The sequence below is a fragment of the Pantherophis guttatus genome, chromosome 18 (genome assembly GCF_059756535.1).
Source record: "Pantherophis guttatus breed Tessera chromosome 18, ASM5975653v1, whole genome shotgun sequence".
In the NCBI taxonomy this organism is placed as follows: domain Eukaryota; kingdom Metazoa; phylum Chordata; class Lepidosauria; order Squamata; family Colubridae; genus Pantherophis; species Pantherophis guttatus.
In genome coordinates, this window is record NC_142080.1 from 15,722,348 (window position 1) to 15,866,526 (window position 144,179).

A 144,179-nucleotide genomic window follows, 5' to 3' on the forward strand; every position below is an offset into this window, starting at 1 on the left:
GTAGGCCTCAATTCAGCCAGAAAACTTAACTTTTGACACACAGCTCAGATATGCAAAACAAAAGTATATTCATGCACCCAACAGTCTGAAAATCCCCAAAACACACAATTCTCAAATCTGAGCGTTCCCTGAGGAGATAGACCAAAGTGCATCTCAGAATAGGCAGTAGGACTCAATTCAGCCAGAAAACTTAACTTTTGACACAGAGCTCAGATATGCAAAACAAACATATATTCATGTACCCCACAGTCTGAGAAGCCCAAAAAACAGTCAATTTTTTCAAATCTGAGATTTCCCTGAGGAGATAGAACAAACTGCATCTCAGAATGGGCAGTAGGGCTCAGTTCAGCCAGAAAACTTAACTTTTGACATACAGCTCAGATATGCAAAAGAAACACATGTTCATGTTACGCAAGGTATGAAAAGACCAAAAACACACACTTCTCAAGTCTGAACTTTACCTGAGGATCTGTATCTCAGAATAGGCAGTAGGAATCAATTCAACCAGAAAATTTAACTTTTGACACACAGCTCAATTATTCAAAGCAAACATATATTCATGTACCCCACAGTCTGAAAATCACAAAAAACAGTCAATTTTTTCAAATCTGAGCTTTCCCTGAGGAGATAGACCAAAGTGCATCTCAGAATGGGCAGTAGGCCTCAATTCAGCCAGAAAACTTAACTTTGATACACAGCTCAGATATGCAAAACAAACCTATATTCATGTACCCCACAGTCTGAGAAGCCCAAAAAACAGTCAATTTTTTCAAATCTGAGCTTTCCCTGAGGAGACAGAACAAAGTGCATCTCAGAATGGGCAGTAGGGCTCAATTCAGCCAGAAAACTTAACTTTTGACATACAGCTCAGATATGCAAAAGAAACACATGTTCATGTTACGCAAGGTATGAAAAGACCAAAAACACACACTTCTCAAATCTGAACTTTACCTGAGGATCTGTATCTCAGAATAGGCAGTAGGAATCAATTCAACCAGAAAATTTAACTTTTGACACACAGCTCAATTATTCAAAGCAAACATATATTCATGTACCCCACAGTCTGAAAATCACAAAAAACAGTCAATTTTTTCAAATCTGAGCTTTCCCTGAGGAGATAGACCAAAGTGCATCTCAGAATGGGCAGTAGGCCTCAATTCAGCCAGAAAACTTAACTTTGATACACAGCTCAGATATGCAAAACAAACCTATATTCATGTACCCCACAGTCTGAGAAGCCCAAAAAACAGTCAATTTTTTCAAATCTGAGCTTTCCCTGAGGAGACAGAACAAAGTGCATCTCAGAATGGGCAGTAGGGCTCAATTCAGCCAGAAAACTTAACTTTTGACATACAGCTCAGATATGCAAAAGAAACACATGTTCATGTTACGCAAGGTATGAAAAGACCAAAAACACACACTTCTCAAATCTGAACTTTACCTGAGGATCTGTATCTCAGAATAGGCAGTAGGAATCAATTCAGCCAGAAAACTTAACTTTTGACACAGAGCTCAGATATGCAAAACAAACATATATTCATGTACCCCACAGTCTGAGAAGCCCAAAAAACAGTCAATTTTTTCAAATCTGAGCTTTCCCTGAGGAGATAGACCAAAGTGCATCTCAGAATGGGCAGTAGGCCTCAATTCAGCCAGAAAACTTAACTTTTGACACACAGCTCAGATATGCAAAACAAAAGTATATTCATCCACCCAACAGTCTGAAAATCCCCAAAACACACAATTCTCAAATCTGAGCGTTCCCTGAGGAGATAGACCAAAGTGCATTTCAGAATAGGCAGTAGGACTGAATTCAGCCAGAAAACTTAACTTTTGACACAGAGCTCAGATATGCAAAACAAACATATATTCATGTACCCCACAGTCTGAGAAGCCCAAAAAACAGTCAATTTTTTCAAATCTGAGCTTTCCCTGAGGAGATAGACCAAAGTGCATCTCAGAATGGGCAGTAGGCCTCAATTCAGCCAGAAAACTTAACTTTGATACACAGCTCAGATATGCAAAACAAACCTATATTCATGTACCCCACAGTCTGAGAAGCCCAAAAAACAGTCAATTTTTTCAAATCTGAGCTTTCCCTGAGGAGATAGAACAAAGTGCATCTCAGAATGGGCATTAGGGCTCAATTCAGCCAGAAAACTTAACTTTTGACATACAGCTCAGATATGCAAAAGAAACACATGTTCATGTTACGCAAGGTATGAAAACAGCAAAAACACACACTTCTCAAATCTGAACTTTACCTGAGGATCTGTATCTCAGAATAGGCAGTAGGAATCAATTCAACCAGAAAATTTAACTTGTGACACACAGCTCAATTATTCAAAGCAAACATATATTCATGTACCCCACAGTCTGAAAATCACAAAAAACAGTCAATTTTTTCAAATCTGAGCTTTCCCTGAGGAGATAGACCAAAGTGCATCTCAGAATGGGCAGTAGGCCTCAATTCAGCCAGAAAACTTAACTTTGATACACAGCTCAGATATGCAAAACAAACCTATATTCATGTACCCCACAGTCTGAGAAGCCCAAAAAACAGTCAATTGTTTCAAATCTGAGCGTTCCCTGAGGAGATAGACCAAAGTGCATCTCAAAATGGGCAGTAGGGCTCAATTCAGCCAGAAAACTTGACTTTTGACACACAGCTCAGATATGCAAAAGAAATTTATATTCATGTACCCCACAGTCTGAAAACACCAAAAACACACAATTCTCAAATCTGAGCTTTCCCTGAGGAGATAGACCAAAGTGCATCGCAGAATGGGCAGTAGGGCTCAATTCAGCCAGAAAACTTAACTTTTGACATACAGCTCAGATATGCAAAAGAAACACATGTTCATGTTACGCAAGGTATGAAAACACCAAAAACACACACTTCTCAAATCTGAACTTTACCTGAGGATATGTATCTCAGAATAGGCAGTAGGACTCAATTCAACCAGAAAACTTATCTTTTGACACACAGCTCAGATATGCAAAACAAACGTATATTCATGCACCACACAGTCTGAGAAGCCCAAAAAACAGTCAATTTTTTCAAATCTGAGCTTTCCCTGAGGAGATAGAACAAAGTGCATCTCAGAATGGGCAGTAGCGCTCAATTCAGACAGAAAACTTAACTTTTGACACACAGCTCAGATATGCAAAAGAAACACATGTTCATGCTACGCAAAGTATGAAAACACCAAAAACAGACAATTCTCAAATCTCTACTGTACCTGAGGATCTGTATCTCAGAATAGGCAGTAGGAATCAACTCAACCAGAAAATTTAACTTTTGACACACAGCTCAGATATGCAAAGGAAATTTATATTCATGTACCCCACAGTCTGAAAACACCAAAAACACACAATTCTCAAATCTGAGCGTTCCCTGAGGAGATAGACCAAAGTGCATCTCAGAATAGGCAGTAGGACTCAATTCAGCCAGAAAACTTAACTTTTGACACAGAGCTCAGATATGCAAAACAAACATATATTCATGTACCCCACAGTCTGAAAATCACAAAAAACAGTCAATTTTTTCAAATCTGAGCTTTCCCTGAGGAGATAGACCAAAGTGCATCTCAGAATGGGCAGTACGGCTCAATTCAGCCAGAAAACTTAACTTTTGACACACAGCTCAGATATGCAAAACAAAAGTATATTCATGCACCCCACAGTCTGAGAAGCCCAAAAAACAGTCAATTTTTTCAAATCTGAGCTTTCCCTGAGGAGATAGAACAAAGTGCATCTCAGAATGGGCTGTAGGGCTCAATTCAGCCAGAAAACTTAACTTTTGACATACAGCTCAGATATGCAAAAGAAACACATGTTCATGTTACGCAAGGTATGAAAAGACCAAAAACACACACTTCTCAAGTCTGAACTTTACCTGAGGATCTGTATCTCAGAATAGGCAGTAGGAATCAACTCAACCAGAAAATTTAACTTTTGACACACAGCTCAGATATGCAAAGGAAATTTATATTCATGTACCCCACAGTCTGAAAACACCAAAAACACACAATTCTCAAATCTGAGCGTTCCCTGAGGAGATAGACCAAAGTGCATCTCAGAATAGGCAGTAGGACTCAATTCAGCCAGAAAACTTAACTTTTGACACAGAGCTCAGATATGCAAAACAAACATATATTCATGTACCCCACAGTCTGAGAAGCCCAAAAAACAGTCAATTTTTTCAAATCTGAGCTTTCCCTGAGGAGATAGACCAAAGTGCATCTCAGAATGGGCAGTAGGCCTCAATTCAGCCAGAAAACTTAACTTTTGACACACAGCTCAGATATGCAAAACAAAAGTATATTCATGCACCCAACAGTCTGAAAATCCCCAAAACACACAATTCTCAAATCTGAGCGTTCCCTGAGGAGATAGACCAAAGTGCATCTCAGAATAGGCAGTAGGACTCAATTCAGCCAGAAAACTTAACTTTTGACACAGAGCTCAGATATGCAAAACAAACATATATTCATGTACCCCACAGTCTGAGAAGCCCAAAAAACAGTCAATTTTTTCAAATCTGAGCTTTCCCTGAGGAGATAGACCAAAGTGCATCTCAGAATGGGCAGTAGGGCTCAATTCAGCCAGAAAACTTAACTTTTGACACACAGCTCAGATATGCAAAACAAAAGTATATTCATGCACCCCACAGTCTGAGAAGCCCAAAAAACAGTCAATTTTTTCAAATCTGAGCTTTCCCTGAGGAGATAGAACAAAGTGCATCTCAGAATGGGCAGTAGGGCTCAATTCAGCCAGAAAACTTAACTTTTGACATACAGCTCAGATATGCAAAAGAAACACATGTTCATGTTACGCAAGGTATGAAAAGACCAAAAACACACACTTCTCAAGTCTGAACTTTACCTGAGGATCTGTATCTCAGAATAGGCAGTAGGAATCAATTCAACCAGAAAATTTAACTTTTGACACACAGCTCAATTATTCAAAGCAAACATATATTCATGCACCCCACAGTCTGAAAACACCAAAAACACACAATTCTCAAATCTGAGCGTTCCCTGAGGAGATAGACCAAAGTGCATCTCAGAATAGGCAGTAGGACTCAATTCAGCCAGAAAACTTAACTTTTGACACAGAGCTCAGATATGCAAAACAAACATATATTCATGTACCCCACAGTCTGAGAAGCCCAAAAAACAGTCAATTTTTTCAAATCTGAGCTTTCCCTGAGGAGATAGACCAAAGTGTATCTCAGAATGGGCAGTAGGCCTCAATTCAGCCAGAAAACTTAACTTTTGACACACAGCTCAGATATGCAAAACAAAAGTATATTCATGCACCCAACATTCTGAAAATCCCCAAAACACACAATTCTCAAATCTGAGCGTTCCCTGAGGAGATAGACCAAAGTGCATTTCAGAATAGGCAGTAGGACTGAATTCAGCCAGAAAACTTAACTTTTGACACAGAGCTCAGATATGCAAAACAAACATATATTCATGTACCCCACAGTCTGAGAAGCCCAAAAAACAGTCAATTTTTTCAAATCTGAGCTTTCCCTGAGGAGATAGAACAAAGTGCATCTCAGAATGGGCAGTAGGGCTCAATTCAGCCAGAAAACTTAACTTTTGACATACAGCTCAGATATGCAAAAGAAACACATGTTCATGTTACGCAAGGTATGAAAAGACCAAAAACACACACTTCTCAAGTTTGAACTTTACCTGAGGATCTGTATCTCAGAATAGGCAGTAGGAATCAATTCAACCAGAAAATTTAACTTTTGACACACAGCTCAATTATTCAAAGCAAACATATATTCATGCACCCCACAGTCTGAAAATCACAAAAAACAGTCAATTTTTTCAAATCTGAGCTTTCCCTGAGGAGATAGACTAAAGTGCATCTCAGAATGGGCAGTAGGCCTCAATTCAGCCAGAAAACTTAACTTTGATACACAGCTCAGATATGCAAAACAAACCTATATTCATGTACCCCACAGTCTGAGAAGCCCAAAAAACAGTCAATTTTTTCAAATCTGAGCTTTCCCTGAGGAGATAGAACAAACTGCATCTCAGAATGGGCAGTAGGGCTCAATTCAGCCAGAAAACTTAACTTTTGACATACAGCTCAGATATGCAAAAGAAACACATGTTCATGTTACGCAAGGTATGAAAAGACCAAAAACACACACTTCTCAAGTTTGAACTTTACCTGAGGATCTGTATCTCAGAATAGGCAGTAGGAATCAATTCAACCAGAAAATTTAACTTTTGACACACAGCTCAATTATTCAAAGCAAACATATATTCATGCACCCCACAGTCTGAAAATCCCAAAAAACAGTCAATTTTTTCAAATCTGAGCTTTCCCTGAGGAGATAGACTAAAGTGCATCTCAGAATGGGCAGTAGGCCTCAATTCAGCCAGAAAACTTAACTTTGATACACAGCTCAGATATGCAAAACAAACCTATATTCATGTACCCCACAGTCTGAGAAGCCCAAAAAACAGTCAATTTTTTCAAATCTGAGCTTTCCCTGAGGAGATAGAACAAAGTGAATCTCAGAATGGGCAGTAGGACTCAATTCACCCAGAAAACTTAACTTTTGACACACAGCTCAGATATGCAAAAGAAACAAATGTTCATGTTACTCAAGGTATGAAAAGACCAAAAAAACACACTTCTCAAGTCTGAACTTTACCTGAGGATCTGTATCTCAGAATGGGCAGTAGGACTCAATTCAGCCAGAAAACTTAACTTTTGACACACAGCTCTGATATGCAAAAGAAACACATGTTCATGTTACGCAAAGTATGAAAACACCAAAAACACACAATTCTCAAATCTCTACTGTACCTGAGGATCTGTATCTCAGAATAGGCAGTAGGAATCAATTCAACCAGAAAATTTAACTTTTGACACACAGCTCAGATATGCAAAGGAAATTTATATTCATGTACCCCACAGTCTGAAAACACCAAAAACACACAATTCTCAAATCTGAGCGTTCCCTGAGGAAATAGACCAAAGTGCATCTCAGAATAGGCAGTAGGACTCAATTCAGCCAGAAAACTTAACTTTTGACACACAGCTCAGATATGCAAAACAAACGTATATTCATGCACCACACAGTCTGAGAAGCCCAAAAAACAGTCAATTTTTTCAAATCTGAGCTTTCCCTGAGGAGATAGAACAAAGTGCATCTCAGAATGGGCAGTAGCGCTCAATTCAGACAGAAAACTTAACTTTTGACACACAGCTCAGATATGCAAAAGAAACACATGTTCATGCTACGCAAAGTATGAAAACACCAAAAACACACAATTCTCAAATCTCTACTGTACCTGAGGATCTGTATCTCAGAATAGGCAGTAGGAATCAATTCAACCAGAAAATTTAACTTTCGACACACAGCTCAGATATGCAAAGGAAATTTATATTCATGTACCCCACAGTCTGAAAACACCAAAAACACACAATTCTCAAATCTGAGCGTTCCCTGAGGAGATAGACCAAAGTGCATCTCAGAATAGGCAGTAGGACTCAATTCAGCCAGAAAACTTAACTTTTGACACAGAGCTCAGATATGCAAAACAAACATATATTCATGTACCCCACAGTCTGAGAAGCCCAAAAAACAGTCAATTTTTTCAAATCTGAGCTTTCCCTGAGGAGATAGACCAAAGTGCATCTCAGAATGGGCAGTAGGCCTCAATTCAGCCAGAAAACTTAACTTTTGACACACAGCTCAGATATGCAAAACAAAAGTATATTCATGCACCCAACAGTCTGAAAATCCCCAAAACACACAATTCTCAAATCTGAGCGTTCCCTGAGGAGATAGACCAAAGTGCATTTCAGAATAGGCAGTAGGACTGAATTCAGCCAGAAAACTTAACTTTTGACACAGAGCTCAGATATGCAAAACAAACATATATTCATGTACCCCACAGTCTGAGAAGCCCAAAAAACAGTCAATTTTTTCAAATCTGAGCTTTCCCTGAGGAGATAGAACAAACTGCATCTCAGAATGGGCAGTAGGGCTCAGTTCAGCCAGAAATCTTAACTTTTGACATACAGCTCAGATATGCAAAAGAAACACATGTTCATGTTACGCAAGGTATGAAAAGACCAAAAACACACACTTCTCAAGTCTGAACTTTACCTGAGGATCTGTATCTCAGAATAGGCAGTAGGAATCAATTCAACCAGAAAATTTAACTTTTGACACACAGCTCAATTATTCAAAGCAAACATATATTCATGTACCCCACAGTCTGAAAATCACAAAAAACAGTCAATTTTTTCAAATCTGAGCTTTCCCTGAGGAGATAGACCAAAGTGCATCTCAGAATGGGCAGTAGGCCTCAATTCAGCCAGAAAACTTAACTTTGATACACAGCTCAGATATGCAAAACAAACCTATATTCATGTACCCCACAGTCTGAGAAGCCCAAAAAACAGTCAATTTTTTCAAATCTCAGCTTTCCCTGAGGAGATAGAACAAAGTGCATCTCAGAATGGGCAGTAGGGCTCAATTCAGCCAGAAAACTTAACTTTTGACACAGAGCTCAGATATGCAAAACAAACATATATTCATGTACCCCACAGTCTGAGAAGCCCAAAAAACAGTCAATTTTTTCAAATCTGAGCTTTCCCTGAGGAGATAGACCAAAGTGCATCTCAGAATGGGCAGTAGGCCTCAATTCAGCCAGAAAACTTAACTTTTGACACACAGCTCAGATATGCAAAACAAAAGTATATTCATGCACCCAACAGTCTGAAAATCCCCAAAACACACAATTCTCAAATCTGAGCGTTCCCTGAGGAGATAGACCAAAGTGCATTTCAGAATAGGCAGTAGGACTGAATTCAGCCAGAAAACTTAACTTTTGACACAGAGCTCAGATATGCAAAACAAACATATATTCATGTACCCCACAGTCTGAGAAGCCCAAAAAACAGTCAATTTTTTCAAATCTGAGCTTTCCCTGAGGAGATAGAACAAACTGCATCTCAGAATGGGCAGTAGGGCTCAGTTCAGCCAGAAAACTTAACTTTTGACATACAGCTCAGATATGCAAAAGAAACACATGTTCATGTTACGCAAGGTATGAAAAGACCAAAAACACACACTTCTCAAGTCTGAACTTTACCTGAGGATCTGTATCTCAGAATAGGCAGTAGGAATCAATTCAACCAGAAAATTTAACTTTTGACACACAGCTCAATTATTCAAAGCAAACATATATTCATGTACCCCACAGTCTGAAAATCACAAAAAACAGTCAATTTTTTCAAATCTGAGCTTTCCCTGAGGAGATAGACCAAAGTGCATCTCAGAATGGGCAGTAGGCCTCAATTCAGCCAGAAAACTTAACTTTGATACACAGCTCAGATATGCAAAACAAACCTATATTCATGTACCCCACAGTCTGAGAAGCCCAAAAAACAGTCAATTTTTTCAAATCTGAGCTTTCCCTGAGGAGATAGAACAAAGTGCATCTCAGAATGGGCAGTAGGGCTCAATTCAGCCAGAAAACTTAACTTTTGACATACAGCTCAGATATGCAAAAGAAACACATGTTCATGTTACGCAAGGTATGAAAAGACCAAAAACACACACTTCTCAAATCTGAACTTTACCTGAGGATCTGTATCTCAGAATAGGCAGTAGGAATCAATTCAACCAGAAAATTTAACTTGTGACACACAGCTCAATTATTCAAAGCAAACATATATTCATGCACCCCACAGTCTGAAAATCCCAAAAAACAGTCAATTTTTTCAAATCTGAGCTTTCCCTGAGGAGATAGACCAAAGTGCATCTCAGAATGGGCAGTAGGCCTCAATTCAGCCAGAAAACTTAACTTTGATACACAGCTCAGATATGCAAAACAAACCTATATTCATGTACCCCACAGTCTGAGAAGCCAAAAAAACAGTCAATTTTTTCAAATCTGAGCTTTCCCTGAGGAGATAGAACAAAGTGCATCTCAGAATGGGCAGTAGGGCTCAATTCAGCCAGAAAATTTAACTTTTGACACACAGCTCAGATATGCAAAGGAAATTTATATTCATGTACCCCACAGTCTGAAAACACCAAAAACACACAATTCTCAAATCTGAGCGTTCCCTGAGGAGATAGACCAAAGTGCATCTCAGAATAGGCAGTAGGACTCAATTCAGCCAGAAAACTTAACTTTTGACACACAGCTCAGATATGCAAAACAAACGTATATTCATGCACCACACAGTCTGAGAAGCCCAAAAAACAGTCAATTTTTTCAAATCTGAGCTTTCCCTGAGGAGATAGAACAAAGTGCATCTCAGAATGGGCAGTAGCGCTCAATTCAGACAGAAAACTTAACTTTTGACACACAGCTCAGATATGCAAAAGAAACACATGTTCATGCTACGCAAAGTATGAAAACACCAAAAACACACAATTCTCAAATCTCTACTGTACCTGAGGATCTGTATCTCAGAATAGGCAGTAGGAATCAATTCAACCAGAAAATTTAACTTTTGACACACAGCTCAGATATGCAAAGGAAATTTATATTCATGTACCCCACAGTCTGAAAACACCAAAAACACACAATTCTCAAATCTGAGCGTTCCCTGAGGAGATAGACCAAAGTGCATCTCAGAATAGGCAGTAGGACTCAATTCAGCCAGAAAACTTAACTTTTGACACAGAGCTCAGATATGCAAAACAAACATATATTCATGTACCCCACAGTCTGAGAAGCCCAAAAAACAGTCAATTTTTTCAAATCTGAGCTTTCCCTGAGGAGATAGACCAAAGTGCATCTCAGAATGGGCAGTAGGCCTCAATTCAGCCAGAAAACTTAACTTTTGACACACAGCTCAGATATGCAAAACAAAAGTATATTCATGCACCCAACAGTCTGAAAATCCCCAAAACACACAATTCTCAAATCTGAGCGTTCCCTGAGGAGATAGACCAAAGTGCATTTCAGAATAGGCAGTAGGACTGAATTCAGCCAGAAAACTTAACTTTTGACACAGAGCTCAGATATGCAAAACAAACATATATTCATGTACCCCACAGTCTGAGAAGCCCAAAAAACAGTCAATTTTTTCAAATCTGAGCTTTCCCTGAGGAGATAGAACAAACTGCATCTCAGAATGGGCAGTAGGGCTCAATTCAGCCAGAAAACTTAACTTTTGACATACAGCTCAGATATGCAAAAGAAACACATGTTCATGTTACGCAAGGTATGAAAAGACCAAAAACACACACTTCTCAAGTCTGAACTTTACCTGAGGATCTGTATCTCAGAATAGGCAGTAGGAATCAATTCAACCAGAAAATTTAACTTTTGACACACAGCTCAATTATTCAAAGCAAACATATATTCATGTACCCCACAGTCTGAAAATCACAAAAAACAGTCAATTTTTTCAAATCTGAGCTTTCCCTGAGGAGATAGACCAAAGTGCATCTCAGAATGGGCAGTAGGCCTCAATTCAGCCAGAAAACTTAACTTTGATACACAGCTCAGATATGCAAAACAAACCTATATTCATGTACCCCACAGTCTGAGAAGCCCAAAAAACAGTCAATTTTTTCAAATCTGAGCTTTCCCTGAGGAGATAGAACAAAGTGCATCTCAGAATGGGCAGTAGGGCTCAATTCAGCCAGAAAACTTAACTTTTGACACACAGCTCAATTATTCAAAGCAAACATATGTTCATGTTACGCAAGGTATGAAAAGACCAAAAACACACACTTCTCAAGTCTGAACTTTACCTGAGGATCTGTATCTCAGAATAGGCAGTAGGAATCAATTCAACCAGAAAATTTAACTTGTGACACACAGCTCAATTATTCAAAGCAAACATATATTCATGCACCCCACAGTCTGAAAATCCCAAAAAACAGTCAATTTTTTCAAATCTGAGCTTTCCCTGAGGAGATAGACCAAAGTGCATCTCAGAATGGGCAGTAGGCCTCAATTCAGCCAGAAAACTTAACTTTGATACACAGCTCAGATATGCAAAACAAACCTATATTCATGTACCCCACAGTCTGAGAAGCCCAAAAAACAGTCAATTTTTTCAAATCTGAGCTTTCCCTGAGGAGATAGAACAAAGTGCATCTCAGAATGGGCAGTAGGGCTCAATTCAGCCAGAAAACTTAACTTTTGACATACAGCTCAGATATGCAAAAGAAACACATGTTCATGTTACGCAAGGTATGAAAAGACCAAAAACACACACTTCTCAAGTCTGAACTTTACCTGAGGATCTGTATCTCAGAATAGGCAGTAGGAATCAATTCAACCAGAAAATTTAACTTTTGACACACAGCTCAATTATTCAAAGCAAACATATATTCATGCACCCCACAGTCTGAAAATCCCAAAAAACAGTCAATTTTTTCAAATCTGAGCTTTCCCTGAGGAGATAGACCAAAGTGCATCTCAGAATGGGCAGTAGGCCTCAATTCAGCCAGAAAACTTAACTTTGATACACAGCTCAGATATGCAAAACAAACCTATATTCATGTACCCCACAGTCTGAGAAGCCCAAAAAACAGTCAATTTTTTCAAATCTGAGCTTTCCCTGAGGAGATAGAACAAAGTGCATCTCAGAATGGGCAGTAGGACTCAATTCAGACAGAAAACGTAACTTTTGACACACAGCTCAGATATGCAAAAGAAACAAATGTTCATGTTACGCAAGGTATGAAAAGACCAAAAACACACACTTCTCAAGTCTGAACTTTACCTGAGGATCTGTATCTCAGAATGGGCAGTAGGACTCAATTCAGCCAGAAAACTTAACTTTTGACACACAGCTCAGATATGCAAAAGAAACAAATGTTCATGTTACGCAAGGTATGAAAAGACCAAAAACACACACTTCTCAAGTCTGAACTTTACCTGAGGATCTGTATCTCAGAATGGGCAGTAGGACTCAATTCAGCCAGAAAACTTAACTTTTGACACACAGCTCAGATATGCAAAAGAAACACATGTTCATGTTACGCAAAGTATGAAAACACCAAAAACACACAATTCTCAAATCTCTACTGTACCTGAGGATCTGTATCTCAGAATAGGCAGTAGGAATCAATTCAACCAGAAAATTTAACTTTTGACACACAGCTCAGATATGCAAAGGAAATTTATATTCATGTACCCCAAAGTCTGAAAACACCAAAAAACAGTCAATTTTTTCAAATCTGAGCTTTCCCTGAGGAGATAGACCAAAGTGCATCTCAGAATGGGCAGTAGGCCTCAATTCAGCCAGAAAATTTAACTTTTGACACACAGCTCAGATATGCAAAACAAAAGTATATTCATGCACCCAACAGTCTGAAAATCCCCAAAACACACAATTCTCAAATCTGAGCGTTCCCTGAGGAGATAGACCAAAGTGCATCTCAGAATAGGCAGTAGGACTCAATTCAGCCAGAAAACTTAACTTTTGACACAGAGCTCAGATATGCAAAACAAACATATATTCATGTACCCCACAGTCTGAGAAGCCCAAAAAACAGTCAATTTTTTCAAATCTGAGCTTTCCCTGAGGAGATAGACCAAAGTGCATCTCAGAATGGGCAGTAGGCCTCAATTCAGCCAGAAAACTTAACTTTTGACACACAGCTCAGATATGCAAAACAAAAGTATATTCATGCACCCAACAGTCTGAAAATCCCCAAAACACACAATTCTCAAATCTGAGCGTTCCCTGAGGAGATAGACCAAAGTGCATTTCAGAATAGGCAGTAGGACTGAATTCAGCCAGAAAACTTAACTTTTGACACAGAGCTCAGATATGCAAAACAAACATATATTCATGTACCCCACAGTCTGAGAAGCCCAAAAAACAGTCAATTTTTTCAAATCTGAGCTTTCCCTGAGGAGATAGAACAAACTGCATCTCAGAATGGGCAGTAGGGCTCAATACAGCCAGAAAACTTAACTTTTGACATACAGCTCAGATATGCAAAAGAAACACATGTTCATGTTACGCAAGGTATGAAAAGACCAAAAACACACACTTCTCAAGTCTGAACTTTACCTGAGGATCTGTATCTCAGAATAGGCAGTAGGAATCAATTCAACCAGAAAATTTAACTTGTGACACACAGCTCAATTATTCAAAGCAAACATATATTCATGCACCCCACAGTCTGAAATTCCCAAAAAACAGTCAATTTTTTCAAATCTGAGCTTTCCCTGAGGAGATAGACCAAAGTGCATCTCAGAATGGGCAGTAGGCCTCAATTCAGCCAGAAAACTTAACTTTGATACACAGCTCAGATGTGCAAAACAAACCTATATTCATGTACCCCACAGTCTGAGAAGCCCAAAAAACAGTCAATTTTTTCAAATCTGAGCTTTCCCTGAGGAGATAGAACAAAGTGCATCTCAGAATGGGCAGTAGGGCTCAATTCAGCCAGAAAACTTAACTTTTGACATACAGCTCAGATATGCAAAAGAAACACATGTTCATGTTACGCAAGGTATGAAAAGACCAAAAACACACACTTCTCAAGTCTGAACTTTACCTGAGGATCTGTATCTCAGAATAGGCAGTAGGAATCAATTCAACCAGAAAATTTAACTTGTGACACACAGCTCAATTATTCAAAGCAAACATATATTCATGCACCCCACAGTCTGAAAATCCCAAAAAACAGTCAATTTTTTCAAATCTGAGCTTTCCCTGAGGAGATAGACCAAAGTGCATCTCAGAATGGGCAGTAGGCCTCAATTCAGCCAGAAAACTTAACTTTGATACACAGCTCAGATATGCAAAACAAACCTATATTCATGTACCCCACAGTCTGAGAAGCCCAAAAAACAGTCAATTTTTTCAAATCTGAGCTTTCCCTGAGGAGATAGAACAAAGTGCATCTCAGAATGGGCAGTAGGACTCAATTCAGACAGAAAACGTAACTTTTGACACACAGCTCAGATATGCAAAAGAAACAAATGTTCATGTTACGCAAGGTATGAAAAGACCAAAAACACACACTTCTCAAGTCTGAACTTTACCTGAGGATCTGTATCTCAGAATGGGCAGTAGGACTCAATTCAGCCAGAAAACTTAACTTTTGACACACAGCTCAGATATGCAAAAGAAACACATGTTCATGTTACGCAAAGTATGAAAACACCAAAAACACACAATTCTCAAATCTCTACTGTACCTGAGGATCTGTATCTCAGAATAGGCAGTAGGAATCAATTCAACCAGAAAATTTAACTTTTGACACACAGCTCAGATATGCAAAGGAAATTTATATTCATGTACCCCAAAGTCTGAAAACACCAAAAAACAGTCAATTTTTTCAAATCTGAGCTTTCCCTGAGGAGATAGACCAAAGTGCATCTCAGAATGGGCAGTAGGCCTCAATTCAGCCAGAAAACTTAACTTTTGACACACAGCTCAGATATGCAAAACAAAAGTATATTCATGCACCCAACAGTCTGAAAATCCCCAAAACACACAATTCTCAAATCTGAGCGTTCCCTGAGGAGATAGACCAAAGTGCATTTCAGAATAGGCAGTAGGACTGAATTCAGCCAGAAAACTTAACTTTTGACACAGAGCTCAGATATGCAAAACAAACATATATTCATGTACCCCACAGTCTGAGAAGCCCAAAAAACAGTCAATTTTTTCAAATCTGAGCTTTCCCTGAGGAGATAGAACAAACTGCATCTCAGAATGGGCAGTAGGGCTCAATTCAGCCAGAAAACTTAACTTTTGACATACAGCTCAGATATGCAAAAGAAACACATGTTCATGTTACGCAAGGTATGAAAAGACCAAAAACACACACTTCTCAAGTCTGAACTTTACCTGAGGATCTGTATCTCAGAATAGGCAGTAGGAATCAATTCAACCAGAAAATTTAACTTGTGACACACAGCTCAATTATTCAAAGCAAACATATATTCATGCACCCCACAGTCTGAAAATCCCAAAAAACAGTCAATTTTTTCAAATCTGAGCTTTCCCTGAGGAGATAGACCAAAGTGCATCTCAGAATGGGCAGTAGGCCTCAATTCAGCCAGAAAACTTAACTTTGATACACAGCTCAGATGTGCAAAACAAACCTATATTCATGTACCCCACAGTCTGAGAAGCCCAAAAAACAGTCAATTTTTTCAAATCTGAGCTTTCCCTGAGGAGATAGAACAAAGTGCATCTCAGAATGGGCAGTAGGGCTCAATTCAGCCAGAAAACTTAACTTTTGACATACAGCTCAGATATGCAAAAGAAACACATGTTCATGTTACGCAAGGTATGAAAAGACCAAAAACACACACTTCTCAAGTCTGAACTTTACCTGAGGATCTGTATCTCAGAATAGGCAGTAGGAATCAATTCAACCAGAAAATTTAACTTTTGACACACAGCTCAATTATTCAAAGCAAACATATATTCATGCACCCCACAGTCTGAAAATCCCAAAAAACAGTCAATTTTTTCAAATCTGAGCTTTCCCTGAGGAGATAGACCAAAGTGCATCTCAGAATGGGCAGTAGGCCTCAATTCAGCCAGAAAACTTAACTTTGATACACAGCTCAGATATGCAAAACAAACCTATATTCATGTACCCCACAGTCTGAGAAGCCCAAAAAACAGTCAATTTTTTCAAATCTGAGCTTTCCCTGAGGAGATAGAACAAAGTGCATCTCAGAATGGGCAGTAGCGCTCAATTCAGACAGAAAACTTAACTTTTGACACACAGCTCAGATATGCAAAAGAAACACATGTTCATGCTACGCAAAGTATGAAAACACCAAAAACACACAATTCTCAAATCTCTACTGTACCTGAGGATCTGTATCTCAGAATAGGCAGTAGGAATCAATTCAACCAGAAAATTTAACTTTTGACACACAGCTCAGATATGCAAAGGAAATTTATATTCATGTACCCCACAGTCTGAAAACACCAAAAACACACAATTCTCAAATCTGAGCGTTCCCTGAGGAGATAGACCAAAGTGCATCTCAGAATAGGCAGTAGGACTCAATTCAGCCAGAAAACTTAACTTTTGACACAGAGCTCAGATATGCAAAACAAACATATATTCATGTACCCCACAGTCTGAGAAGCCCAAAAAACAGTCAATTTTTTCAAATCTGAGCTTTCCCTGAGGAGATAGACCAAAGTGCATCTCAGAATGGGCAGTAGGCCTCAATTCAGCCAGAAAACTTAACTTTTGACACACAGCTCAGATATGCAAAACAAAAGTATATTCATGCACCCAACAGTCTGAAAATCCCCAAAACACACAATTCTCAAATCTGAGCGTTCCCTGAGGAGATAGACCAAAGTGCATTTCAGAATAGGCAGTAGGACTGAATTCAGCCAGAAAACTTAACTTTTGACACAGAGCTCAGATATGCAAAACAAACATATATTCATGTACCCCACAGTCTGAGAAGCCCAAAAAACAGTCAATTTTTTCAAATCTGAGCTTTCCCTGAGGAGATAGAACAAACTGCATCTCAGAATGGGCAGTAGGGCTCAGTTCAGCCAGAAAACTTAACTTTTGACATACAGCTCAGATATGCAAAAGAAACACATGTTCATGTTACGCAAGGTATGAAAAGACCAAAAACACACACTTCTCAAGTCTGAACTTTACCTGAGGATCTGTATCTCAGAATAGGCAGTAGGAATCAATTCAACCAGAAAATTTAACTTTTGACACACAGCTCAATTATTCAAAGCAAACATATATTCATGTACCCCACAGTCTGAAAATCACAAAAAACAGTCAATTTTTTCAAATCTGAGCTTTCCCTGAGGAGATAGACCAAAGTGCATCTCAGAATGGGCAGTAGGCCTCAATTCAGCCAGAAAACTTAACTTTGATACACAGCTCAGATATGCAAAACAAACCTATATTCATGTACCCCACAGTCTGAGAAGCCCAAAAAACAGTCAATTTTTTCAAATCTGAGCTTTCCCTGAGGAGATAGAACAAAGTGCATCTCAGAATGGGCAGTAGGGCTCAATTCAGCCAGAAAACTTAACTTTTGACATACAGCTCAGATATGCAAAAGAAACACATGTTCATGTTACGCAAGGTATGAAAAGACCAAAAACACACACTTCTCAAATCTGAACTTTACCTGAGGATCTGTATCTCAGAATAGGCAGTAGGAATCAATTCAACCAGAAAATTTAACTTGTGACACACAGCTCAATTATTCAAAGCAAACATATATTCATGCACCCCACAGTCTGAAAATCCCAAAAAACAGTCAATTTTTTCAAATCTGAGCTTTCCCTGAGGAGATAGACCAAAGTGCATCTCAGAATGGGCAGTAGGCCTCAATTCAGCCAGAAAACTTAACTTTGATACACAGCTCAGATATGCAAAACAAACCTATATTCATGTACCCCACAGTCTGAGAAGCCCAAAAAACAGTCAATTTTTTCAAATCTGAGCTTTCCCTGAGGAGATAGAACAAAGTGCATCTCAGAATGGGCAGTAGGGCTCAATTCAGCCAGAAAATTTAACTTTTGACACACAGCTCAGATATGCAAAGGAAATTTATATTCATGTACCCCACAGTCTGAAAACACCAAAAACACACAATTCTCAAATCTGAGCGTTCCCTGAGGAGATAGACCAAAGTGCATCTCAGAATGGGCAGTAGGCCTCAATTCAGCCAGAAAACTTAACTTTTGACACACAGCTCAGATATGCAAAACAAAAGTATATTCATGCACCCAACAGTCTGAAAATCCCCAAAACACACAATTCTCAAATCTGAGCGTTCCCTGAGGAGATAGACCAAAGTGCATTTCAGAATAGGCAGTAGGACTGAATTCAGCCAGAAAACTTAACTTTTGACACAGAGCTCAGATATGCAAAACAAACATATATTCATGTACCCCACAGTCTGAGAAGCCCAAAAAACAGTCAATTTTTTCAAATCTGAGCTTTCCCTGAGGAGATAGAACAAACTGCATCTCAGAATGGGCAGTAGGGCTCAATTCAGCCAGAAAACTTAACTTTTGACATACAGCTCAGATATGCAAAAGAAACACATGTTCATGTTACGCAAGGTATGAAAAGACCAAAAACACACACTTCTCAAGTCTGAACTTTACCTGAGGATCTGTATCTCAGAATAGGCAGTAGGAATCAATTCAACCAGAAAATTTAACTTGTGACACACAGCTCAATTATTCAAAGCAAACATATATTCATGCACCCCACAGTCTGAAATTCCCAAAAAACAGTCAATTTTTTCAAATCTGAGCTTTCCCTGAGGAGATAGACCAAAGTGCATCTCAGAATGGGCAGTAGGCCTCAATTCAGCCAGAAAACTTAACTTTGATACACAGCTCAGATGTGCAAAACAAACCTATATTCATGTACCCCACAGTCTGAGAAGCCCAAAAAACAGTCAATTTTTTCAAATCTGAGCTTTCCCTGAGGAGATAGAACAAACTGCATCTCAGAATGGGCAGTAGGGCTCAATTCAGCCAGAAAACTTAACTTTTGACATACAGCTCAGATATGCAAAAGAAACACATGTTCATGTTACGCAAGGTATGAAAAGACCAAAAACACACACTTCTCAAGTCTGAACTTTACCTGAGGATCTGTATCTCAGAATAGGCAGTAGGAATCAATTCAACCAGAAAATTTAACTTGTGACACACAGCTCAATTATTCAAAGCAAACATATATTCATGCACCCCACAGTCTGAAATTCCCAAAAAACAGTCAATTTTTTCAAATCTGAGCTTTCCCTGAGGAGATAGACCAAAGTGCATCTCAGAATGGGCAGTAGGCCTCAATTCAGCCAGAAAACTTAACTTTGATACACAGCTCAGATGTGCAAAACAAACCTATATTCATGTACCCCACAGTCTGAGAAGCCCAAAAAACAGTCAATTTTTTCAAATCTGAGCTTTCCCTGAGGAGATAGAACAAAGTGCATCTCAGAATGGGCAGTAGGGCTCAATTCAGCCAGAAAACTTAACTTTTGACATACAGCTCAGATATGCAAAAGAAACACATGTTCATGTTACGCAAGGTATGAAAAGACCAAAAACACACACTTCTCAAGTCTGAACTTTACCTGAGGATCTGTATCTCAGAATAGGCAGTAGGAATCAATTCAACCAGAAAATTTAACTTGTGACACACAGCTCAATTATTCAAAGCAAACATATATTCATGCACCCCACAGTCTGAAAATCCCAAAAAACAGTCAATTTTTTCAAATCTGAGCTTTCCCTGAGGAGATAGACCAAAGTGCATCTCAGAATGGGCAGTAGGCCTCAATTCAGCCAGAAAACTTAACTTTGATACACAGCTCAGATATGCAAAACAAACCTATATTCATGTACCCCACAGTCTGAGAAGCCCAAAAAACAGTCAATTTTTTCAAATCTGAGCTTTCCCTGAGGAGATAGAACAAAGTGCATCTCAGAATGGGCAGTAGGACTCAATTCAGACAGAAAACGTAACTTTTGACACACAGCTCAGATATGCAAAAGAAACAAATGTTCATGTTACGCAAGGTATGAAAAGACCAAAAACACACACTTCTCAAGTCTGAACTTTACCTGAGGATCTGTATCTCAGAATGGGCAGTAGGACTCAATTCAGCCAGAAAACTTAACTTTTGACACACAGCTCAGATATGCAAAAGAAACACATGTTCATGTTACGCAAAGTATGAAAACACCAAAAACACACAATTCTCAAATCTCTACTGTACCTGAGGATCTGTATCTCAGAATAGGCAGTAGGAATCAATTCAACGAGAAAATTTAACTTTTGACACACAGCTCAGATATGCAAAGGAAATTTATATTCATGTACCCCAAAGTCTGAAAACACCAAAAAACAGTCAATTTTTTCAAATCTGAGCTTTCCCTGAGGAGATAGACCAAAGTGCATCTCAGAATGGGCAGTAGGCCTCAATTCAGCCAGAAAATTTAACTTTTGACACACAGCTCAGATATGCAAAACAAAAGTATATTCATGCACCCAACAGTCTGAAAATCCCCAAAACACACAATTCTCAAATCTGAGCGTTCCCTGAGGAGATAGACCAAAGTGCATCTCAGAATAGGCAGTAGGACTCAATTCAGCCAGAAAACTTAACTTTTGACACAGAGCTCAGATATGCAAAACAAACATATATTCATGTACCCCACAGTCTGAGAAGCCCAAAAAACAGTCAATTTTTTCAAATCTGAGCTTTCCCTGAGGAGATAGACCAAAGTGCATCTCAGAATGGGCAGTAGGCCTCAATTCAGCCAGAAAACTTAACTTTTGACACACAGCTCAGATATGCAAAACAAAAGTATATTCATGCACCCAATAGTCTGAAAATCCCCAAAACACACAATTCTCAAATCTGAGCGTTCCCTGAGGAGATAGACCAAAGTGCATTTCAGAATAGGCAGTAGGACTGAATTCAGCCAGAAAACTTAACTTTTGACACAGAGCTCAGATATGCAAAACAAACATATATTCATGTACCCCACAGTCTGAGAAGCCCAAAAAACAGTCAATTTTTTCAAATCTGAGCTTTCCCTGAGGAGATAGAACAAACTGCATCTCAGAATGGGCAGTAGGGCTCAATTCAGCCAGAAAACTTAACTTTTGACATACAGCTCAGATATGCAAAAGAAACACATGTTCATGTTACGCAAGGTATGAAAAGACCAAAAACACACACTTCTCAAGTCTGAACTTTACCTGAGGATCTGTATCTCAGAATAGGCAGTAGGAATCAATTCAACCAGAAAATTTAACTTGTGACACACAGCTCAATTATTCAAAGCAAACATATATTCATGCACCCCACAGTCTGAAAATCCCAAAAAACAGTCAATTTTTTCAAATCTGAGCTTTCCCTGAGGAGATAGACCAAAGTGCATCTCAGAATGGGCAGTAGGCCTCAATTCAGCCAGAAAACTTAACTTTGATACACAGCTCAGATATGCAAAACAAACCTATATTCATGTACCCCACAGTCTGAGAAGCCCAAAAAACAGTCAATTTTTTCAAATCTGAGCTTTCCCTGAGGAGATAGAACAAAGTGCATCTCAGAATGGGCAGTAGCGCTCAATTCAGACAGAAAACTTAACTTTTGACACACAGCTCAGATATGCAAAAGAAACACATGTTCATGCTACGCAAAGTATGAAAACACCAAAAACACACAATTCTCAAATCTCTACTGTACCTGAGGATCTGTATCTCAGAATAGGCAGTAGGAATCAATTCAACCAGAAAATTTAACTTTTGACACACAGCTCAGATATGCAAAGGAAATTTATATTCATGTACCCCACAGTCTGAAAACACCAAAAACACACAATTCTCAAATCTGAGCGTTCCCTGAGGAGATAGACCAAAGTGCATCTCAGAATAGGCAGTAGGACTCAATTCAGCCAGAAAACTTAACTTTTGACACAGAGCTCAGATATGCAAAACAAACATATATTCATGTTCCCCACAGTCTGAGAAGCCCAAAAAACAGTCAATTTTTTCAAATCTGAGCTTTCCCTGAGGAGATAGACCAAAGTGCATCTCAGAATGGGCAGTAGGCCTCAATTCAGCCAGAAAACTTAACTTTTGACACACAGCTCAGATATGCAAAACAAAAGTATATTCATGCACCCAACAGTCTGAAAATCCCCAAAACACACAATTCTCAAATCTGAGCGTTCCCTGAGGAGATAGACCAAAGTGCATTTCAGAATAGGCAGTAGGACTGAATTCAGCCAGAAAACTTAACTTTTGACACAGAGCTCAGATATGCAAAACAAACATATATTCATGTACCCCACAGTCTGAGAAGCCCAAAAAACAGTCAATTTTTTCAAATCTGAGCTTTCCCTGAGGAGATAGAACAAACTGCATCTCAGAATGGGCAGTAGGGCTCAGTTCAGCCAGAAAACTTAACTTTTGACATACAGCTCAGATATGCAAAAGAAACACATGTTCATGTTACGCAAGGTATGAAAAGACCAAAAACACACACTTCTCAAGTCTGAACTTTACCTGAGGATCTGTATCTCAGAATAGGCAGTAGGAATCAATTCAACCAGAAAATTTAACTTGTGACACACAGCTCAATTATTCAAAGCAAACATATATTCATGTACCCCACAGTCTGAAAATCACAAAAAACAGTCAATTTTTTCAAATCTGAGCTTTCCCTGAGGAGATAGACCAAAGTGCATCTCAGAATGGGCAGTAGGCCTCAATTCAGCCAGAAAACTTAACTTTGATACACAGCTCAGATATGCAAAACAAACCTATATTCATGTACCCCACAGTCTGAGAAGCCCAAAAAACAGTCAATTTTTTCAAATCTGAGCTTTCCCTGAGGAGATAGAACAAAGTGCATCTCAGAATGGGCAGTAGGGCTCAATTCAGCCAGAAAACTTAACTTTTGACATACAGCTCAGATATGCAAAAGAAACACATGTTCATGTTACGCAAGGTATGAAAAGACCAAAAACACACACTTCTCAAATCTGAACTTTACCTGAGGATCTGTATCTCAGAATAGGCAGTAGGAATCAATTCAACCAGAAAATTTAACTTGTGACACACAGCTCAATTATTCAAAGCAAACATATATTCATGCACCCCACAGTCTGAAAATCCCAAAAAACAGTCAATTTTTTCAAATCTGAGCTTTCCCTGAGGAGATAGACCAAAGTGCATCTCAGAATGGGCAGTAGGCCTCAATTCAGCCAGAAAACTTAACTTTGATACACAGCTCAGATATGCAAAACAAACCTATATTCATGTACCCCACAGTCTGAGAAGCCCAAAAAACAGTCAATTTTTTCAAATCTGAGCTTTCCCTGAGGAGATAGAACAAAGTGCATCTCAGAATGGGCAGTAGGGCTCAATTCAGCCAGAAAATTTAACTTTTGACACACAGCTCAGATATGCAAAGGAAATTTATATTCATGTACCCCACAGTCTGAAAACACCAAAAACACACAATTCTCAAATCTGAGCGTTCCCTGAGGAGATAGACCAAAGTGCATCTCAGAATAGGCAGTAGGACTCAATTCAGCCAGAAAACTTAACTTTTGACACACAGCTCAGATATGCAAAACAAACGTATATTCATGCACCACACAGTCTGAGAAGCCCAAAAAACAGTCAATTTTTTCAAATCTGAGCTTTCCCTGAGGAGATAGAACAAAGTGCATCTCAGAATGGGCAGTAGCGCTCAATTCAGACAGAAAACTTAACTTTTGACACACAGCTCAGATATGCAAAAGAAACACATGTTCATGCTACGCAAAGTATGAAAACACCAAAAACACACAATTCTCAAATCTCTACTGTACCTGAGGATCTGTATCTCAGAATAGGCAGTAGGAATCAATTCAACCAGAAAATTTAACTTTTGACACACAGCTCAGATATGCAAAGGAAATTTATATTCATGTACCCCACAGTCTGAAAACACCAAAAACACACAATTCTCAAATCTGAGCGTTCCCTGAGGAGATAGACCAAAGTGCATCTCAGAATAGGCAGTAGGACTCAATTCAGCCAGAAAACTTAACTTTTGACACAGAGCTCAGATATGCAAAACAAACATATATTCATGTACCCCACAGTCTGAGAAGCCCAAAAAACAGTCAATTTTTTCAAATCTGAGCTTTCCCTGAGGAGATAGACCAAAGTGCATCTCAGAATGGGCAGTAGGCCTCAATTCAGCCAGAAAACTTAACTTTTGACACACAGCTCAGATATGCAAAACAAAAGTATATTCATGCACCCAACAGTCTGAAAATCCCCAAAACACACAATTCTCAAATCTGAGCGTTCCCTGAGGAGATAGACCAAAGTGCATTTCAGAATAGGCAGTAGGACTGAATTCAGCCAGAAAACTTAACTTTTGACACAGAGCTCAGATATGCAAAACAAACATATATTCATGTACCCCACAGTCTGAGAAGCCCAAAAAACAGTCAATTTTTTCAAATCTGAGCTTTCCCTGAGGAGATAGAACAAACTGCATCTCAGAATGGGCAGTAGGGCTCAATTCAGCCAGAAAACTTAACTTTTGACATACAGCTCAGATATGCAAAAGAAACACATGTTCATGTTACGCAAGGTATGAAAAGACCAAAAACACACACTTCTCAAGTCTGAACTTTACCTGAGGATCTGTATCTCAGAATAGGCAGTAGGAATCAATTCAACCAGAAAATTTAACTTTTGACACACAGCTCAATTATTCAAAGCAAACATATATTCATGTACCCCACAGTCTGAAAATCACAAAAAACAGTCAATTTTTTCAAATCTGAGCTTTCCCTGAGGAGATAGACCAAAGTGCATCTCAGAATGGGCAGTAGGCCTCAATTCAGCCAGAAAACTTAACTTTGATACACAGCTCAGATATGCAAAACAAACCTATATTCATGTACCCCACAGTCTGAGAAGCCCAAAAAACAGTCAATTTTTTCAAATCTGAGCTTTCCCTGAGGAGATAGAACAAAGTGCATCTCAGAATGGGCAGTAGGGCTCAATTCAGCCAGAAAACTTAACTTTTGACATACAGCTCAGATATGCAAAAGAAACACATGTTCATGTTACGCAAGGTATGAAAAGACCAAAAACACACACTTCTCAAGTCTGAACTTTACCTGAGGATCTGTATCTCAGAATAGGCAGTAGGAATCAATTCAACCAGAAAATTTAACTTGTGACACACAGCTCAATTATTCAAAGCAAACATATATTCATGCACCCCACAGTCTGAAAATCCCAAAAAACAGTCAATTTTTTCAAATCTGAGCTTTCCCTGAGGAGATAGACCAAAGTGCATCTCAGAATGGGCAGTAGGCCTCAATTCAGCCAGAAAACTTAACTTTGATACACAGCTCAGATATGCAAAACAAACCTATATTCATGTACCCCACAGTCTGAGAAGCCCAAAAAACAGTCAATTTTTTCAAATCTGAGCTTTCCCTGAGGAGATAGAACAAAGTGCATCTCAGAATGGGCAGTAGGGCTCAATTCAGCCAGAAAACTTAACTTTTGACATACAGCTCAGATATGCAAAAGAAACACATGTTCATGTTACGCAAGGTATGAAAAGACCAAAAACACACACTTCTCAAGTCTGAACTTTACCTGAGGATCTGTATCTCAGAATAGGCAGTAGGAATCAATTCAACCAGAAAATTTAACTTTTGACACACAGCTCAATTATTCAAAGCAAACATATATTCATGCACCCCACAGTCTGAAAATCCCAAAAAACAGTCAATTTTTTCAAATCTGAGCTTTCCCTGAGGAGATAGACCAAAGTGCATCTCAGAATGGGCAGTAGGCCTCAATTCAGCCAGAAAACTTAACTTTGATACACAGCTCAGATATGCAAAACAAACCTATATTCATGTACCCCACAGTCTGAGAAGCCCAAAAAACAGTCAATTTTTTCAAATCTGAGCTTTCCCTGAGGAGATAGAACAAAGTGCATCTCAGAATGGGCAGTAGGACTCAATTCAGCCAGAAAACTTAACTTTTGACACACAGCTCAGATATGCAAAAGAAACAAATGTTCATGTTACGCAAGGTATGAAAAGACCAAAAACACACACTTCTCAAGTCTGAACTTTACCTGAGGATCTGTATCTCAGAATGGGCAGTAGGACTCAATTCAGCCAGAAAACTTAACTTTTGACACACAGCTCAGATATGCAAAAGAAACACATGTTCATGTTACGCAAAGTATGAAAACACCAAAAACACACAATTCTCAAATCTCTACTGTACCTGAGGATCTGTATCTCAGAATAGGCAGTAGGAATCAATTCAACCAGAAAATTTAACTTTTGACACACAGCTCAGATATGCAAAGGAAATTTATATTCATGTACCCCAAAGTCTGAAAACACCAAAAAACAGTCAATTTTTTCAAATCTGAGCTTTCCCTGAGGAGATAGACCAAAGTGCATCTCAGAATGGGCAGTAGGCCTCAATTCAGCCAGAAAATTTAACTTTTGACACACAGCTCAGATATGCAAAACAAAAGTATATTCATGTACCCAACAGTCTGAAAATCCCCAAAACACACAATTCTCAAATCTGAGCGTTCCCTGAGGAGATAGACCAAAGTGCATCTCAGAATAGGCAGTAGGACTCAATTCAGCCAGAAAACTTAACTTTTGACACAGAGCTCAGATATGCAAAACAAACATATATTCATGTACCCCACAGTCTGAGAAGCCCAAAAAACAGTCAATTTTTTCAAATCTGAGCTTTCCCTGAGGAGATAGAACAAAGTGCATCTCAGAATGGGCAGTAGCGCTCAATTCAGACAGAAAACTTAACTTTTGACACACAGCTCAGATATGCAAAAGAAACACATGTTCATGCTACGCAAAGTATGAAAACAGAAAAAACACACAATTCTCAAATCTCTACTGTACCTGAGGATCTGTATCTCAGAATAGGCAGTAGGAATCAATTCAACCAGAAAATTTAACTTTTGACACACAGCTCAGATATGCAAAGGAAATTTATATTCATGTACCCCACAGTCTGAAAACACCAAAAACACACAATTCTCAAATCTGAGCGTTCCCTGAGGAGATAGACCAAAGTGCATCTCAGAATAGGCAGTAGGACTCAATTCAGCCAGAAAACTTAACTTTTGACACAGAGCTCAGATATGCAAAACAAACATATATTCATGTACCCCACAGTCTGAGAAGCCCAAAAAACAGTCAATTTTTTCAAATCTGAGCTTTCCCTGAGGAGATAGACCAAAGTGCATCTCAGAATGGGCAGGAGGCCTCAATTCAGCCAGAAAATTTAACTTTTGACACACAGCTCAGATATGCAAAACAAAAGTATATTCATGTACCCAACAGTCTGAAAATCCCCAAAACACACAATTCTCAAATCTGAGCGTTCCCTGAGGAGATAGACCAAAGTGCATCTCAGAATAGGCAGTAGGACTCAATTCAGCCAGAAAACTTAACTTTTGACACAGAGCTCAGATATGCAAAACAAACATATATTCATGTACCCCACAGTCTGAGAAGCCCAAAAAACAGTCAATTTTTTCAAATCTGAGCTTTCCCTGAGGAGATAGAACAAAGTGCATCTCAGAATGGGCAGTAGCGCTCAATTCAGACAGAAAACTTAACTTTTGACACACAGCTCAGATATGCAAAAGAAACACATGTTCATGCTACGCAAAGTATGAAAACAGAAAAAACACACAATTCTCAAATCTCTACTGTACCTGAGGATCTGTATCTCAGAATAGGCAGTAGGAATCAATTCAACCAGAAAATTTAACTTTTGACACACAGCTCAGATATGCAAAGGAAATTTATATTCATGTACCCCACAGTCTGAAAACACCAAAAACACACAATTCTCAAATCTGAGCGTTCCCTGAGGAGATAGACCAAAGTGCATCTCAGAATAGGCAGTAGGACTCAATTCAGCCAGAAAACTTAACTTTTGACACAGAGCTCAGATATGCAAAACAAACATATATTCATGTACCCCACAGTCTGAGAAGCCCAAAAAACAGTCAATTTTTTCAAATCTGAGCTTTCCCTGAGGAGATAGACCAAAGTGCATCTCAGAATGGGCAGGAGGCCTCAATTCAGCCAGAAAACTTAACTTTTGACACACAGCTCAGATATGCAAAACAAAAGTATATTCATGCACCCAACAGTCTGAAAATCCCCAAAACACACAATTCTCAAATCTGAGCGTTCCCTGAGGAGATAGACCAAAGTGCATTTCAGAATAGGCAGTAGGACTGAATTCAGCCAGAAAACTTAACTTTTGACACAGAGCTCAGATATGCAAAACAAACATATATTCATGTACCCCACAGTCTGAGAAGCCCAAAAAACAGTCAATTTTTTCAAATCTGAGCTTTCCCTGAGGAGATAGAACAAACTGCATCTCAGAATGGGCAGTAGGGCTCAATTCAGCCAGAAAACTTAACTTTTGACATACAGCTCAGATATGCAAAAGAAACACATGTTCATGTTACGCAAGGTATGAAAAGACCAAAAACACACACTTCTCAAGTCTGAACTTTACCTGAGGATCTGTATCTCAGAATAGGCAGTAGGAATCAATTCAACCAGAAAATTTAACTGTTGACACACAGCTCAATTATTCAAAGCAAACATATATTCATGTACCCCACAGTCTGAAAATCACAAAAAACAGTCAATTTTTTCAAATCTGAGCTTTCCCTGAGGAGATAGACCAAAGTGCATCTCAGAATGGGCAGTAGGCCTCAATTCAGCCAGAAAACTTAACTTTTGACACACAGCTCAGATATGCAAAAGAAACACATGTTCATGCTACGCAAAGTATGAAAACACCAAAAACACACAATTCTCAAATCTCTACTGTACCTGAGGATCTGTATCTCAGAATAGGCAGTAGGAATCAATTCAACCAGAAAATTTAACTTTTGACACACAGCTCAGATATGCAAAGGAAATTTATATTCATGTACCCCACAGTCTGAAAACACCAAAAACACACAATTCTCAAATCTGAGCGTTCCCTGAGGAGATAGACCAAAGTGCATCTCAGAATAGGCAGTAGGACTCAATTCAGCCAGAAAACTTAACTTTTGACACAGAGCTCAGATATGCAAAACAAACATATATTCATGTACCCCACAGTCTGAGAAGCCCAAAAAACAGTCAATTTTTTCAAATCTGAGCTTTCCCTGAGGAGATAGACCAAAGTGCATCTCAGAATGGGCAGTAGGCCTCAATTCAGCCAGAAAACTTAACTTTTGACACACAGCTCAGATATGCAAAACAAAAGTATATTCATGCACCCAACAGTCTGAAAATCCCCAAAACACACAATTCTCAAATCTGAGCGTTCCCTGAGGAGATAGACCAAAGTGCATTTCAGAATAGGCAGTAGGACTGAATTCAGCCAGAAAACTTAACTTTTGACACAGAGCTCAGATATGCAAAACAAACATATATTCATGTACCCCACAGTCTGAGAAGCCCAAAAAACAGTCAATTTTTTCAAATCTGAGCTTTCCCTGAGGAGATAGAACAAACTGCATCTCAGAATGGGCAGTAGGGCTCAATTCAGCCAGAAAACTTAACTTTTGACATACAGCTCAGATATGCAAAAGAAACACATGTTCATGTTACGCAAGGTATGAAAAGACCAAAAACACACACTTCTCAAGTCTGAACTTTACCTGAGGATCTGTATCTCAGAATAGGCAGTAGGAATCAATTCAACCAGAAAATTTAACTTTTGACACACAGCTCAATTATTCAAAGCAAACATATATTCATGTACCCCACAGTCTGAAAATCACAAAAAACAGTCAATTTTTTCAAATCTGAGCTTTCCCTGAGGAGATAGACCAAAGTGCATCTCAGAATGGGCAGTAGGCCTCAATTCAGCCAGAAAACTTAACTTTGATACACAGCTCAGATATGCAAAACAAACCTATATTCATGTACCCCACAGTCTGAGAAGCCCAAAAAACAGTCAATTTTTTCAAATCTGAGCTTTCCCTGAGGAGATAGAACAAAGTGCATCTCAGAATGGGCAGTAGGGCTCAATTCAGCCAGAAAACTTAACTTTTGACATACAGCTCAGATATGCAAAAGAAACACATGTTCATGTTACGCAAGGTATGAAAAGACCAAAAACACACACTTCTCAAGTCTGAACTTTACCTGAGGATCTGTATCTCAGAATAGGCAGTAGGAATCAATTCAACCAGAAAATTTAACTTGTGACACACAGCTCAATTATTCAAAGCAAACATATATTCATGCACCCCACAGTCTGAAAATCCCAAAAAACAGTCAATTTTTTCAAATCTGAGCTTTCCCTGAGGAGATAGACCAAAGTGCATCTCAGAATGGGCAGTAGGCCTCAATTCAGCCAGAAAACTTAACTTTGATACACAGCTCAGATATGCAAAACAAACCTATATTCATGTACCCCACAGTCTGAGAAGCCCAAAAAACAGTCAATTTTTTCAAATCTGAGCTTTCCCTGAGGAGATAGAACAAAGTGCATCTCAGAATGGGCAGTAGGGCTCAATTCAGCCAGAAAACTTAACTTTTGACATACAGCTCAGATATGCAAAAGAAACACATGTTCATGTTACGCAAGGTATGAAAAGACCAAAAACACACACTTCTCAAGTCTGAACTTTACCTGAGGATCTGTATCTCAGAATAGGCAGTAGGAATCAATTCAACCAGAAAATTTAACTTTTGACACACAGCTCAATTATTCAAAGCAAACATATATTCATGCACCCCACAGTCTGAAAATCCCAAAAAACAGTCAATTTTTTCAAATCTGAGCTTTCCCTGAGGAGATAGACCAAAGTGCATCTCAGAATGGGCAGTAGGCCTCAATTCAGCCAGAAAACTTAACTTTGATACACAGCTCAGATATGCAAAACAAACCTATATTCATGTACCCCACAGTCTGAGAAGCCCAAAAAACAGTCAATTTTTTCAAATCTGAGCTTTCCCTGAGGAGATAGAACAAAGTGCATCTCAGAATGGGCAGTAGGACTCAATTCAGCCAGAAAACTTAACTTTTGACACACAGCTCAGATATGCAAAAGAAACAAATGTTCATGTTACGCAAGGTATGAAAAGACCAAAAACACACACTTCTCAAGTCTGAACTTTACCTGAGGATCTGTATCTCAGAATGGGCAGTAGGACTCAATTCAGCCAGAAAACTTAACTTTTGACACACAGCTCAGATATGCAAAAGAAACACATGTTCATGTTACGCAAAGTATGAAAACACCAAAAACACACAATTCTCAAATCTCTACTGTACCTGAGGATCTGTATCTCAGAATAGGCAGTAGGAATCAATTCAACCAGAAAATTTAACTTTTGACACACAGCTCAGATATGCAAAGGAAATTTATATTCATGTACCCCAAAGTCTGAAAACACCAAAAAACAGTCAATTTTTTCAAATCTGAGCTTTCCCTGAGGAGATAGACCAAAGTGCATCTCAGAATGGGCAGTAGGCCTCAATTCAGCCAGAAAATTTAACTTTTGACACACAGCTCAGATATGCAAAACAAAAGTATATTCATGTACCCAACAGTCTGAAAATCCCCAAAACACACAATTCTCAAATCTGAGCGTTCCCTGAGGAGATAGACCAAAGTGCATCTCAGAATAGGCAGTAGGACTCAATTCAGCCAGAAAACTTAACTTTTGACACAGAGCTCAGATATGCAAAACAAACATATATTCATGTACCCCACAGTCTGAGAAGCCCAAAAAACAGTCAATTTTTTCAAATCTGAGCTTTCCCTGAGGAGATAGAACAAAGTGCATCTCAGAATGGGCAGTAGCGCTCAATTCAGACAGAAAACTTAACTTTTGACACACAGCTCAGATATGCAAAAGAAACACATGTTCATGCTACGCAAAGTATGAAAACAGAAAAAACACACAATTCTCAAATCTCTACTGTACCTGAGGATCTGTATCTCAGAATAGGCAGTAGGAATCAATTCAACCAGAAAATTTAACTTTTGACACACAGCTCAGATATGCAAAGGAAATTTATATTCATGTACCCCACAGTCTGAAAACACCAAAAACACACAATTCTCAAATCTGAGCGTTCCCTGAGGAGATAGACCAAAGTGCATCTCAGAATAGGCAGTAGGACTCAATTCAGCCAGAAAACTTAACTTTTGACACAGAGCTCAGATATGCAAAACAAACATATATTCATGTACCCCACAGTCTGAGAAGCCCAAAAAACAGTCAATTTTTTCAAATCTGAGCTTTCCCTGAGGAGATAGACCAAAGTGCATCTCAGAATGGGCAGGAGGCCTCAATTCAGCCAGAAAACTTAACTTTTGACACACAGCTCAGATATGCAAAACAAAAGTATATTCATGCACCCAACAGTCTGAAAATCCCCAAAACACACAATTCTCAAATCTGAGCGTTCCCTGAGGAGATAGACCAAAGTGCATTTCAGAATAGGCAGTAGGACTGAATTCAGCCAGAAAACTTAACTTTTGACACAGAGCTCAGATATGCAAAACAAACATATATTCATGTACCCCACAGTCTGAGAAGCCCAAAAAACAGTCAATTTTTTCAAATCTGAGCTTTCCCTGAGGAGATAGAACAAACTGCATCTCAGAATGGGCAGTAGGGCTCAATTCAGCCAGAAAACTTAACTTTTGACATACAGCTCAGATATGCAAAAGAAACACATGTTCATGTTACGCAAGGTATGAAAAGACCAAAAACACACACTTCTCAAGTCTGAACTTTACCTGAGGATCTGTATCTCAGAATAGGCAGTAGGAATCAATTCAACCAGAAAATTTAACTGTTGACACACAGCTCAATTATTCAAAGCAAACATATATTCATGTACCCCACAGTCTGAAAATCACAAAAAACAGTCAATTTTTTCAAATCTGAGCTTTCCCTGAGGAGATAGACCAAAGTGCATCTCAGAATGGGCAGTAGGCCTCAATTCAGCCAGAAAACTTAACTTTGATACACAGCTCAGATATGCAAAACAAACCTATATTCATGTACCCCACAGTCTGAGAAGCCCAAAAAACAGTCAATTTTTTCAAATCTGAGCTTTCCCTGAGGAGATAGAACAAAGTGCATCTCAGAATGGGCAGTAGGGCTCAATTCAGCCAGAAAACTTAACTTTTGACATACAGCTCAGATATGCAAAAGAAACACATGTTCATGTTACGCAAGGTATGAAAAGACCAAAAACACACACTTCTCAAGTCTGAACTTTACCTGAGGATCTGTATCTCAGAATAGGCAGTAGGAATCAATTCAACCAGAAAATTTAACTTGTGACACACAGCTCAATTATTCAAAGCAAACATATATTCATGCACCCCACAGTCTGAAAATCCCAAAAAACAGTCAATTTTTTCAAATCTGAGCTTTCCCTGAGGAGATAGACCAAAGTGCATCTCAGAATGGGCAGTAGGCCTCAATTCAGCCAGAAAACTTAACTTTGATACACAGCTCAGATATGCAAAACAAACCTATATTCATGTACCCCACAGTCTGAGAAGCCCAAAAAACAGTCAATTTTTTCAAATCTGAGCTTTCCCTGAGGAGATAGAACAAAGTGCATCTCAGAATGGGCAGTAGGGCTCAATTCAGCCAGAAAACTTAACTTTTGACATACAGCTCAGATATGCAAAAGAAACACATGTTCATGTTACGCAAGGTATGAAAAGACCAAAAACACACACTTCTCAAGTCTGAACTTTACCTGAGGATCTGTATCTCAGAATAGGCAGTAGGAATCAATTCAACCAGAAAATTTAACTTTTGACACACAGCTCAATTATTCAAAGCAAACATATATTCATGCACCCCACAGTCTGAAAATCCCAAAAAACAGTCAATTTTTTCAAATCTGAGCTTTCCCTGAGGAGATAGACCAAAGTGCATCTCAGAATGGGCAGTAGGCCTCAATTCAGCCAGAAAACTTAACTTTGATACACAGCTCAGATATGCAAAACAAACCTATATTCATGTACCCCACAGTCTGAGAAGCCCAAAAAACAGTCAATTTTTTCAAATCTGAGCTTTCCCTGAGGAGATAGAACAAAGTGCATCTCAGAATGGGCAGTAGGACTCAATTCAGCCAGAAAACTTAACTTTTGACACACAGCTCAGATATGCAAAAGAAACAAATGTTCATGTTACGCAAGGTATGAAAAGACCAAAAACACACACTTCTCAAGTCTGAACTTTACCTGAGGATCTGTATCTCAGAATGGGCAGTAGGACTCAATTCAGCCAGAAAACTTAACTTTTGACACACAGCTCAGATATGCAAAAGAAACACATGTTCATGTTACGCAAAGTATGAAAACACCAAAAACACACAATTCTCAAATCTCTACTGTACCTGAGGATCTGTATCTCAGAATAGGCAGTAGGAATCAATTCAACCAGAAAATTTAACTTTTGACACACAGCTCAGATATGCAAAGGAAATTTATATTCATGTACCCCAAAGTCTGAAAACACCAAAAAACAGTCAATTTTTTCAAATCTGAGCTTTCCCTGAGGAGATAGACCAAAGTGCATCTCAGAATGGGCAGTAGGCCTCAATTCAGCCAGAAAATTTAACTTTTGACACACAGCTCAGATATGCAAAACAAAAGTATATTCATGTACCCAACAGTCTGAAAATCCCCAAAACACACAATTCTCAAATCTGAGCGTTCCCTGAGGAGATAGACCAAAGTGCATCTCAGAATAGGCAGTAGGACTCAATTCAGCCAGAAAACTTAACTTTTGACACAGAGCTCAGATATGCAAAACAAACATATATTCATGTACCCCACAGTCTGAGAAGCCCAAAAAACAGTCAATTTTTTCAAATCTGAGCTTTCCCTGAGGAGATAGACCAAAGTGCATCTCAGAATGGGCAGTAGGCCTCAATTCAGCCAGAAAACTTAACTTTTGACACACAGCTCAGATATGCAAAAGAAACACATGTTCATGCTACGCAAAGTATGAAAACACCAAAAACACACAATTCTCAAGTCTGAACTTTACCTGAGGATCTGTATCTCAGAATAGGCAGTAGGAATCAATTCAACCAGAAAATTTAACTTTTGACACACAGCTCAATTATTCAAAGCAAACATATATTCATGCACCCCACAGTCTGAAAATCCCAAAAAACAGTCAATTTTTTCAAATCTGAGCTTTCCCTGAGGAGATAGACCAAAGTGCATCTCAGAATGGGCAGTAGGCCTCAATTCAGCCAGAAAACTTAACTTTGATACACAGCTCAGATATGCAAAACAAACCTATATTCATGTACCCCACAGTCTGAGAAGCCCAAAAAACAGTCAATTTTTTCAAATCTGAGCTTTCCCTGAGGAGATAGAACAAAGTGCATCTCAGAATGGGCAGTAGGACTCAATTCAGCCAGAAAACTTAACTTTTGACACACAGCTCAGATATGCAAAAGAAACAAATGTTCATGTTACGCAAGGTATGAAAAGACCAAAAACACACACTTCTCAAGTCTGAACTTTACCTGAGGATCTGTATCTCAGAATGGGCAGTAGGACTCAATTCAGCCAGAAAACTTAACTTTTGACACACAGCTCAGATATGCAAAAGAAACACATGTTCATGTTACGCAAAGTATGAAAACACCAAAAACACACAATTCTCAAATCTCTACTGTACCTGAGGATCTGTATCTCAGAATAGGCAGTAGGAATCAATTCAACCAGAAAATTTAACTTTTGACACACAGCTCAGATATGCAAAGGAAATTTATATTCATGTACCCCAAAGTCTGAAAACACCAAAAAACAGTCAATTTTTTCAAATCTGAGCTTTCCCTGAGGAGATAGACCAAAGTGCATCTCAGAATGGGCAGTAGGCCTCAATTCAGCCAGAAAATTTAACTTTTGACACACAGCTCAGATATGCAAAACAAAAGTATATTCATGTACCCAACAGTCTGAAAATCCCCAAAACACACAATTCTCAAATCTGAGCGTTCCCTGAGGAGATAGACCAAAGTGCATCTCAGAATAGGCAGTAGGACTCAATTCAGCCAGAAAACTTAACTTTTGACACAGAGCTCAGATATGCAAAACAAACATATATTCATGTACCCCACAGTCTGAGAAGCCCAAAAAACAGTCAATTTTTTCAAATCTGAGCTTTCCCTGAGGAGATAGACCAAAGTGCATCTCAGAATGGGCAGTAGGCCTCAATTCAGCCAGAAAACTTAACTTTTGACACACAGCTCAGATATGCAAAAGAAACACATGTTCATGCTACGCAAAGTATGAAAACACCAAAAACACACAATTCTCAAATCTCTACTGTACCTGAGGATCTGTATCTCAGAATAGGCAGTAGGAATCAATTCAACCAGAAAATTTAACTTTTGACACACAGCTCAGATATGCAAAGGAAATTTATATTCATGTACCCCACAGTCTGAAAACACCAAAAACACACAATTCTCAAATCTGAGCGTTCCCTGAGGAGATAGACCAAAGTGCATCTCAGAATAGGCAGTAGGACTCAATTCAGCCAGAAAACTTAACTTTTGACACAGAGCTCAGATATGCAAAACAAACATATATTCATGTACCCCACAGTCTGAGAAGCCCAAAAAACAGTCAATTTTTTCAAATCTGAGCTTTCCCTGAGGAGATAGACCAAAGTGCATCTCAGAATGGGCAGTAGGCCTCAATTCAGCCAGAAAACTTAACTTTTGACACACAGCTCAGATATGCAAAACAAAAGTATATTCATGCACCCAACAGTCTGAAAATCCCCAAAACACACAATTCTCAAATCTGAGCGTTCCCTGAGGAGATAGACCAAAGTGCATTTCAGAATAGGCAGTAGGACTGAATTCAGCCAGAAAACTTAACTTTTGACACAGAGCTCAGATATGCAAAACAAACATATATTCATGTACCCCACAGTCTGAGAAGCCCAAAAAACAGTCAATTTTTTCAAATCTGAGCTTTCCCTGAGGAGATAGAACAAACTGCATCTCAGAATGGGCAGTAGGGCTCAATTCAGCCAGAAAACTTAACTTTTGACACACAGCTCAGATATGCAAAAGAAACACATGTTCATGTTACGCAAGGTATGAAAAGACCAAAAACACACACTTCTCAAGTCTGAACTTTACCTGAGGATCTGTATCTCAGAATAGGCAGTAGGAATCAATTCAACCAGAAAATTTAACTTTTGACACACAGCTCAATTATTCAAAGCAAACATATATTCATGTACCCCACAGTCTGAAAATCACAAAAAACAGTCAATTTTTTCAAATCTGAGCTTTCCCTGAGGAGATAGACCAAAGTGCATCTCAGAATGGGCAGTAGGCCTCAATTCAGCCAGAAAACTTAACTTTGATACACAGCTCAGATATGCAAAACAAACATATATTCATGTACCCCACAGTCTGAGAAGCCCAAAAAACAGTCAATTTTTTCAAATCTGAGCTTTCCCTGAGGAGATAGAACAAAGTGCATCTCAGAATGGGCAGTAGGGCTCAATTCAGCCAGAAAACTTAACTTTTGACATACAGCTCAGATATGCAAAAGAAACACATGTTCATGTTACGCAAGGTATGAAAAGACCAAAAACACACACTTCTCAAGTCTGAACTTTACCTGAGGATCTGTATCTCAGAATAGGCAGTAGGAATCAATTCAACCAGAAAATTTAACTTGTGACACACAGCTCAATTATTCAAAGCAAACATATATTCATGCACCCCACAGTCTGAAAATCCCAAAAAACAGTCAATTTTTTCAAATCTGAGCTTTCCCTGAGGAGATAGACCAAAGTGCATCTCAGAATGGGCAGTAGGCCTCAATTCAGCCAGAAAACTTAACTTTGATACACAGCTCAGATATGCAAAACAAACCTATATTCATGTACCCCACAGTCTGAGAAGCCCAAAAAACAGTCAATTTTTTCAAATCTGAGCTTTCCCTGAGGAGATAGAACAAAGTGCATCTCAGAATGGGCAGTAGGGCTCAATTCAGCCAGAAAACTTAACTTTTGACATACAGCTCAGATATGCAAAAGAAACACATGTTCATGTTACGCAAGGTATGAAAAGACCAAAAACACACACTTCTCAAGTCTGAACTTTACCTGAGGATCTGTATCTCAGAATAGGCAGTAGGAATCAATTCAACCAGAAAATTTAACTTTTGACACACAGCTCAATTATTCAAAGCAAACATATATTCATGCACCCCACAGTCTGAAAATCCCAAAAAACAGTCAATTTTTTCAAATCTGAGCTTTCCCTGAGGAGATAGAACAAAGTGCATCTCAGAATGGGCAGTAGGACTCAATTCAGCCAGAAAACTTAACTTTTGACACACAGCTCAGATATGCAAAAGAAACACATGTTCATGTTACGCAAAGTATGAAAACACCAAAAACACACAATTCTCAAATCTCTACTGTACCTGAGGATCTGTATCTCAGAATAGGCAGTAGGAATCAATTCAACCAGAAAATTTAACTTTTGACACACAGCTCAGATATGCAAAGGAAATTTATATTCATGTACCCCAAAGTCTGAAAACACCAAAAAACAGTCAATTTTTTCAAATCTTAGCTTTCCCTGAGGAGATAGACCAAAGTGCATCTCAGAATGGGCAGTAGGCCTCAATTCAGCCAGAAAATTTAACTTTTGACACACAGCTCAGATATGCAAAACAAAAGTATATTCATGCACCCAACAGTCTGAAAATCCCCAAAACACACAATTCTCAAATCTGAGCGTTCCCTGAGGAGATAGACCAAAGTGCATCTCAGAATAGGCAGTAGGACTCAATTCAGCCAGAAAACTTAACTTTTGACACAGAGCTCAGATATGCAAAACAAACATATATTCATGTACCCCACAGTCTGAGAAGCCCAAAAAACAGTCAATTGTTTCAAATCTGAGCTTTCCCTGAGGAGATAGACCAAAGTGCATCTCAGAATGGGCAGTAGGCCTCAATTCAGCCAGAAAACTTAACTTTTGACACACAGCTCAGATATGCAAAACAAAAGTATATTCATGCACCCAACAGTCTGAAAATCCCCAAAACACACAATTCTCAAATCTGAGCGTTCCCTGAGGAGATAGACCAAAGTGCATTTCAGAATAGGCAGTAGGACTGAATTCAGCCAGAAAACTTAACTTTTGACACAGAGCTCAGATATGCAAAACAAACATATATTCATGTACCCCACAGTCTGAGAAGCCCAAAAAACAGTCAATTTTTTCAAATCTGAGCTTTCCCTGAGGAGATAGAACAAACTGCATCTCAGAATGGGCAGTAGGGCTCAATTCAGCCAGAAAACTTAACTTTTGACATACAGCTCAGATATGCAAAAGAAACACATGTTCATGTTACGCAAGGTATGAAAAGACCAAAAACACACACTTCTCAAGTCTGAACTTTACCTGAGGATCTGTATCTCAGAATAGGCAGTAGGAATCAATTCAACCAGAAAATTTAACTTGTGACACACAGCTCAATTATTCAAAGCAAACATATATTCATGCACCCCACAGTCTGAAAATCCCAAAAAACAGTCAATTTTTTCAAATCTGAACTTTCCCTGAGGAGATAGACCAAAGTGCATCTCAGAATGGGCAGTAGGCCTCAATTCAGCCAGAAAACTTAACTTTGATACACAGCTCAGATGTGCAAAACAAACCTATATTCATGTACCCCACAGTCTGAGAAGCCCAAAAAACAGTCAATTTTTTCAAATCTGAGCTTTCCCTGAGGAGATAGAACAAAGTGCATCTCAGAATGGGCAGTAGGGCTCAATTCAGCCAGAAAACTTAACTTTTGACATACAGCTCAGATATGCAAAAGAAACACATGTTCATGTTACGCAAGGTATGAAAAGACCAAAAACACACACTTCTCAAGTCTGAACTTTACCTGAGGATCTGTATCTCAGAATAGGCAGTAGGAATCAATTCAACCAGAAAATTTAACTTGTGACACACAGCTCAATTATTCAAAGCAAACATATATTCATGCACCCCACAGTCTGAAAATCCCAAAAAACAGTCAATTTTTTCAAATCTGAGCTTTCCCTGAGGAGATAGACCAAAGTGCATCTCAGAATGGGCAGTAGGCCTCAATTCAGCCAGAAAACTTAACTTTGATACACAGCTCAGATATGCAAAACAAACCTATATTCATGTACCCCACAGTCTGAGAAGCCCAAAAAACAGTCAATTTTTTCAAATCTGAGCTTTCCCTGAGGAGATAGAACAAAGTGGATCTCAGAATGGGCAGTAGGACTCAATTCAGCCAGAAAACTTAACTTTTGACACACAGCTCAGATATGCAAAAGAAACAAATGTTCATGTTACGCAAGGTATGAAAAGACCAAAAACACACACTTCTCAAGTCTGAACTTTACCTGAGGATCTGTATCTCAGAATGGGCAGTAGGACTCAATTCAGCCAGAAAACTTAACTTTTGACACACAGCTCAGATATGCAAAAGAAACACATGTTCATGTTACGCAAAGTATGAAAACACCAAAAACACACAATTCTCAAATCTCTACTGTACCTGAGGATCTGTATCTCAGAATAGGCAGTAGGAATCAATTCAACCAGAAAATTTAACTTTTGACACACAGCTCAGATATGCAAAGGAAATTTATATTCATGTACCCCAAAGTCTGAAAACACCAAAAAACAGTCAATTTTTTCAAATCTGAGCTTTCCCTGAGGAGATAGACCAAAGTGCATCTCAGAATGGGCAGTAGGCCTCAATTCAGCCAGAAAATTTAACTTTTGACACACAGCTCAGATATGCAAAACAAAAGTATATTCATGCACCCAACAGTCTGAAAATCCCCAAAACACACAATTCTCAAATCTGAGCGTTCCCTGAGGAGATAGACCAAAGTGCATCTCAGAATAGGCAGTAGGACTCAATTCAGCCAGAAAACTTAACTTTTGACACAGAGCTCAGATATGCAAAACAAACATATATTCATGTACCCCACAGTCTGAGAAGCCCAAAAAACAGTCAATTTTTCAAATCTGAGCTTTCCCTGAGGAGGTAGACCAAAGTGCATCTCAGAATGGGCAGTAGGCCTCAATTCAGCCAGAAAACTTAACTTTTGACATACAGCTCAGATATGCAAAAGAAACACATGTTCATTTTACGCAAGGTATGAAAAGACCAAAAACACACACTTCTCAAGTCTGAACTTTACCTGAGGATCTGTATCTCAGAATAGGCAGTAGGAATCAATTCAACCAGAAAATTTAACTTGTGACACACAGCTCAATTATTCAAAGCAAACATATATTCATGCACCCCACAGTCTGAAAATCCCAAAAAACAGTCAATTTTTTCAAATCTGAGCTTTCCCTGAGGAGATAGACCAAAGTGCATCTCAGAATGGGCAGTAGGCCTCAATTCAGCCAGAAAACTTAACTTTGATACACAGCTCAGATGTGCAAAACAAACCTATATTCATGTACCCCACAGTCTGAGAAGCCCAAAAAACAGTCAATTTTTTCAAATCTGAGCTTTCCCTGACGAGATAGAACAAAGTGCATCTCAGAATGGGCAGTAGGGCTCAATTCAGCCAGAAAACTTAACTTTTGACATACAGCTCAGATATGCAAAAGAAACACATGTTCATGTTACGCAAGGTATGAAAAGACCAAAAACACACACTTCTCAAGTCTGAACTTTACCTGAGGATCTGTATGTCAGAATAGGCAGTAGGAATCAATTCAACCAGAAAATTTAACTTTTGACACACAGCTCAATTATTCAAAGCAAACATATATTCATGCACCCCACAGTCTGAAAATCCCAAAAAACAGTCAATTTTTTCAAATCTGAGCTTTCCCTGAGGAGATAGACCAAAGTGCATCTCAGAATGGGCAGTAGGCCTCAATTCAGCCAGAAAACTTAACTTTGATACACAGCTCAGATATGCAAAACAAACCTATATTCATGTACCCCACAGTCTGAGAAGCCCAAAAAACAGTCAATTTTTTCAAATCTGAGCTTTCCCTGAGGAGATAGAACAAAGTGCATCTCAGAATGGGCAGTAGGACTCAATTCAGCCAGAAAACTTAACTTTTGACACACAGCTCAGATATGCAAAAGAAACACATGTTCATGTTACGCAAAGTATGAAAACACCAAAAACACACACTTCTCAAGTCTGAACTTTACCTGAGGATCTGTATCTCAGAATAGGCAGTAGGAATCAATTCAACTAGAAAATTTAAGTTTTGACACACAGCTCAGATATGCAAAGGAAATTTATATTCATGTACCCCACAGTCTGAAAACACCAAAAACACACAATTCTCAAATCTGAGCGTTCCCTGAGGAGATAGACCAAAGTGCATCTCAGAATAGGCAGTAGGACTCAATTCAGCCAGAAAACTTAACTTTTGACACACAGCTCAGATATGCAAAACAAACGTATATTCATGCACCACACAGTCTGAGAAGCCCAAAAAACAGTCAATTTTTTCAAATCTGAGCTTTCCCTGAGGAGATAGAACAAAGTGCATCTCAGAATGGGCAGTAGCGCTCAATTCAGAGAGAAAACTTAACTTTTGACACACAGCTCAGATATGCAAAAGAAACACATGTTCATGCTACGCAAAGTATGAAAACACCAAAAACACACAATTCTCAAATCTCTACTGTACCTGAGGATCTGTATCTCAGAATAGGCAGTAGGAATCAATTCAACCAGAAAATTTAACTTTTGACACACAGCTCAGATATGCAAAGGAAATTTATATTCATGTACCCCACAGTCTGAAAACACCAAAAACACACAATTCTCAAATCTGAGCGTTCCCTGAGGAGATAGACCAAAGTGCATCTCAGAATAGGCAGTAGGACTCAATTCAGCCAGAAAACTTAACTTTTGACACAGAGCTCAGATATGCAAAACAAACATATATTCATGTACCCCACAGTCTGAGAAGCCCAAAAAACAGTCAATTTTTTCAAATCTGAGCTTTCCCTGAGGAGATAGACCAAAGTGCATCTCAGAATGGGCAGTAGGCCTCAATTCAGCCAGAAAACTTAACTTTTGACACAGCTCAGATATGCAAAACAAAAGTATATTCATGCACCCAACAGTCTGAAAATCCCCAAAACACACAATTCTCAAATCTGAGCGTTCCCTGAGGAGATAGACCAAAGTGCATTTCAGAATAGGCAGTAGGACTGAATTCAGCCAGAAAACTTAACTTTTGACACAGAGCTCAGATATGCAAAACAAACATATATTCATGTACCCCACAGTCTGAGAAGCCCAAAAAACAGTCAATTGTTTCAAATTTGAGCTTTCCCTGAGGAGATAGAACAAACTGCATCTCAGAATGGGCAGTAGGGCTCAATTCAGCCAGAAAACTTAACTTTTGACATACAGCTCAGATATGCAAAAGAAACACATGTTCATGTTACGCAATGTATGAAAAGACCAAAAACACACACTTCTCAAGTCTGAACTTTACCTGAGGATCTGTATCTCAGAATGGGCAGTAGGCCTCAATTCAGCCAGAAAACTTAACTTTGATACACAGCTCAGATATGCAAAACAAACCTATATTCATGTACCCCACAGTCTGAGAAGCCCAAAAAACAGTCAATTTTTTCAAATCTGAGCTTTCCCTGAGGAGATAGAACAAAGTGCATCTCAGAATGGGCAGTAGGACTCAATTCACCCAGAAAACTTAACTTTTGACACACAGCTCAGATATGCAAAAGAAACAAATGTTCATGTTACTCAAGGTATGAAAAGACCAAAAACACACACTTCTCAAGTCTGAACTTTACCTGAGGATCTGTATCTCAGAATGGGCAGTAGGACTCAATTCAGCCAGAAAACTTAACTTTTGACACACAGCTCAGATATGCAAAAGAAACACATGTTCATGTTACGCAAAGTATGAAAACACCAAAAACACACAATTCTCAAATCTCTACTGTACCTGAGGATCTGTATCTCAGAATAGGCAGTAGGAATCAATTCAACCAGAAAATTTAACTTTTGACACACAGCTCAGATATGCAAAGGAAATTTATATTCATGTACCCCACAGTCTGAAAAAACCAAAAACACACAATTCTCAAATCTCTACTGTACCTGAGGATCTGTATCTCAGAATAGGCAGTAGGAATCAATTCAACCAGAAAATTTAACTTTTGACACACAGCTCAGATATGCAAAGGAAATTTATATTCATGTACCCCACAGTCTGAAAACACCAAAAACACACAATTCTCAAATCTGAGCGTTCCCTGAGGAGATAGACCAAAGTGCATCTCAGAATAGGCAGTAGGACTCAATTCAGCCAGAAAACTTAACTTTTGACACACAGCTCAGATATGCAAAACAAACGTATATTCATGCACCACACAGTCTGAGAAGCCCAAAAAACAGTCAATTTTTTCAAATCTGAGCTTTCCCTGAGGAGATAGAACAAAGTGCATCTCAGAATGGGCAGTAGCGCTCAATTCAGACAGAAAACTTAACTTTTGACATACAGCTCAGATATGCAATAGAAACACATGTTCATGTTACGCAATGTATGAAAAGACCAAAAACACACACTTCTCAAGTCTGAACTTTACCTGAGGATCTGTATCTCAGAATAGGCAGTAGGAATCAATTCAACCAGAAAATTTAACTTGTGACACACAGCTCAATTATTCAAAGCAAACATATATTCATGCACCCCACAGTCTGAAAATCCCAAAAAACAGTCAATTTTTTCAAATCTGAGCTTTCCCTGAGGAGATAGACCAAAGTGCATCTCAGAATGGGCAGTAGGCCTCAATTCAGCCAGAAAACTTAACTTTGATACACAGCTCAGATATGCAAAACAAACCTATATTCATGTACCCCACAGTCTGAGAAGCCCAAAAAACAGTCAATTTTTTCAAATCTGAGCTTTCCCTGAGGAGATAGAACAAAGTGCATCTCAGAATGGGCAGTAGGACTCAATTCACCCAGAAAACTTAACTTTTGACACACAGCTCAGATATGCAAAAGAAACAAATGTTCATGTTACTCAAGGTATGAAAAGACCAAAAACACACACTTCTCAAGTCTGAACTTTACCTGAGGATCTGTATCTCAGAATGGGCAGTAGGACTCAATTCAGCCAGAAAACTTAACTTTTGACACACAGCTCAGATATGCAAAAGAAACACATGTTCATGTTACGCAAAGTATGAAAACACCAAAAACACACAATTCTCAAATCTCTACTGTACCTGAGGATCTGTATCTCAGAATAGGCAGTAGGAATCAATTCAACCAGAAAATTTAACTTTTGACACACAGCTCAGATATGCAAAGGAAATTTATATTCATGTACCCCACAGTCTGAAAAAACCAAAAACACACAATTCTCAAATCTCTACTGTACCTGAGGATCTGTATCTCAGAATAGGCAGTAGGAATCAATTCAACCAGAAAATTTAACTTTTGACACACAGCTCAGATATGCAAAGGAAATTTATATTCATGTACCCCACAGTCTGAAAACACCAAAAACACACAATTCTCAAATCTGAGCGTTCCCTGAGGAGATAGACCAAAGTGCATCTCAGAATAGGCAGTAGGACTCAATTTAGCCAGAAAACTTAACTTTTGACACAGAGCTCAGATATGCAAAACAAACATATATTCATGTACCCCACAGTCTGAGAAGCCCAAAAAACAGTCAGTTTTTTCAAATCTGAGCTTTCCCTGAGGAGATAGAACAAACTGCATCTCAGAATGGGCAGTAGGGCTCAATTCAGCCAGAAAACTTAACTTTTGACATACAGCTCAGATATGCAAAAGAAACACATGTTCATGTTACGCAAGGTATGAAAAGACCAAAAACACACACTTCTCAAGTCTGAACTTTACCTGAGGATCTGTATCTCAGAATAGGCAGTAGGAATCAATTCAACCAGAAAATTTAACTTTTGACACACAGCTCAATTATTCAAAGCAAACATATATTCATGTACCCAACAGTCTGAAAATCACAAAAAACAGTCAATTTTTTCAAATCTGAGCTTTCCCTGAGGAGATAGACCAAAGTGCATCTCAGAATGGGCAGTAGGCCTCAATTCAGTCAGAAAACTTAACTTTGATACACAGCTCAGATATGCAAAACAAACCTATATTCATGTACCCCACAGTCTGAGAAGCCCAAAAAACAGTCAATTGTTTCAAATCTGAGCGTTCCCTGAGGAGATAGACCAAAGTGCATCTCAAAATGGGCAGTAGGGCTCCATTCAGCCAGAAAACTTGACTTTTGACACACAGCTCAGATATGCAAAAGAAATTTATATTCATGTACCCCAGTCTGAAAACACCAAAAACACACAATTCTCAAATCTGAGCTTTCCCTGAGGAGATAGACCAATGTGCATCGCAGAATGGGCAGTAGGGCTCAATTCAGCCAGAAAACTTAACTTTTGACATACAGCTCAGATATGCAAAAGAAACACATGTTCATGTTACGCAAGGTATGAAAACACCAAAAACACACACTTCTCAAATCTGAACTTTACCTGAGGATATGTATCTCAGAATAGGCAGTAGGACTCAATTCAACCAGAAAACTTATCTTTTGACACACAGCTCAGATATGCAAAACAAACGTATATTCATGCACCACACAGTCTGAGAAGCCCAAAAAACAGTCAATTTTTTCAAATCTGAGCTTTCCCTGAGGAGATAGAACAAAGTGCATCTCAGAATGGGCAGTAGCGCTCAATTCAGACAGAAAACTTAACTTTTGACACACAGCTCAGATATGCAAAAGAAACACATGTTCATGCTACGCAAAGTATGAAAACACCAAAAACAGACAATTCTCAAATCTCTACTGTACCTGAGGATCTGTATCTCAGAATAGGCAGTAGGAATCAATTCAACCAGAAAATTTAACTTTTGACACACAGCTCAGATATGCAAAGGAAATTTATATTCATGTACCCCACAGTCTGAAAACACCAAAAACACACAATTCTCAAATCTGAGCGTTCCCTGAGGAGATAGACCAAAGTGCATCTCAGAATAGGCAGTAGGACTCAATTCAGCCAGAAAACTTAACTTTGATACACAGCTCAGATATGCAAAACAAACCTATATTCATGTACCCCACAGTCTGAGAAGCCCAAAAAACAGTCAATTTTTTCAAATCTGAGCTTTCCCTGAGGAGATAGAACAAAGTGCATCTCAGAATGGGCAGTAGGACTCAATTCACCCAGAAAACTTAACTTTTGACACACAGCTCAGATATGCAAAAGAAACAAATGTTCATGTTACTCAAGGTATGAAAAGACCAAAAACACACACTTCTCAAGTCTGAACTTTACCTGAGGATCTGTATCTCAGAATGGGCAGTAGGACTCAATTCAGCCAGAAAACTTAACTTTTGACACACAGCTCAGATATGCAAAAGAAACACATGTTCATGTTACGCAAAGTATGAAAACACCAAAAACACACAATTCTCAAATCTCTACTGTACCTGAGGATCTGTATCTCAGAATAGGCAGTAGGAATCAATTCAACCAGAAAATTTAACTTTTGACACACAGCTCAGATATGCAAAGGAAATTTATATTCATGTACCCCACAGTCTGAAAAAACCAAAAACACACAATTCTCAAATCTCTACTGTACCTGAGGATCTGTATCTCAGAATAGGCAGTAGGAATCAATTCAACCAGAAAATTTAACTTTTGACACACAGCTCAGATATGCAAAGGAAATTTATATTCATGTACCCCACAGTCTGAAAACACCAAAAACACACAATTCTCAAATCTGAGCGTTCCCTGAGGAGATAGACCAAAGTGCATCTCAGAATAGGCAGTAGGACTCAATTCAGCCAGAAAACTTAACTTTTGACACAGAGCTCAGATATGCAAAACAAACATATATTCATGTACCCCACAGTCTGAGAAGCCCAAAAAACAGTCAATTTTTTCAAATCTGAGCTTTCCCTGAGGAGATAGAACAAACTGCATCTCAGAATGGGCAGTAGGGCTCAATTCAGCCAGAAAACTTAACTTTTGATATACAGCTCAGATATGCAAAAGAAACACATGTTCATGTTACGCAAGGTATGAAAAGACCAAAAACACACACTTCTCAAGTCTGAACTTTACCTGAGGATCTGTATCTCAGAATAGGCAGTAGGAATCAATTCAACCAGAAAATTTAACTTTTGACACACAGCTCAATTATTCAAAGCAAACATATATTCATGTACCCAACAGTCTGAAAATCACAAAAAACAGTCAATTTTTTCAAATCTGAGCTTTCCCTGAGGAGATAGACCAAAGTGCATCTCAGAATGGGCAGTAGGCCTCAATTCAGCCAGAAAACTTAACTTTGATACACAGCTCAGATATGCAAAACAAACCTATATTCATGTACCCCACAGTCTGAGAAGCCCAAAAAACAGTCAATTGTTTCAAATCTGAGCGTTCCCTGAGGAGATAGACCAAAGTGCATCTCAAAATGGGCAGTAGGGCTCAATTCAGCCAGAAAACTTGACTTTTGACACACAGCTCAGATATGCAAAAGAAATTTATATTCATGTACCCCACAGTCTGAAAACACCAAAAACACACAATTCTCAAATCTGAGCTTTCCCTGAGGAGATAGACCAAAGTGCATCGCAGAATGGGCAGTAGGGCTCAATTCAGCCAGAAAACTTAACTTTTGACATACAGCTCAGATATGCAAAAGAAACACATGTTCATGTTACGCAAGGTATGAAAACACCAAAAACACACACTTCTCAAATCTGAACTTTACCTGAGGATATGTATCTCAGAATAGGCAGTAGGACTCAATTCAACCAGAAAACTTATCTTTTGACACACAGCTCAGATATGCAAAACAAACGTATATTCATGCACCACACAGTCTGAGAAGCCCAAAAAACAGTCAATTTTTTCAAATCTGAGCTTTCCCTGAGGAGATACAACAAAGTGCATCTCAGAATGGGCAGTAGCGCTCAATTCAGACAGAAAACTTAACTTTTGACACACAGCTCAGATATGCAAAAGAAACACATGTTCATGCTACGCAAAGTATGAAAACACCAAAAACAGACAATTCTCAAATCTCTACTGTACCTGAGGATCTGTATCTCAGAATAGGCAGTAGGAATCAATTCAACCAGAAAATTTAACTTTTGACACACAGCTCAGATATGCAAAGGAAATTTATATTCATGTACCCCACAGTCTGAAAACACCAAAAACACACAATTCTCAAATCTGAGCGTTCCCTGAGGAGATAGACCAAAGTGCATCTCAGAATAGGCAGTAGGACTCAATTCAGCCAGAAAACTTAACTTTTGACACAGAGCTCAGATATGCAAAACAAACATATATTCATGTACCCCACAGTCTGAGAAGCCCAAAAAACAGTCAATTTTTTCAAATCTGAGCTTTCCCTGAGGAGATAGACCAAAGTGCATCTCAGAATGGGCAGTAGGCCTCAATTCAGCCAGAAAACTTAACTTTTGACTCACAGCTCAGATATGCAAAACAAAAGTATATTCATGCACCCAACAGTCTGAAAATCCCCAAAACACACAATTCTCAAATCTGAGCGTTCCCTGAGGAGATAGACCAAAGTGCATCTCAGAATAGGCAGTAGGACTCAATTCAGCCAGAAAACTTAACTTTTGACACAGAGCTCAGATATGCAAAACAAACATATATTCATGTACCCCACAGTCTGAGAAGCCCAAAAAACAGTCAATTTTTTCAAATCTGAGCTTTCCCTGAGGAGATAGACCAAAGTGCATCTCAGAATGGGCAGTAGGGCTCAATTCAGCCAGAAAACTTAACTTTTGACATACAGCTCAGATATGCAAAAGAAACACATGTTCATGTTACGCAAGGTATGAAAAGACCAAAAACACACACTTCTCAAGTCTGAACTTTACCTGAGGATCTGTATCTCAGAATAGGCAGTAGGAAGCAATTCAACCAGAAAATTTAACTTTTGACACACAGCTCAATTATTCAAAGCAAACATATATTCATGCACCCCACAGTCTGAAAATCACAAAAAACAGTCAATTTTTTCAAATCTGAGCTTTCCCTGAGGAGATAGACCAAAGTGCATCTCAGAATGGGCAGTAGGCCTCAATTCAGCCAGAAAACTTAACTTTGATACACAGTTCAGATATGCAAAACAAACCTATATTCATGTACCCCACAGTCTGAGAAGCCCAAAAAACAGTCAATTTTTTCAAATCTGAGCTTTCCCTGAGGAGATAGAACAAAGTGCATCTCAGAATGGGCAGTAGGACTCAATTCAGCCAGAAAACTTAACTTTTGACACACAGCTCAGATATGCAAAAGAAACAAATGTTCATGTTACGCAAGGTATGAAAAGACCAAAAACACACACTTCTCAAGTCTGAACTTTACCTGAGGATCTGTATCTCAGAATGGGCAGTAGGACTCAATTCAGCCAGAAAACTTAACTTTTGACAAACAGCTCAGATATGCAAAAGAAACACATGTTCATGTTACGCAAAGTATGAAAACACCAAAAACACACAATTCTCAAATCTCTACTGTACCTGAGGATCTGTATCTCAGAATAGGCAGTAGGAATCAATTCAACCAGAAAATTTAACTTTTGACACACAGCTCAGATATGCAAAGGAAATTTATATTCATGTACCCCACAGTCTGAAAACACCAAAAACACACAATTCTCAAATCTGAGCGTTCCCTGAGGAGATAGACCAAAGTGCATCTCAGAATAGGCAGTAGGACTCAATTCAGCCAGAAAACTTAACTTTTGACACACAGCTCAGATATGCAAAACAAACGTATATTCATGCACCACACAGTCTGAGAAGCCCAAAAAATAGTCAATTTTTTCAAATCTGAGCTTTCCCTGAGGAGATAGAACAAAGTGCATCTCAGAATGGGCAGTAGCGCTCAATTCAGACAGAAAACTTAACTTTTGACACACAGCTCAGATATGCAAAAGAAACCCATGTTCATGCTACGCAAAGTATGAAAACACCAAAAACACACAATTCTCAAATCTCTACTGTACCTGAGGATCTGTATCTCAGAATAGGCAGTAGGAATCAATTCAACCAGAAAATTTAACTTTTGACACACAGCTCAGATATGCAAAGGAAATTTATATTCATGTACCCCACAGTCTGAAAACACCAAAAACACAGAATTCTCAAATCTGAGCGTTCCCTGAGGAGATAGACCAAAGTGCATTTCAGAATAGGCAGTAGGACTGAATTCAGCCAGAAAACTTAACTTTTGACACAGAGCTCAGATATGCAAAACAAACATATATTCATGTACCCCACAGTCTGAGAAGCCCAAAAAACAGTCAATTTTTTCAAATCTGAGCTTTCCCTGAGGAGATAGAACAAACTGCATCTCAGAATGGGCAGTAGGGCTCAATTCAGCCAGAAAACTTAACTTTTGACATACAGCTCAGATATGCAAAAGAAACACATGTTCATGTTACGCAAGGTATGAAAAGACCAAAAACACACACTTCTCAAGTCTGAACTTTACCTGAGGATCTGTATCTCAGAATAGGCAGTAGGCCTCAATTCAGCCAGAAAACTTAACTTTTGACCCAAGCTCAGATTTTCAAAAGAAATACATGTTAATGTTACGAAAAGTATGAAAACAGCAAAAACACACAATTCTCAAATCTCTACTGTACCTGAGGATCTGTATCTCAGAATTGGCAGTAGGAATCAATTCAACCAGAAAATTTAACTTTGATACACAGCTCAGATACGCAAAACAAACCTATATTCATGTACCCCACAGTCTGAAAACACCAAAAACACACAATTCTCAAATCTGAGCGTTCCCTGAGGAGATAGACCAAAGTGCATCTCAGAATAGGCAGTAGGACTCAATTCAGCCAGAAAACTTAACTTTGGACACAGAGCTCAGATATGCAAAACAAACATATATTCATGTACCCCACAGTCTGAGAAGCCCAAAAAACAGTCAATTTTTTCAAATCTGAGCTTTCCCTGAGGAGATAGACCAAAGTGCATCTCAGAATGGGCAGTAGGCCTCAATTCAGCCAGAAAACTTAACTTTTGACACACAGCTCAGATATGCAAAACAAAAGTATATTCATGCACCCAACAGTCTGAAAATCCCCAAAACACACAATTCTCAAATCTGAGCGTTCCCTGAGGAGATAGACCAAAGTGCATTTCAGAATAGGCAGTAGGACTGAATTCAGCCAGAAAACTTAACTTTTGACACAGAGCTCAGATATGCAAAACAAACATATATTCATGTACCCCACAGTCTGAAAATCACAAAAAACAGTCAATTTTTTCAAATCTGAGCTTTCCCTGAGGAGATAGACCAAAGTGCATCTCAGAATGGGCAGTAGGCCTTAATTCAGCCAGAAAACTTAACTTTGATACACAGCTCACATACGCAAAACAAACCTATATTCATGTACCCCACAGTCTGAGAAGCCCAAAAAACAGTCAATTTTTTCAAATCCGAGCTTTCCCTGAGGAGATAGAACAAAGTGCATCTCAGAATGGGCAGTAGGGCTCAATTCAGCCAGAAAACTTAACTTTTGACATACAGCTCAGATATGCAAAAGAAACACATGTTCATGTTACGCAAGGTATGAAAAGACCAAAAACACACACTTCTCAAGTCTGAACTTTACCTGAGGATCTGTATCTCAGAATAGGCAGTAGGAATCAATTCAACCAGAAAATTTAACTTGTGACACACAGCTCAATTATTCAAAGCAAACATATATTCATGCACCCCACAGTCTGAAAATCCCAAAAAACAGTCAATTTTTTCAAATCTGAGCTTTCCCTGAGGAGATAGACCAAAGTGCATCTCAGAATGGGCAGTAGGCCTCAATTCAGCCAGAAAACTTAACTTTGATACACAGCTCAGATATGCAAAACAAACCTATATTCATGTACCCCACAGTCTGAGAAGCCCAAAAAACAGTCAATTTTTTCAAATCTGAGCTTTCCCTGAGGAGATAGAACAAAGTGCATCTCAGAATGGGCAGTAGGGCTCAATTCAGCCAGAAAACTTAACTTTTGACATACAGCTCAGATATGCAAAAGAAACACATGTTCATGTTACGCAAGGTATGAAAAGACCAAAAACACACACTTCTCAAGTCTGAACTTTACCTGAGGATCTGTATCTCAGAATAGGCAGTAGGAATCAATTCAACCAGAAAATTTAACTTTTGACACACAGCTCAATTATTCAAAGCAAACATATATTCATGCACCCCACAGTCTGAAAATCCCAAAAAACAGTCAATTTTTTCAAATCTGAGCTTTCCCTGAGGAGATAGACCAAAGTGCATCTCAGAATGGGCAGTAGGCCTCAATTCAGCCAGAAAACTTAACTTTGATACACAGCTCAGATATGCAAAAGAAACAAATGTTCATGTTACTCAAGGTATGAAAAGACCAAAAACACACACTTCTCAAGTCTGAACTTTACCTGAGGATCTGTATCTCAGAATGGGCAGTAGGACTCAATTCAGCCAGAAAACTTAACTTTTGACACACAGCTCAGATATGCAAAAGAAACACATGTTCATGTTACGCAAAGTATGAAAACACCAAAAACACACAATTCTCAAATCTCTACTGTACCTGAGGATCTGTATCTCAGAATAGGCAGTAGGAATCAATTCAACCAGAAAATTTAACTTTTGACACACAGCTCAATTATTCAAAGCAAACATATATTCATGCACCCCACAGTCTGAAAATCCCAAAAAACAGTCAATTTTTTCAAATCTGAGCTTTCCCTGAGGAGATAGACCAAAGTGCATCTCAGAATGGGCAGTAGGCCTCAATTCAGCCAGAAAACTTAACTTTGATACACAGCTCAGATATGCAAAACAAACCTATATTCATGTACCCCACAGTCTGAGAAGCCCAAAAAACAGTCAATTTTTTCAAATCTGAGCTTTCCCTGAGGAGATAGAACAAAGTGCATCTCAGAATGGGCAGTAGGGCTCAATTCAGCCAGAAAATTTAACTTTTGACACACAGCTCAGATATGCAAAGGAAATTTATATTCATGTACCCCACAGTCTGAAAACACCAAAAACACACAATTCTCAAATCTGAGCGTTCCCTGAGGAGATAGACCAAAGTGCATCTCAGAATAGGCAGTAGGACTCAATTCAGCCAGAAAATTTAACTTTTGACACACAGCTCAGATATGCAAAACAAACGTATATTCATGCACCACACAGTCTGAGAAGCCCAAAAAACAGTCAATTTTTTCAAATCTGAGCTTTCCCTGAGGAGATAGAACAAAGTGCATCTCAGAATGGGCAGTAGCGCTCGATTCAGACAGAAAACTTAACTTTTGACACACAGCTCAGATATGCAAAAGAAACACATGTTCATGCTACGCAAAGTATGAAAACACCAAAAACACACAATTCTCAAATCTCTACTGTACCTGAGGATCTGTATCTCAGAATAGGCAGTAGGAATCAATTCAACCAGAAAATTTAACTTTTGACACACAGCTCAGATATGCAAAGGAAATTTATATTCATGTACCCCACAGTCTGAAAACACCAAAAACACACAATTCTCAAATCTGAGCGTTCCCTGAGGAGATAGACCAAAGTGCATCTCAGAATAGGCAGTAGGACTCAATTCAGCCAGAAAACTTAACTTTTGACATAGAGCTCAGATATGCAAAACAAACATATATTCATGTACCCCACAGTCTGAGAAGCCCAAAAAACAGTCAATTTTTTCAAATCTGAGCTTTCCCTGAGGAGATAGACCAAAGTGCATCTCAGAATGGGCAGTAGGCCTCAATTCAGCCAGAAAACTTAACTTTTGACACACAGCTCAGATATGCAAAACAAAAGTATATTCATGCACCCAACAATCTGAAAATCCCCAAAACACACAATTCTCAAATCTGAGCGTTCCCTGAGGAGATAGACCAAAGTGCATTTCAGAATAGGCAGTAGGACTGAATTCAGCCAGAAAACTTAACTTTTGACACAGAGCTCAGATATGCAAAACAAACATATATTCATGTACCCCACAGTCTGAGAAGCCCAAAAAACAGTCAATTTTTTCAAATCTGAGCTTTCCCTGAGGAGATAGAACAAACTGCATCTCAGAATGGGCAGTAGGGCTCAATTCAGCCAGAAAACTTAACTTTTGACATACAGCTCAGATATGCAAAAGAAACACATGTTCATGTTACGTAAGGTATGAAAAGACCAAAAACACACACTTCTCAAGTCTGAACTTTACCTGAGGATCTGTATCTCAGAATAGGCAGTAGGAATCAATTCAACCAGAAAATTTAACTTGTGACACACAGCTCAATTATTCAAAGCAAACATATATTCATGTACCCCACAGTCTGAAAATCACAAAAAACAGTCAATTTTTTCAAATCTGAGCTTTCCCTGAGGAGATAGACCAAAGTGCATCTCAGAATGGGCAGTAGGCCTCAATTCAGCCAGAAAACTTAACTTTGATACACAGCTCAGATATGCAAAACAAACCTATATTCATGTACCCCACAGTCTGAGAAGCCCAAAAAACAGTCAATTTTTTCAAATCTGACCTTTCCCTGAGGAGATAGAACAAAGTGCATCTCAGAATGGGCAGTAGGGCTCAATTCAGCCAGAAAACTTAACTTTTGACATACAGCTCAGATATGCAAAAGAAACACATGTTCATGTTACGCAAGGTATGAAAAGACCAAAAACACACACTTCTCAAGTCTGAACTTTACCTGAGGATCTGTATCTCAGAATAGGCAGTAGGAATCAATTCAACCAGAAAATTTAACTTGTGACACACAGCTCAATTATTCAAAGCAAACATATATTCATGCACCCCACAGTCTGAAAATCCCAAAAAACAGTCAATTTTTTCAAATCTGAGCTTTCCCTGAGGAGATAGACCAAAGTGCATCTCAGAATGGGCAGTAGGCCTCAATTCAGCCAGAAAACTTAACTTTGATACACAGCTCAGATATGCAAAACAAACATATATTCATGTACCCCACAGTCTGAGAAGCCCAAAAAACAGTCAATTTTTTCAAATCTGAGCTTTCCCTGAGGAGATAGAACAAAGTGCATCTCAGAATGGGCAGTAGGGCTCAATTCAGCCAGAAAACTTAACTTTTGACATACAGCTCAGATATGCAAAAGAAACACATGTTCATGTTACGCAAGGTATGAAAAGACCAAAAACACACACTTCTCAAGTCTGAACTTTACCTGAGGATCTGTATCTCAGAATAGGCAGTAGGAATCAATTCAACCAGAAAATTTAACTTTTGACACACAGCTCAATTATTCAAAGCAAACATATATTCATGCACCCCACAGTCTGAAAATCCCAAAAAACAGTCAATTTTTTCAAATCTGAGCTTTCCCTGAGGAGATAGACCAAAGTGCATCTCAGAATGGGCAGTAGGCCTCAATTCAGAAAGAAAACTTAACTTTGATACACAGCTCAGATATGCAAAACAAACCTATATTCATGTACCCCACAGTCTGAGAAGCCCAAAAAACAGTCAATTTTTTCAAATCTGAGCTTTCCCTGAGGAGATAGAACAAAGTGCATCTCAGAATGGGCAGTAGGACTCAATTCACCCAGAAAACTTAACTTTTGACACACAGCTCAGATATGCAAAAGAAACACATGTTCATGTTACGCAAAGTATGAAAACACCAAAAACACACAATTCTCAAATCTCTACTGTACCTGAGGATCTGTATCTCAGAATAGGCAGTAGGAATCAATTCAACCAGAAAATTTAACTTTTGACACACAGCTCAGATATGCAAAGGAAATTTATATTCATGTACCCCACAGTCTGAAAACACCAAAAAACAGTCAATTTTTTCAAATCTGAGCTTTCCCTGAGGAGATAGACCAAAGTGCATCTCAGAATGGGCAGTAGGCCTCAATTCAGCCAGAAAATTTAACTTTTGACACACAGCTCAGATATGCAAAACAAAAGTATGTTCATGCACCCAACAGTCTGAAAATCCCCAAAACACACAATTCTCAAATCTGAGCGTTCCCTGAGGAGATAGACCAAAGTGCATCTCAGAATAGGCAGTAGGACTCAATTCAGCCAGAAAACTTAACTTTTGACACAGAGCTCAGATATGCAAAACAAACATATATTCATTTACCCCACAGTCTGAGAAGCCCAAAAAACAGTCAATTTTTTCAAATCTGAGCTTTCCCTGAGGAGATAGACCAAAGTGCATCTCAGAATGGGCAGTAGGCCTCAATTCAGCCAGAAAACTTAACTTTTGACACACAGCTCAGATATGCAAAACAAAAGTATATTCATGCACCCAACAGTCTGAAAATCCCCAAAACACACAATTCTCAAATCTGAGCGTTCCCTGAGGAGATAGACCAAAGTGCATTTCAGAATAGGCAGTAGGACTGAATTCAGCCAGAAAACTTAACTTTTGACACAGAGCTCAGATATGCAAAACAAACATATATTCATGTACCCCACAGTCTGAGAAGCCCAAAAAACAGTCAATTTTTTCAAATCTGAGCTTTCCCTGAGGAGATAGAACAAACTGCATCTCAGAATGGGCAGTAGGGCTCAATTCAGCCAGAAAACTTAACTTTTGACATACAGCTCAGATATGCAAAAGAAACACATGTTCATGTTACGCAAGGTATGAAAAGACCAAAAACACACACTTCTCAACTCTGAACTTTACCTGAGGATCTGTATCTCAGAATAGGCAGTAGGAATCAATTCAACCAGAAAATTTAACTTGTGACACACAGCTCAATTATTCAAAGCAAACATATATTCATGCACCCCACAGTCTGAGAAGCCCAAAAAACAGTCAATTTTTTCAAATCTGAGCTTTCCCTGAGGAGATAGAACAAAGTGCATCTCAGAATGGGCAGTAGGGCTCAATTCAGCCAGAAAACTTAACTTTTGACACACAGCTCAGATATGCAAAAGAAACACATGTTCATGTTACGCAAAGTATGAAAACACCAAAAACACACAATTCTCAAATCTCTACTGTACCTGAGGATCTGTATCTCAGAATAGGCAGTAGGAATCAATTCAACTAGAAAATTTAACTTTTGACACACAGCTCAGATATGCAAAGGAAATTTATATTCATGTACCCCACAGTCTGAAAACACCAAAAACACACAATTCTCAAATCTGAGCGTTCCCTGAGGAGATAGACCAAAGTGCATCTCAGAATAGGCAGTAGGACTCAATTCAGCCAGAAAACTTAACTTTTGACACACAGCTCAGATATGCAAAACAAACGTATATTCATGCACCACACAGTCTGAGAAGCCCAAAAAACAGTCAATTTTTTCAAATCTGAGCTTTCCCTGAGGAGATAGAACAAAGTGCATCTCAGAATGGGCAGTAGGCCTCAATTCAGCCAGAAAACTTAACTTTTGACACACAGCTCAGATATGCAAAAGAAACACATGTTCATGCTACGCAAAGTATGAAAACACCAAAAACACACAATTCTCAAATCTCTACTGTACCTGAGGATCTGTATCTCAGAATAGGGAGTAGGAATCAATTCAACCAGAAAATTTAACTTTTGACACACAGCTCAGATATGCAAAGGAAATTTATATTCATGTACCCCACAGTCTGAAAATCACAAAAAACAGTCAATTTTTTCAAATCTGAGCTTTCCCTGAGGAGATAGACCAAAGTGCATCTCAGAATGGGCAGTAGGCCTCAATTCAGCCAGAAAATTTAACTTTTGACACACAGCTCAGATATGCAAAACAAAAGTATATTCATGCACCCAACAGTCTGAAAATCCCCAAAACACACAATTCTCAAATCTGAGCGTTCCCTGAGGAGATAGACCAAAGTGCATTTCAGAATAGGCAGTAGGACTGAATTCAGCCAGAAAACTTAACTTTTGACACAGAGCTCAGATATGCAAAACAAACATATATTCATGTACCCCACAGTCTGAGAAGCCCAAAAAACAGTCAATTTTTTCAAATCTGAGCTTTCCCTGAGGAGATAGAACAAACTGCATCTCAGAATGGGCAGTAGGGCTCAATTCAGCCAGAAAACTTAACTTTTGACATACAGCTCAGATATGCAAAAGAAACACATGTTCATGTTACGCAAGGTATGAAAAGACCAAAAACACACACTTCTCAACTCTGAACTTTACCTGAGGATCTGTATCTCAGAATAGGCAGTAGGAATCAATTCAACCAGAAAATTTAACTTGTGACACACAGCTCAATTATTCAAAGCAAACATATATTCATGCACCCCACAGTCTGAGAAGCCCAAAAAACAGTCAATTTTTTCAAATCTGAGCTTTCCCTGAGGAGATAGAACAAAGTGCATCTCAGAATGGGCAGTAGGGCTCAATTCAGCCAGAAAACTTAACTTTTGACATACAGCTCAGATATGCAAAAGAAACACATGTTCATATTACGCAAGGTATGAAAAGACCAAAAACACACACTTCTCAAGTCTGAACTTTACCTGAGGATCTGTATCTCAGAATAGGCAGTAGGAATCAATTCAACCAGAAAATTTAACTTTTGACACACAGCTCAATTATTCAAAGCAAACATATATTCATGTACCCCACAGTCTGAAAATCACAAAAAACAGTCAATTTTTTCAAATCTGAGCTTTCCCTGAGGAGATAGACCAAAGTGCATCTCAGAATGGGCAGTAGGCCTCAATTCAGCCAGAAAACTTAACTTTGATACACAGCTCAGATATGCAAAACAAACCTATATTCATGTACCCCACAGTCTGAGAAGCCCAAAAAACAGTCAATTTTTTCAAATCTGAGCTTTCCCTGAGGAGATAGAACAAAGTGCATCTCAGAATGGGCAGTAGGGCTCAATTCAGCCAGAAAACTTAACTTTTGACATACAGCTCAGATATGCAAAAGAAACACATGTTCATGTTACGCAAGGTATGAAAAGACCAAAAACACACACTTCTCAAGTCTGAACTTTACCTGAGGATCTGTATCTCAGAATAGGCAGTAGGAATCAATTCAACCAGAAAATTTAACTTGTGACACACAGCTCAATTATTCAAAGCAAACATATATTCATGCACCCCACAGTCTGAAAATCCCAAAAAACAGTCATTTTTTTCAAATCTGAGCTTTCCCTGAGGAGATAGACCAAAGTGCATCTCAGAATGGGCAGTAGGCCTCAATTCAGCCAGAAAACTTAACTTTGATACACAGCTCAGATATGCAAAACAAACCTATATTCATGTACCCCACAGTCTGAGAAGCCCAAAAAACAGTCAATTTTTTCAAATCTGAGCTTTCCCTGAGGAGATAGAACAAAGTGCATCTCAGAATGGGCAGTAGGGCTCAATTCAGCCAGAAAACTTAACTTTTGACATACAGCTCAGATATGCAAAAGAAACACATGTTCATGTTACGCAAGGTATGAAAAGACCAAAAACACACACTTCTCAAGTCTGAACTTTACCTGAGGATCTGTATCTCAGAATAGGCAGTAGGAATCAATTCAACCAGAAAATTTAACTTTTGACACACAGCTCAATTATTCAAAGCAAACATATATTCATGCACCCCACAGTCTGAAAATCCCAAAAAACAGTCAATTTTTTCAAATCTGAGCTTTCCCTGAGGAGATAGACCAAAGTGCATCTCAGAATGGGCAGTAGGCCTCAATTCAGCCAGAAAACTTAACTTTGATACACAGCTCAGATATGCAAAACAAACCTATATTCATGTACCCCACAGTCTGAGAAGCCCAAAAAACAGTCAATTTTTTCAAATCTGAGCTTTCCCTGAGGAGATAGAACAAAGTGCATCTCAGAATGGGCAGTAGGCCTCAATTCAGCCAGAAAACTTAACTTTTGACACACAGCTCAGATATGCAAAAGAAACAAATGTTCATGTTACGCAAGGTATGAAAAGACCAAAAACACACACTTCTCAAGTCTGAACTTTACCTGAGGATCTGTATCTCAGAATGGGCAGTAGGACTCAATTCAGCCAGAAAACTTAACTTTTGACACACAGCTCAGATATGCAAAAGAAACACATGTTCATGTTACGCAAAGTATGAAAACACCAAAAACACACAATTCTCAAATCTCTACTGTACCTGAGGATCTGTATCTCAGAATAGGCAGTAGGAATCAATTCAACCAGAAAATTTAACTTTTGACACACAGCTCAGATATGCAAAGGAAATTTATATTCATGTACCCCAAAGTCTGAAAACACCAAAAAACAGTCAATTTTTTCAAATCTGAGCTTTCCCTGAGGAGATAGACCAAAGTGCATCTCAGAATGGGCAGTAGGCCTCAATTCAGCCAGAAAATTTAACTTTTGACACACAGCTCAGATATGCAAAACAAAAGTATATTCATGCACCCAACAGTCTGAAAATCCCCAAAACACACAATTCTCAAATCTGAGCGTTCCCTGAGGAGATAGACCAAAGTGCATTTCAGAATAGGCAGTAGGACTGAATTCAGCCAGAAAACTTAACTTTTGACACAGAGCTCAGATATGCAAAACAAACATATATTCATGTACCCCACAGTCTGAGAAGCCCAAAAAACAGTCAATTTTTTCAAATCTGAGCTTTCCCTGAGGAGATAGAACAAACTGCATCTCAGAATGGGCAGTAGGGCTCAATTCAGCCAGAAAACTTAACTTTTGACATACAGCTCAGATATGCAAAAGAAACACATGTTCATGTTACGCAAGGTATGAAAAGACCAAAAACACACACTTCTCAACTCTGAACTTTACCTGAGGATCTGTATCTCAGAATAGGCAGTAGGAATCAATTCAACCAGAAAATTTAACTTGTGACACACAGCTCAATTATTCAAAGCAAACATATATTCATGCACCCCACAGTCTGAGAAGCCCAAAAAACAGTCAATTTTTTCAAATCTGAGCTTTCCCTGAGGAGATAGAACAAAGTGCATCTCAGAATGGGCAGTAGGGCTCAATTCAGCCAGAAAACTTAACTTTTGACACACAGCTCAGATATGCAAAAGAAACACATGTTCATGTTACGCAAAGTATGAAAACACCAAAAACACACAATTCTCAAATCTCTACTGTACCTGAGGATCTGTATCTCAGAATAGGCAGTAGGAATCAATTCAACTAGAAAATTTAACTTTTGACACACAGCTCAGATATGCAAAGGAAATTTATATTCATGTACCCCACAGTCTGAAAACACCAAAAACACACAATTCTCAAATCTGAGCGTTCCCTGAGGAGATAGACCAAAGTGCATCTCAGAATAGGCAGTAGGACTCAATTCAGCCAGAAAACTTAACTTTTGACACACAGCTCAGATATGCAAAACAAACGTATATTCATGCACCACACAGTCTGAGAAGCCCAAAAAACAGTCAATTTTTTCAAATCTGAGCTTTCCCTGAGGAGATAGAACAAAGTGCATCTCAGAATGGGCAGTAGGCCTCAATTCAGCCAGAAAACTTAACTTTTGACACACAGCTCAGATATGCAAAAGAAACACATGTTCATGCTACGCAAAGTATGAAAACACCAAAAACACACAATTCTCAAATCTCTACTGTACCTGAGGATCTGTATCTCAGAATAGGCAGTAGGAATCAATTCAACCAGAAAATTTAACTTTTGACACACAGCTCAGATATGCAAAGGAAATTTATATTCATGTACCCCACAGTCTGAAAATCACAAAAAACAGTCAATTTTTTCAAATCTGAGCTTTCCCTGAGGAGATAGACCAAAGTGCATCTCAGAATGGGCAGTAGGCCTCAATTCAGCCAGAAAACTTAACTTTGATACACAGCTCAGATATGCAAAACAAACATATATTCATGTACCCCACAGTCTGAGAAGCCCAAAAAACAGTCAATTTTTTCAAATCTGAGCTTTCCCTGAGGAGATAGACCAAAGTGCATCTCAGAATGGGCAGTAGGGCTCAATTCAGCCAGAAAACTTAACTTTTGACATACAGCTCAGATATGCAAAAGAAACACATGTTCATGTTACGCAAGGTATGAAAAGACCAAAAACACACACTTCTCAAGTCTGAACTTTACCTGAGGATCTGTATCTCAGAATAGGCAGTAGGAATCAATTCAACCAGAAAATTTAACTTGTGACACACAGCTCAATTATTCAAAGCAAACATATATTCATGCACCCCACAGTCTGAAAATCCCAAAAAACAGTCATTTTTTTCAAATCTGAGCTTTCCCTGAGGAGATAGACCAAAGTGCATCTCAGAATGGGCAGTAGGCCTCAATTCAGCCAGAAAACTTAACTTTGATACACAGCTCAGATATGCAAAACAAACCTATATTCATGTACCCCACAGTCTGAGAAGCCCAAAAAACAGTCAATTTTTTCAAATCTGAGCTTTCCCTGAGGAGATAGAACAAAGTGCATCTCAGAATGGGCAGTAGGGCTCAATTCAGCCAGAAAACTTAACTTTTGACATACAGCTCAGATATGCAAAAGAAACACATGTTCATGTTACGCAAGGTATGAAAAGACCAAAAACACACACTTCTCAAGTCTGAACTTTACCTGAGGATCTGTATCTCAGAATAGGCAGTAGGAATCAATTCAACCAGAAAATTTAACTTGTGACACACAGCTCAATTATTCAAAGCAAACATATATTCATGCACCCCACAGTCTGAAAATCCCAAAAAACAGTCATTTTTTTCAAATCTGAGCTTTCCCTGAGGAGATAGACCAAAGTGCATCTCAGAATGGGCAGTAGGCCTCAATTCAGCCAGAAAACTTAACTTTGATACACAGCTCAGATATGCAAAACAAACCTATATTCATGTACCCCACAGTCTGAGAAGCCCAAAAAACAGTCAATTTTTTCAAATCTGAGCTTTCCCTGAGGAGATAGAACAAAGTGCATCTCAGAATGGGCAGTAGGGCTCAATTCAGCCAGAAAACTTAACTTTTGACATACAGCTCAGATATGCAAAAGAAACACATGTTCATGTTACGCAAGGTATGAAAAGACCAAAAACACACACTTCTCAAGTCTGAACTTTACCTGAGGATCTGTATCTCAGAATAGGCAGTAGGAATCAATTCAACCAGAAAATTTAACTTTTGACACACAGCTCAATTATTCAAAGCAAACATATATTCATGCACCCCACAGTCTGAAAATCCGAAAAAACAGTCAATTTTTTCAAATCTGAGCTTTCCCTGAGGAGATAGACCAAAGTGCATCTCAGAATGGGCAGTAGGCCTCAATTCAGCCAGAAAACTTAACTTTGATACACAGCTCAGATATGCAAAACAAACCTATATTCATGTACCCCACAGTCTGAGAAGCCCAAAAAACAGTCAATTTTTTCAAATCTGAGCTTTCCCTGAGGAGATAGAACAAAGTGCATCTCAGAATGGGCAGTAGGGCTCAATTCAGCCAGAAAACTTAACTTTTGACATACAGCTCAGATATGCAAAAGAAACAAATGTTCATGTTACGCAAGGTATGAAAAGACCAAAAACACACACTTCTCAAGTCTGAACTTTACCTGAGGATCTGTATCTCAGAATGGGCAGTAGGACTCAATTCAGCCAGAAAACTTAACTTTTGACACACAGCTCAGATATGCAAAAGAAACACATGTTCATGTTACGCAAAGTATGAAAACACCAAAAACACACAATTCTCAAATCTCTACTGTACCTGAGGATCTGTATCTCAGAATAGGCAGTAGGAATCAATTCAACCAGAAAATTTAACTTTTGACACACAGCTCAGATATGCAAAGGAAATTTATATTCATGTACCCCAAAGTCTGAAAACACCAAAAAACAGTCAATTTTTTCAAATCTGAGCTTTCCCTGAGGAGATAGACCAAAGTGCATCTCAGAATGGGCAGTAGGCCTCAATTCAGCCAGAAAATTTAACTTTTGACACACAGCTCAGATATGCAAAACAAAAGTATATTCATGCACCCAACAGTCTGAAAATCCCCAAAACACACAATTCTCAAATCTGAGCGTTCCCTGAGGAGATAGACCAAAGTGCATTTCAGAATAGGCAGTAGGACTGAATTCAGCCAGAAAACTTAACTTTTGACACAGAGCTCAGATATGCAAAACAAACATATATTCATGTACCCCACAGTCTGAGAAGCCCAAAAAACAGTCAATTTTTTCAAATCTGAGCTTTCCCTGAGGAGATAGAACAAACTGCATCTCAGAATGGGCAGTAGGGCTCAATTCAGCCAGAAAACTTAACTTTTGACATACAGCTCAGATATGCAAAAGAAACACATGTTCATGTTACGCAAGGTATGAAAAGACCAAAAACACACACTTCTCAACTCTGAACTTTACCTGAGGATCTGTATCTCAGAATAGGCAGTAGGAATCAATTCAACCAGAAAATTTAACTTGTGACACACAGCTCAATTATTCAAAGCAAACATATATTCATGCACCCCACAGTCTGAGAAGCCCAAAAAACAGTCAATTTTTTCAAATCTGAGCTTTCCCTGAGGAGATAGAACAAAGTGCATCTCAGAATGGGCAGTAGGGCTCAATTCAGCCAGAAAACTTAACTTTTGACACACAGCTCAGATATGCAAAAGAAACACATGTTCATGTTACGCAAAGTATGAAAACACCAAAAACACACAATTCTCAAATCTCTACTGTACCTGAGGATCTGTATCTCAGAATAGGCAGTAGGAATCAATTCAACTAGAAAATTTAACTTTTGACACACAGCTCAGATATGCAAAGGAAATTTATATTCATGTACCCCACAGTCTGAAAACACCAAAAACACACAATTCTCAAATCTGAGCGTTCCCTGAGGAGATAGACCAAAGTGCATCTCAGAATAGGCAGTAGGACTCAATTCAGCCAGAAAACTTAACTTTTGACACACAGCTCAGATATGCAAAACAAACGTATATTCATGCACCACACAGTCTGAGAAGCCCAAAAAACAGTCAATTTTTTCAAATCTGAGCTTTCCCTGAGGAGATAGAACAAAGTGCATCTCAGAATGGGCAGTAGGCCTCAATTCAGCCAGAAAACTTAACTTTTGACACACAGCTCAGATATGCAAAAGAAACACATGTTCATGCTACGCAAAGTATGAAAACACCAAAAACACACAATTCTCAAATCTCTACTGTACCTGAGGATCTGTATCTCAGAATAGGCAGTAGGAATCAATTCAACCAGAAAATTTAACTTTTGACACACAGCTCAGATATGCAAAGGAAATTTATATTCATGTACCCCACAGTCTGAAAATCACAAAAAACAGTCAATTTTTTCAAATCTGAGCTTTCCCTGAGGAGATAGACCAAAGTGCATCTCAGAATGGGCAGTAGGCCTCAATTCAGCCAGAAAACTTAACTTTGATACACAGCTCAGATATGCAAAACAAACATATATTCATGTACCCCACAGTCTGAGAAGCCCAAAAAACAGTCAATTTTTTCAAATCTGAGCTTTCCCTGAGGAGATAGACCAAAGTGCATCTCAGAATGGGCAGTAGGCCTCAATTCAGCCAGAAAACTTAACTTTTGACACAGCTCAGATATGCAAAACAAAAGTATATTCATGCACCCAACAGTCTGAAAATCCCCAAAACACACAATTCTCAAATCTGAGCATTCCCTGAGGAGATAGACCAAAGTGCATTTCAGAATAGGCAGTAGGACTGAATTCAGCCAGAAAACTTAACTTTTGACACAGAGCTCAGATATGCAAAACAAACATATATTCATGTACCCCACAGTCTGAGAAGCCCAAAAAACAGTCAATTTTTTCAAATCTGAGCTTTCCCTGAGGAGATAGAACAAACTGCATCTCAGAATGGGCAGTAGGGCTCAATTCAGCCAGAAAACTTAACTTTTGACATACAGCTCAGATATGCAAAAGAAACACATGTTCATGTTACGCAAGGTATGAAAAGACCAAAAACACACACTTCTCAAGTCTGAACTTTACCTGAGGATCTGTATCTCAGAATAGGCAGTAGGAATCAATTCAACCAGAAAATTTAACTTTTGACACACAGCTCAATTATTCAAAGCAAACATATATTCATGTACCCCACAGTCTGAAAATCACAAAAAACAGTCAATTTTTTCAAATCTGAGCTTTCCCTAAGGAGATAGACCAAAGTGCATCTCAGAATGGGCAGTAGGCCTCAATTCAGCCAGAAAACTTAACTTTGATACACAGCTCAGATATGCAAAACAAACCTATATTCATGTACCCCACAGTCTGAGAAGCCCAAAAAACAGTCAATTTTTTCAAATCTGAGCTTTCCCTGAGGAGATAGAACAAAGTGCATCTCAGAATGGGCAGTAGGGCTCAATTCAGCCAGAAAACTTAACTTTTGACATACAGCTCAGATATGCAAAAGAAACACATGTTCATGTTACGCAAGGTATGAAAAGACCAAAAACACACACTTCTCAAGTCTGAACTTTACCTGAGGATCTGTATCTCAGAATAGGCAGTAGGAATCAATTCAACCAGAAAATTTAACTTGTGACACACAGCTCAATTATTCAAAGCAAACATATATTCATGCACCCCACAGTCTGAAAATCCCAAAAAACAGTCATTTTTTTCAAATCTGAGCTTTCCCTGAGGAGATAGACCAAAGTGCATCTCAGAATGGGCAGTAGGCCTCAATTCAGCCAGAAAACTTAACTTTGATACACAGCTCAGATATGCAAAACAAACCTATATTCATGTACCCCACAGTCTGAGAAGCCCAAAAAACAGTCAATTTTTTCAAATCTGAGCTTTCCCTGAGGAGATAGAACAAAGTGCATCTCAGAATGGGCAGTAGGGCTCAATTCAGCCAGAAAACTTAACTTTTGACATACAGCTCAGATATGCAAAAGAAACACATGTTCATGTTACGCAAGGTATGAAAAGACCAAAAACACACACTTCTCAAGTCTGAACTTTACCTGAGGATCTGTATCTCAGAATAGGCAGTAGGACTCAATTCAGCCAGAAAACTTAACTTTTGACACACAGCTCAGATATGCAAAAGAAACACATGTTCATGTTACGCAAAGTATGAAAACACCAAAAACACACAATTCTCGAATCTCTACTGTACCTGAGGATCTGTATCTCAGAATAGGCAGTAGGAATCAATTCAACCAGAAAATTTAACTTTTGACACACAGCTCAGATATGCAAAGGAAATTTATATTCATGTACCCCACAGTCTGAAAACACCAAAAAACAGTCAATTTTTTCAAATCTGAGCTTTCCCTGAGGAGATAGACCAAAGTGCATCTCAGAATGGGCAGTAGGCCTCAATTCAGCCAGAAAATTTAACTTTTGACACACAGCTCAGATATGCAAAACAAAAGTATATTCATGCACCCAACAGTCTGAAAATCCCCAAAACACACAATTCTCAAATCTGAGCGTTCCCTGAGGAGATAGACCAAAGTGCATCTCAGAATAGGCAGTATGACTCAATTCAGCCAGAAAACTTAACTTTTGACACAGAGCTCAGATATGCAAAACAAACCTATATTCATGTACCCCACAGTCTGAGAAGCCCAAAAAACAGTCAATTTTTTCAAATCTGAGCTTTCCCTGAGGAGATAGACCAAAGTGCATCTCAGAATGGGCAGTAGGCCTCAATTCAGCCAGAAAACTTAACTTTTGACACCCAGCTCAGATATGCAAAACAAAAGTATATTCATGCACCCAACAGTCTGAAAACACCAAAAACACACAATTCTCAAATCTGAGCGTTCCCTGAGGAGATAGACCAAAGTGCATCTCAGAATAGGCAGTAGGACTGAATTCAGCCAGAAAACTTAACTTTTGACACAGAGCTCAGATATGCAAAACAAACATATATTCATGTACCCCACAGTCTGAGAAGCCCAAAAAACAGTCAATTTTTTCAAATCTGAGCTTTCCCTGAGGAGATAGAACAAACTGCATCTCAGAATGGGCAGTAGGGCTCAATTCAGCCAGAAAACTTAACTTTTGACATACAGCTCAGATATGCAAAAGAAACACATGTTCATGTTACGCAAGGTATGAAAAGACCAAAAACACACACTTCTCAAGTCTGAACTTTACCTGAGGATCTGTATCTCAGAATAGGCAGTAGGAATCAATTCAACTAGAAAATTTAACTTTTGACACACAGCTCAGATATGCAAAGGAAATTTATATTCATGTACCCCACAGTCTGAAAACACCAAAAACACACAATTCTCAAATCTGAGCGTTCCCTGATTAGATAGACCAAAGTGCATCTCAGAATAGGCAGTAGGACTCAATTCAGCCAAAAAACTTAACTTTTGACACACAGCTCAGATATGCAAAACAAACGTATATTCATGCACCACACAGTCTGAGAAGCCCAAAAAACAGTCAATTTTTTCAAATCTGAGCTTTCCCTGAGGAGATAGAACAAAGTGCATCTCAGAATGGGCAGTAGGCCTCAATTCAGCCAGAAAACTTAACTTTTGACAAACAGCTCAGATATGCAAAACAAAAGTATATTCATGCACCCAACAGTCTGAAAATCCCCAAAACACACAATTCTCAAATCTGAGCGTTCCCTGAGGAGATAGACCAAAGTGCATTTCAGAATAGGCAGTAGGACTGAATTCAGCCAGAAAACTTAACTTTTGACACAGAGCTCAGATATGCAAAACAAACATATATTCATGTACCCCACAGTCTGAGAAGCCCAAAAAACAGTCAATTTTTTCAAATCTGAGCTTTCCCTGAGGAGATAGAACAAACTGCATCTCAGAATGGGCAGTAGGGCTCAATTCAGCCAGAAAACTTAACTTTTGACATACAGCTCAGATATGCAAAAGAAACACATGTTCATGTTACGCAAAGTATGAAAAGACCAAAAACACACACTTCTCAAATCTGAACTTTACCTGAGGATCTGTATCACAGAATAGGCAGTAGGAATCAATTCAACCAGAAAATTTAACTTGTGACACACAGCTCAGATATGCAAAGGAAATTTATATTCATGTACCCCACAGTCTGAAAACACCAAAAACACACAATTCTCAAATCTGAGCGTTCCCTGAGGAGATAGACCAAAGTGCATCTCAGAATAGGCAGTAGGACTCAATTCAGCCAGAAAACTTAACTTTTGACACACAGCTCAGATATGCAAAACAAACGTATATTCATGCACCACACAGTCTGAGAAGCCCAAAAAACAGTCAATTTTTTTCAAATCTGAGCTTTCCCTGAGGAGATAGAACAAAGTGCATCTCAGAATGGGCAGTAGCGCTCAATTCAGACAGAAAACTTAACTTTTGACACACAGCTCAGATATGCAAAAGAAACACATGTTCATGCTACGCAAAGTATGAAAACACCAAAAACACACAATTCTCAAATCTCTACTGTACCTGAGGATCTGTATCTCAGAATAGGCAGTAGGAATCAATTCAACCAGAAAATTTAACTTTTGACACACAGCTCAGATATGCAAAGGAAATTTATATTCATGTACCCCACAGTCTGAAAACACCAAAAACACACAATTCTCAAATCTGAGCGTTCCCTGAGGAGATAGACCAAAGTGCATCTCAGAATAGGCAGTAGGACTCAATTCAGCCAGAAAACTTAACTTTTGACACAGAGCTCAGATATGCAAAACAAACATATATTCATGTACCCCACAGTCTGAGAAGCCCAAAAAACAGTCAATTTTTTCAAATCTGAGCTTTCCCTGAGGAGATAGACCAAAGTGCATCTCAGAATGGGCAGTAGGCCTCAATTCAGCCAGAAAACTTAACTTTTGACACACAGCTCAGATATGCAAAACAAAAGTATATTCATGCACCCAACAGTCTGAAAATCCCCAAAACACACAATTCTCAAATCTGAGCTTTCCCTGAGGAGATAGACCAAAGTGCATTTCAGAATAGGCAGTAGGACTGAATTCAGCCAGAAAACTTAACTTTTGACACAGAGCTCAGATATGCAAAACAAACATATATTCATGTACCCCACAGTCTGAGAAGCCCAAAAAACAGTCAATTTTTTCAAATCTGAGCTTTCCCTGAGGAGATAGAACAAACTGCATCTCAGAATGGGCAGTAGGGCTCAATTCAGCCAGAAAACTTAACTTTTGACATACAGCTCAGATATGCAAAAGAAACACATGTTCATGTTACGCAAGGTATGAAAAGACCAAAAACACACACTTCTCAAGTCTGAACTTTACCTGAGGATCTGTATCTCAGAATAGGCAGTAGGAATCAATTCAACCAGAAAATTTAACTTTTGACACACAGCTCAATTATTCAAAGCAAACATATATTCATGTACCCCACAGTCTGAAAATCACAAAAAACAGTCAATTTTTTCAAATCTGAGCTTTCCCTGAGGAGATAGACCAAAGTGCATCTCAGAATGGGCAGTAGGCCTCAATTCAGCCAGAAAACTTAACTTTGATACACAGCTCAGATATGCAAAACAAACCTATATTCATGTACCCCACAGTCTGAGAAGCCCAAAAAACAGTCAATTTTTTCAAATCTGAGCTTTCCGTGAGGAGATAGAACAAAGTGCATCTCAGAATGGGCAGTAGGGCTCAATTCAGCCAGAAAACTTAACTTTTGACATACAGCTCAGATATGCAAAAGAAACACATGTTCATGTTACGCAAGGTATGAAAAGACCAAAAACACACACTTCTCAAGTCTGAACTTTACCTGAGGATCTGTATCTCAGAATAGGCAGTAGGAATCAATTCAACCAGAAAATTTAACTTGTGACACACAGCTCAATTATTCAAAGCAAACATATATTCATGCACCCCACAGTCTGAAAATCCCAAAAAACAGTCAATTTTTTCAAATCTGAGCTTTCCCTGAGGAGATAGACCAAAGTGCATCTCAGAATGGGCAGTAGGCCTCAATTCAGCCAGAAAACTTAACTTTGATACACAGCTCAGATATGCAAAACAAACCTATATTCATGTACCCCACAGTCTGAGAAGCCCAAAAAACAGTCAATTTTTTCAAATCTGAGCTTTCCCTGAGGAGATAGAACAAAGTACATCTCAGAATGGGCAGTAGGGCTCAATTCAGCCAGAAAACTTAACTTTTGACATACAGGTCAGATATGCAAAAGAAACACATGTTCATGTTACGCAAGGTATGAAAAGACCAAAAACACACACTTCTCAAGTCTGAACTTTACCTGAGGATCTGTATCTCAGAATAGGCAGTAGGAATCAATTCAGCCAGAAAACTTAACTTTTGACACAGAGCTCAGATATGCAAAACAAACATATATTCATGTACCCCACAGTCTGAGAAGCCCAAAAAACAGTCAATTTTTTCAAATCTGAGCTTTCCCTGAGGAGATAGACCAAAGTGCATCTCAGAATGGGCAGTAGGCCTCAATTCAGCCAGAAAACTTAACTTTGATACACAGCTCAGATATGCAAAACAAACCTATATTCATGTACCCCACAGTCTGAGAAGCCCAAAAAACAGTCATTTTTTTTCAAATCTGAGCTTTCCCTGAGGAGATAGAACAAAGTGCATCTCAGAATGGGCAGTAGGGCTCAATTCAGCCAGAAAATTTAACTTTTGACACACATCTCAGATATGCAAAGGAAATTTATATTCATGTACCCCACAGTCTGAAAACACCAAAAACACACAATTCTCAAATCTGAGCGTTCCCTGAGGAGATAGACCAAAGTGCATCTCAGAATAGGCAGTAGGACTCAATTCAGCCAGAAAACTTAACTTTTGACACAGAGCTCAGATATGCAAAACAAACATATATTCATGTACCCCACAGTCTGAGAAGCCCAAAAAACAGTCAATTTTTTCAAATCTGAGCTTTCCCTGAGGAGATAGACCAAAGTGCATCTCAGAATGGGCAGTAGGCCTCAATTCAGCCAGAAAACTTAACTTTTGACACACAGCTCAGATATGCAAAACAAAAGTATATTCATGCACCCAACAGTCTGAAAATCCCAAAAACACACAATTCTCAAATCTGAGCGTTCCCTGAGGAGATAGACCAAAGTGCATTTCAGAATAGGCAGTAGGCCTGAATTCAGCCAGAAAACTTAACTTTTGACACAGAGCTCAGATATGCAAAACAAACATATATTCATGTACCCCACAGTCTGAGAAGCCCAAAAAACAGTCAATTTTTTCAAATCTGAGCTTTCCCTGAGGAGATAGAACAAACTGCATCTCAGAATGGGCAGTAGGGCTCAATTCAGCCAGAAAACTTAACTTTTGACATACAGCTCAGATATGCAAAAGAAACACATGTTCATGTTACGCAAGGTATGAAAAGACCAAAAACACACACTTCTCAAGTCTGAACTTTACCTGAGGATCTGTATCTCAGAATAGGCAGTAGGAATCAATTCAACCAGAAAATTTAACTTTTGACACACAGCTCAATTATTCAAAGCAAACATATATTCATGTACCCCACAGTCTGAAAATCACAAAAAACAGTCAATTTTTTCAAATCTGAGCTTTCCCTGAGGAGATAGACCAAAGTGCATCTCAGAATGGGCAGTAGGCCTCAATTCAGCCAGAAAACTTAACTTTGATACACAGCTCAGATATGCAAAACAAACCTATATTCATGTACCCCACAGTCTGAGAAGCCCAAAAAACAGTCAATTTTTTCAAATCTGAGCTTTCCCTGAGGAGATAGAACAAAGTGCATCTCAGAATGGGCAGTAGGGCTCAATTCAGCCAGAAAACTTAACTTTTGACATACAGCTCAGATATGCAAAAGAAACACATGTTCATGTTACGCAAGGTATGAAAAGACCAAAAACACACACTTCTCAAATCTGAACTTTACCTGAGGATCTGTATCTCAGAATAGGCAGTAGGAATCAATTCAACCAGAAAATTTAACTTGTGACACACAGCTCAATTATTCAAAGCAAACATATATTCATGCACCCCACAGTCTGAAAATCCCCAAAAACAGTCAATTTTTTCAAATCTGAGCTTTCCCTGAGGAGATAGACCAAAGTGCATCTCAGAATGGGCTGTAGGCCTCAATTCAGCCAGAAAACTTAACTTTTGACACACAGCTCAGATATGCAAAACAAACGTATATTCATGCACCACACAGTCTGAGAAGCCCAAAAAACAGTCAATTTTTTCAAATCTGAGCTTTCCCTGAGGAGATAGAACAAAGTGCATCTCAGAATGGGCAGTAGGCCTCAATTCAGCCAGAAAACTTAACTTTTGACAAACAGCTCAGATATGCAAAACAAAAGTATATTCATGCACCCAACAGTCTGAAAATCCCCAAAACACACAATTCTCAAATCTGAGCGTTCCCTGAGGAGATAGACCAAAGTGCATTTCAGAATAGGCAGTAGGACTGAATTCAGCCAGAAAACTTAACTTTTGACACAGAGCTCAGATATGCAAAACAAACATATATTCATGTACCCCACAGTCTGAGAAGCCCAAAAAACAGTCAATTTTTTCAAATCTGAGCTTTCCCTGAGGAGATAGAACAAACTGCATCTCAGAATGGGCAGTAGGGCTCAATTCAGCCAGAAAACTTAACTTTTGACATACAGCTCAGATATGCAAAAGAAACACATGTTCATGTTACGCAAGGTATGAAAAGACCAAAAACACACACTTCTCAAGTCTGAACTTTACCTGAGGATCTGTATCTCAGAATAGGCAGTAGGAATCAATTCAACCAGAAAATTTAACTTTTGACACACAGCTCAATTATTCAAAGCAAACATATATTCATGTACCCCACAGTCTGAAAATCACAAAAAACAGTCAATTTTTTCAAATCTGAGCTTTCCCTGAGGAGATAGACCAAAGTGCATCTCAGAATGGGCAGTAGGCCTCAATTCAGCCAGAAAACTTAACTTTGATACACAGCTCAGATATGCAAAACAAACCTATATTCATGTACCCCACAGTCTGAGAAGCCCAAAAAACAGTCAATTTTTTCAAATCTGAGCTTTCCCTGAGGAGATAGAACAAAGTGCATCTCAGAATGGGCAGTAGGGCTCAATTCAGCCAGAAAACTTAACTTTTGACATACAGCTCAGATATGCAAAAGAAACACATGTTCATGTTACGCAAAGTATGAAAAGACCAAAAACACACACTTCTCAAATCTGAACTTTACCTGAGGATCTGTATCTCAGAATAGGCAGTAGGAATCAATTCAACCAGAAAATTTAACTTGTGACACACAGCTCAATTATTCAAAGCAAACATATATTCATGCACCCCACAGTCTGAAAATCCCAAAAAACAGTCAATTTTTTCAAATCTGAGCTTTCCCTGAGGAGATAGACCAAAGTGCATCTCAGAATGGGCAGTAGGCCTCAATTCAGCCAGAAAACTTAACTTTGATACACAGCTCAGATATGCAAAACAAACCTATATTCATGTACCCCACAGTCTGAGAAGCCCAAAAAACAGTCAATTTTTTCAAATCTGAGCTTTCCCTGAGGAGATAGAACAAAGTGCATCTCAGAATGGGCAGTAGGGCTCAATTCAGCCAGAAAATTTAACTTTTGACACACATCTCAGATATGCAAAGGAAATTTATATTCATGTACCCCACAGTCTGAAAACACCAAAAACACACAATTCTCAAATCTGAGCGTTCCCTGAGGAGATAGACCAAAGTGCATCTCAGAATAGGCAGTAGGACTCAATTCAGCCAGAAAACTTAACTTTTGACACACAGCTCAGATATGCAAAACAAACGTATATTCATGCACCACACAGTCTGAGAAGCCCAAAAAACAGTCAATTTTTTTCAAATCTGAGCTTTCCCTGAGGAGATAGAACAAAGTGCATCTCAGAATGGGCAGTAGCGCTCAATTCAGACAGAAAACTTAACTTTTGACACACAGCTCAGATATGCAAAAGAAACACATGTTCATGCTACGCAAAGTATGAAAACACCAAAAACACACAATTCTCAAATCTCTACTGTACCTGAGGATCTGTATCTCAGAATAGGCAGTAGGAATCAATTCAACCAGAAAATTTAACTTTTGACACACAGCTCAGATATGCAAAGGAAATTTATATTCATGTACCCCACAGTCTGAAAACACCAAAAACACACAATTCTCAAATCTGAGCGTTCCCTGAGGAGATAGACCAAAGTGCATCTCAGAATAGGCAGTAGGACTCAATTCAGCCAGAAAACTTAACTTTTGACACAGAGCTCAGATATGCAAAACAAACATATATTCATGTACCCCACAGTCTGAGAAGCCCAAAAAACAGTCAATTTTTTCAAATCTGAGCTTTCCCTGAGGAGATAGACCAAAGTGCATCTCAGAATGGGCAGTAGGCCTCAATTCAGCCAGAAAACTTAACTTTTGACACACAGCTCAGATATGCAAAACAAAAGTATATTCATGCACCCAACAGTCTGAAAATCCCCAAAACACACAATTCTCAAATCTGAGCTTTCCCTGAGGAGATAGACCAAAGTGCATTTCAGAATAGGCAGTAGGACTGAATTCAGCCAGAAAACTTAACTTTTGACACAGAGCTCAGATATGCAAAACAAACATATATTCATGTACCCCACAGTCTGAGAAGCCCAAAAAACAGTCAATTTTTTCAAATCTGAGCTTTCCCTGAGGAGATAGAACAAACTGCATCTCAGAATGGGCAGTAGGGCTCAATTCAGCCAGAAAACTTAACTTTTGACATACAGCTCAGATATGCAAAAGAAACACATGTTCATGTTACGCAAGGTATGAAAAGACCAAAAACACACACTTCTCAAGTCTGAACTTTACCTGAGGATCTGTATCTCAGAATAGGCAGTAGGAATCAATTCAACCAGAAAATTTAACTTTTGACACACAGCTCAATTATTCAAAGCAAACATATATTCATGTACCCCACAGTCTGAAAATCACAAAAAACAGTCAATTTTTTCAAATCTGAGCTTTCCCTGAGGAGATAGACCAAAGTGCATCTCAGAATGGGCAGTAGGCCTCAATTCAGCCAGAAAACTTAACTTTGATACACAGCTCAGATATGCAAAACAAACCTATATTCATGTACCCCACAGTCTGAGAAGCCCAAAAAACAGTCAATTTTTTCAAATCTGAGCTTTCCGTGAGGAGATAGTACAAAGTGCATCTCAGAATGGGCAGTAGGGCTCAATTCAGCCAGAAAACTTAACTTTTGACATACAGCTCAGATATGCAAAAGAAACACATGTTCATGTTACGCAAGGTATGAAAAGACCAAAAACACACACTTCTCAAGTCTGAACTTTACCTGAGGATCTGTATCTCAGAATAGGCAGTAGGAATCAATTCAACCAGAAAATTTAACTTGTGACACACAGCTCAATTATTCAAAGCAAACATATATTCATGCACCCCACAGTCTGAAAATCCCAAAAAACAGTCAATTTTTTCAAATCTGAGCTTTCCCTGAGGAGATAGACCAAAGTGCATCTCAGAATGGGCAGTAGGCCTCAATTCAGCCAGAAAACTTAACTTTGATACACAGCTCAGATATGCAAAACAAACCTATATTCATGTACCCCACAGTCTGAGAAGCCCAAAAAACAGTCAATTTTTTCAAATCTGAGCTTTCCCTGTGGAGATAGAACAAAGTACATCTCAGAATGGGCAGTAGGGCTCAATTCAGCCAGAAAACTTAACTTTTGACATACAGGTCAGATATGCAAAAGAAACACATGTTCATGTTACGCAAGGTATGAAAAGACCAAAAACACACACTTCTCAAGTCTGAACTTTACCTGAGGATCTGTATCTCAGAATAGGCAGTAGGAATCAATTCAGCCAGAAAACTTAACTTTTGACACAGAGCTCAGATATGCAAAACAAACATATATTCATGTACCCCACAGTCTGAGAAGCCCAAAAAACAGTCAATTTTTTCAAATCTGAGCTTTCCCTGAGGAGATAGACCAAAGTGCATCTCAGAATGGGCAGTAGGCCTCAATTCAGCCAGAAAACTTAACTTTGATACACAGCTCAGATATGCAAAACAAACCTATATTCATGTACCCCACAGTCTGAGAAGCCCAAAAAACAGTCATTTTTTTTCAAATCTGAGCTTTCCCTGAGGAGATAGAACAAAGTGCATCTCAGAATGGGCAGTAGGGCTCAATTCAGCCAGAAAATTTAACTTTTGACACACATCTCAGATATGCAAAGGAAATTTATATTCATGTACCCCACAGTCTGAAAACACCAAAAACACACAATTCTCAAATCTGAGCGTTCCCTGAGGAGATAGACCAAAGTGCATCTCAGAATAGGCAGTAGGACTCAATTCAGCCAGAAAACTTAACTTTTGACACAGAGCTCAGATATGCAAAACAAACATATATTCATGTACCCCACAGTCTGAGAAGCCCAAAAAACAGTCAATTTTTTCAAATCTGAGCTTTCCCTGAGGAGATAGACCAAAGTGCATCTCAGAATGGGCAGTAGGCCTCAATTCAGCCAGAAAACTTAACTTTTGACACACAGCTCAGATATGCAAAACAAAAGTATATTCATGCACCCAACAGTCTGAAAATCCCAAAAACACACAATTCTCAAATCTGAGCGTTCCCTGAGGAGATAGACCAAAGTGCATTTCAGAATAGGCAGTAGGCCTGAATTCAGCCAGAAAACTTAACTTTTGACACAGAGCTCAGATATGCAAAACAAACATATATTCATGTACCCCACAGTCTGAGAAGCCCAAAAAACAGTCAATTTTTTCAAATCTGAGCTTTCCCTGAGGAGATAGAACAAACTGCATCTCAGAATGGGCAGTAGGGCTCAATTCAGCCAGAAAACTTAACTTTTGACATACAGTTCAGATATGCAAAAGAAACACATGTTCATGTTACGCAAGGTATGAAAAGACCAAAAACACACACTTCTCAAGTCTGAACTTTACCTGAGGATCTGTATCTCAGAATAGGCAGTAGGAATCAATTCAACCAGAAAATTTAACTTTTGACACACAGCTCAATTATTCAAAGCAAACATATATTCATGTACCCCACAGTCTGAAAATCACAAAAAACAGTCAATTTTTTCAAATCTGAGCTTTCCCTGAGGAGATAGACCAAAGTGCATCTCAGAATGGGCAGTAGGCCTCAATTCAGCCAGAAAACTTAACTTTGATACACAGCTCAGATATGCAAAACAAACCTATATTCATGTACCCCACAGTCTGAGAAGCCCAAAAAACAGTCAATTTTTTCAAATCTGAGCTTTCCCTGAGGAGATAGAACAAAGTGCATCTCAGAATGGGCAGTAGGGCTCAATTCAGCCAGAAAACTTAACTTTTGACATACAGCTCAGATATGCAAAAGAAACACATGTTCATGTTACGCAAGGTATGAAAAGACCAAAAACACACACTTCTCAAGTCTGAACTTTACCTGAGGATCTGTATCTCAGAATAGGCAGTAGGAATCAATTCAACCAGAAAATTTAACTTGTGACACACAGCTCAATTATTCAAAGCAAACATATATTCATGCACCCCACAGTCTGAAAATCCCAAAAAACAGTCAATTTTTTCAAATCTGAGCTTTCCCTGAGGAGATAGACCAAAGTGCATCTCAGAATGGGCAGTAGGCCTCAATTCAGCCAGAAAACTTAACTTTGATACACAGCTCAGATATGCAAAACAAACCTATATTCATGTACCCCACAGTCTGAGAAGTCCAAAAAACAGTCAATTTTTTCAAATCTGAGCTTTCCCTGAGGAGATAGAACAAAGTACATCTCAGAATGGGCAGTAGGGCTCAATTCAGCCAGAAAACTTAACTTTTGACATACAGGTCAGATATGCAAAAGAAACACATGTTCATGTTACGCAAGGTATGAAAAGACCAAAAACACACACTTCTCAAGTCTGAACTTTACCTGAGGATCTGTATCTCAGAATAGGCAGTAGGAATCAATTCAGCCAGAAAACTTAACTTTTGACACAGAGCTCAGATATGCAAAACAAACATATATTCATGTACCCCACAGTCTGAGAAGCCCAAAAAACAGTCAATTTTTTCAAATCTGAGCTTTCCCTGAGGAGATAGAACAAAGTGCATCTCAGAATGGGCAGTAGGCCTCAATTCAGCCAGAAAACTTAACTTTGATACACAGCTCAGATATGCAAAACAAACCTATATTCATGTACCCCACAGTCTGAGAAGCCCAAAAAACAGTCATTTTTTTCAAATCTGAGCTTTCCCTGAGGAGATAGAACAAAGTGCATCTCAGAATGGGCAGTAGGGCTCAATTCAGCCAGAAAATTTAACTTTTGACACACATCTCAGATATGCAAAGGAAATTTATATTCATGTACCCCACAGTCTGAAAACACCAAAAACACACAATTCTCAAATCTGAGCGTTCCCTGAGGAGATAGACCAAAGTGCATCTCAGAATAGGCAGTAGGACTCAATTCAGCCAGAAAACTTAACTTTTGACACAGAGCTCAGATATGCAAAACAAACATATATTCATGTACCCCACAGTCTGAGAAGCCCAAAAAACAGTCAATTTTTTCAAATCTGAGCTTTCCCTGAGGAGATAGACCAAAGTGCATCTCAGAATGGGCAGTAGGCCTCAATTCAGCCAGAAAACTTAACTTTTGACACACAGCTCAGATATGCAAAAGAAACACATGTTCATGTTACGCAAGGTATGAAAAGACCAAAAACACACACTTCTCAAGTCTGAACTTTACCTGAGGATCTGTATCTCAGAATAGGCAGTAGGACTCAATTCAGCCAGAAAACTTAAGTTTTGACACACAGCTCAGATATGCAAAAGAAACACATGTTCATGTTACGCAAAGTATGAAAACACCAAAAACACACAATTCTCAAATCTCTACTGTACCTGAGGATCTGTATCTCAGAATAGGCAGTAGGAATCAATTCAACCAGAAAATTTAACTTTTGACACACAGCTCAGATATGCAAAGGAAATTTATATTCATGTACCCCACAGTCTGAAAACACCAAAAAACAGTCAATTTTTTCAAATCTGAGCTTTCCCTGAGGAGATAGACCAAAGTGCATCTCAGAATGGGCAGTAGGCCTCAATTCAGCCAGAAAACTTAACTTTGATACACAGCTCAGATATGCAAAACAAACCTATATTCATGTACCCCACAGTCTGAGAAGCCCAAAAAACAGTCATTTTTTTCAAATCTGAGCTTTCCCTGAGGAGATAGAACAAAGTGCATCTCAGAATGGGCAGTAGGACTCAATTCAGCCAGAAAACTTAACTTTTGACACACAGCTCAGATATGCAAAAGAAACAAATGTTCATGTTACGCAAGGTATGAAAAGACCAAAAACACACACTTCTCAAGTCTGAACTTTACCTGAGGATCTGTATCTCAGAATGGGCAGTAGGACTCAATTCAGCCAGAAAACTTAACTTTTGACACACAGCTCAGATATGCAAAAGAAACACATGTTCATGTTACGCAAAGTATGAAAACACCAAAAACACACAATTCTCAAATCTCTACTGTACCTGAGGATCTGTATCTCAGAATAGGCAGTAGGAATCAATTCAACCAGAAAATTTAACTTTTGACACACAGCTCAGATATGCAAAGGAAATTTATATTCATGTACCCCACAGTCTGAAAACACCAAAAAACAGTCAATTTTTTCAAATCTGAGCTTTCCCTGAGGAGATAGACCAAAGTGCATCTCAGAATAGGCAGTAGGACTCAATTCAGACAGAAAACTTAACTTTTGACACACAGCTCAGACATGCAAAAGAAACACATGTTCATGCTACGCAAAGTATGAAAACACCAAAAACACACAATTCTCAAATCTCTACTGTACCTGAGGATCTGTATCTCAGAATAGGCAGTAGGAATCAATTCAACCAGAAAATTTAACTTTTGACACACAGCTCAGATATGCAAAGGAAATTTATATTCATGTACCCCACAGTCTGAAAACACCAAAAACACACAATTCTCAAATCTGAGCGTTCCCTGAGGAGATAGACCAAAGTGCATCTCAGAATAGGCAGTAGGACTCAATTCAGCCAGAAAACTTAACTTTTGACACAGAGCTCAGATATGCAAAACAAACATATATTCATGTACCCCACAGTCTGAGAAGCCCAAAAAACAGTCAATTTTTTCAAATCTGAGCTTTCCCTGAGGAGATAGACCAAAGTGCATCTCAGAATGGGCAGTAGGCCTCAATTCAGCCAGAAAACTTAACTTTTGACACACAGCTCATATATGCAAAACAAAAGTATATTCATGCACCCAACAGTCTGAAAATCCCCAAAACACACAATTCTCAAATCTGAGCGTTCCCTGAGGAGATAGACCAAAGTGCATTTCAGAATAGGCAGTAGGACTGAATTCAGCCAGAAAACTTAACTTTTGACACAGAGCTCAGATATGCAAAACAAACATATATTCATGTACCCCACAGTCTGAGAAGCCCAAAAAACAGTCAATTTTTTCAAATCTGAGCTTTCCCTGAGGAGATAGAACAAACTGCATCTCAGAATGGGCAGTAGGGCTCAATTCAGCCAGAAAACTTAACTTTTGACATACAGCTCAGATATGCAAAAGAAACACATGTTCATGTTACGCAAGGTATGAAAAGACCAAAAACACACACTTCTCAAGTCTAAACTTTACCTGAGGATCTGTATCTCAGAATAGGCAGTAGGAATCAATTCAACCAGAAAATTTAACTTTTGACACACAGCTCAATTATTCAAAGCAAACATATATTCATGTACCCCACAGTCTGAAAATCACAAAAAACAGTCAATTTTTTCAAATCTGAGCTTTCCCTGAGGAGATAGACCAAAGTGCATCTCAGAATGGGCAGTAGGCCTCAATTCAGCCAGAAAACTTAACTTTGATACACAGCTCAGATATGCAAAACAAACCTATATTCATGTACCCCACAGTCTGAGAAGCCCAAAAAACAGTCAATTTTTTCAAATCTGAGCTTTCCCTGAGGACATAGAACAAAGTGCATCTCAGAATGGGCAGTAGGACTCAATTCAGCCAGAAAACTTAACTTTTGACACACAGCTCAGATATGCAAAAGAAACAAATGTTCATGTTACGCAAGGTATGAAAAGACCAAAAACACACACTTCTCAAGTCTGAACTTTACCTGAGGATCTGTATCTCAGAATGGGCAGTAGGACTCAATTCAGCCAGAAAACTTAACTTTTGACACACAGCTCAGATATGCAAAAGAAACACATGTTCATGTTACGCAAAGTATGAAAACACCAAAAACACACAATTCTCAAATCTCTACTGTACCTGAGGATCTGTATCTCAGAATAGGCAGTAGGAATCAATTCAACCAGAAAATTTAACTTTTGACACACAGCTCAGATATGCAAAGGAAATTTATATTCATGTACCCCACAGTCTGAAAACACCAAAAAACAGTCAATTTTTTCAAATCTGAGCTTTCCCTGAGGAGATAGACCAAAGTGCATCTCAGAATGGGCAGTAGGCCTCAATTCAGCCAGAAAATTTAACTTTTGACACACAGCTCAGATATGCAAAACAAAAGTATATTCATGCACCCAACAGTCTGAAAATCCCCAAAACACACAATTCTCAAATCTGAGCGTTCCCTGAGGAGATAGACCAAAGTGCATCTCAGAATAGGCAGTAGGACTCAATTCAGCCAGAAAACTTAACTTTTGACACAGAGCTCAGATATGCAAAACAAACATATATTCATGTACCCCACAGTTTGAGAAGCCCAAAAAACAGTCAATATTTTCAAATCTGAGCTTTCCCTGAGGAGATAGACCAAAGTGCATCTCAGAATGGGCAGTAGGCCTCAATTCAGCCAGAAAACTTAACTTTGATACACAGCTCAGATATGCAAAACAAACCTATATTCATGTACCCCACAGTCTGAGAAGCCCAAAAAACAGTCAATTTTTTCAAATCTGAGCTTTCCCTGAGGAGATAGAACAAAGTGCATCTCAGAATGGGCAGTAGGGCTCAATTCAGCCAGAAAATTTAACTTTTGACACACATCTCAGATATGCAAAGGAAATTTATATTCATGTACCCCACAGTCTGAAAACACCAAAAACACACAATTTTTTCAAATCTGAGCGTTCCCTGAGGAGATAGACCAAAGTGCATCTCAGAATAGGCAGTAGGACTCAATTCAGCCAGAAAACTTAACTTTTGACACACAGCTCAGATATGCAAAACAAACGTATATTCATGCACCACACAGTCTGAGAAGCCCAAAAAACAGTCAATTTTTTCAAATCTGAGCTTTCCCTGAGGAGATAGAACAAAGTGCATCTCAGAATGGGCAGTAGCGCTTAATTCAGACAGAAAACTTAACTTTTGACACACAGCTCAGATATGCAAAAGAAACACATGTTCATGCTACGCAAAGTATGAAAACACCAAAAACACACAATTCTCAAATCTCTACTGTACCTGAGGATCTGTATCTCAGAATAGGCAGTAGGAATCAATTCAACCAGAAAATTTAACTTTTGACACACAGCTCAGATATGCAAAGGAAATTTATATTCATGTACCCCACAGTCTGAAAACACCAAAAACACACAATTCTCAAATCTGAGCGTTCCCTGAGGAGATAGACCAAAGTGCATCTCAGAATAGGCAGTAGGACTCAATTCAGCCAGGAAACTTAACTTTTGACACAGAGCTCAGATATACAAAACAAACATATATTCATGTACCCCACAGTCTGAGAAGCCCAAAAAACAGTCAATTTTTTCAAATCTGAGCTTTCCCTGAGGAGATAGACCAAAGTGCATCTCAGAATGGGCAGTAGGCCTCAATTCAGCCAGAAAACTTAACTTTTGACACACAGCTCAGATATGCAAAACAAAAGTATATTCATGCACCCAACAGTCTGAAAATCCCCAAAACACACAATTCTCAAATCTGAGCGTTCCCTGAGGAGATAGACCAAAGTGCATTTCAGAATAGGCAGTAGGACTGAATTCAGCCAGAAAACTTAACTTTGATACACAGCTCAGATATGCAAAACAAACCTATATTCATGTACCCCACAGTCTGAGAAGCCCAAAAAACAGTCAATTTTTTCAAATCTGAGCTTTCCCTGAGGAGATAGAACAAAGTGCATCTCAGAATGGGCAGTAGGGCTCAATTCAGCCAGAAAACTTAACTTTTGACATACAGCTCAGATATGCAAAAGAAACACATTTTCATGTTACGCAAGGTATGAAAAGACCAAAAACACACACTTCTCAAGTCTGAACTTTACCTGAGGATCTGTATCTCAGAATAGGCAGTAGGAATCAATTCAACCAGAAAATTTAACTTGTGACACACAGCTCAATTATCCAAAGCAAACATATATTCATGTACCCCACAGTCTGAAAATCACAAAAAACAGTCAATTTTTTCAAATCTGAGCTTTCCCTGAGGAGATAGACCAAAGTGCATCTCAGAATGGGCAGTAGGCCTCAATTCAGCCAGAAAACTTAACTTTGATACACAGCTCAGATATGCAAAACAAACCTATATTCATGTACCCCACAGTCTGAGAAGCCCAAAAAACAGTCAATTTTTTCAAATCTGAGCTTTCCCTGAGGAGATAGAACAAAGTGCATCTCAGAATGGGCAGTAGGGCTCAATTCAGCCAGAAAACTTAACTTTTGACATACAGCTCAGATATGCAAAAGAAACACATGTTCATGTTACGCAAGGTATGAAAAGACCAAAAACACACACTTCTCAAGTCTGAACTTTACCTGAGGATCTGTATCTCAGAATAGGCAGTAGGAATCAATTCAACCAGAAAATTTAACTTGTGACACACAGCTCAATTATTCAAAGCAAACATATATTCATGCACCCCACAGTCTGAAAATCCCAAAAAACAGTCAATTTTTTCAAATCTGAGCTTTCCCTGAGGAGATAGAACAAAGTGCATCTCAGAATGGGCAGTAGGCCTCAATTCAGCCAGAAAACTTAACTTTGATACACAGCTCAGATATGCAAAACAAACCTATATTCATGTACCCCACAGTCTGAGAAGCCCAAAAAACAGTCAATTTTTTCAAATCTGAGCTTTCCCTGAGGAGATAGAACAAAGTACATCTCAGAATGGGCAGTAGGGCTCAATTCAGCCAGAAAACTTAACTTTTGACATACAGGTCAGATATGCAAAAGAAACACATGTTCATGTTACGCAAGGTATGAAAAGACCAAAAACACACACTTCTCAAGCATGAACTTTACCTGAGGATCTGTATCTCAGAATAGGCAGTAGGAATCAATTCAGCCAGAAAACTTAACTTTTGACACAGAGCTCAGATATGCAAAACAAACATATATTCATGTACCCCACAGTCTGAGAAGCCCAAAAAACAGTCAATTTTTTCAAATCTGAGCTTTCCCTGAGGAGATAGACCAAAGTGCATCTCAGAATGGGCAGTAGGCCTCAATTCAGCCAGAAAACTTAACTTTGATACACAGCTCAGATATGCAAAACAAACCTATATTCATGTCCCCCACAGTCTGAGAAGCCCAAAAAACAGTCATTTTTTTCAAATCTGAGCTTTCCCTGAGGAGATAGAACAAAGTGCATCTCAGAATGGGCAGTAGGGCTCAATTCAGCCAGAAAATTTAACTTTTGACACACATCTCAGATATGCAAAGGAAATTTATATTCATGTACCCCACAGTCTGAAAACACCAAAAACACACAATTCTCAAATCTGAGCGTTCCCTGAGGAGATAGACCAAAGTGCATCTCAGAATAGGCAGTAGGACTCAATTCAGCCAGAAAACTTAACTTTTGACACAGAGCTCAGATATGCAAAACAAACATATATTCATGTACCCCACAGTCTGAGAAGCCCAAAAAACAGTCAATTTTTTCAAATCTGAGCTTTCCCTGAGGAGATAGACCAAAGTGCATCTCAGAATGGGCAGTAGGCCTCAATTCAGCCAGAAAACTTAACTTTTGACACATAGCTCAGATATGCAAAACAAAAGTATATTCATGCACCCAACAGTCTGAAAATCCCCAAAACACACAATTCTCAAATCTGAGCGTTCCCTGAGGAGATAGACCAAAGTGCATTTCAGAATAGGCAGTAGGACTGAAGTCAGCCAGAAAACTTAACTTTTGACACAGAGCTCAGATATGCAAAACAAACATATATTCATGTACCCCACAGTCTGAGAAGCCCAAAAAACAGTCAATTTTTTCAAATCTGAGCTTTCCCTGAGGAGATAGAACAAACTGCATCTCAGAATGGGCAGTAGGGCTCAATTCAGCCAGAAAACTTAACTTTTGACATACAGCTCAGATATGCAAAAGAAACACATGTTCATGTTACGCAAGGTATGAAAAGACCAAAAACACACACTTCTCAAGTCTAAACTTTACCTGAGGATCTGTATCTCAGAATAGGCAGTAGGAATCAATTCAACCAGAAAATTTAACTTTTGACACACAGCTCAATTATTCAAAGCAAACATATATTCATGTACCCCACAGTCTGAAAATCACAAAAAACAGTCAATTTTTTCAAATCTGAGCTTTCCCTGAGGAGATAGACCAAAGTGCATCTCAGAATGGGCAGTAGGCCTCAATTCAGCCAGAAAACTTAACTTTGATACACAGCTCAGATATGCAAAACAAACCTATATTCATGTACCCCACAGTCTGAGAAGCCCAAAAAACAGTCAATTTTTTCAAATCTGAGCTTTCCCTGAGGAGATAGAACAAAGTGCATCTCAGAATGGGCAGTAGGGCTCAATTCAGCCAGAAAACTTAACTTTTGACATACAGCTCAGATATGCAAAAGAAACACATGTTCATGTTACGCAAGGTATGAAAAGACCAAAAACACACACTTCTCAAGTCTGAACTTTACCTGAGGATCTGTATCTCAGAATAGGCAGTAGGACTCAATTCAGCCAGAAAACTTAAGTTTTGACACACAGCTCAGATATGCAAAAGAAACACATGTTCATGTTACGCAAAGTATGAAAACACCAAAAACACACAATTCTCAAATCTCTACTGTACCTGAGGATCTGTATCTCAGAATAGGCAGTAGGAATCAATTCAACCAGAAAATTTAACTTTTGACACACAGCTCAGATATGCAAAGGAAATTTATATTCATGTACCCCACAGTCTGAAAACACCAAAAAACAGTCAATTTTTTCAAATCTGAGCTTTCCCTGAGGAGATAGACCAAAGTGCATCTCAGAATGGGCAGTAGGCCTCAATTCAGCCAGAAAACTTAACTTTGATACACAGCTCAGATATGCAAAACAAACCTATATTCATGTACCCCACAGTCTGAGAAGCCCAAAAAACAGTCAATTTTTTCAAATCTGAGCTTTCCCTGAGGAGATAGAACAAAGTGCATCTCAGAATGGGCAGTAGGACTCAATTCAGCCAGAAAACTTAACTTTTGACACACAGCTCAGATATGCAAAAGAAACAAATGTTCATGTTACGCAAGGTATGAAAAGACCAAAAACACACACTTCTCAAGTCTGAACTTTACCTGAGGATCTGTATCTCAGAATGGGCAGTAGGACTCAATTCAGCCAGAAAACTTAACTTTTGACACACAGCTCAGATATGCAAAAGAAACACATGTTCATGTTACGCAAAGTATGAAAACACCAAAAACACACAATTCTCAAATCTCTACTGTACCTGAGTATCTGTATCTCAGAATAGGCAGTAGGAATCAATTCAACCAGAAAATTTAACTTTTGACACACAGCTCAGATATGCAAAGGAAATTTATATTCATGTACCCCACAGTCTGAAAACACCAAAAAACAGTCAATTTTTTCAAATCTGAGCTTTCCCTGAGGAGATAGACCAAAGTGCATCTCAGAATAGGCAGTAGGACTCAATTCAGACAGAAAACTTAACTTTTGACACACAGCTCAGACATGCAAAAGAAACACATGTTCATGCTACGCAAAGTATGAAAACACCAAAAACACACAATTCTCAAATCTCTACTGTACCTGAGGATCTGTATCTCAGAATAGGCAGTAGGAATCAATTCAACCAGAAAATTTAACTTTTGACACACAGCTCAGATATGCAAAGGAAATTTATATTCATGTACCCCACAGTCTGAAAACACCAAAAACACACAATTCTCAAATCTGAGCGTTCCCTGAGGAGATAGACCAAAGTGCATCTCAGAATAGGCAGTAGGACTCAATTCAGCCAGAAAACTTAACTTTTGACACAGAGCTCAGATATGCAAAACAAACATATATTCATGTACCCCACAGTCTGAGAAGCCCAAAAAACAGTCAATTTTTTCAAATCTGAGCTTTCCCTGAGGAGATAGACCAAAGTGCATCTCAGAATGGGCAGTAGGCCTCAATTCAGCCAGAAAACTTAACTTTTGACACACAGCTCAGATATGCAAAACAAAAGTATATTCATGCACCCAACAGTCTGAAAATCCCCAAAACACACAATTCTCAAATCTGAGCGTTCCCTGAGGAGATAGACCAAAGTGCATTTCAGAATAGGCAGTAGGACTGAATTCAGCCAGAAAACTTAACTTTTGACACAGAGCTCAGATATGCAAAACAAACATATATTCATGTACCCCACAGTCTGAGAAGCCCAAAAAACAGTCAATTTTTTCAAATCTGAGCTTTCCCTGAGGAGATAGAACAAACTGCATCTCAGAATGGGCAGTAGGGCTCAATTCAGCCAGAAAACTTAACTTTTGACATACAGCTCAGATATGCAAAAGAAACACATGTTCATGTTACGCAAGGTATGAAAAGACCAAAAACACACACTTCTCAAGTCTAAACTTTACCTGAGGATCTGTATCTCAGAATAGGCAGTAGGAATCAATTCAACCAGAAAATTTAACTTTTGACACACAGCTCAATTATTCAAAGCAAACATATATTCATGTACCCCACAGTCTGAAAATCACAAAAAACAGTCAATTTTTTCAAATCTGAGCTTTCCCTGAGGAGATAGACCAAAGTGCATCTCAGAATGGGCAGTAGGCCTCAATTCAGCCAGAAAACTTAACTTTGATACACAGCTCAGATATGCAAAACAAACCTATATTCATGTACCCCACAGTCTGAGAAGCCCAAAAAACAGTCAATTTTTTCAAATCTGAGCTTTCCCTGAGGACATAGAACAAAGTGCATCTCAGAATGGGCAGTAGGACTCAATTCAGCCAGAAAACTTAACTTTTGACACACAGCTCAGATATGCAAAAGAAACAAATGTTCATGTTACGCAAGGTATGAAAAGACCAAAAACACACACTTCTCAAGTCTGAACTTTACCTGAGGATCTGTATCTCAGAATGGGCAGTAGGACTCAATTCAGCCAGAAAACTTAACTTTTGACACACAGCTCAGATATGCAAAAGAAACACATGTTCATGTTACGCAAAGTATGAAAACACCAAAAACACACAATTCTCAAATCTCTACTGTACCTGAGGATCTGTATCTCAGAATAGGCAGTAGGAATCAATTCAACCAGAAAATTTAACTTTTGACACACAGCTCAGATATGCAAAGGAAATTTATATTCATGTACCCCACAGTCTGAAAACACCAAAAAACAGTCAATTTTTTCAAATCTGAGCTTTCCCTGAGGAGATAGACCAAAGTGCATCTCAGAATGGACAGTAGGCCTCAATTCAGCCAGAAAATTTAACTTTTGACACACAGCTCAGATATGCAAAACAAAAGTATATTCATGCACCCAACAGTCTGAAAATCCCCAAAACACACAATTCTCAAATCTGAGCGTTCCCTGAGGAGATAGACCAAAGTGCATCTCAGAATAGGCAGTAGGACTCAATTCAGCCAGAAAACTTAACTTTTGACACAGAGCTCAGATATGCAAAACAAACATATATTCATGTACCCCACAGTCTGAGAAGCCCAAAAAACAGTCAATATTTTCAAATCTGAGCTTTCCCTGAGGAGATAGACCAAAGTGCATCTCAGAATTGGCAGTAGGCCTCAATTCAACCAGAAAACTTAACTTTGATACACAGCTCAGATATGCAAAACAAACCTATATTCATGTACCCCACAGTCTGAGAAGCCCAAAAAACAGTCAATTTTTTCAAATCTGAGCTTTCCCTGAGGAGATAGAACAAAGTGCATCTCAGAATGGGCAGTAGGGCTCAATTCAGCCAGAAAATTTAACTTTTGACACACATCTCAGATATGCAAAGGAAATTTATATTCATGTACCCCACAGTCTGAAAACACCAAAAACACACAATTCTCAAATCTGAGCGTTCCCTGAGGAGATAGACCAAAGTGCATCTCAGAATAGGCAGTAGGACTCAATTCAGCCAGAAAACTTAACTTTTGACACACAGCTCAGATATGCAAAACAAACGTATATTCATGCACCACACAGTCTGAGAAGCCCAAAAAACAGTCAATTTTTTCAAATCTGAGCTTTCCCTGAGGAGATAGAACAAAGTGCATCTCAGAATGGGCAGTAGCGCTCAATTCAGACAGAAAACTTAACTTTTGACACACAGCTCAGATATGCAAAAGAAACACATGTTCATGCTACGCAAAGAATAAAAACACCAAAAACACACAATTCTCAAATCTCTACTGTACCTGAGGATCTGTATCTCAGAATAGGCAGTAGGAATCAATTCAACCAGAAAATTTAACTTTTGACACACAGCTCAGATATGCAAAGGAAATTTATATTCATGTACCCCACAGTCTGAAAACACCAAAAACACACAATTCTTAAATCTGAGCGTTCCCTGAGGAGATAGACCAAAGTGCATCTCAGAATAGGCAGTAGGACTCAATTCAGCCAGAAAACTTAACTTTTGACACAGAGCTCAGATATACAAAACAAACATATATTCATGTACCCCACAGTCTGAGAAGCCCAAAAAACAGTCAATTTTTTCAAATCTGAGCTTTCCCTGAGGAGATAGACCAAAGTGCATCTCAGAATGGGCAGTAGGCCTCAATTCAGCCAGAAAACTTAACTTTGATACACAGCTCAGATATGCAAAACAAACCTATATTCATGTACCCCACAGTCTGAGAAGCCCAAAAAACAGTCAATTTTTTCAAATCTGAGCTTTCCCTGAGGACATAGAACAAAGTGCATCTCAGAATGGGCAGTAGGACTCAATTCAGCCAGAAAACTTAACTTTTGACACACAGCTCAGATATGCAAAAGAAACAAATGTTCATGTTACGCAAGGTATGAAAAGACCAAAAACACACACTTCTCAAGTCTGAACTTTACCTGAGGATCTGTATCTCAGAATGGGCAGTAGGACTCAATTCAGCCAGAAAACTTAACTTTTGACACACAGCTCAGATATGCAAAAGAAACACATGTTCATGTTACGCAAAGTATGAAAACACCAAAAACACACAATTCTCAAATCTCTACTGTACCTGAGGATCTGTATCTCAGAATAGGCAGTAGGAATCAATTCAACCAGAAAATTTAACTTTTGACACACAGCTCAGATATGCAAAGGAAATTTATATTCATGTACCCCACAGTCTGAAAACACCAAAAAACAGTCAATTTTTTCAAATCTGAGCTTTCCCTGAGGAGATAGACCAAAGTGCATCTCAGAATGGGCAGTAGGCCTCAATTCAGCCAGAAAATTTAACTTTTGACACACAGCTCAGATATGCAAAACAAAAGTATATTCATGCACCCAACAGTCTGAAAATCCCCAAAACACACAATTCTCAAATCTGAGCGTTCCCTGAGGAGATAGACCAAAGTGCATCTCAGAATAGGCAGTAGGACTCAATTCAGCCAGAAAACTTAACTTTTGACACAGAGCTCAGATATGCAAAACAAACATATATTCATGTACCCCACAGTCTGAGAAGCCCAAAAAACAGTCAATATTTTCAAATCTGAGCTTTCCCTGAGGAGATAGACCAAAGTGCATCTCAGAATGGGCAGTAGGCCTCAATTCAGCCAGAAAACTTAACTTTGATACACAGCTCAGATATGCAAAACAAACCTATATTCATGTACCCCACAGTCTGAGAAGCCCAAAAAACAGTCAATTTTTTCAAATCTGAGCTTTCCCTGAGGAGATAGAACAAAGTGCATCTCAGAATGGGCAGTAGGGCTCAATTCAGCCAGAAAATTTAACTTTTGACACACATCTCAGATATGCAAAGGAAATTTATATTCATGTACCCCACAGTCTGAAAACACCAAAAACACACAATTCTCAAATCTGAGCGTTCCCTGAGGAGATAGACCAAAGTGCATCTCAGAATAGGCAGTAGGACTCAATTCAGCCAGAAAACTTAACTTTTGACACACAGCTCAGATATGCAAAACAAACGTATATTCATGCACCACACAGTCTGAGAAGCCCAAAAAACAGTCAATTTTTTCAAATCTGAGCTTTCCCTGAGGAGATAGAACAAAGTGCATCTCAGAATGGGCAGTAGCGCTCAATTCAGACAGAAAACTTAACTTTTGACACACAGCTCAGATATGCAAAAGAAACACATGTTCATGCTACGCAAAGAATAAAAACACCAAAAACACACAATTCTCAAATCTCTACTGTACCTGAGGATCTGTATCTCAGAATAGGCAGTAGGAATCAATTCAACCAGAAAATTTAACTTTTGACACACAGCTCAGATATGCAAAGGAAATTTATATTCATGTACCCCACAGTCTGAAAACACCAAAAAACAGTCAATTTTTTCAAATCTGAGCTTTCCCTGAGGAGATAGACCAAAGTGCATCTCAGAATGGGCAGTAGGCCTCAATTCAGCCAGAAAACTTAACTTTGATACACAGCTCAGATATGCAAAACAAACCTATATTCATGTACCCCACAGTCTGAGAAGCCCAAAAAACAGTCAATTTTTTCAAATCTGAGCTTTCCCTGAGGAGATAGAACAAAGTGCATCTCAGAATGGGCAGTAGGACTCAATTCAGCCAGAAAACTTAACTTTTGACACACAGCTCAGATATGCAAAAGAAACAAATGTTCATGTTACGCAAGGTATGAAAAGACCAAAAACACACACTTCTCAAGTCTGAACTTTACCTGAGGATCTGTATCTCAGAATGGGCAGTAGGACTCAATTCAGCCAGAAAACTTAACTTTTGACACACAGCTCAGATATGCAAAAGAAACACATGTTCATGTTACGCAAAGTATGAAAACACCAAAAACACACAATTCTCAAATCTCTACTGTACCTGAGTATCTGTATCTCAGAATAGGCAGTAGGAATCAATTCAACCAGAAAATTTAACTTTTGACACACAGCTCAGATATGCAAAGGAAATTTATATTCATGTACCCCACAGTCTGAAAACACCAAAAAACAGTCAATTTTTTCAAATCTGAGCTTTCCCTGAGGAGATAGACCAAAGTGCATCTCAGAATAGGCAGTAGGACTCAATTCAGACAGAAAACTTAACTTTTGACACACAGCTCAGACATGCAAAAGAAACACATGTTCATGCTACGCAAAGTATGAAAACACCAAAAACACACAATTCTCAAATCTCTACTGTACCTGAGGATCTGTATCTCAGAATAGGCAGTAGGAATCAATTCAACCAGAAAATTTAACTTTTGACACACAGCTCAGATATGCAAAGGAAATTTATATTCATGTACCCCACAGTCTGAAAACACCAAAAACACACAATTCTCAAATCTGAGCGTTCCCTGAGGAGATAGACCAAAGTGCATCTCAGAATAGGCAGTAGGACTCAATTCAGCCAGAAAACTTAACTTTTGACACAGAGCTCAGATATGCAAAACAAACATATATTCATGTACCCCACAGTCTGAGAAGCCCAAAAAACAGTCAATTTTTTCAAATCTGAGCTTTCCCTGAGGAGATAGACCAAAGTGCATCTCAGAATGGGCAGTAGGCCTCAATTCAGCCAGAAAACTTAACTTTTGACACACAGCTCAGATATGCAAAACAAAAGTATATTCATGCACCCAACAGTCTGAAAATCCCCAAAACACACAATTCTCAAATCTGAGCGTTCCCTGAGGAGATAGACCAAAGTGCATTTCAGAATAGGCAGTAGGACTGAATTCAGCCAGAAAACTTAACTTTTGACACAGAGCTCAGATATGCAAAACAAACATATATTCATGTACCCCACAGTCTGAGAAGCCCAAAAAACAGTCAATTTTTTCAAATCTGAGCTTTCCCTGAGGAGATAGAACAAACTGCATCTCAGAATGGGCAGTAGGGCTCAATTCAGCCAGAAAACTTAACTTTTGACATACAGCTCAGATATGCAAAAGAAACACATGTTCATGTTACGCAAGGTATGAAAAGACCAAAAACACACACTTCTCAAGTCTAAACTTTACCTGAGGATCTGTATCTCAGAATAGGCAGTAGGAATCAATTCAACCAAAAAATTTAACTTTTGACACACAGCTCAATTATTCAAAGCAAACATATATTCATGTACCCCACAGTCTGAAAATCACAAAAAACAGTCAATTTTTTCAAATCTGAGCTTTCCCTGAGGAGATAGACCAAAGTGCATCTCAGAATGGGCAGTAGGCCTCAATTCAGCCAGAAAACTTAACTTTGATACACAGCTCAGATATGCAAAACAAACCTATATTCATGTACCCCACAGTCTGAGAAGCCCAAAAAACAGTCAATTTTTTCAAATCTGAGCTTTCCCTGAGGACATAGAACAAAGTGCATCTCAGAATGGGCAGTAGGACTCAATTCAGCCAGAAAACTTAACTTTTGACACACAGCTCAGATATGCAAAAGAAACAAATGTTCATGTTACGCAAGGTATGAAAAGACCAAAAACACACACTTCTCAAGTCTGAACTTTACCTGAGGATCTGTATCTCAGAATGGGCAGTAGGACTCAATTCAGCCAGAAAACTTAACTTTTGACACACAGCTCAGATATGCAAAAGAAACACATGTTCATGTTACGCAAAGTATGAAAACACCAAAAACACACAATTCTCAAATCTCTACTGTACCTGAGGATCTGTATCTCAGAATAGGCAGTAGGAATCAATTCAACCAGAAAATTTAACTTTTGACACACAGCTCAGATATGCAAAGGAAATTTATATTCATGTACCCCACAGTCTGAAAACACCAAAAAACAGTCAATTTTTTCAAATCTGAGCTTTCCCTGAGGAGATAGACCAAAGTGCATCTCAGAATGGACAGTAGGCCTCAATTCAGCCAGAAAATTTAACTTTTGACACACAGCTCAGATATGCAAAACAAAAGTATATTCATGCACCCAACAGTCTGAAAATCCCCAAAACACACAATTCTCAAATCTGAGCGTTCCCTGAGGAGATAGACCAAAGTGCATCTCAGAATAGGCAGTAGGACTCAATTCAGCCAGAAAACTTAACTTTTGACACAGAGCTCAGATATGCAAAACAAACATATATTCATGTACCCCACAGTCTGAGAAGCCCAAAAAACAGTCAATATTTTCAAATCTGAGCTTTCCCTGAGGAGATAGACCAAAGTGCATCTCAGAATGGGCAGTAGGCCTCAATTCAACCAGAAAACTTAACTTTGATACACAGCTCAGATATGCAAAACAAACCTATATTCATGTACCCCACAGTCTGAGAAGCCCAAAAAACAGTCAATTTTTTCAAATCTGAGCTTTCCCTGAGGAGATAGAACAAAGTGCATCTCAGAATGGGCAGTAGGGCTCAATTCAGCCAGAAAATTTAACTTTTGACACACATCTCAGATATGCAAAGGAAATTTATATTCATGTACCCCACAGTCTGAAAACACCAAAAACACACAATTCTCAAATCTGAGCGTTCCCTGAGGAGATAGACCAAAGTGCATCTCAGAATAGGCAGTAGGACTCAATTCAGCCAGAAAACTTAACTTTTGACACACAGCTCAGATATGCAAAACAAACGTATATTCATGCACCACACAGTCTGAGAAGCCCAAAAAACAGTCAATTTTTTCAAATCTGAGCTTTCCCTGAGGAGATAGAACAAAGTGCATCTCAGAATGGGCAGTAGCGCTCAATTCAGACAGAAAACTTAACTTTTGACACACAGCTCAGATATGCAAAAGAAACACATGTTCATGCTACGCAAAGAATAAAAACACCAAAAACACACAATTCTCAAATCTCTACTGTACCTGAGGATCTGTATCTCAGAATAGGCAGTAGGAATCAATTCAACCAGAAAATTTAACTTTTGACACACAGCTCAATTATTCAAAGCAAACATATATTCATGTACCCCACAGTCTGAAAATCACAAAAAACAGTCAATTTTTTCAAATCTGAGCTTTCCCTGAGGAGATAGACCAAAGTGCATCTCAGAATGGGCAGTAGGCCTCAATTCAGCCAGAAAACTTAACTTTGATACACAGCTCAGATATGCAAAACAAACCTATATTCATGTACCCCACAGTCTGAGAAGCCCAAAAAACAGTCAATTTTTTCAAATCTGAGCTTTCCCTGAGGACATAGAACAAAGTGCATCTCAGAATGGGCAGTAGGACTCAATTCAGCCAGAAAACTTAACTTTTGACACACAGCTCAGATATGCAAAAGAAACAAATGTTCATGTTACGCAAGGTATGAAAAGACCAAAAACACACACTTCTCAAGTCTGAACTTTACCTGAGGATCTGTATCTCAGAATGGGCAGTAGGACTCAATTCAGCCAGAAAACTTAACTTTTGACACACAGCTCAGATATGCAAAAGAAACACATGTTCATGTTACGCAAAGTATGAAAACACCAAAAACACACAATTCTCAAATCTCTACTGTACCTGAGGATCTGTATCTCAGAATAGGCAGTAGGAATCAATTCAACCAGAAAATTTAACTTTTGACACACAGCTCAGATATGCAAAGGAAATTTATATTCATGTACCCCACAGTCTGAAAACACCAAAAAACAGTCAATTTTTTCAAATCTGAGCTTTCCCTGAGGAGATAGACCAAAGTGCATCTCAGAATGGGCAGTAGGCCTCAATTCAGCCAGAAAATTTAACTTTTGACACACAGCTCAGATATGCAAAACAAAAGTATATTCATGCACCCAACAGTCTGAAAAATCCCCAAAACACACAATTCTCAAATCTGAGCGTTCCCTGAGGAGATAGACCAAAGTGCATCTCAGAATAGGCAGTAGGACTCAATTCAGCCAGAAAACTTAACTTTTGACACAGAGCTCAGATATGCAAAACAAACATATATTCATGTACCCCACAGTCTGAGAAGCCCAAAAAACAGTCAATATTTTCAAATCTGAGCTTTCCCTGAGGAGATAGACCAAAGTGCATCTCAGAATGGGCAGTAGGCCTCAATTCAGCCAGAAAACTTAACTTTGATACACAGCTCAGATATGCAAAACAAACCTATATTCATGTACCCCACAGTCTGAGAAGCCCAAAAAACAGTCAATTTTTTCAAATCTGAGCTTTCCCTGAGGAGATAGAACAAAGTGCATCTCAGAATGGGCAGTAGGGCTCAATTCAGCCAGAAAATTTAACTTTTGACACACATCTCAGATATGCAAAGGAAATTTATATTCATGTACCCCACAGTCTGAAAACACCAAAAACACACAATTCTCAAATCTGAGCGTTCCCTGAGGAGATAGACCAAAGTGCATCTCAGAATAGGCAGTAGGACTCAATTCAGCCAGAAAACTTAACTTTTGACACACAGCTCAGATATGCAAAACAAACGTATATTCATGCACCACACAGTCTGAGAAGCCCAAAAAACAGTCAATTTTTTCAAATCTGAGCTTTCCCTGAGGAGATAGAACAAAGTGCATCTCAGAATGGGCAGTAGCGCTCAATTCAGACAGAAAACTTAACTTTTGACACACAGCTCAGATATGCAAAAGAAACACATGTTCATGCTACGCAAAGAATAAAAACACCAAAAACACACAATTCTCAAATCTCTACTGTACCTGAGGATCTGTATCTCAGAATAGGCAGTAGGAATCAATTCAACCAGAAAATTTAACTTTTGACACACAGCTCAGATATGCAAAGGAAATTTATATTCATGTACCCCACAGTCTGAAAACACCAAAAACACACAATTCTCAAATCTGAGCGTTCCCTGAGGAGATAGACCAAAGTGCATCTCAGAATAGGCAGTAGGACTCAATTCAGCCAGAAAACTTAACTTTTGACACAGAGCTCAGATATACAAAACAAACATATATTCATGTACCCCACAGTCTGAGAAGCCCAAAAAACAGTCAATTTTTTCAAATCTGAGCTTTCCCTGAGGAGATAGACCAAAGTGCATCTCAGAATGGGCAGTAGGCCTCAATTCAGCCAGAAAACTTAACTTTTGACACACAGCTCAGATATGCAAAACAAAAGTATATTCATGCACCCAACAGTCTGAAAATCCCCAAAACACACAATTCTCAAATCTGAGCGTTCCCTGAGGAGATAGACCAAAGTGCATTTCAGAATAGGCAGTAGGACTGAATTCAGCCAGAAAACTTAACTTTGATACACAGCTCAGATATGCAAAACAAACCTATATTCATGTACCCCACAGTCTGAGAAGCCCAAAAAACAGTCAATTTTTTCAAATCTGAGCTTTCCCTGAGGAGATAGAACAAAGTGCATCTCAGAATGGGCAGTAGGGCTCAATTCAGCCAGAAAACTTAACTTTTGACATACAGCTCAGATATGCAAAAGAAACACATTTTCATGTTACGCAAGGTATGAAAAGACCAAAAACACACACTTCTCAAGTCTGAACTTTACCTGAGGATCTGTATCTCAGAATAGGCAGTAGGAATCAATTCAACCAGAAAATTTAACTTGTGACACACAGCTCAATTATTCAAAGCAAACATATATTCATGTACCCCACAGTCTGAAAATCACAAAAAACAGTCAATTTTTTCAAATCTGAGCTTTCCCTGAGGAGATAGACCAAAGTGCATCTCAGAATGGGCAGTAGGCCTCAATTCAGCCAGAAAACTTAACTTTGATACACAGCTCAGATATGCAAAACAAACCTATATTCATGTACCCCACAGTCTGAGAAGCCCAAAAAACAGTCAATTTTTTCAAATCTGAGCTTTCCCTGAGGAGATAGAACAAAGTGCATCTCAGAATGGGCAGTAGGGCTCAATTCAGCCAGAAAACTTAACTTTTGACATACAGCTCAGATATGCAAAAGAAACACATGTTCATGTTACGCAAGGTATGAAAAGACCAAAAACACACACTTCTCAAGTCTGAACTTTACCTGAGGATCTGTATCTCAGAATAGGCAGTAGGAATCAATTCAACCAGAAAATTTAACTTGTGACACACAGCTCAATTATTCAAAGCAAACATATATTCATGCACCCCACAGTCTGAAAATCCCAAAAAACAGTCAATTTTTTCAAATCTGAGCTTTCCCTGAGGAGATAGACCAAAGTGCATCTCAGAATGGGCAGTAGGCCTCAATTCAGCCAGAAAACTTAACTTTGATACACAGCTCAGATATGCAAAACAAACCTATATTCATGTACCCCACAGTCTGAGAAGCCCAAAAAACAGTCAATTTTTTCAAATCTGAGCTTTCCCTGAGGAGATAGAACAAAGTACATCTCAGAATGGGCAGTAGGGCTCAATTCAGCCAGAAAACTTAACTTTTGACATACAGGTCAGATATGCAAAAGAAACACATGTTCATGTTACGCAAGGTATGAAAAGACCAAAAACACACACTTCTCAAGTCTGAACTTTACCTGAGGATCTGTATCTCAGAATAGGCAGTAGGAATCAATTCAGCCAGAAAACTTAACTTTTGACACAGAGCTCAGATATGCAAAACAAACATATATTCATGTACCCCACAGTCTGAGAAGCCCAAAAAACAGTCAATTTTTTCAAATCTGAGCTTTCCCTGAGGAGATAGACCAAAGTGCATCTCAGAATGGGCAGTAGGCCTCAATTCAGCCAGAAAACTTAACTTTGATACACAGCTCAGATATGCAAAACAAACCTATATTCATGTACCCCACAGTCTGAGAAGCCCAAAAAACAGTCATTTTTTTCAAATCTGAGCTTTCCCTGAGGAGATAGAACAAAGTGCATCTCAGAATGGGCAGTAGGGCTCAATTCAGCCAGAAAACTTAACTTTTGACACACAGCTCAGATATGCAAAACAAAAGTATATTCATGCACCCAACAGTCTGAAAATCCCCAAAACACACAATTCTCAAATCTGAGCGTTCCCTGAGGAGATAGACCAAAGTGCATTTCAGAATAGGCAGTAGGACTGAATTCAGCCAGAAAACTTAACTTTTGACACAGAGCTCAGATATGCAAAACAAACATATATTCATGTACCCCACAGTCTGAGAAGCCCAAAAAACAGTCAATTTTTTCAAATCTGAGCTTTCCCTGAGGAGATAGAACAAACTGCATCTCAGAATGGGCAGTAGGGCTCAATTCAGCCAGAAAACTTAAGTTTTGACACACAGCTCAGATATGCAAAAGAAACACATGTTCATGTTACGCAAAGTATGAAAACACCAAAAACACACAATTCTCAAATCTCTACTGTACCTGAGTATCTGTATCTCAGAATAGGCAGTAGGAATCAATTCAACCAGAAAATTTAACTTTTGACACACAGCTCAGATATGCAAAGGAAATTTATATTCATGTACCCCACAGTCTGAAAACACCAAAAAACAGTCAATTTTTTCAAATCTGAGCTTTCCCTGAGGAGATAGACCAAAGTGCATCTCAGAATGGGCAGTAGGCCTCAATTCAGCCAGAAAACTTAACTTTGATACACAGCTCAGATATGCAAAACAAACCTATATTCATGTACCCCACAGTCTGAGAAGCCCAAAAAACAGTCAATTTTTTCAAATCTGAGCTTTCCCTGAGGAGATAGAACAAAGTGCATCTCAGAATGGGCAGTAGGACTCAATTCAGCCAGAAAACTTAACTTTTGACACACAGCTCAGATATGCAAAAGAAACAAATGTTCATGTTACGCAAGGTATGAAAAGACCAAAAACACACACTTCTCAAGTCTGAACTTTACCTGAGGATCTGTATCTCAGAATGGGCAGTAGGACTCAATTCAGCCAGAAAACTTAACTTTTGACACACAGCTCAGATATGCAAAAGAAACACATGTTCATGTTACGCAAAGTATGAAAACACCAAAAACACACAATTCTCAAATCTCTACTGTACCTGAGTATCTGTATCTCAGAATAGGCAGTAGGAATCAATTCAACCAGAAAATTTAACTTTTGACACACAGCTCAGATATGCAAAGGAAATTTATATTCATGTACCCCACAGTCTGAAAACACCAAAAAATAGTCAATTTTTTCAAATCTGAGCTTTCCCTGAGGAGATAGACCAAAGTGCATCTCAGAATAGGCAGTAGGACTCAATTCAGACAGAAAACTTAACTTTTGACACACAGCTCAGACATGCAAAAGAAACACATGTTCATGCTACGCAAAGTATGAAAACACCAAAAACACACAATTCTCAAATCTCTACTGTACCTGAGGATCTGTATCTCAGAATAGGCAGTAGGAATCAATTCAACCAGAAAATTTAACTTTTGACACACAGCTCAGATATGCAAAGGAAATTTATATTCATGTACCCCACAGTCTGAAAACACCAAAAACACACAATTCTCAAATCTGAGCGTTCCCTGAGGAGATAGACCAAAGTGCATCTCAGAATAGGCAGTAGGACTCAATTCAGCCAGAAAACTTAACTTTTGACACAGAGCTCAGATATGCAAAACAAACATATATTCATGTACCCCACAGTCTGAGAAGCCCAAAAAACAGTCAATTTTTTCAAATCTGAGCTTTCCCTGAGGAGATAGACCAAAGTGCATCTCAGAATGGGCAGTAGGCCTCAATTCAGCCAGAAAACTTAACTTTTGACACACAGCTCAGATATGCAAAACAAAAGTATATTCATGCACCCAACAGTCTGAAAATCCCCAAAACACACAATTCTCAAATCTGAGCGTTCCCTGAGGAGATAGACCAAAGTGCATTTCAGAATAGGCAGTAGGACTGAATTCAGCCAGAAAACTTAACTTTTGACACAGAGCTCAGATATGCAAAACAAACATATATTCATGTACCCCACAGTCTGAGAAGCCCAAAAAACAGTCAATTTTTTCAAATCTGAGCTTTCCCTGAGGAGATAGAACAAACTGCATCTCAGAATGGGCAGTAGGGCTCAATTCAGCCAGAAAACTTAACTTTTGACATACAGCTCAGATATGCAAAAGAAACACATGTTCATGTTACGCAAGGTATGAAAAGACCAAAAACACACACTTCTCAAGTCTAAACTTTACCTGAGGATCTGTATCTCAGAATAGGCAGTAGGAATCAATTCAACCAGAAAATTTAACTTTTGACACACAGCTCAATTATTCAAAGCAAACATATATTCATGTACCCCACAGTCTGAAAATCACAAAAAACAGTCAAATTTTTCAAATCTGAGCTTTCCCTGAGGAGATAGACCAAAGTGCATCTCAGAATGGGCAGTAGGCCTCAATTCAGTCAGAAAACTTAACTTTGATACACAGCTCAGATATGCAAAACAAACCTATATTCATGTACCCCACAGTCTGAGAAGCCCAAAAAACAGTCAATTTTTTCAAATCTGAGCTTTCCCTGAGGAGATAGAACAAAGTGCATCTCAGAATGGGCAGTAGGACTCAATTCAGCCAGAAAACTTAACTTTTGACACACAGCTCAGATATGCAAAAGAAACAAATGTTCATGTTACGCAAGGTATGAAAAGACCAAAAACACACACTTCTCAAGTCTGAACTTTACCTGAGGATCTGTATCTCAGAATGGGCAGTAGGACTCAATTCAGCCAGAAAACTTAACTTTTGACACACAGCTCAGATATGCAAAAGAAACACATGTTCATGTTACGCAAAGTATGAAAACACCAAAAACACACAATTCTCAAATCTCTACTGTACCTGAGGATCTGTATCTCAGAATAGGCAGTAGGAATCAATTCAACCAGAAAATTTAACTTTTGACACACAGCTCAGATATGCAAAGGAAATTTATATTCATGTACCCCACAGTCTGAAAACACCAAAAAACAGTCAATTTTTTCAAATCTGAGCTTTCCCTGAGGAGATAGACCAAAGTGCATCTCAGAATGGGCAGTAGGCCTCAATTCAGCCAGAAAATTTAACTTTTGACACACAGCTCAGATATGCAAAACAAAAGTATATTCATGCACCCAACAGTCTGAAAATCCCCAAAACACACAATTCTCAAATCTGAGCGTTCCCTGAGGAGATAGACCAAAGTGCATCTCAGAATGGGCAGTAGGCCTCAATTCAGCCAGAAAACTTAACTTTTGACACACAGCTCAGATATGCAAAACAAAAGTATATTCATGCACCCAACAGTCTGAAAATCCCCAAAACACACAATTCTCAAATCTGAGCGTTCCCTGAGGAGATAGACCAAAGTGCATTTCAGAATAGGCAGTAGGACTGAATTCAGCCAGAAAACTTAACTTTTGACACAGAGCTCAGATATGCAAAACAAACATATATTCATGTACCCCACAGTCTGAGAAGCCCAAAAAACAGTCAATTTTTTCAAATCTGAGCTTTCCCTGAGGAGATAGAACAAACTGCATCTCAGAATGGGCAGTAGGGCTCAATTCAGCCAGAAAACTTAACTTTTGACATACAGCTCAGATATGCAAAAGAAACACATGTTCATGTTACGCAAGGTATGAAAAGACCAAAAACACACACTTCTCAAGTCTAAACTTTACCTGAGGATCTGTATCTCAGAATAGGCAGTAGGAATCAATTCAACCAGAAAATTTAACTTTTGACACACAGCTCAATTATTCAAAGCAAACATATATTCATGTACCCCACAGTCTGAAAATCACAAAAAACAGTCAATTTTTTCAAATCTGAGCTTTCCCTGAGGAGATAGACCAAAGTGCATCTCAGAATGGGCAGTAGGCCTCAATTCAGTCAGAAAACTTAACTTTGATACACAGCTCAGATATGCAAAACAAACCTATATTCATGTACCCCACAGTCTGAGAAGCCCAAAAAACAGTCAATTTTTTCAAATCTGAGCTTTCCCTGAGGACATAGAACAAAGTGCATCTCAGAATGGGCAGTAGGACTCAATTCAGCCAGAAAACTTAACTTTTGACACACAGCTCAGATATGCAAAAGAAACAAATGTTCATGTTACGCAAGGTATGAAAAGACCAAAAACACACACTTCTCAAGTCTGAACTTTACCTGAGGATCTGTATCTCAGAATGGGCAGTAGGACTCAATTCAGCCAGAAAACTTAACTTTTGACACACAGCTCAGATATGCAAAAGAAACACATGTTCATGTTACGCAAAGTATGAAAACACCAAAAACACACAATTCTCAAATCTCTACTGTACCTGAGGATCTGTATCTCAGAATAGGCAGTAGGAATCAATTCAACCAGAAAATTTAACTTTTGACACACAGCTCAGATATGCAAAGGAAATTTATATTCATGTACCCCACAGTCTGAAAACACCAAAAAACAGTCAATTTTTTCAAATCTGAGCTTTCCCTGAGGAGATAGACCAAAGTGCATCTCAGAATGGGCAGTAGGCCTCAATTCAGCCAGAAAATTTAACTTTTGACACACAGCTCAGATATGCAAAACAAAAGTATATTCATGCACCCAACAGTCTGAAAATCCCCAAAACACACAATTCTCAAATCTGAGCGTTCCCTGAGGAGATAGACCAAAGTGCATCTCAGAATAGGCAGTAGGACTCAATTCAGCCAGAAAACTTAACTTTTGACACAGAGCTCAGATATGCAAAACAAACATATATTCATGTACCCCACAGTCTGAGAAGCCCAAAAAACAGTCAATATTTTCAAATCTGAGCTTTCCCTGAGGAGATAGACCAAAGTGCATCTCAGAATGGGCAGTAGGCCTCAATTCAGCCAGAAAACTTAACTTTTGACACACAGCTCAGATATGCAAAACAAAAGTATATTCATGCACCCAACAGTCTGAAAATCCCCAAAACACACAATTCTCAAATCTGAGCGTTCCCTGAGGAGATAGACCAAAGTGCATTTCAGAATAGGCAGTAGGACTGAATTCAGCCAGAAAACTTAACTTTGATACACAGCTCAGATATGCAAAACAAACCTATATTCATGTACCCCACAGTCTGAGAAGCCCAAAAAACAGTCAATTTTTTCAAATCTGAGCTTTCCCTGAGGAGATAGAACAAAGTGCATCTCAGAATGGGCAGTAGGGCTCAATTCAGCCAGAAAACTTAACTTTTGACATACAGCTCAGATATGCAAAAGAAACACATGTTCATGTTACGCAAGGTATGAAAAGACCAAAAACACACACTTCTCAAGTCTGAACTTTACCTGAGGATCTGTATCTCAGAATAGGCAGTAGGAATCAATTCAACCAGAAAATTTAACTTGTGACACACAGCTCAATTATTCAAAGCAAACATATATTCATGCACCCCACAGTCTGAAAATCCCAAAAAACAGTCAATTTTTTCAAATCTGAGCTTTCCCTGAGGAGATAGACCAAAGTGCATCTCAGAATGGGCAGTAGGCCTCAATTCAGCCAGAAAACTTAACTTTGATACACAGCTCAGATATGCAAAACAAACCTATATTCATGTACCCCACAGTCTGAGAAGCCCAAAAAACAGTCAATTTTTTCAAATCTGAGCTTTCCCTGAGGAGATAGAACAAAGTACATCTCAGAATGGGCAGTAGGGCTCAATTCAGCCAGAAAACTTAACTTTTGACATACAGGTCAGATATGCAAAAGAAACACATGTTCATGTTACGCAAGGTATGAAAAGACCAAAAACACACACTTCTCAAGTCTGAACTTTACCTGAGGATCTGTATCTCAGAATAGGCAGTAGGAATCAATTCAGCCAGAAAACTTAACTTTTGACACAGAGCTCAGATATGCAAAACAAACATATATTCATGTACCCCACAGTCTGAGAAGCCCAAAAAACAGTCAATTTTTTCAAATCTGAGCTTTCCCTGAGGAGATAGACCAAAGTGCATCTCAGAATGGGCAGTAGGCCTCAATTCAGCCAGAAAACTTAACTTTGATACACAGCTCAGATATGCAAAACAAACCTATATTCATGTACCCCACAGTCTGAGAAGCCCAAAAAACAGTCATTTTTTTCAAATCTGAGCTTTCCCTGAGGAGATAGAACAAAGTGCATCTCAGAATGGGCAGTAGGGCTCAATTCAGCCAGAAAATTTAACTTTTGACACACATCTCAGATATGCAAAGGAAATTTATATTCATGTACCCCACAGTCTGAAAACACCAAAAACACACAATTCTCAAATCTGAGCGTTCCCTGAGGAGATAGACCAAAGTGCATCTCAGAATAGGCAGTAGGACTCAATTCAGCCAGAAAACTTAACTTTTGACACAGAGCTCAGATATGCAAAACAAACATATATTCATGTACCCCACAGTCTGAGAAGCCCAAAAAACAGTCAATTTTTTCAAATCTGAGCTTTCCCTGAGGAGATAGACCAAAGTGCATCTCAGAATGGGCAGTAGGCCTCAATTCAGCCAGAAAACTTAACTTTTGACACACAGCTCAGATATGCAAAACAAAAGTATATTCATGCACCCAACAGTCTGAAAATCCCCAAAACACACAATTCTCAAATCTGAGCGTTCCCTGAGGAGATAGACCAAAGTGCATTTCAGAATAGGCAGTAGGACTGAATTCAGCCAGAAAACTTAACTTTTGACACAGAGCTCAGATATGCAAAACAAACATATATTCATGTACCCCACAGTCTGAGAAGCCCAAAAAACAGTCAATTTTTTCAAATCTGAGCTTTCCCTGAGGAGATAGAACAAACTGCATCTCAGAATGGGCAGTAGGGCTCAATTCAGCCAGAAAACTTAACTTTTGACATACAGCTCAGATATGCAAAAGAAACACATGTTCATGTTACGCAAGGTATGAAAAGACCAAAAACACACACTTCTCAAGTCTAAACTTTACCTGAGGATCTGTATCTCAGAATAGGCAGTAGGAATCAATTCAACCAGAAAATTTAACTTTTGACACACAGCTCAGATATGCAAAGGAAATTTATATTCATGTACCCCACAGTCTGAAAACACCAAAAAACAGTCAATTTTTTCAAATCTGAGCTTTCCCTGAGGAGATAGACCAAAGTGCATCTCAGAATGGGCAGTAGGCCTCAATTCAGCCAGAAAACTTAACTTTGATACACAGCTCAGATATGCAAAACAAACCTATATTCATGTACCCCACAGTCTGAGAAGCCCAAAAAACAGTCAATTTTTTCAAATCTGAGCTTTCCCTGAGGAGATAGAACAAAGTGCATCTCAGAATGGGCAGTAGGACTCAATTCAGCCAGAAAACTTAACTTTTGACACACAGCTCAGATATGGAAAAGAAACAAATGTTCATGTTACGCAAGGTATGAAAAGACCAAAAACACACACTTCTCAAGAATGAACTTTACCTGAGGATCTGTATCTCAGAATGGGCAGTAGGACTCAATTCAGCCAGAAAACTTAACTTTTGACACACAGCTCAGATATGCAAAAGAAACACATGTTCATGTTACGCAAAGTATGAAAACACCAAAAACACACAATTCTCAAATCTCTACTGTACCTGAGTATCTGTATCTCAGAATAGGCAGTAGGAATCAATTCAACCAGAAAATTTAATTTTTGACACACAGCTCAGATATGCAAAGGAAATTTATATTCATGTACCCCACAGTCTGAAAACACCAAAAACACACAATTCTCAAATCTGAGCGTTCCCTGAGGAGATAGACCAAAGTGCATCTCAGAATAGGCAGTAGGACTCAATTCAGACAGAAAACTTAACTTTTGACACACAGCTCAGACATGCAAAAGAAACACATGTTCATGCTACGCAAAGTATGAAAACACCAAAAACACACAATTCTCAAATCTCTACTGTACCTGAGGATCTGTATCTCAGAATAGGCAGTAGGAATCAATTCAACCAGAAAATTTAACTTTTGACACACAGCTCAGATATGCAAAGGAAGTTTATATTCATGTACCCCACAGTCTGAAAACACCAAAAACACACAATTCTCAAATCTGAGCGTTCCCTGAGGAGATAGACCAAAGTGCATCTCAGAATAGGCAGTAGGACTCAATTCAGCCAGAAAACTTAACTTTTGACACAGAGCTCAGATATGCAAAACAAACATATATTCATGTACCCCACAGTCTGAGAAGCCCAAAAAACAGTCAATTTTTTCAAATCTGAGCTTTCCCTGAGGAGATAGACCAAAGTGCATCTCAGAATGGGCAGTAGGCCTCAATTCAGCCAGAAAACTTAACTTTTGACACACAGCTCAGATATGCAAAACAAAAGTATATTCATGCACCCAACAGTCTGAAAATCCCCAAAACACACAATTCTCAAATCTGAGCGTTCCCTGAGGAGATAGACCAAAGTGCATTTCAGAATAGGCAGTAGGACTGAATTCAGCCAGAAAACTTAACTTTTGACACAGAGCTCAGATATGCAAAACAAACATATATTCATGTACCCCACAGTCTGAGAAGCCCAAAAAACAGTCAATTTTTTCAAATCTGAGCTTTCCCTGAGGAGATAGAACAAACTGCATCTCAGAATGGGCAGTAGGGCTCAATTCAGCCAGAAAACTTAACTTTTGACATACAGCTCAGATATGCAAAAGAAACACATGTTCATGTTACGCAAGGTATGAAAAGACCAAAAACACACACTTCTCAAGTCTAAACTTTACCTGAGGATCTGTATCTCAGAATAGGCAGTAGGAATCAATTCAACCAGAAAATTTAACTTTTGACACACAGCTCAATTATTCAAAGCAAACATATATTCATGTACCCCACAGTCTGAAAATCACAAAAAACAGTCAATTTTTTCAAATCTGAGCTTTCCCTGAGGAGATAGACCAAAGTGCATCTCAGAATGGGCAGTAGGCCTCAATTCAGCCAGAAAACTTAACTTTGATACACAGCTCAGATATGCAAAACAAACCTATATTCATGTACCCCACAGTCTGAGAAGCCCAAAAAACAGTCAATTTTTTCAAATCTGAGCTTTCCCTGAGGACATAGAACAAAGTGCATCTCAGAATGGGCAGTAGGACTCAATTCAGCCAGAAAACTTAACTTTTGACACACAGCTCAGATATGCAAAAGAAACAAATGTTCATGTTACGCAAGGTATGAAAAGACCAAAAACACACACTTCTCAAGTCTGAACTTTACCTGAGGATCTGTATCTCAGAATGGGCAGTAGGACTCAATTCAGCCAGAAAACTTAACTTTTGACACACAGCTCAGATATGCAAAAGAAACACATGTTCATGTTACGCAAAGTATGAAAACACCAAAAACACACAATTCTCAAATCTCTACTGTACCTGAGGATCTGTATCTCAGAATAGGCAGTAGGAATCAATTCAACCAGAAAATTTAACTTTTGACACACAGCTCAGATATGCAAAGGAAATTTATATTCATGTACCCCACAGTCTGAAAACACCAAAAAACAGTCAATTTTTTCAAATCTGAGCTTTCCCTGAGGAGATAGACCAAAGTGCATCTCAGAATGGGCAGTAGGCCTCAATTCAGCCAGAAAATTTAACTTTTGACACACAGCTCAGATATGCAAAACAAAAGTATATTCATGCACCCAACAGTCTGAAAATCCCCAAAACACACAATTCTCAAATCTGAGCGTTCCCTGAGGAGATAGACCAAAGTGCATCTCAGAATAGGCAGTAGGACTCAATTCAGCCAGAAAACTTAACTTTTGACACAGAGCTCAGATATGCAAAACAAACATATATTCATGTACCCCACAGTCTGAGAAGCCCAAAAAACAGTCAATATTTTCAAATCTGAGCTTTCCCTGAGGAGATAGACCAAAGTGCATCTCAGAATGGGCAGTAGGCCTCAATTCAGCCAGAAAACTTAACTTTGATACACAGCTCAGATATGCAAAACAAACCTATATTCATGTACCCCACAGTCTGAGAAGCCCAAAAAACAGTCAATTTTTTCAAATCTGAGCTTTCCCTGAGGAGATAGAACAAAGTGCATCTCAGAATGGGCAGTAGGGCTCAATTCAGCCAGAAAATTTAACTTTTGACACACATCTCAGATATGCAAAGGAAATTTATATTCATGTACCCCACAGTCTGAAAACACCAAAAACACACAATTCTCAAATCTGAGCGTTCCCTGAGGAGATAGACCAAAGTGCATCTCAGAATAGGCAGTAGGACTCAATTCAGCCAGAAAACTTAACTTTTGACACACAGCTCAGATATGCAAAACAAACGGATATTCATGCACCACACAGTCTGAGAAGCCCAAAAAACAGTCAATTTTTTCAAATCTGAGCTTTCCCTGAGGAGATAGAACAAAGTGCATCTCAGAATGGGCAGTAGCGCTCAATTCAGACAGAAAACTTAACTTTTGACACACAGCTCAGATATGCAAAAGAAACACATGTTCATGCTACGCAAAGTATGAAAACACCAAAAACACACAATTCTCAAATCTCTACTGTACCTGAGGATCTGTATCTCAGAATAGGCAGTAGGAATCAATTCAACCAGAAAATTTAACTTTTGACACACAGCTCAGATATGCAAAGGAAATTTATATTCATGTACCCCACAGTCTGAAAACACCAAAAACACACAATTCTCAAATCTGAGCGTTCCCTGAGGAGATAGACCAAAGTGCATCTCAGAATAGGCAGTAGGACTCAATTCAGCCAGAAAACTTAACTTTTGACACAGAGCTCAGATATACAAAACAAACATATATTCATGTACCCCACAGTCTGAGAAGCCCAAAAAACAGTCAATTTTTTCAAATCTGAGCTTTCCCTGAGGAGATAGACCAAAGTGCATCTCAGAATGGGCAGTAGGCCTCAATTCAGCCAGAAAACTTAACTTTTGACACACAGCTCAGATATGCAAAACAAAAGTATATTCATGCACCCAACAGTCTGAAAATCCCCAAAACACACAATTCTCAAATCTGAGCGTTCCCTGAGGAGATAGACCAAAGTGCATTTCAGAATAGGCAGTAGGACTGAATTCAGCCAGAAAACTTAACTTTGATACACAGCTCAGATATGCAAAACAAACCTATATTCATGTACCCCACAGTCTGAGAAGCCCAAAAAACAGTAAAATTTTTTCAAATCTGAGCTTTCCCTGAGGAGATAGAACAAAGTGCATCTCAGAATGGGCAGTAGGGCTAAATTCAGCCAGAAAACTTAACTTTTGACATACAGCTCAGATATGCAAAAGAAACACATTTTCATGTTACGCAAGGTATGAAAAGACCAAAAACACACACTTCTCAAGTCTGAACTTTACCTGAGGATCTGTATCTCAGAATAGGCAGTAGGAATCAATTCAACCAGAAAATTTAACTTGTGACACACAGCTCAATTATTCAAAGCAAACATATATTCATGTACCCCACAGTCTGAAAATCACAAAAAACAGTCAAGTTTTTCAAATCTGAGCTTTCCCTGAGGAGATAGACCAAAGTGCATCTCAGAATGGGCAGTAGGCCTCAATTCAGCCAGAAAACTTAACTTTGATACACAGCTCAGATATGCAAAACAAACCTATATTCATGTACCCCACAGTCTGAGAAGCCCAAAAAACAGTCAATTTTTTCAAATCTGAGCTTTCCCTGAGGAGATAGAACAAAGTGCATCTCAGAATGGGCAGTAGGGCTCAATTCAGCCAGAAAACTTAACTTTTGACATACAGCTCAGATATGCAAAAGAAACACATGTTCATGTTACGCAAGGTATGAAAAGACCAAAAACACACACTTCTCAAGTCTGAACTTTACCTGAGGATCTGTATCTCAGAATAGGCAGTAGGAATCAATTCAACCAGAAAATTTAACTTGTGACACACAGCTCAATTATTCAAAGCAAACATATATTCATGCACCCCACAGTCTGAAAATCCCAAAAAACAGTCAATTTTTTCAAATCTGAGCTTTCCCTGAGGAGATAGAACAAAGTGCATCTCAGAATGGGCAGTAGGCCTCAATTCAGCCAGAAAACTTAACTTTGATACACAGCTCAGATATGCAAAACAAACCTATATTCATGTACCCCACAGTCTGAGAAGCCCAAAAAACAGTCAATTTTTTCAAATCTGAGCTTTCCCTGAGGAGATAGAACAAAGTACATCTCAGAATGGGCAGTAGGGCTCAATTCAGCCAGAAAACTTAACTTTTGACATACAGGTCAGATATGCAAAAGAAACACATGTTCATGTTACGCAAGGTATGAAAAGACCAAAAACACACACTTCTCAAGTCTGAACTTTACCTGAGGATCTGTATCTCAGAATAGGCAGTAGGAATCAATTCAGCCAGAAAACTTAACTTTTGACACAGAGCTCAGATATGCAAAACAAACATATATTCATGTACCCCACAGTCTGAGAAGCCCAAAAAACAGTCAATTTTTTCAAATCTGAGCTTTCCCTGAGGAGATAGACCAAAGTGCATCTCAGAATGGGCAGTAGGCCTCAATTCAGCCAGAAAACTTAACTTTGATACACAGCTCAGATATGCAAAACAAACCTATATTCATGTACCCCACAGTCTGAGAAGCCCAAAAAACAGTCATTTTTTTCAAATCTGAGCTTTCCCTGAGGAGATAGAACAAAGTGCATCTCAGAATGGGCAGTAGGGCTCAATTCAGCCAGAAAATTTAACTTTTGACACACATCTCAGATATGCAAAGGAAATTTATATTCATGTACCCCACAGTCTAAAAACACCAAAAAAACACAATTCTCAAATCTGAGCGTTCCCTGAGGAGATAGACCAACGTGCATCTTAGAATAGGCAGTAGGACTCAATTCAGCCAGAAAACTTAACTTTTGACAAAGAGCTCAGATATGCAAAACAAACGTATATTCATGTACCTCACAGTCTGAGAAGCCCAAAAAACAGTCAATTTTTTCAAATCTGAGCTTTCCCTGAGGAGATAGACCAAAGTGCATCTCAGAATGGGCAGTAGGGCTCAATTCAGCCACAAAACTTAACTTTTAACCCAAGCTCAGATTTTCATAAGAAACACATGTTCATGTTACGAAAAGTATGAAAACAGCAAAAACACACAATTCTCAAATCTGAACTTTACCTGAGGATCTGTATCTCAGAATAGGCAGTAGGAATCAATTCAACCAGAAAATTTAACTTTTGACCCACAGCTCAGATATGCAAAACAAACATATATTCATGTACCCCACAGTCTGAGAAGCCCAAAAAACAGTCAATTGTTTCAAATCTGAGCTTTCCCTGAGGAGATAGCCCAAAGTGCATCTCAAAATAGGCAGTAGGGCTCAATTCAGCCAGAAAACTTAACTTTTGACATACAGCTCAGATATGCAAAAGAAACACATGTTCATGTTACGCAAGGTATGAAAAGACCAAAAACACACACTTCTCAAGTCTGAACTTTACCTGAGGATCTGTATCTCAGAATAGGCAGTAGGACTCAATTCAGCCAGAAAACTTAAGTTTTGACACACAGCTCAGATATGCAAAAGAAACACATGTTCATGTTACGCAAAGTATGAAAACACCAAAAACACACAATTCTCAAATCTCTACTGTACCTGAGGATCTGTATCTCAGAATAGGCAGTAGGAATCAATTCAACCAGAAAATTTAACTTTTGACACACAGCTCAGATATGCAAAGGAAATTTATATTCATGTACCCCACAGTCTGAAAACACCAAAAAACAGTCAATTTTTTCAAATCTGAGCTTTCCCTGAGGAGATAGACCAAAGTGCATCTCAGAATGGGCAGTAGGCCTCAATTCAGCCAGAAAACTTAACTTTGATACACAGCTCAGATATGCAAAACAAACCTATATTCATGTACCCCACAGTCTGAGAAGCCCAAAAAACAGTCAATTTTTTCAAATCTGAGCTTTCCCTGAGGAGATAGAACAAAGTGCATCTCAGAATGGGCAGTAGGACTCAATTCAGCCAGAAAACTTAACTTTTGACACACAGCTCAGATATGCAAAAGAAACAAATGTTCATGTTACGCAAGGTATGAAAAGACCAAAAACACACACTTCTCAAGTCTGAACTTTACCTGAGGATCTGTATCTCAGACTGGGCAGTAGGACTCAATTCAGCCAGAAAACTTAACTTTTGACACACAGCTCAGATATGCAAAAGAAACACATGTTCATGTTACGCAAAGTATGAAAACACCAAAAACACACAATTCTCAAATCTCTACTGTACCTGAGTATCTGTATCTCAGAATAGGCAGTAGGAATCAATTCAACCAGAAAATTTAACTTTTGACACACAGCTCAGATATGCAAAGGAAATTTATATTCATGTACCCCACAGTCTGAAAACACCAAAAAACAGTCAATTTTTTCAAATCTGAGCTTTCCCTGAGGAGATAGACCAAAGTGCATCTCAGAATAGGCAGTAGGACTCAATTCAGACAGAAAACTTAACTTTTGACACACAGCTCAGACATGCAAAAGAAACACATGTTCATGCTACGCAAAGTATGAAAACACCAAAAACACACAATTCTCAAATCTCTACTGTACCTGAGGATCTGTATCTCAGAATAGGCAGTAGGAATCAATTAAACCAGAAAATTTAACTTTTGACACACAGCTCAGATATGCAAAGGAAATTTATATTCATGTACCCCACAGTCTGAAAACACCAAAAACACACAATTCTCAAATCTGAGCGTTCCCTGAGGAGATAGACCAAAGTGCATCTCAGAATAGGCAGTAGGACTCAATTCAGCCAGAAAACTTAACTTTTGACACAGAGCTCAGATATGCAAAACAAACATATATTCATGTACCCCACAGTCTGAGAAGCCCAAAAAACAGTCAATTTTTTCAAATCTGAGCTTTCCCTGAGGAGATAGACCAAAGTGCATCTCAGAATGGGCAGTAGGCCTCAATTCAGCCAGAAAACTTAACTTTTGACACACAGCTCAGATATGCAAAACAAAAGTATATTCATGCACCCAACAGTCTGAAAATCCCCAAAACACACAATTCTCAAATCTGAGCGTTCCCTGAGGAGATAGACCAAAGTGCATTTCAGAATAGGCAGTAGGACTGAATTCAGCCAGAAAACTTAACTTTTGACACAGAGCTCAGATATGCAAAACAAACATATATTCATGTACCCCACAGTCTGAGAAGCCCAAAAAACAGTCAATTTTTTCAAATCTGAGCTTTCCCTGAGGAGATAGAACAAACTGCATCTCAGAATGGGCAGTAGGGCTCAATTCAGCCAGAAAACTTAACTTTTGACATACAGCTCAGATATGCAAAAGAAACACATGTTCATGTTACGCAAGGTATGAAAAGACCAAAAACACACACTTCTCAAGTCTAAACTTTACCTGAGGATCTGTATCTCAGAATAGGCAGTAGGAATCAATTCAACCAGAAAATTTAACTTTTGACACACAGCTCAATTATTCAAAGCAAACATATATTCATGTACCCCACAGTCTGAAAATCACAAAAAACAGTCAATTTTTTCAAATCTGAGCTTTCCCTGAGGAGATAGACCAAAGTGCATCTCAGAATGGGCAGTAGGCCTCAATTCAGCCAGAAAACTTAACTTTGATACACAGCTCAGATATGCAAAACAAACCTATATTCATGTACCCCACAGTCTGAGAAGCCCAAAAAACAGTCAATTTTTTCAAATCTGAGCTTTCCCTGAGGACATAGAACAAAGTGCATCTCAGAATGGGCAGTAGGACTCAATTCAGCCAGAAAACTTAACTTTTGACACACAGCTCAGATATGCAAAAGAAACAAATGTTCATGTTACGCAAGGTATGAAAAGACCAAAAACACACACTTCTCAAGTCTGAACTTTACCTGAGGATCTGTATCTCAGAATGGGCAGTAGGACTCAATTCAGCCAGAAAACTTAACTTTTGACACACAGCTCAGATATGCAAAAGAAACACATGTTCATGTTACGCAAAGTATGAAAACACCAAAAACACACAATTCTCAAATCTCTACTGTACCTGAGGATCTGTATCTCAGAATAGGCAGTAGGAATCAATTCAACCAGAAAATTTAACTTTTGACACACAGCTCAGATATGCAAAGGAAATTTATATTCATGTACCCCACAGTCTGAAAACACCAAAAAACAGTCAATTTTTTCAAATCTGAGCTTTCCCTGAGGAGATAGACCAAAGTGCATCTCAGAATGGGCAGTAGGCCTCAATTCAGCCAGAAAATTTAACTTTTGACACACAGCTCAGATATGCAAAACAAAAGTATATTCATGCACCCAACAGTCTGAAAATCCCCAAAACACACAATTCTCAAATCTGAGCGTTCCCTGAGGAGATAGACCAAAGTGCATCTCAGAATGGGCAGTAGGCCTCAATTCAGCCAGAAAACTTAACTTTGATACACAGCTCAGATATGCAAAACAAACCTATATTCATGTACCCCACAGTCTGAGAAGCCCAAAAAACAGTCAATTTTTTCAAATCTGAGCTTTCCCTGAGGAGATAGAACAAAGTGCATCTCAGAATGGGCAGTAGGGCTCAATTCAGCCAGAAAATTTAACTTTTGACACACATCTCAGATATGCAAAGGAAATTTATATTCATGTACCCCACAGTCTGAAAACACCAAAAACACACAATTCTCAAATCTGAGCGTTCCCTGAGGAGATAGACCAAAGTGCATCTCAGAATAGGCAGTAGGACTCAATTCAGCCAGAAAACTTAACTTTTGACACACAGCTCAGATATGCAAAACAAACGTATATTCATGCACCACACAGTCTGAGAAGCCCAAAAAACAGTCAATTTTTTCAAATCTGAGCTTTCCCTGAGGAGATAGAACAAAGTGCATCTCAGAATGGGCAGTAGCGCTCAATTCAGACAGAAAACTTAACTTTTGACACACAGCTCAGATATGCAAAAGAAACACATGTTCATGCTACGCAAAGTATGAAAACACCAAAAACACACAATTCTCAAATCTCTACTGTACCTGAGGATCTGTATCTCAGAATAGGCAGTAGGAATCAATTCAACCAGAAAATTTAACTTTTGACACACAGCTCAGATATGCAAAGGAAATTTATATTCATGTACCCCACAGTCTGAAAACACCAAAAACACACAATTCTCAAATCTGAGCGTTCCCTGAGGAGATAGACCAAAGTGCATCTCAGAATAGGCAGTAGGACTCAATTCAGCCAGAAAACTTAACTTTTGACACAGAGCTCAGATATACAAAACAAACATATATTCATGTACCCCACAGTCTGAGAAGCCCAAAAAACAGTCAATTTTTTCAAATCTGAGCTTTCCCTGAGGAGATAGACCAAAGTGCATCTCAGAATGGGCAGTAGGCCTCAATTCAGCCAGAAAACTTAACTTTTGACACACAGCTCAGATATGCAAAACAAAAGTATATTCATGCACCCAACAGTCTGAAAATCCCCAAAACACACAATTCTCAAATCTGAGCGTTCCCTGAGGAGATAGACCAAAGTGCATTTCAGAATAGGCAGTAGGACTGAATTCAGCCAGAAAACTTAACTTTGATACACAGCTCAGATATGCAAAACAAACCTATATTCATGTACCCCACAGTCTGAGAAGCCCAAAAAACAGTCAATTTTTTCAAATCTGAGCTTTCCCTGAGGAGATAGAACAAAGTGCATCTCAGAATGGGCAGTAGGGCTCAATTCAGCCAGAAAACTTAACTTTTGACATACAGATCAGATATGCAAAAGAAACACATGTTCATGTTACGCAAGGTATGAAAAGACCAAAAACACACACTTCTCAAGTCTGAACTTTACCTGAGGATCTGTATCTCAGAATAGGCAGTAGGAATCAATTCAACCAGGAAATTTAACTTGTGACACACAGCTCAATTATTCAAAGCAAACATATATTCATGCACCCCACAGTCTGAAAATCCCAAAAAACAGTCAATTTTTTCAAATCTGAGCTTTCCCTGAGGAGATAGACCAAAGTGCATCTCAGAATGGGCAGTAGGCCTCAATTCAGCCAGAAAACTTAACTTTGATACACAGCTCAGATATGCAAAACAAACCTATATTCATGTACCCCACAGTCTGAGAAGCCCAAAAAACAGTCAATTTTTTCAAATCTGAGCTTTCCCTGAGGAGATAGACCAAAGTGCATCTCAGAATGGGCAGTAGGCCTCAATTCAGCCAGAAAACTTAACTTTGATACACAGCTCAGATATGCAAAACAAACCTATATTCATGTACCCCACAGTCTGAGAAGCCCAAAAAACAGTCATTTTTTTCAAATCTGAGCTTTCCCTGAGGAGATAGAACAAAGTGCATCTCAGAATGGGCAGTAGGGCTCAATTCAGCCAGAAAATTTAACTTTTGACACACATCTCAGATATGCAAAGGAAATTTATATTCATGTACCCCACAGTCTGAAAACACCAAAAACACACAATTCTCAAATCTGAGCGTTCCCTGAGGAGATAGACCAAAGTGCATCTCAGAATAGGCAGTAGGACTCAATTCAGCCAGAAAACTTAACTTTTGACACAGAGCTCAGATATGCAAAACAAACATATATTCATGTACCCCACAGTCTGAGAAGCCCAAAAAACAGTCAATTTTTTCAAATCTGAGCTTTCCCTGAGGAGATAGACCAAAGTGCATCTCAGAATGGGCAGTAGGCCGCAATTCAGCCAGAAAACTTAACTTTTGACACACAGCTCAGATATGCAAAACAAAAGTATATTCATGCACCCAACAGTCTGAAAATCCCCAAAACACACAATTCTCAAATCTGAGCGTTCCCTGAGGAGATAGACCAAAGTGCATTTCAGAATAGGCAGTAGGACTGAATTCAGCCAGAAAACTTAACTTTTGACACAGAGCTCAGATATGCAAAACAAACATATATTCATGTACCCCACAGTCTGAGAAGCCCAAAAAACAGTCAATTTTTTCAAATCTGAGCTTTCCCTGAGGAGATAGAACAAACTGCATCTCAGAATGGGCAGTAGGGCTCAATTCAGCCAGAAAACTTAACTTTTGACATACAGCTCAGATATGCAAAAGAAACACATGTTCATGTTACGCAAGGTATGAAAAGACCAAAAACACACACTTCTCAAGTCTGAACTTTACCTGAGGATCTGTATCTCAGAATAGGCAGTAGGAATCAATTCAACCAGAAAATTTAACTTTTGACACACAGCTCAATTATTCAAAGCAAACATATATTCATGTACCCCACAGTCTGAAAATCACAAAAAACAGTCAATTTTTTCAAATCTGAGCTTTCCCTGAGGAGATAGAGCAAAGTGCATCTCAGAATGGGCAGTAGGCCTCAATTCAGCCAGAAAACTTAACTTTGATACACAGCTCAGATATGCAAAACAAACCTATATTCATGTACCCCACAGTCTGAGAAGCCCAAAAAACAGTCAATTTTTTCAAATCTGAGCTTTCCCTGAGGAGATAGAACAAAGTGCATCTCAGAATGGGCAGTAGGGCTCAATTCAGCCAGAAAACTTAACTTTTGACATACAGCTCAGATATGCAAAAGAAACACATGTTCATGTTACGCAAGGTATGAAAAGACCAAAAACACACACTTCTCAAGTCTGAACTTTACCTGAGGATCTGTATCTCAGAATAGGCAGTAGGAATCAATTCAACCAGAAAATTTAACTTGTGACACACAGCTCAATTATTCAAAGCAAACATATATTCATGCACCCCACAGTCTGAAAATCCCAAAAAACAGTCAATTTTTTCAAATCTGAGCTTTCCCTGAGGAGATAGACCAAAGTGCATCTCAGAATGGGCAGTAGGCCTCAATTCAGCCAGAAAACTTAACTTTGATACACAGCTCAGATATGCAAAACAAACCTATATTCATGTACCCCACAGTCTGAGAAGCCCAAAAAACAGTCAATTTTTTCAAATCTGAGCTTTCCCTGAGGAGATAGAACAAAGTACATCTCAGAATGGGCAGTAGGGCTCAATTCAGCCAGAAAACTTAACTTTTGACATACAGGTCAGATATGCAAAAGAAACACATGTTCATGTTACGCAAGGTATGAAAAGACCAAAAACACACACTTCTCAAGTCTGAACTTTACCTGAGGATCTGTATCTCAGAATAGGCAGTAGGACTGAATTCAGCCAGAAAACTTAACTTTTGACACAGAGCTCAGATATGCAAAACAAACATATATTCATGTACCCCACAGTCTGAGAAGCCCAAAAAACAGTCAATTTTTTCAAATCTGAGCTTTCCCTGAGGAGATAGAACAAACTGCATCTCAGAATGGGCAGTAGGGCTCAATTCAGCCAGAAAACTTAACTTTTGACATACAGCTCAGATATGCAAAAGAAACACATGTTCATGTTACGCAAGGTATGAAAAGACCAAAAACACACACTTCTCAAGTCTGAACTTTACCTGAGGATCTGTATCTCAGAATAGGCAGTAGGAATCAATTCAACCAGAAAATTTAACTTTTGACACACAGCTCAATTATTCAAAGCAAACATATATTCATGTACCCCACAGTCTGAAAATCACAAAAAACAGTCAATTTTTTCAAATCTGAGCTTTCCCTGAGGAGATAGACCAAAGTGCATCTCAGAATGGGCAGTAGGCCTCAATTCAGCCAGAAAACTTAACTTTGATACACAGCTCAGATATGCAAAACAAACCTATATTCATGTACCCCACAGTCTGAGAAGCCCAAAAAACAGTCAATTTTTTCAAATCTGAGCTTTCCCTGAGGAGATAGAACAAAGTGCATCTCAGAATGGGCAGTAGGGCTCAATTCAGCCAGAAAACTTAACTTTTGACATACAGCTCAGATATGCAAAAGAAACACATGTTCATGTTACGCAAGGTATGAAAAGACCAAAAACACACACTTCTCAAGTCTGAACTTTACCTGAGGATCTGTATCTCAGAATAGGCAGTAGGAATCAATTCAACCAGAAAATTTAACTTGTGACACACAGCTCAATTATTCAAAGCAAACATATATTCATGCACCCCACAGTCTGAAAATCCCAAAAAACAGTCAATTTTTTCAAATCTGAGCTTTCCCTGAGGAGATAGACCAAAGTGCATCTCAGAATGGGCAGTAGGCCTCAATTCAGCCAGAAAACTTAACTTTGATACACAGCTCAGATATGCAAAACAAACCTATATTCATGTACCCCACAGTCTGAGAAGCCCAAAAAACAGTCAATTTTTTCAAATCTGAGCTTTCCCTGAGGAGATAGAACAAAGTACATCTCAGAATGGGCAGTAGGGCTCAATTCAGCCAGAAAACTTAACTTTTGACATACAGGTCAGATATGCAAAAGAAACACATGTTCATGTTACGCAAGGTATGAAAAGACCAAAAACACACACTTCTCAAGTCTGAACTTTACCTGAGGATCTGTATCTCAGAATAGGCAGTAGGAATCAATTCAGCCAGAAAACTTAACTTTTGACACAGAGCTCAGATATGCAAAACAAACATATATTCATGTACCCCACAGTCTGAGAAGCCCAAAAAACAGTCAATTTTTTCAAATCTGAGCTTTCCCTGAGGAGATAGACCAAAGTGCATCTCAGAATGGGCAGTAGGCCTCAATTCAGCCAGAAAACTTAACTTTGATACACAGCTCAGATATGCAAAACAAACCTATATTCATGTACCCCACAGTCTGAGAAGCCCAAAAAACAGTCATTTTTTTCAAATCTGAGCTTTCCCTGAGGAGATAGAACAAAGTGCATCTCAGAATGGGCAGTAGGGCTCAATTTAGCCAGAAAATTTAACTTTTGACACAGAGCTCAGATATGCAAAACAAACATATATTCATGTACCCCACAGTCTGAGAAGCCCAAAAAACAGTCAATTTTTTCAAATCTGAGCTTTCCCTGAGGAGATAGAACAAAGTGCATCTCAGAATGGGCAGTAGGGCTCAATTCAGCCAGAAAATTTAACTTTTGACACACATCTCAGATATGCAAAGGAAATTTATATTCATGTACCCCACAGTCTGAAAATCCCCAAAACACACAATTCTCAAATCTGAGCGTTCCCTGAGGAGATAGACCAAAGTGCATTTCAGAATAGGCAGTAGGACTGAATTCAGCCAGAAAACTTAACTTTGATACACAGCTCAGATATGCAAAACAAACCTATATTCATGTACCCCACAGTCTGAGAAGCCCAAAAAACAGTCAATTTTTTCAAATCTGAGCTTTCCCTGAGGAGATAGAACAAAGTGCATCTCAGAATGGGCAGTAGGGCTCAATTCAGCCAGAAAACTTAACTTTTGACATACAGCTCAGATATGCAAAAGAAACACATGTTCATGTTACGCAAGGTATGAAAAGACCAAAAACACACACTTCTCAAGTCTGAACTTTACCTGAGGATCTGTATCTCAGAATAGGCAGTAGGAATCAATTCAACCAGGAAATTTAACTTGTGACACACAGCTCAATTATTCAAAGCAAACATATATTCATGCACCCCACAGTCTGAAAATCACAAAAAACAGTCAATTTTTTCAAATCTGAGCTTTCCCTGAGGAGATAGACCAAAGTGCATCTCAGAATGGGCAGTAGGCCTCAATTCAGCCAGAAAAATTAACTTTGATACACAGCTCAGATATGCAAAACAAACCTATATTCATGTACCCCACAGTCTGAGAAGCCCAAAAAACAGTTAATTTTTTCAAATCTGAGCTTTCCCTGAGGACATAGAACAAAGTGCATCTCAGAATGGGCAGTAGGACTCAATTCAGCCAGAAAACTTAACTTTTGACACACAGCTCAGATATGCAAAAGAAACAAATGTTCATGTTACGCAAGGTATGAAAAGACCAAAAACACACACTTCTCAAGTCTGAACTTTACCTGAGGATCTGTATCTCAGAATGGGCAGTAGGACTCAATTCAGCCAGAAAACTTAACTTTTGACACACAGCTCAGATATGCAAAAGAAACACATGTTCATGTTACGCAAAGTATGAAAACACCAAAAACACACAATTCTCAAATCTCTACTGTACCTGAGGATCTGTATCTCAGAATAGGCAGTAGGAATCAATTCAACCAGAAAATTTAACTTTTGACACACATCTCAGATATGCAAAGGAAATTTATATTCATGTACCCCACAGTCTGAAAACACCAAAAACACACAATTCTCAAATCTGAGCGTTCCCTGAGGAGATAGACCAAAGTGCATCTCAGAATAGGCAGTAGGACTCAATTCAGCCAGAAAACTTAACTTTTGATACACAGCTCAGATATGCAAAACAAACCTATATTCATGTACCCCACAGTCTGAGAAGCCCAAAAAACAGTCAATTTTTTCAAATCTGAGCTTTCCCTGAGGAGATAGAACAAAGTGCATCTCAGAATGGGCAGTAGGGCTCAATTCAGCCAGAAAATTTAACTTTTGACACACATCTCAGATATGCAAAGGAAATTTATATTCATGTACCCCACAGTCTGAAAACACCAAAAACACACAATTCTCAAATCTGAGCGTTCCCTGAGGAGATAGACCAAAGTGCATCTCAGAATAGGCAGTAGGACTCAATTCAGCCAGAAAACTTAACTTTTGACACAGAGCTCAGATATACAAAACAAACATATATTCATGTACCCCACAGTCTGAGAAGCCCAAAAAACAGTCAATTTTTTCAAATCTGAGCTTTCCCTGAGGAGATAGACCAAAGTGCATCTCAGAATGGGCAGTAGGCCTCAATTCAGCCAGAAAACTTAACTTTTGACACACAGCTCAGATATGCAAAACAAAAGTATATTCATGCACCCAACAGTCTGAAAATCCCCAAAACACACAATTCTCAAATCTGAGCGTTCCCTGAGGAGATAGACCAAAGTGCATTTCAGAATAGGCAGTAGGACTGAATTCAGCCAGAAAACTTAACTTTGATACACAGCTCAGATATGCAAAACAAACCTATATTCATGTACCCCACAGTCTGAGAAGCCCAAAAAACAGTCAATTTTTTCAAATCTGAGCTTTCCCTGAGGAGATAGAACAAAGTGCATCTCAGAATGGGCAGTAGGGCTCAATTCAGCCAGAAAACTTAACTTTTGACATACAGCTCAGATATGCAAAAGAAACACATGTTCATGTTACGCAAGGTATGAAAAGACCAAAAACACACACTTCTCAAGTCTGAACTTTACCTGAGGATCTGTATCTCAGAATAGGCAGTAGGAATCAATTCAACCAGGAAATTTAACTTGTGACACACAGCTCAATTATTCAAAGCAAACATATATTCATGCACCCCACAGTCTGAAAATCCCAAAAAACAGTCAATTTTTTCAAATCTGAGCTTTCCCTGAGGAGATAGACCAAAGTGCATCTCAGAATGGGCAGTAGGCCTTAATTCAGCCAGAAAACTTAACTTTGATACACAGCTCAGATATGCAAAACAAACCTATATTCATGTACCCCACAGTCTGAGAAGCCCAAAAAACAGTCAATTTTTTCAAATCTGAGCTTTCCCTGAGGAGATAGACCAAAGTGCATCTCAGAATGGGCAGTAGGCCTCAATTCAGCCAGAAAACTTAACTTTGATACACAGCTCAGATATGCAAAACAAACCTATATTCATGTACCCCACAGTCTGAGAAGCCCAAAAAACAGTCATTTTTTTCAAATCTGAGCTTTCCCTGAGGAGATAGAACAAAGTGCATCTCAGAATGGGCAGTAGGGCTCAATTCAGCCAGAAAATTTAACTTTTGACACACATCTCAGATATGCAAAGGAAATTTATATTCATGTACCCCACAGTCTGAAAACACCAAAAACACACAATTCTCAAATCTGAGCGTTCCCTGAGGAGATAGACCAAAGAGCATCTCAGAATAGGCAGTAGGACTCAATTCAGCCAGAAAACTTAACTTTTGACACAGAGCTCAGATATGCAAAACAAACATATATTCATGTACCCCACAGTCTGAGAAGCCCAAAAAACAGTCAATTTTTTCAAATCTGAGCTTTCCCTGAGGAGATAGACCAAAGTGCATCTCAGAATGGGCAGTAGGCCTCAATTCAGCCAGAAAACTTAACTTTTGACACACAGCTCAGATATGCAAAACAAAAGTATATTCATGCACCCAACAGTCTGAAAATCCCCAAAACACACAATTCTCAAATCTGAGCGTTCCCTGAGGAGATAGACCAAAGTGCATTTCAGAATAGGCAGTAGGACTGAATTCAGCCAGAAAACTTAACTTTTGACACAGAGCTCAGATATGCAAAACAAACATATATTCATGTACCCCACAGTCTGAGAAGCCCAAAAAACAGTCAATTTTTTCAAATCTGAGCTTTCCCTGAGGAGATAGAACAAACTGCATCTCAGAATGGGCAGTAGGGCTCAATTCAGCCAGAAAACTTAACTTTTGACATACAGCTCAGATATGCAAAAGAAACACATGTTCATGTTACGCAAGGTATGAAAAGACCAAAAACACACACTTCTCAAGTCTGAACTTTACCTGAGGATCTGTATCTCAGAATAGGCAGTAGGAATCAATTCAACCAGAAAATTTAACTTTTGACACACAGCTCAATTATTCAAAGCAAACATATATTCATGTACCCCACAGTCTGAAAACACCAAAAACACACAATTCGCAAATCTGAGCGTTCCCTGAGGAGATAGACCAAAGTGCATCTCAGAATAGGCAGTAGGACTCAATTCAGCCAGAAAACTTAACTTTTGATACACAGCTCAGATATGCAAAACAAACCTATATTCATGTACCCCACAGTCTGAGAAGCCCAAAAAACAGTCAATTTTTTCAAATCTGAGCTTTCCCTGAGGAGATAGAACAAAGTGCATCTCAGAATGGGCAGTAGGGCTCAATTCAGCCAGAAAATTTAACTTTTGACACACATCTCAGATATGCAAAGGAAATTTATATTCATGTACCCCACAGTCTGAAAACACCAAAAACACACAATTCTCAAATCTGAGCGTTCCCTGAGGAGATAGACCAAAGTGCATCTCAGAATAGGCAGTAGGACTCAATTCAGCCAGAAAACTTAACTTTTGACACAGAGCTCAGATATACAAAACAAACATATATTCATGTACCCCACAGTCTGAGAAGCCCAAAAAACAGTCAATTTTTTCAAATCTGAGCTTTCCCTGAGGAGATAGACCAAAGTGCATCTCAGAATGGGCAGTAGGCCTCAATTCAGCCAGAAAACTTAACTTTTGACACACAGCTCAGATATGCAAAACAAAAGTATATTCATGCACCCAACAGTCTGAAAATCCCCAAAACACACAATTCTCAAATCTGAGCGTTCCCTGAGGAGATAGACCAAAGTGCATTTCAGAATAGGCAGTAGGACTGAATTCAGCCAGAAAACTTAACTTTGATACACAGCTCAGATATGCAAAACAAACCTATATTCATGTACCCCACAGTCTGAGAAGCCCAAAAAACAGTCAATTTTTTCAAATCTGAGCTTTCCCTGAGGAGATAGAACAAAGTGCATCTCAGAATGGGCAGTAGGGCTCAATTCAGCCAGAAAACTTAACTTTTGACATACAGCTCAGATATGCAAAAGAAACACATGTTCATGTTACGCAAGGTATGAAAAGACCAAAAACACACACTTCTCAAGTCTGAACTTTACCTGAGGATCTGTATCTCAGAATAGGCAGTAGGAATCAATTCAACCAGGAAATTTAACTTGTGACACACAGCTCAATTATTCAAAGCAAACATATATTCATGCACCCCACAGTCTGAAAATCCCAAAAAACAGTCAATTTTTTCAAATCTGAGCTTTCCCTGAGGAGATAGACTAAAGTGCATCTCAGAATGGGCAGTAGGCCTCAATTCAGCCAGAAAACTTAACTTTGATACACAGCTCAGATATGCAAAACAAACCTATATTCATGTACCCCACAGTCTGAGAAGCCCAAAAAACAGTCAATTTTTTCAAATCTGAGCTTTCCCTGAGGAGATAGACCAAAGTGCATCTCAGAATGGGCAGTAGGCCTCAATTCAGCCAGAAAACTTAACTTTGATACACAGCTCAGATATGCAAAACAAACCTAAATTCATGTACCCCACAGTCTGAGAAGCCCAAAAAACAGTCATTTTTTTCAAATCTGAGCTTTCCCTGAGGAGATAGAACAAAGTGCATCTCAGAATGGGCAGTAGGGCTCAATTCAGCCAGAAAATTTAACTTTTGACACACATCTCAGATATGCAAAGGAAATTTATATTCATGTACCCCACAGTCTGAAAACACCAAAAACACACAATTCTCAAATCTGAGCGTTCCCTGAGGAGATAGACCAAAGTGCATCTCAGAATAGGCAGTAGGACTCAATTCAGCCAGAAAACTTAACTTTTGACACAGAGCTCAGATATGCAAAACAAACATATATTCATGTACCCCACAGTCTGAGAAGCCCAAAAAACAGTCAATTTTTTCAAATCTGAGCTTTCCCTGAGGAGATAGACCAAAGTGCATCTCAGAATGGGCAGTAGGCCTCAATTCAGCCAGAAAACTTAACTTTTGACACACAGCTCAGATATGCAAAACAAAAGTATATTCATGCACCCAACAGTCTGAAAATCCCCAAAACACACAATTCTCAAATCTGAGCGTTCCCTGAGGAGATAGACCAAAGTGCATTTCAGAATAGGCAGTAGGACTGAATTCAGCCAGAAAACTTAACTTTTGACACAGAGCTCAGATATGCAAAACAAACATATATTCATGTACCCCACAGTCTGAGAAGCCCAAAAAACAGTCAATTTTTTCAAATCTGAGCTTTCCCTGAGGAGATAGAACAAACTGCATCTCAGAATGGGCAGTAGGGCTCAATTCAGCCAGAAAACTTAACTTTTGACATACAGCTCAGATATGCAAAAGAAACACATGTTCATGTTACGCAAGGTATGAAAAGACCAAAAACACACACTTCTCAAGTCTGAACTTTACCTGAGGATCTGTATCTCAGAATAGGCAGTAGGAATCAATTCAACCAGAAAATTTAACTTTTGACACACAGCTCAATTATTCAAAGCAAACATATATTCATGTACCCCACAGTCTGAAAATCACAAAAAACAGTCAATTTTTTCAAATCTGAGCTTTCCCTGAGGAGATAGACCAAAGTGCATCTCAGAATGGGCAGTAGGCCTCAATTCAGCCAGAAAACTTAACTTTGATACACAGCTCAGATATGCAAAACAAACCTATATTCATGTACCCCACAGTCTGAGAAGCCCAAAAAACAGTCAATTTTTTCAAATCTGAGCTTTCCCTGAGGAGATAGAACAAAGTGCATCTCAGAATGGGCAGTAGGGCTCAATTCAGCCAGAAAACTTAACTTTTGACATACAGCTCAGATATGCAAAAGAAACACATGTTCATGTTACGCAAGGTATGAAAAGACCAAAAACACACACTTCTCAAGTCTGAACTTTACCTGAGGATCTGTATCTCAGAATAGGCAGTAGGAATCAATTCAACCAGAAAATTTAACTTGTGACACACAGCTCAATTATTCAAAGCAAACATATATTCATGCACCCCACAGTCTGAAAATCCCAAAAAACAGTCAATTTTTTCAAATCTGAGCTTTCCCTGAGGAGATAGACCAAAGTGCATCTCAGAATGGGCAGTAGGCCTCAATTCAGCCAGAAAACTTAACTTTGATACACAGCTCAGATATGCAAAACAAACCTATATTCATGTACCCCACAGTCTGAGAAGCCCAAAAAACAGTCAATTTTTTCAAATCTGAGCTTTCCCTGAGGAGATAGAACAAAGTACATCTCAGAATGGGCAGTAGGGCTCAATTCAGCCAGAAAACTTAACTTTTGACATACAGGTCAGATATGCAAAAGAAACACATGTTCATGTTACGCAAGGTATGAAAAGACCAAAAACACACACTTCTCAAGTCTGAACTTTACCTGAGGATCTGTATCTCAGAATAGGCAGTAGGAATCAATTCAGCCAGAAAACTTAACTTTTGACACAGAGATCAGATATGCAAAACAAACATATATTCATGTACCCCACAGTCTGAGAAGCCCAAAAAACAGTCAATTTTTTCAAATCTGAGCTTTCCCTGAGGAGATAGACCAAAGTGCATCTCAGAATGGGCAGTAGGCCTCAATTCAGCCAGAAAACTTAACTTTGATACACAGCTCAGATATGCAAAAGAAACACATGTTCATGCTACGCAAAGTATGAAAACACCAAAAACACACAATTCTCAAATCTCTACTGTACCTGAGGATCTGTATCTCAGAATAGGCAGTAGGAATCAATTCAACCAGAAAATTTAACTTTTGACACACAGCTCAGATATGCAAAGGAAATTTATATTCATGTACCCCACAGTCTGAAAACACCAAAAACACACAATTCTCAAATCTGAGCGTTCCCTGAGGAGATAGACCAAAGTGCATCTCAGAATAGGCAGTAGGACTCAATTCAGCCAGAAAACTTAACTTTTGACACAGAGCTCAGATATACAAAACAAACATATATTCATGTACCCCACAGTCTGAGAAGCCCAAAAAACAGTCAATTTTTTCAAATCTGAGCTTTCCCTGAGGAGATAGACCAAAGTGCATCTCAGAATGGGCAGTAGGCCTCAATTCAGCCAGAAAACTTAACTTTTGACACACAGCTCAGATATGCAAAACAAAAGTATATTCATGCACCCAACAGTCTGAAAATCCCCAAAACACACAATTCTCAAATCTGAGCGTTCCCTGAGGAGATAGACCAAAGTGCATTTCAGAATAGGCAGTAGGACTGAATTCAGCCAGAAAACTTAACTTTGATACACAGCTCAGATATGCAAAACAAACCTATATTCATGTACCCCACAGTCTGAGAAGCCCAAAAAACAGTCAATTTTTTGAAATCTGAGCTTTCCCTGAGGAGATAGAACAAAGTGCATCTCAGAATGGGCAGTAGGGCTCAATTCAGCCAGAAAACTTAACTTTTGACATACAGATCAGATATGCAAAAGAAACACATGTTCATGTTACGCAAGGTATGAAAAGACCAAAAACACACACTTCTCAAGTCTGAACTTTACCTGAGGATCTGTATCTCAGAATAGGCAGTAGGAATCAATTCAACCAGGAAATTTAACTTGTGACACACAGCTCAATTATTCAAAGCAAACATATATTCATGCACCCCACAGTCTGAAAATCCCAAAAAACAGTCAATTTTTTCAAATCTGAGCTTTCCCTGAGGAGATAGACCAAAGTGCATCTCAGAATGGGCAGTAGGCCTCAATTCAGCCAGAAAACTTAACTTTGATACACAGCTCAGATATGCAAAACAAACCTATATTCATGTACCCCACAGTCTGAGAAGCCCAAAAAACAGTCAATTTTTTCAAATCTGAGCTTTCCCTGAGGAGATAGACCAAAGTGCATCTCAGAATGGGCAGTAGGCCTCAATTCAGCCAGAAAACTTAACTTTGATACACAGCTCAGATATGCAAAACAAACCTATATTCATGTACCCCACAGTCTGAGAAGCCCAAAAAACAGTCATTTTTTTCAAATCTGAGCTTTCCCTGAGGAGATAGAACAAAGTGCATCTCAGAATGGGCAGTAGGGCTCAATTCAGCCAGAAAATTTAACTTTTGACACACATCTCAGATATGCAAAGGAAATTTATATTCATGTACCCCACAGTCTGAAAACACCAAAAACACACAATTCTCAAATCTGAGCGTTCCCTGAGGAGATAGACCAAAGTGCATCTCAGAATAGGCAGTAGGACTCAATTCAGCCAGAAAACTTAACTTTTGACACAGAGCTCAGATATGCAAAACAAACATATATTCATGTACCCCACAGTCTGAGAAGCCCAAAAAACAGTCAATTTTTTCAAATCTGAGCTTTCCCTGAGGAGATAGACCAAAGTGCATCTCAGAATGGGCAGTAGGCCGCAATTCAGCCAGAAAACTTAACTTTTGACACACAGCTCAGATATGCAAAACAAAAGTATATTCATGCACCCAACAGTCTGAAAATCCCCAAAACACACAATTCTCAAATCTGAGCGTTCCCTGAGGAGATAGACCAAAGTGCATTTCAGAATAGGCAGTAGGACTGAATTCAGCCAGAAAACTTAACTTTTGACACAGAGCTCAGATATGCAAAACAAACATATATTCATGTACCCCACAGTCTGAGAAGCCCAAAAAACAGTCAATTTTTTCAAATCTGAGCTTTCCCTGAGGAGATAGAACAAACTGCATCTCAGAATGGGCAGTAGGGCTCAATTCAGCCAGAAAACTTAACTTTTGACATACAGCTCAGATATGCAAAAGAAACACATGTTCATGTTACGCAAGGTATGAAAAGACCAAAAACACACACTTCTCAAGTCTGAACTTTACCTGAGGATCTGTATCTCAGAATAGGCAGTAGGAATCAATTCAACCAGAAAATTTAACTTTTGACACACAGCTCAATTATTCAAAGCAAACATATATTCATGTACCCCACAGTCTGAAAATCACAAAAAACAGTCAATTTTTTCAAATCTGAGCTTTCCCTGAGGAGATAGAGCAAAGTGCATCTCAGAATGGGCAGTAGGCCTCAATTCAGCCAGAAAACTTAACTTTGATACACAGCTCAGATATGCAAAACAAACCTATATTCATGTACCCCACAGTCTGAGAAGCCCAAAAAACAGTCAATTTTTTCAAATCTGAGCTTTCCCTGAGGAGATAGAACAAAGTGCATCTCAGAATGGGCAGTAGGGCTCAATTCAGCCAGAAAACTTAACTTTTGACATACAGCTCAGATATGCAAAAGAAACACATGTTCATGTTACGCAAGGTATGAAAAGACCAAAAACACACACTTCTCAAGTCTGAACTTTACCTGAGGATCTGTATCTCAGAATAGGCAGTAGGAATCAATTCAACCAGAAAATTTAACTTGTGACACACAGCTCAATTATTCAAAGCAAACATATATTCATGCACCCCACAGTCTGAAAATCCCAAAAAACAGTCAATTTTTTCAAATCTGAGCTTTCCCTGAGGAGATAGACCAAAGTGCATCTCAGAATGGGCAGTAGGCCTCAATTCAGCCAGAAAACTTAACTTTGATACACAGCTCAGATATGCAAAACAAACCTATATTCATGTACCCCACAGTCTGAGAAGCCCAAAAAACAGTCAATTTTTTCAAATCTGAGCTTTCCCTGAGGAGATAGAACAAAGTACATCTCAGAATGGGCAGTAGGGCTCAATTCAGCCAGAAAACTTAACTTTTGACATACAGGTCAGATATGCAAAAGAAACACATGTTCATGTTACGCAAGGTATGAAAAGACCAAAAACACACACTTCTCAAGTCTGAACTTTACCTGAGGATCTGTATCTCAGAATAGGCAGTAGGACTGAATTCAGCCAGAAAACTTAACTTTTGACACAGAGCTCAGATATGCAAAACAAACATATATTCATGTACCCCACAGTCTGAGAAGCCCAAAAAACAGTCAATTTTTTCAAATCTGAGCTTTCCCTGAGGAGATAGAACAAACTGCATCTCAGAATGGGCAGTAGGGCTCAATTCAGCCAGAAAACTTAACTTTTGACATACAGCTCAGATATGCAAAAGAAACACATGTTCATGTTACGCAAGGTATGAAAAGACCAAAAACACACACTTCTCAAGTCTGAACTTTACCTGAGGATCTGTATCTCAGAATAGGCAGTAGGAATCAATTCAACCAGAAAATTTAACTTTTGACACACAGCTCAATTATTCAAAGCAAACATATATTCATGTACCCCACAGTCTGAAAATCACAAAAAACAGTCAATTTTTTCAAATCTGAGCTTTCCCTGAGGAGATAGACCAAAGTGCATCTCAGAATGGGCAGTAGGCCTCAATTCAGCCAGAAAACTTAACTTTGATACACAGCTCAGATATGCAAAACAAACCTATATTCATGTACCCCACAGTCTGAGAAGCCCAAAAAACAGTCAATTTTTTCAAATCTGAGCTTTCCCTGAGGAGATAGAACAAAGTGCATCTCAGAATGGGCAGTAGGGCTCAATTCAGCCAGAAAACTTAACTTTTGACATACAGCTCAGATATGCAAAAGAAACACATGTTCATGTTACGCAAGGTATGAAAAGACCAAAAACACACACTTCTCAAGTCTGAACTTTACCTGAGGATCTGTATCTCAGAATAGGCAGTAGGAATCAATTCAACCAGAAAATTTAACTTGTGACACACAGCTCAATTATTCAAAGCAAACATATATTCATGCACCCCACAGTCTGAAAATCCCAAAAAACAGTCAATTTTTTCAAATCTGAGCTTTCCCTGAGGAGATAGACCAAAGTGCATCTCAGAATGGGCAGTAGGCCTCAATTCAGCCAGAAAACTTAACTTTGATACACAGCTCAGATATGCAAAACAAACCTATATTCATGTACCCCACAGTCTGAGAAGCCCAAAAAACAGTCAATTTTTTCAAATCTGAGCTTTCCCTGAGGAGATAGAACAAAGTACATCTCAGAATGGGCAGTAGGGCTCAATTCAGCCAGAAAACTTAACTTTTGACATACAGGTCAGATATGCAAAAGAAACACATGTTCATGTTACGCAAGGTATGAAAAGACCAAAAACACACACTTCTCAAGTCTGAACTTTACCTGAGGATCTGTATCTCAGAATAGGCAGTAGGAATCAATTCAGCCAGAAAACTTAACTTTTGACACAGAGCTCAGATATGCAAAACAAACATATATTCATGTACCCCACAGTCTGAGAAGCCCAAAAAACAGTCAATTTTTTCAAATCTGAGCTTTCCCTGAGGAGATAGACCAAAGTGCATCTCAGAATGGGCAGTAGGCCTCAATTCAGCCAGAAAACTTAACTTTGATACACAGCTCAGATATGCAAAACAAACCTATATTCATGTACCCCACAGTCTGAGAAGCCCAAAAAACAGTCATTTTTTTCAAATCTGAGCTTTCCCTGAGGAGATAGAACAAAGTGCATCTCAGAATGGGCAGTAGGGCTCAATTTAGCCAGAAAATTTAACTTTTGACACAGAGCTCAGATATGCAAAACAAACATATATTCATGTACCCCACAGTCTGAGAAGCCCAAAAAACAGTCAATTTTTTCAAATCTGAGCTTTCCCTGAGGAGATAGAACAAAGTGCATCTCAGAATGGGCAGTAGGGCTCAATTCAGCCAGAAAATTTAACTTTTGACACACATCTCAGATATGCAAAGGAAATTTATATTCATGTACCCCACAGTCTGAAAATCCCCAAAACACACAATTCTCAAATCTGAGCGTTCCCTGAGGAGATAGACCAAAGTGCATTTCAGAATAGGCAGTAGGACTGAATTCAGCCAGAAAACTTAACTTTGATACACAGCTCAGATATGCAAAACAAACCTATATTCATGTACCCCACAGTCTGAGAAGCCCAAAAAACAGTCAATTTTTTCAAATCTGAGCTTTCCCTGAGGAGATAGAACAAAGTGCATCTCAGAATGGGCAGTAGGGCTCAATTCAGCCAGAAAACTTAACTTTTGACATACAGCTCAGATATGCAAAAGAAACACATGTTCATGTTACGCAAGGTATGAAAAGACCAAAAACACACACTTCTCAAGTCTGAACTTTACCTGAGGATCTGTATCTCAGAATAGGCAGTAGGAATCAATTCAACCAGGAAATTTAACTTGTGACACACAGCTCAATTATTCAAAGCAAACATATATTCATGCACCCCACAGTCTGAAAATCACAAAAAACAGTCAATTTTTTCAAATCTGAGCTTTCCCTGAGGAGATAGACCAAAGTGCATCTCAGAATGGGCAGTAGGCCTCAATTCAGCCAGAAAAATTAACTTTGATACACAGCTCAGATATGCAAAACAAACCTATATTCATGTACCCCACAGTCTGAGAAGCCCAAAAAACAGTTAATTTTTTCAAATCTGAGCTTTCCCTGAGGACATAGAACAAAGTGCATCTCAGAATGGGCAGTAGGACTCAATTCAGCCAGAAAACTTAACTTTTGACACACAGCTCAGATATGCAAAAGAAACAAATGTTCATGTTACGCAAGGTATGAAAAGACCAAAAACACACACTTCTCAAGTCTGAACTTTACCTGAGGATCTGTATCTCAGAATGGGCAGTAGGACTCAATTCAGCCAGAAAACTTAACTTTTGACACACAGCTCAGATATGCAAAAGAAACACATGTTCATGTTACGCAAAGTATGAAAACACCAAAAACACACAATTCTCAAATCTCTACTGTACCTGAGGATCTGTATCTCAGAATAGGCAGTAGGAATCAATTCAACCAGAAAATTTAACTTTTGACACACATCTCAGATATGCAAAGGAAATTTATATTCATGTACCCCACAGTCTGAAAACACCAAAAACACACAATTCTCAAATCTGAGCGTTCCCTGAGGAGATAGACCAAAGTGCATCTCAGAATAGGCAGTAGGACTCAATTCAGCCAGAAAACTTAACTTTTGATACACAGCTCAGATATGCAAAACAAACCTATATTCATGTACCCCACAGTCTGAGAAGCCCAAAAAACAGTCAATTTTTTCAAATCTGAGCTTTCCCTGAGGAGATAGAACAAAGTGCATCTCAGAATGGGCAGTAGGGCTCAATTCAGCCAGAAAATTTAACTTTTGACACACATCTCAGATATGCAAAGGAAATTTATATTCATGTACCCCACAGTCTGAAAACACCAAAAACACACAATTCTCAAATCTGAGCGTTCCCTGAGGAGATAGACCAAAGTGCATCTCAGAATAGGCAGTAGGACTCAATTCAGCCAGAAAACTTAACTTTTGACACAGAGCTCAGATATACAAAACAAACATATATTCATGTACCCCACAGTCTGAGAAGCCCAAAAAACAGTCAATTTTTTCAAATCTGAGCTTTCCCTGAGGAGATAGACCAAAGTGCATCTCAGAATGGGCAGTAGGCCTCAATTCAGCCAGAAAACTTAACTTTTGACACACAGCTCAGATATGCAAAACAAAAGTATATTCATGCACCCAACAGTCTGAAAATCCCCAAAACACACAATTCTCAAATCTGAGCGTTCCCTGAGGAGATAGACCAAAGTGCATTTCAGAATAGGCAGTAGGACTGAATTCAGCCAGAAAACTTAACTTTGATACACAGCTCAGATATGCAAAACAAACCTATATTCATGTACCCCACAGTCTGAGAAGCCCAAAAAACAGTCAATTTTTTCAAATCTGAGCTTTCCCTGAGGAGATAGAACAAAGTGCATCTCAGAATGGGCAGTAGGGCTCAATTCAGCCAGAAAACTTAACTTTTGACATACAGCTCAGATATGCAAAAGAAACACATGTTCATGTTACGCAAGGTATGAAAAGACCAAAAACACACACTTCTCAAGTCTGAACTTTACCTGAGGATCTGTATCTCAGAATAGGCAGTAGGAATCAATTCAACCAGGAAATTTAACTTGTGACACACAGCTCAATTATTCAAAGCAAACATATATTCATGCACCCCACAGTCTGAAAATCCCAAAAAACAGTCAATTTTTTCAAATCTGAGCTTTCCCTGAGGAGATAGACCAAAGTGCATCTCAGAATGGGCAGTAGGCCTTAATTCAGCCAGAAAACTTAACTTTGATACACAGCTCAGATATGCAAAACAAACCTATATTCATGTACCCCACAGTCTGAGAAGCCCAAAAAACAGTCAATTTTTTCAAATCTGAGCTTTCCCTGAGGAGATAGACCAAAGTGCATCTCAGAATGGGCAGTAGGCCTCAATTCAGCCAGAAAACTTAACTTTGATACACAGCTCAGATATGCAAAACAAACCTATATTCATGTACCCCACAGTCTGAGAAGCCCAAAAAACAGTCATTTTTTTCAAATCTGAGCTTTCCCTGAGGAGATAGAACAAAGTGCATCTCAGAATGGGCAGTAGGGCTCAATTCAGCCAGAAAATTTAACTTTTGACACACATCTCAGATATGCAAAGGAAATTTATATTCATGTACCCCACAGTCTGAAAACACCAAAAACACACAATTCTCAAATCTGAGCGTTCCCTGAGGAGATAGACCAAAGAGCATCTCAGAATAGGCAGTAGGACTCAATTCAGCCAGAAAACTTAACTTTTGACACAGAGCTCAGATATGCAAAACAAACATATATTCATGTACCCCACAGTCTGAGAAGCCCAAAAAACAGTCAATTTTTTCAAATCTGAGCTTTCCCTGAGGAGATAGACCAAAGTGCATCTCAGAATGGGCAGTAGGCCTCAATTCAGCCAGAAAACTTAACTTTTGACACACAGCTCAGATATGCAAAACAAAAGTATATTCATGCACCCAACAGTCTGAAAATCCCCAAAACACACAATTCTCAAATCTGAGCGTTCCCTGAGGAGATAGACCAAAGTGCATTTCAGAATAGGCAGTAGGACTGAATTCAGCCAGAAAACTTAACTTTTGACACAGAGCTCAGATATGCAAAACAAACATATATTCATGTACCCCACAGTCTGAGAAGCCCAAAAAACAGTCAATTTTTTCAAATCTGAGCTTTCCCTGAGGAGATAGAACAAACTGCATCTCAGAATGGGCAGTAGGGCTCAATTCAGCCAGAAAACTTAACTTTTGACATACAGCTCAGATATGCAAAAGAAACACATGTTCATGTTACGCAAGGTATGAAAAGACCAAAAACACACACTTCTCAAGTCTGAACTTTACCTGAGGATCTGTATCTCAGAATAGGCAGTAGGAATCAATTCAACCAGAAAATTTAACTTTTGACACACAGCTCAATTATTCAAAGCAAACATATATTCATGTACCCCACAGTCTGAAAACACCAAAAACACACAATTCGCAAATCTGAGCGTTCCCTGAGGAGATAGACCAAAGTGCATCTCAGAATAGGCAGTAGGACTCAATTCAGCCAGAAAACTTAACTTTTGATACACAGCTCAGATATGCAAAACAAACCTATATTCATGTACCCCACAGTCTGAGAAGCCCAAAAAACAGTCAATTTTTTCAAATCTGAGCTTTCCCTGAGGAGATAGAACAAAGTGCATCTCAGAATGGGCAGTAGGGCTCAATTCAGCCAGAAAATTTAACTTTTGACACACATCTCAGATATGCAAAGGAAATTTATATTCATGTACCCCACAGTCTGAAAACACCAAAAACACACAATTCTCAAATCTGAGCGTTCCCTGAGGAGATAGACCAAAGTGCATCTCAGAATAGGCAGTAGGACTCAATTCAGCCAGAAAACTTAACTTTTGACACAGAGCTCAGATATACAAAACAAACATATATTCATGTACCCCACAGTCTGAGAAGCCCAAAAAACAGTCAATTTTTTCAAATCTGAGCTTTCCCTGAGGAGATAGACCAAAGTGCATCTCAGAATGGGCAGTAGGCCTCAATTCAGCCAGAAAACTTAACTTTTGACACACAGCTCAGATATGCAAAACAAAAGTATATTCATGCACCCAACAGTCTGAAAATCCCCAAAACACACAATTCTCAAATCTGAGCGTTCCCTGAGGAGATAGACCAAAGTGCATTTCAGAATAGGCAGTAGGACTGAATTCAGCCAGAAAACTTAACTTTGATACACAGCTCAGATATGCAAAACAAACCTATATTCATGTACCCCACAGTCTGAGAAGCCCAAAAAACAGTCAATTTTTTCAAATCTGAGCTTTCCCTGAGGAGATAGAACAAAGTGCATCTCAGAATGGGCAGTAGGGCTCAATTCAGCCAGAAAACTTAACTTTTGACATACAGCTCAGATATGCAAAAGAAACACATGTTCATGTTACGCAAGGTATGAAAAGACCAAAAACACACACTTCTCAAGTCTGAACTTTACCTGAGGATCTGTATCTCAGAATAGGCAGTAGGAATCAATTCAACCAGGAAATTTAACTTGTGACACACAGCTCAATTATTCAAAGCAAACATATATTCATGCACCCCACAGTCTGAAAATCCCAAAAAACAGTCAATTTTTTCAAATCTGAGCTTTCCCTGAGGAGATAGACTAAAGTGCATCTCAGAATGGGCAGTAGGCCTCAATTCAGCCAGAAAACTTAACTTTGATACACAGCTCAGATATGCAAAACAAACCTATATTCATGTACCCCACAGTCTGAGAAGCCCAAAAAACAGTCAATTTTTTCAAATCTGAGCTTTCCCTGAGGAGATAGACCAAAGTGCATCTCAGAATGGGCAGTAGGCCTCAATTCAGCCAGAAAACTTAACTTTGATACACAGCTCAGATATGCAAAACAAACCTATATTCATGTACCCCACAGTCTGAGAAGCCCAAAAAACAGTCATTTTTTTCAAATCTGAGCTTTCCCTGAGGAGATAGAACAAAGTGCATCTCAGAATGGGCAGTAGGGCTCAATTCAGCCAGAAAATTTAACTTTTGACACACATCTCAGATATGCAAAGGAAATTTATATTCATGTACCCCACAGTCTGAAAACACCAAAAACACACAATTCTCAAATCTGAGCGTTCCCTGAGGAGATAGACCAAAGTGCATCTCAGAATAGGCAGTAGGACTCAATTCAGCCAGAAAACTTAACTTTTGACACAGAGCTCAGATATGCAAAACAAACATATATTCATGTACCCCACAGTCTGAGAAGCCCAAAAAACAGTCAATTTTTTCAAATCTGAGCTTTCCCTGAGGAGATAGACCAAAGTGCATCTCAGAATGGGCAGTAGGCCTCAATTCAGCCAGAAAACTTAACTTTTGACACACAGCTCAGATATGCAAAACAAAAGTATATTCATGCACCCAACAGTCTGAAAATCCCCAAAACACACAATTCTCAAATCTGAGCGTTCCCTGAGGAGATAGACCAAAGTGCATTTCAGAATAGGCAGTAGGACTGAATTCAGCCAGAAAACTTAACTTTTGACACAGAGCTCAGATATGCAAAACAAACATATATTCATGTACCCCACAGTCTGAGAAGCCCAAAAAACAGTCAATTTTTTCAAATCTGAGCTTTCCCTGAGGAGATAGAACAAACTGCATCTCAGAATGGGCAGTAGGGCTCAATTCAGCCAGAAAACTTAACTTTTGACATACAGCTCAGATATGCAAAAGAAACACATGTTCATGTTACGCAAGGTATGAAAAGACCAAAAACACACACTTCTCAAGTCTGAACTTTACCTGAGGATCTGTATCTCAGAATAGGCAGTAGGAATCAATTCAACCAGAAAATTTAACTTTTGACACACAGCTCAATTATTCAAAGCAAACATATATTCATGTACCCCACAGTCTGAAAATCACAAAAAACAGTCAATTTTTTCAAATCTGAGCTTTCCCTGAGGAGATAGACCAAAGTGCATCTCAGAATGGGCAGTAGGCCTCAATTCAGCCAGAAAACTTAACTTTGATACACAGCTCAGATATGCAAAACAAACCTATATTCATGTACCCCACAGTCTGAGAAGCCCAAAAAACAGTCAATTTTTTCAAATCTGAGCTTTCCCTGAGGAGATAGAACAAAGTGCATCTCAGAATGGGCAGTAGGGCTCAATTCAGCCAGAAAACTTAACTTTTGACATACAGCTCAGATATGCAAAAGAAACACATGTTCATGTTACGCAAGGTATGAAAAGACCAAAAACACACACTTCTCAAGTCTGAACTTTACCTGAGGATCTGTATCTCAGAATAGGCAGTAGGAATCAATTCAACCAGAAAATTTAACTTGTGACACACAGCTCAATTATTCAAAGCAAACATATATTCATGCACCCCACAGTCTGAAAATCCCAAAAAACAGTCAATTTTTTCAAATCTGAGCTTTCCCTGAGGAGATAGACCAAAGTGCATCTCAGAATGGGCAGTAGGCCTCAATTCAGCCAGAAAACTTAACTTTGATACACAGCTCAGATATGCAAAACAAACCTATATTCATGTACCCCACAGTCTGAGAAGCCCAAAAAACAGTCAATTTTTTCAAATCTGAGCTTTCCCTGAGGAGATAGAACAAAGTACATCTCAGAATGGGCAGTAGGGCTCAATTCAGCCAGAAAACTTAACTTTTGACATACAGGTCAGATATGCAAAAGAAACACATGTTCATGTTACGCAAGGTATGAAAAGACCAAAAACACACACTTCTCAAGTCTGAACTTTACCTGAGGATCTGTATCTCAGAATAGGCAGTAGGAATCAATTCAGCCAGAAAACTTAACTTTTGACACAGAGCTCAGATATGCAAAACAAACATATATTCATGTACCCCACAGTCTGAGAAGCCCAAAAAACAGTCAATTTTTTCAAATCTGAGCTTTCCCTGAGGAGATAGACCAAAGTGCATCTCAGAATGGGCAGTAGGCCTCAATTCAGCCAGAAAACTTAACTTTGATACACAGCTCAGATATGCAAAACAAACCTATATTCATGTACCCCACAGTCTGAGAAGCCCAAAAAACAGTCATTTTTTTCAAATCTGAGCTTTCCCTGAGGAGATAGAACAAAGTGCATCTCAGAATGGGCAGTAGGGCTCAATTCAGCCAGAAAATTTAACTTTTGACACACATCTCAGATATGCAAAGGAAATTTATATTCATGTACCCCACAGTCTGAAAACACCAAAAACACACAATTCTCAAATCTGAGCGTTCCCTGAGGAGATAGACCAAAGTGCATCTCAGAATAGGCAGTAGGACTCAATTCAGCCAGAAAACTTAACTTTTGACACAGAGCTCAGATATGCAAAACAAACATATATTCATGTACCCCACAGTCTGAGAAGCCCAAAAAACAGTCAATTTTTTTAAATCTGAGCTTTCCCTGAGGAGATAGACCAAAGTGCATCTCAGAATGGGCAGTAGGCCTCAATTCAGCCAGAAAACTTAACTTTTGACACACAGCTCAGATATGCAAAACAAAAGTATATTCATGCACCCAACAGTCTGAAAATCCCCAAAACACACAATTCTCAAATCTGAGCGTTCCCTG